The sequence below is a fragment of the Scaptodrosophila lebanonensis genome, unplaced genomic scaffold, assembly GCF_003285725.1.
Source record: "Scaptodrosophila lebanonensis strain 11010-0011.00,11010-0021.00 unplaced genomic scaffold, SlebRS2 tig00000024-arrow-pilon, whole genome shotgun sequence".
Taxonomy (NCBI): Eukaryota; Metazoa; Arthropoda; class Insecta; order Diptera; family Drosophilidae; genus Scaptodrosophila; species Scaptodrosophila lebanonensis.
In genome coordinates this window covers 15,887,059-16,007,141 of record NW_022060538.1, presented here as the reverse complement: position 1 = coordinate 16,007,141, position 120,083 = coordinate 15,887,059, and the positions used below count along the sequence as shown (strand labels likewise).

At 39.8% G+C, this 120,083-nt stretch overlaps 12 protein-coding genes across 14 annotated transcripts; 6 read left to right on the top strand and 6 right to left on the bottom strand.

The window, feature by feature from the left end:
- Nucleotides 1–17,622: 17,622 nt before the first annotated feature.
- Nucleotides 17,623–18,622, top strand: LOC115621338 (keratin, type I cytoskeletal 10-like). Its single transcript, XM_030514957.1, has 2 exons — nt 17,623–17,658; nt 17,729–18,622. The coding sequence occupies exons 1-2, from the start codon at nt 17,644–17,646 to the stop codon at nt 18,620–18,622; spliced, it is 909 nt and encodes a 302-aa protein (XP_030370817.1). The 5' UTR covers nt 17,623–17,643.
- A 2,487-nt stretch (nt 18,623–21,109) lies between these two features.
- On the bottom strand, nt 21,110–21,841 carry LOC115621447. The gene has a single exon (XM_030515101.1). It carries the CDS (start codon nt 21,839–21,841, stop codon nt 21,110–21,112), a length of 732 nt encoding a protein of 243 aa, XP_030370961.1.
- Nucleotides 21,842–23,030: 1,189 nt separating this feature from the next.
- On the bottom strand, nt 23,031–23,946 carry LOC115621373 (keratin, type II cytoskeletal 3-like). The gene is made up of 2 exons (XM_030515000.1): nt 23,932–23,946; nt 23,031–23,864 (listed from the first exon to the last, which is right to left on the bottom strand). The coding sequence occupies exons 1-2, from the start codon at nt 23,944–23,946 to the stop codon at nt 23,031–23,033; spliced, it is 849 nt and encodes a 282-aa protein (XP_030370860.1).
- A 1,747-nt stretch (nt 23,947–25,693) lies between these two features.
- On the bottom strand, nt 25,694–26,701 carry LOC115620757 (harpin HrpN-like). Of its 2 annotated transcripts, XM_030514154.1 has the most exons (3): nt 26,687–26,701; nt 26,362–26,623; nt 25,694–26,274 (listed from the first exon to the last, which is right to left on the bottom strand). In XM_030514154.1, the coding sequence occupies exons 1-3, from the start codon at nt 26,699–26,701 to the stop codon at nt 25,694–25,696; spliced, it is 858 nt and encodes a 285-aa protein (XP_030370014.1). The 2 variants fall into 2 exon arrangements, with proteins under 2 accessions (XP_030370014.1, XP_030370013.1); XM_030514153.1 differs by having other exon boundaries at nt 25,694–26,623.
- Nucleotides 26,702–27,201: 500 nt separating this feature from the next.
- Nucleotides 27,202–27,993, bottom strand: LOC115620365. The gene has a single exon (XM_030513570.1). It carries the CDS (start codon nt 27,991–27,993, stop codon nt 27,202–27,204), a length of 792 nt encoding a protein of 263 aa, XP_030369430.1.
- Nucleotides 27,994–30,000: 2,007 nt separating this feature from the next.
- On the bottom strand, nt 30,001–30,714 carry LOC115620758. The gene has a single exon (XM_030514155.1). It carries the CDS (start codon nt 30,712–30,714, stop codon nt 30,001–30,003), a length of 714 nt encoding a protein of 237 aa, XP_030370015.1.
- A 1,975-nt stretch (nt 30,715–32,689) lies between these two features.
- Nucleotides 32,690–33,625, top strand: LOC115620363. The gene is made up of 3 exons (XM_030513567.1): nt 32,690–32,846; nt 32,925–33,476; nt 33,579–33,625. Exons 1-3 carry the CDS (start codon nt 32,690–32,692, stop codon nt 33,623–33,625), a joined length of 756 nt encoding a protein of 251 aa, XP_030369427.1.
- Nucleotides 33,626–34,570: 945 nt separating this feature from the next.
- On the top strand, nt 34,571–35,416 carry LOC115621386 (putative mediator of RNA polymerase II transcription subunit 17). Of its 2 annotated transcripts, XM_030515020.1 has the most exons (2): nt 34,571–34,635; nt 34,828–35,416. In XM_030515020.1, the coding sequence occupies exons 1-2, from the start codon at nt 34,571–34,573 to the stop codon at nt 35,414–35,416; spliced, it is 654 nt and encodes a 217-aa protein (XP_030370880.1). The 2 variants fall into 2 exon arrangements, with proteins under 2 accessions (XP_030370880.1, XP_030370879.1); XM_030515019.1 differs by having other exon boundaries at nt 34,571–35,416.
- Nucleotides 35,417–36,453: 1,037 nt separating this feature from the next.
- On the top strand, nt 36,454–37,248 carry LOC115621406. The gene is made up of 2 exons (XM_030515049.1): nt 36,454–36,468; nt 36,535–37,248. The coding sequence occupies exons 1-2, from the start codon at nt 36,454–36,456 to the stop codon at nt 37,246–37,248; spliced, it is 729 nt and encodes a 242-aa protein (XP_030370909.1).
- An 8,470-nt stretch (nt 37,249–45,718) lies between these two features.
- Nucleotides 45,719–46,569, top strand: LOC115621435. The gene is made up of 2 exons (XM_030515089.1): nt 45,719–45,733; nt 45,802–46,569. Exons 1-2 carry the CDS (start codon nt 45,719–45,721, stop codon nt 46,567–46,569), a joined length of 783 nt encoding a protein of 260 aa, XP_030370949.1.
- A 12,900-nt stretch (nt 46,570–59,469) lies between these two features.
- On the bottom strand, nt 59,470–118,389 carry LOC115621400. The gene is made up of 9 exons (XM_030515044.1): nt 118,280–118,389; nt 91,324–91,433; nt 82,634–82,732; nt 82,220–82,355; nt 81,557–81,693; nt 80,422–80,638; nt 79,377–79,578; nt 62,540–62,937; nt 59,470–59,690 (listed from the first exon to the last, which is right to left on the bottom strand). The coding sequence occupies exons 1-9, from the start codon at nt 118,335–118,337 to the stop codon at nt 59,500–59,502; spliced, it is 1,548 nt and encodes a 515-aa protein (XP_030370904.1). The 5' UTR covers nt 118,338–118,389; the 3' UTR covers nt 59,470–59,499.
- Nucleotides 70,782–71,837, top strand: LOC115621875. The gene is made up of 2 exons (XM_030515701.1): nt 70,782–70,796; nt 71,025–71,837. Exons 1-2 carry the CDS (start codon nt 70,782–70,784, stop codon nt 71,835–71,837), a joined length of 828 nt encoding a protein of 275 aa, XP_030371561.1.
- Nucleotides 118,390–120,083: the final 1,694 nt, after the last annotated feature.

Here is a 120,083-nt window from a genome sequence, read left to right as displayed (position 1 = left end):
ACGGACAGACAGACAGACGGACAGACAGACAGACAGACAGACAGACAGACAGACAGGGCTAGATCGACTCGTCTTGTCATGCGGATCAAGAATATATATACTTTGTGGGGTCTGCCACGCCTCCTTCTGCCTGTTACATTTTCAGCTCCCGCATACCTAATATACTCTTGTACATTTTATGTAAAGAGTATATATATTTGTATTTCGCAATCTGCAGTTGACTATACATTCATTATTATTTCGCACTATTTGGAGTTTTTCGGTTGACTGTATGCATAAATTATTATTTTTAAAGCATCGTCCTTTAGTTCAACTTAATTTAAATGTCGTGGCCTCGCCCTTTGGAAAAACGCAGCGTAGGTGTTATTTATTTGTTGTTCCATTATTATTTTATAATCAAAAAAATAAACAGGCAAATTAAGTATTTTTGTTTACTAAACAATTAAAAACAAAACATTCAAATGCATGGAATATTTAAGATATGTATAGTAACTCATGAATATGCAGAAATAATTCGAGCTTTTGCAATTGTCTATGAAGGTCCTGTTATTTTTGTGTTTTTGACGAAAATTTTTCGTGCGTGTTTTTTGTGCGTGTTTTTCGTGCGTGTTTTTCGTGCGTGTTTTTCGTGCGTGTTTTTTGTGCGTGTTTTTCGTGCGTGTTGCTCGTGCCACGTAGTGTTACCTTGGGCTACTTCTAGTTTTGGGTCTCTAAGAGTGCAGCTCGCACAACTTTGTTTGCTTATAGTAGTTATATTAAACAGTGTTTAGTGTTCTTAGTACTGGACTCAACTTTTTGCAAATCATTGTTCTTCATAACTGAGATTGAATTAAAATTGATTCAGGCATAGATATATCATTGCATAAAGCAATCGAATAAGATGAAAAAATATATATCAGTTCTTTTCAGATCTAGTTATTAAGCTATTTATTACAAAGTAGAGACAAATACCTGTACAACTACATATTTTGCTTGCTTATATTTATCTTAGTGACCGTCTTTATGATAATCTCTCGTTTCAAAATTATGGAGCTGTTTCGGTAAAATATGCAACTTTTAACACGATTTTTCTATTTATAAGAAAGTTCTCGTATAGCATAGCTTTGGCAATAATGTTTATCCAAATTGGCCTGGAAATACGGGTAATATGAATTCGTGGAATTGTTTATAGCTGTTAAAAAGTAATAAAAAGTTGCTTATTGCTTTCTGAATTGCATCGCTCGTTGAATGTTCCGCAGTCTGCATCGCAAACTTGTTGCTGCACCTGCCTGCAAATGCAACGGAAACATAATTCATTTGTCAACGAGCCCTGCCTGTTGCACCCCCTCGCGTGGCAGGCGAGGCACGCTAATGTGGTCAATGCCAACTGTTGAGTCGGTTGCGCGGGTGGTCGGTTGGTCGGTTGGTGGGTTGGTGGGTCGATGGACAGGCAACTGGCACCGGAGTCGGCCATTCAATTGCAGGATGCATGACTCTATAAGAGTATCTGCTGTATCAACCATAAAAGCCAACGTGGCTGGCAGCGAGCCAACCGAATGGCTTCAGGCTTGGATATGGTTAAGGAAATGGGCCTTCGGCCGGCAGCGACGTGACTGCAAAATCCTACGGAAACGAATGGGCGCGGAAAAAATGGTGGGGCAGGCAGCGAGCTTCGTCTGAGCGGGGGCAGAGGGTGTGGCCGGAGGCGACACCATGTATCCACTAAGTGGCAAAACATGAACAGAAAACTTTTGTCGCTGTGTGGCCGACAAGTTGAAACTAATGACATTTTTGTTGTAATTAGTTGCGGCTTTGCCGTGGCAATGCAAGAATAAAGCACACAATAAGTTGTCAGGGAAAGTTAAGCTAAGCCATTTTCATAGTTTTTCTTGCAAATCTTTTTGCCACAACTCAAATTTGTCGGAAATGAAATTCATTTGTTTTCTTGCACTTGCATAAAGTAGTTAAGATTGTGTGGGCGTGTCTGCCCGACTCCATGTTTGTTTAAGAGCATGTGGGTGGCCACGCTAAAATACGCTGTGGAGGATGTGGTTTTGGCTTTTCCCTCGCATTGAAGCCTGGGCGTTGCAATTACGACTAGCTGGCACATTTTACATCCAAAGCAACACGGTCTGTTGCATAGCCGGCATGCGTCCGTTTCGTCTGACATGTTGCAAACCAAGTGCTTGCCAGATATTTCATGGCTCCGGCTAACACTCTGCTTTTAATTATTTAAAACTGTACCCATGCAGGTGCTGTTGACGTGCCCCACACGCACACATACTAATCGTATATAGTGTATGCACACACACACACACACATCCTAAAGAGTATATTTCGGGTCCTAGGTCCGAAAAAAGCAAATGCGAGCAGAAGAAACAACTGCGGCAGCTTGGGCATATGAGCCTTGCAACTGGCAACCCAGTTGGCTAAAAATTACATTTCATAAATTTTCATTAATCTGAAAAAAGAAGCTTAGTTACGGAATGCAACAAAGCCCGAATCATCTGTTATAAAATTTAAATCCTCAAATTTCAGCAAAATATGAGCAGCACTTAAAGATTTCTAACAAAATGTAGTTTTTGGATCTCCTTTCCCAGCTTTAAGGACTTATTATATTTTTTAGGAGACTATAAAGCTCTAATATTAATCGCCAATATTGAATTGACTTGTAAACACATGTTAAATAATTTACAAACGAGATTTCCTATGCCTATGCTTAGCCATCAAAAAGAATCTCCAAGTGACTTATCCGGCAAGTGAAACAAAATAACTTGGACTTAAACCTGGCAGGAAAAAGGACTTTAGACCACTCAAAAACACATTATTCATATAAGATGAATTTTAATTCTCACGTATATATGGTCACGCAAGTTTGTTTTATTTTTTTGATTTTCCGCCCTATTTTCCCGATTTTCCATTCGTATAATCGCCTATATCTCGGAGACTATAAGACCTACGGACACCAAATTTTAGTCCAAGATGCCTTATGTGAATACCAGAAAATGTGTATTTTGGAATTTACCTCCCTCCCCCCTCTCCCATAGAAATCGCGAAATACCCCCAGTTAGTCAATATGTGTCCGTATGCCAAGTTTCAAATTTAGCATTTATAACTTTTTTATAATGCCAGAACAGGAATATTGAAGGGCTATGACGGAGGGAGTGCAGGGTATACATTTTTAAATTATAAGTTCTCATTTGGTGAATCATTGATAAGGTTGCATATCTGGCAATCAAAGAGGAATGTGCAATGTGAGTTTAAAATCCTCTCTCTCTCTCTCTCTAGCAACAATATTGTGCAGTGTCAATAATGGAAGATTCCCAGCCCATTTAGCAATTTCGCCTTCACCAACTGGACATGCATATTTAAATTGCACACCCAACTCCCATATTGCTGGCCTTTTTGCAATCTGGGACTCATTCGCAAACCTAAAAGCGCCTTTTATGCCTTGTTTTGAGTTGCGCCCACAATGGAGCGCACACACAATTTCACATTGTGTGTTCAAGACACACAGAGTTGAGCAGTGCCAAATTTTTATGTGGTACCTGGTCGTTATTGTTGCTGCTGTTGTTGTTTTTATGCGCCGCAACTACGTCAACTCCCTTTGTGCACCTCATTTGTGTGTGGCAACGTGGCGATGTGGGCGTTGCGTATGTCATCAGTCAAAAGATCCTTGGCACTGGCATCAAAATTGTATATAGACGTACTATATGTCTGATTTTATTTATTTGGGCTTGCATCTCACATGCGCCACATACGCAGTCCCACTTGCACCGAAAGAAAAAATATCCTGTTTCAATTCAACGTAATTGAAAGAGCCAAGTGAAATGTTATATGATAGTTTATAAAAACTTAATTAAGCCAGTTCAGCAGACATGGATTTGTTCCTTTTGATTTGATTAAATTAATAATATGTAAATGTATTTGGGAATGTGTCTTGCACCTTTCGTCGTCCTAATGTCGTCACATATTTCTTTCGTCTTCATCTCTCTTCTAACACTCGTTTATGGCGAACTGGCTGTGCATAGTTGTTAGAGCACTCCGAAACTAATTTATTTATCAACATTTGTCTAAAAATCGTTGTTAACCATCAACAACCCCTCTATTCTCCTGATTTCATGCCGTGCGACTTTTACATTCTTGGAAAAGTGCATTTACTGGTAAAAGGAAAACCTTATACTCGTATGGACATAGTCGCCATCTAACAGGGTTGACATACAGAAGGCCATCCCGCCCACTCGTTCGACACGTTTCTTTTCTTTGGCTTTCTAATGGAAGAATTTTTAGCTAGGGCTTTAAAAAGCTTATGTTTAAAGAATAAGAGTGAAAATTCTTACTTACGACTTATCATTTATATATCTTATTGTAAATAGTAAGGGTATGATTTTTTGTGTTTGTTTAAAAAACCGTTTTAGTGAATAACCTCATGGTGTTTCATCAGTCACGAGTCAGGAATAGAGAATATGGAAGATGCTTTTTAATAAAAAAAACAGTAGGACGTTCCTATCTCAATTGGTAAGAATAAGTCCGAACTTTAATTTTTATTATTTTGGCATATTCCGATGCTCCTTCTCATTTGTTTTTTCCTGTGTGTCTACGGACAAAGACACGCAGCTCGATAATTCGACGGGCATGTGGGCGATATAAAATTGTCGCTGAGAATTTATGTCGCACAGTGGTGCTAAAGTGTTTTGCGCAGCAGCGGCGGACACATAAAAACATTTACTACTAAATGTGAGACGAGTAAGAGTTTTGCATAAAACAAACGGACTTGCACAAAGAGACACACGCACACACACACACACACACACACAAACACACACACACACACACACACACACACATAGAGTGTGTAAAACAACATCAGTGAGCAATGGCGGTTCACTTACAGTTTCTATCATCTCGCAGCCCGTTGTTCGCTGCTCGTTAGGACGCTGCTGAAAATCGACTGCGACAGCTCCCCAAGGTGCCTCCGAACCCTTGACATTTTCACGCGCGTTTCATTTGTCGTGGCACGATGCAAGCATATCGCACTTCAAAGCACGTGTGATTTCTAATCAAAATTTAATTGTTTTTTGCTATTTTTGTTTGTCTGTGGGCTACAAGTGCACGTTTCAGCAATTTTTGACTCTTGTCTGCCGAACATTTGCAACATCAGCAGCAAAAATAACAAATGCTTCGCATAGCGGCTACGCCGCAAAATTTTAATGAAAATTTGCATACATACGCGCTGTTGGCTGCATGCAGTTGGCAGTTGCCAGCTGGTAGATGGTAGCTGGTAGAGGGGGCAGGTCAGCTACCAAGAGAGCGAGGTTGATGTTGAAGGCGGACTCGAGGGGATGTAGGGGTGCGCTTTCAAATATCACCAGCTCATGGTATGACAGTTGTGGCAGGTCATTTGCATATAATAAAAATTCATTTTGTAGCAATTTTTGTTTACTTTTTAAATTGAGCAGCAGCCGCCAAGTTTTGCATTGAATTATTAAGTCGTTTCAATGAAAGAGCCGGTCCCTTTCCCACAGCACAATCTTTTAAAACATTTTTGAGTACCGTTTCGATACAGATGCACGCACGAGTTGCTTGTCATTGTCCGTGCATGTGCTGCCACAAGGACTTCATCGCCATCGCCACAACTACAGCCACAGCCTCAGCTACCGCCGTCGTCATGGTCCATGTTTGCATATAAATTTCTCACCAACTTCGGAGTGGTTGTAATTCCGGCTTTTGTCTGTTCACCATTTGTTTGCAATGAACAGTGCGCCTGGTTCTGTGTCTCCGGACTCCGTGGCACGCACAGCAAATACATCAATGTTGTCGTGTCCGAGCTTGTAATGCGAGTCTTTCTCGCCACAAAATGTAAAACACTCCACTCTAATCTCCTGCCTTGTCCCACACACTCGCCATGTTCACCAACTACCCATCCAGGTCCCAACATGCACTTGTGATTTAGTTTCACTTATGACAACTGCCGCTTCAGTTTTCGCTTAGTGTCTCTTGCATTTTTTCATTTTTGCTTTGCTTTTTACACAGATATCGCAAGATTTGTAGTGTATTTGCAATTCAAGTGAGGACGCAGTAATTACTCTTAGAATTGGGATATACATGCCGTATATGCAATTTGTATATCCACAACAAACCAATTTTTCATTTCACTGTTTGGTCATCCATAGTTTGTTATTGAGACACGCCGTCTAAGATCTGATGCCAAAAAGTGCTCCCAAGTTGCAGTGCAAGTTGCAGATCTCTTTCTTAGCTAAAGGAGTGTTATGATTTGACCGACATTTTACCCCAACAAGCAGACAAATAAACATACTTCCATTTCTATAGGTATTATCACAATTTGTTCACATTTCTCCATCACGTCTACCTCGTGATGTATATTTCAACTCGTACTGTTCATCATCTCAATTGAGAAACAACTTTAGATCGTCGCTTGGTGCAACTTAATTTGTATGGCGGTAGAAATTCTTGCAGAGCGCAATTCTTGGTGACAGTTTGCACATTGTTGTTAGTGTTATTGCGGTGCACGTTTTTGCTTTGTCGTCTTATCCTGCTGTTGTCCCCAATGGAAAACAGAAAAGCCAAAGTCAACTCACACATACATAATCAACAGCAATGGCAACATTGCTGCTGTCGTGGTGGTTGTCCCTGCTATTACCTTTAATTTTATGTAGCAGAACGCATGTTAAAATATTGTTTATTTACTCAATTAGCGGTAATTGCTTGGGTCAATAAATTTTTATTTGCAGAGTGCTTAGCTGCGCTGAAAGCCAACGTGATATGGCGCAAATGGAATGGCCGAGACTAGTACTAGCTTTACTGCCCTAGCTCCTGTCTGTGTTGTTGTACTTGAAGGCGCTGATGATGGTGGTTGGTGGTTAGCGGTTAGTGGTTGGTGGTTAGTGGTTGGTGGTTGGTGACTGCCGGTTGCTGATTGTTCATGTAATTTAAAGTAGCTTAAAGCAGCTTGCCCGACTCAGCTGGCTGGCAAATTCGATTATATTCCAAATTGCCATTAAGAAAGTCATCGCAATGTGCCAATCTGAGTCGACTTTTGCACAAAAATACCTAAGCCTAGTCGTACTTGTAAGATACTTGAGGCTACATCAAATTTAAATCACACAAACGCAGCTGCAATTACGTTTGGATGGCGCTCATAAACCATGGGTGGTAATAAATTTGGGCGTTTATCTTTGTGACAGGCGGATGTTCACGCTGCATGGCAGCCTGCCTGGCGTAATCAAAATGCGCCTTGTACGTGAGCGTATACATACATTTAGGAGACGAGACGCCTATAAGCGAGCAACACTTTTTATTCATTTGCCCCCAAACAGCTCATTATTCTAGATGCCATTTCTTTCGCAACTCGTCGCCGTGGCTACATTTAAGTGGCCATTTTACAAAATAGCGCAACGTAAAACAAATTTCCTTTATGTACTCGAAAATTGCTGGCCAAAGTTTTCATATAAATAAATATAAAAATTCGCTCAATAGCCGCAGCGCTGAAAGCAAAGGCGCAGGCAAACAAAATGCGAGCACAAAATGTCGTCGCCACAACTTGTTACAAGTGTCAATGAGGGGGAGGCGTTGGCTAACTAGGCGGGGAGACGCCAAAAAGAGGCCACAGCGTCACACTATAAAAGCATATTTGCTAAAAAGAAAAAAAAACAGGCAGAGAAAACAAAAATTTAAAAAGTTTGCGTTCCCAGTGCAGTAGGCGTGTCTGGATCTAAGACATTATATGAGTGGCAATTGTTGTTGCTGTTGACGTTGCTGTTACTTGGCATGCGGCCATTACCAGCTACAATTTGCTGCGCCAGCTTAACGTCAATTGAATGCTCAGTCTAAATGGCCAAAGTGTGTGCTCTGTGCGTTTTTTTGGAGCTTTCGCTTAGCGCCCCAAACAATTTGCAATAAGCCGAAGCATGCGCATAAAAATATAGTTGCCCAGTAGAGCGTGGGTAGTGAGGTGGAGTGAGAAGTGGATGAGAGGTGGAGGAGGGGGGGAGGAGGGTGTTGTCTCAGCAAGCAAGCACAATGAGTTTTTGATTACTTTGGAATTTCTTATTTGCCTTCCTTTGCCCGCAGTCAACGCGAATTTGTGAAAATAAAACGGAAAATGCAAAAATACAAAAATGTGTCTTGTAACTGAGCAAATATTGATAAGCGGCACCAGGGCTAAGAGCAACGCCAATTTCCACACTTGACAGCTCCACGTGATGTTCGAAAATTTTTGTTTTTTGGCCTTGTTTATTTTATAATGAGAGAATAGGAGAGAGAAATAGGGATTCATTGGAGAGGAAACCTACCACAATAAATCAATTTTTAACCCAAGCAAATGATGCCTTTTTGCGTTCTCTATAGACTAAAATAAATGCTTCAAAATTTTACTTATGTATATACTATCTTTGACCGATATATTGCAATCTTCATTAAGTACATATTTTTCCAAAAATCCTAATAAATTAATGAAAAAAAAATTTAAATTGAACTTTTTAATGAAATAACCTACATAACTATCATGGCAGGAAGTCTCTCGACAGTTAAAGCTAATAAACAAATTAAATCGTGATACAGATTTTAAAGAGTGTATCACTACCAATATTTGTTTGGTAAAGAATCCTTTCATTCATAATAATATATATACTATATGTAAGCAAAACTAGCCTTCCTTCTGTGGAGTGCTTGATTTAAGCAAATGCTCAGACTAAAATTTTAGTAGAAAAAAAACACTTGCATAAACAGGTATTTCTTAAAAATTGACATAAAAAACATAAACACTTCTTTCGGATATCCTGGCATGCCTTCTGACGAACAGATGGATGAACACACGGACATGGCTATAGTTGCTAGGAGAACGAAAGGAAGAAATACATATATGAGAAAATATAAATGAATAAAAGTGATTGAAGTGCATTTGCTATTGCTATTCGTTTTCAATACTAGACGTTTTTCCTTTCTCTTTAGTCTTTATTTAAGAAATGTCCTTGATTGAACATTTATTCAATTTAATGACAATTGCGAATGGCTAACAAGTTTTGAATTTGATTGAACAGTAAGCAGTAGTTGGATAAATATTATGTGATCAGCATGAGATGTTAATATGTCCTTGTTATTCGCTTTGGCTGCTTCTGAATTTCTGCTCAACAGCCACTACATGGCCGCTTTTCTGACCTGGTCGCGCTTGAATTAAAGGCCTTTCTCCAGCTGGCAAATAAATTTCAAACGTGACATGCAGAAGGCAAAACACCTGATCTCTGGTCACATCCAAGCTGATCCTTTTTGATTGAACAGAAACGCCACAACAAGTAATAATAATACGAATACATGGATAGAAACGTGTTGGCCAACTGCAGGAGGTATGGGCATTGGTAGGAGCATTACCGCAGGCTCACGTACGCGGGGGGCCGACATCAGTTTCGGCGAGTGGAATGGCATTCACAATTTGGTATTTACACTATTCATCGTGCAAATACTAATGCGCCATCATTTTTGAATACAGCCAATAATGAGCGGGAGGGCTGGTGCCTGAGCTTGGTGACCATTTATCCATCATGGAAGCAACTTCATAAATAAATGTGGCTTAGTCATTCGGCTAATGCTTAGACAAGGATATAGTAAGCACGTGACGCAGACATCGCAGACTATACTATTTTTTGCCCTGGCTGATTGATTAAACAGAGCAGGCGTCTAAAGCTCAACTAGAAAGTGCTGGCTACAGCAATACGAGCAACAAAAAGAAAGACAGCAAGAGAATACGTTGCAGGAATTGTTATTACATCGTTTGGTAGTTTCTGCCCCTTTCCTGAACTCGGTCCCTCTCTCTTCTTTCTGTACACCTCGGTGGGTTTTATTAAACGAAGTGCCTGCTGCTTATCAAATAACGCATTGAATAGTCGAAGACGTTGATGTAACGCGAACGTTTTGGCGGCTGCGTTGGCACACGTGCTAAGGCCACTTTTAACATAACAACATGGCAGCACTTAATATATGCTCCCCCCACCCCTCTCCACCTTCTACTCCATGCTCATGGTGTTCCTGATAGTGCCGTTGTAAACGTGACGAGTGCTGGCATTTTGGGCGTGGCTGCCTGCGATGTGAAGGGCAAATGTTTGCCAGCTCATTGTCATGTGCGGCGCATAAATAAAAGCTAGCGAAAGTTGAGGGCGTTTTTTGGACCGAGCAGGGCAAAAGCGAAAGCAAAAGCGAATATGTAGTGTACACAATAGCAGGAAAATACAAAATGACAAGAGATACCTCAACTTAACTTAAGGTATGTCAGGTCGTTGCTTTAAGCTTGTTTCCCCGCATCTGCACAGTACGTATACGCAATGTGTGTCGCTCAGCATAAAGCAATTTGTGTGTGTGCCTGCTCCCCACTTAAATTCAAGCATGCTATAAAATCACATTTTGAATCACACCCACACACACATACGTATACTTATAAGTACATATAAACACAAAAAAAAAAAAAAAAAAAAAAAACGATCAACAGAAATGTCTTTTAAAAATTAAGGAAAAAGGAAATGCTGAGACAGTACGAGTATCGTCTTGCTAGCACGCATAAAATCCAAATTATTGTCAACAGGCAAACACTTGAGACGCAACACACAGACACAACAGACATATAACGCATGCAAAGACAAACAGACATATTGCTAGACACGTACTAACAGTAAACGTTAGACTCTAGGAGCACCGTCAGCCACGGCAGACACAGTGTGAATTCGTTAGGAAGCCGGAATAATTTTCCCTAAGTAAATAAAACGCAACAATAATATTTTCAGCGCTCTCCCACCAGCTCCCTCCCTGCTAGAATTCTGGTACTTACGGTAGTATATACGAGAAGGTACTCTACAGACAATAACAACAGCGATTCAAAGTGTCGCAACAATAGGGAACAACAATGCCCTGGGCTGGCTAGAGGGCTCTGATGGTTGGCTCTTCAACACGACTTAAGCGGCAATTTATTTATGTGCCTCACTTTGCTTGGTATTGTGGCAATTTTTTTGTTTGTTGTTTTAATATTGTTCTTCCTGCTCAATTCTTGCCATTTAATTAAACATGAGCTCTGCTCTGCTGCTGAAGAGACAAAAGCAGCGCAAGTCGATTTAGCATGTATGCAATATACTCTTATATAGTATTTAAAAGGCTTATCTATTACTAGATGCATTAACTGGAGTTCTTTTGATACCTCTGTCAGCGAGAAGGCTTATGAAAGGACGGTTTGTGATTTAACTTTTAAATAGAATTGGTTATTCATATTTAAAGCATCTGTCTTAACTGTACAACTCTAATATATTTAGCTGTGTCTACTGTTTTACTTTGATCTCAATATCCGTTTCCTCATATGAGTCATTTTCAAAATGTATACTGGAACTAAAATCAATATACTAAAGGCAAAGCTAATAAGCTGTATACCCATCACTGTTTTTTATAATTTAATTTTGAAGATAAATATGCTCCTTCCAGCAAAAATGATTTCCACTCTAATAAAGGTAAGGTATAGATATCAATAAAATATTTCGCTTTTTAGTGAATTAATTTGCAGTTGTTAAACTTGTCAAGTCATTTTGTGATTGTCCATTTAAGCTGAATAGTCATTATTTAATTATCTTACTACTGAACTAAATAAATGTTATGTGTAAAGTATAAAAAAAGATCATTCTCTCAATGTACGAGTAATCGCATATCCTGAACTTATTATCTGGTAGGCTGTTTAATATTGTACTAATTAATTCCTCTTTTTAATTTCGCATTTTCAATTTATGTAATTAAACGGCATTAAATTATACGTTTAATTGAAGTTTAAAATAGTATTATGTCAAAATTATGTTTAAATTGTCGGAAACAGTCTTTTAGTTGTCAGATATGTACTGGTTGGACTTGGCCACGGGCCGCTCTGCGGGCGACCAGCCTATGGCTTCGCATCGGCGTGCAGCCGAAAATTGAATTCATTAGATATGCAAATGAGACAAAAGCGGCAGGGAGGCGTAGAGGCTCAAGTTCAAGACGCCTATAAATTTTCATAATGATCGCAGCATGTATTGCGGGTGTGCGTATGTGTGTGAATATTTGTGCCAGACCAGTGACAGCTCGATTGGGGGTCAACCAGTTTGTTAACCCGCACGTTGCAGCGAGAAACGCTCTGAAGTTGAAACGACCCTTTGCCTGTCCCTTTTGAGGTCAGCGGCCAAGTCTTTCTATTCGGATCACAAACAGGTTCTAACAACTAAATGCCGATGATCAAAGCGTTTATTTGTTGTCAATTATGTCATACCGCTTCAGTTTTTAGTGTAATGTTTATGGGTTTCATTACGCATACGCAGCGTAACACGGAGGGATGGCCATTGCACCACAGCTTCAAATTTATGTCACTAACATGCTTCATTTTCGGCGTCTGTGCGTGTGTGTTCTATTTTCTAATTACATTTTGTACTCAGGGAAGTGTATATGTAGTAAAGTATATATATACATATATGTATATTTTATGTGAGTGTGTGTGTAATTAGTGTTTTGTATGTTTATATTTAATGGAAATTGCGATGTTAGTGCTGCTATTGCCAGCGTCTGCTTCTCGTTGCTTAATAAATTAAACGACAATTTGCACATGCAAGTTGCGTGGCTGTCAGTGTGTGCCATATTGTTGTTGCAACTGTTGTTGTTGCTTTTGTATTTGTACTAAATGTTGTTGTTGTCATTAGAGCCGCGTTGCTGCTCATAAAGTGCTTGCTTGCTTGCTACTGTCCTTACGCCCAAACGAGTTTGAAAAACATCGTGTAGTTTTTGCTTGGCGTATAATGGGCACACATATAGCATTATGTGGGACACACACACACACACACACACCCCCACCCACACACATACATACATATGTACCCACAAAAACTCGTATTTAGATATATGCTCGCAATTAAAATAAAAAGCAAAGCAGGCACAAAAGTGTCAGCTGCGCCACGGACTAGACTTAGCTGGCGCCAATGTTCTAAGCCTAAGCCGGGTGTTTTATGCCTAAGCCTAAGCCCAAGTCCTCTGCCTATGGCTCAAGTCGCGTCTGTGGCACTTGCATGCTCGAAAATAATTTATTGCCTACTTGAGGGCGTTGAGGCATACACAATAAGCGCACAATTTATGTAAGGGCTTTGTTTTTATGCGTCCTCCCTACTCACTGCAAGTGGTTTGACTTTTGCTCGGCAACGTCGTCGCCAATTTGTTGTATCGCTTTTGTCGCTTGATTAACTAGCAAAAGGAAAGTAAAAAGTTAAGTGAAGTAAAGCTCATGCAATGCCTATATAAACGTTAATCATTTTTGTTCCAATTTGCCGAAATAAACAGTATCGCTATTTGATTGCTAACACAACGTTCACGATTTATGGAAAATAAAGTGCAAACCCATTTATGAAATTGTAAAAAAGAAACACATGCCACTGCTCGAATAAATAACTGTTCACTTCGTTTGCTTTGCATTTTTTGCATTCTGTGGTACATTAAATAATTGCCTTAATTTATTTGCATATCAAATTTTATAAATTTCCATTTTATTTTATGACCAACTATGCGCACATTTTTTGTCACTCTTTTTGGTTTTATTTCATTTTATTGGTATGCGGAAATTATATGAATATTTTTTTGCAAAACACAATGAGGAATTCAAACAATGGCAACAGATCGTAAAAATGATTTTAAAAGCCAGTCAGCTAAAAGTTTCGCAATGAAAAAATAAAACAAGTAAAAAAGCTAAAGTCGGGTGTCCCGACTTTGAAATACTCTGTACATATGTTTACAATAATTATAGAAAATAAAAAAAATTAAGAAAAAAAAAAAATAAAATTTGATCGATTTTACCTCTCTCGGTATTCGAACTCACGTAAAGGGTGTATAATTGCACATTTACATAGCAATTGCGTCTGTGTGAGTGTATGTATGCCTATGCGCATCAATTCGTGTCTGTGTAAGCATTTTCGCAGTCAACCAAACAGCAACATCAACAACAGCCGCGGGCAGCGCTTGAGCAGCGCTGCAGCAGCGCTGCATCAGCAAATATATTTATGGCTATAACTTCTTGTTAAATCGGTCTATCATAATGAAATTTGGCATACGGACACATAATAACTAACTGGGGGTATTTCCAAAATTTTAGTTCGAAATTCCAAGAATTACGGGAGTTACGATTTGCGGGGTAGAGGGGGGAGGGAGGGGAATTCCAAAATATACATTTTCTGCGTATTCACATAAGGCATCTGGGACTAAAATTTGGTGTTCCTAGGTCTTATAGTCTCCGAGATATAGGCGATTATACGAATGGAAAATCGGGAAAACCCCCATAGGGGGGAAGTGGGGGGGAAAATCAAAAAAATAAAACAAACTCGTATAGAATACACACATAACGCATCTTCGTGCAAAATTTGGTGTCTCTATCTCTTATAGTCTCTGAGATCCAGGTGTTCATACGGACGGACAGACGGACAGACGGACAGACGGACAGACGGACAGACAGACAGACAGGGCTAGATCGACTCGTCTCGTCATGCTGATCAAGAATATATATACTTTGTGGGGTCTGCCACGCCTCCTTCTGCCTGTTACATTTTTCAGCTCCCGCAAACCTAATATACTCTTGTACATTTCATGTACAGAGTATAAATAGATAGAAGAAAGAATCAACATCAAACAAATAAACTGGTCAACGGTTGCAGCAAAAAAAATTGCCAATTTGTTGAAACAAAGCGCTTGATTTCGAGAATTTCTTAATGCTCCAATTTATGGCGAATACAAGACCAGCGACAGTTTCGTTTAGGCACTAAAAGCAGCAGCGAGATCTACCGAAACTGTCCAACCGATTTGGCAGCAAGTTACAATATCTGCATATATTAAATATTTGATGGTGTTGGCGTAAATGCTGCTAGAGATGAGCGTGGACCTCGAAATTAATGTTCACGCACCTAATTTGAATACGACGATTCCTATCCTAAATGCCAAAATGTTAATGAATAATGATGTTAAATACAAATAATAAATAAAACAAAAAATACTTCAATTAAATCGTTTCAGATATTCATTTATACAGATAGATACGTGCACAACTTTTATGCTCGGCCTGGACCGGCCCTCAGAAGCGAAAGTCTTGCTCATCTCTAGCGGCGATGCTGAGACTGCTGCTGCTGTTTTGTTATTGTTATCGCTGGTCGGGCGATAAAAATTATATTGTCACTTTGGCCGCACACGAAAAGTTTGACAGATTTGTAAATAGATCGATACAGCCTAGTCTGCTTTGCTAGCTCTGGTCCAAAGCTCCATTTGCATAGAGCGGGCGGTCAGTTGAGCGGACTGACCGCATTTTATTTATTGGTGTGTCGACGTTGTCTAGCAACTTTTATCATTTGTATATAGTATGTATGCATGTATGTAAGTATATATGTATGTATGTATGTGTGCGTTCGACACCCTCAGCATATTTGTGACCTGTTTTTATGTCGCTACCGCGTGCAGTTTTATGTGCGTGTGTGCGTTTTGTGTCCGAGACCTTGAAATTGTAGCTAGTTTGTTTTATTGTGTTTACATTTGTATCGTTTCCATATGACATTGCCGCCGGCGACAGTCGAGGCAGCGATAAGGGGTGAAGCGTCAGCAGCAACAGTTGGGGGCTAAGGTGGAGTCATTGTTCAGCAAATGAAAAACAAAAACAAACCTATTATATATGAGGTTGGGCATTTTAACGAGTGCGAGAAACCAATAAACATATACTTGAATACTATATATTTTCATAAGCATTCAATGAAGAAGGATCTCACTAGAGGATGGCAATTATACAGAAGCAGACAAACAAGAAGAGTCGAGTAACATGAAATTAAACTCGGGTGGACTTCAGTATTCCAATTACGACGTACACATGTACATATACATATACATACATAAGTTATGCGTGTTTTTCAATTTCTATTCTCCTATTGAACTATTTTTGTTTAAATAACGAAGGTTGCAATTTTAATCACACGATTTCATTTAATAGTTCTTCACTCTACGCCTCAAAAGCTTTCCAATGAATTTCCTAGTATTTAAAGCTAAGCACAGGAACAATTGAAAAACGATTATTAAATGGCTATTTGCATAATTAACTTAATTGTTCATGGACACATTGGACACATGGACACATGTCTTTTTAGTGTGCCTTTTATTCTAAAAATTAAATAGAAATTGAAATGAATGAGTGATGAGTTTATGAATCAAAGTCTTCTTAGAAAATAAGGATTAGTCAATTTGTCAGCTTCCAAACTACTTATAGCTAAATCTTTTCATTTAACACATATTTTAGTCATGTTGCTTGGCGTTCTCCGCATTTGCTTTGCAAATATCTCTCCACATATGGAGATAATTTTATGATTTTCGTTGGAGCCATTTAATTATGCAAATCAATTCAAAATTGTTAGCGTTTTTTTATATTTTTATTTATCTATAACACAGCCCCAATAGCAAAACAATAATTTTTATGGCATCAATAAAGCATGATGAAAAACGTGATAATCGCTGATCAGATTAAACAACTGGCTGGCGCCAGCTGATTACTGCCGATAGCTTTAGGTGTCAACAGTAAAATTTCAAGGGCGAAACGGTTGTTAGCTTTATGGCTTCTAATTGGTGTGATAGGTGAGATAAAATGGGTGGGTAGGTGACACAAAGGGGAAGGGCTTTTGGATGCGTTGGGAAGCTAAAATTGATTTATGATTTCGTTGGCTTTGGCTCTCTCATCGATTGTTTCTTTTAATACGAGCCTTTTATCAACTATAATTTGGCAAATGGAATTTGGTTTTGCAAACTTATTCCTTTTATTTTTTGCTCTAAAATCTTTCACAAAAGCGTCCAACGAAACTGGCTACAATAAACTTTTGGGAATTTCCAACTAACTAAAGAGCTAGATGGGTGTCCAAAAATATAAAAATGTAGAAAACTCGCGCTGGTCTCTATCGAGTCGATGCTCGAACTTGTTTTGATCGCCGCCAAAGCGAAACTTGGTATTTATCGCTGGTCTAGTCAACTGTTTTAGCATACAAAAATATGAAGAAAATTATTTATTTTTTGAAACGATGGCCATTTATGGGTTTTTGCCAAACAAGTTTGCTGCTGAGCCTGCTGGTCAGTCGATCAAATTACATGCTATCGGCCACAAACGATGGCATGCAATGCCGAGAGGTTAGGCGCTCGTTAAGTGCACATCGCTTAAATGGAAAGAGGCCTAGCAAAGTAGTTGGTCTTGGACTAGGGCTGGGGCGCATTAGCATAATCGAGCCATCAACAACATTTGCAAGAATGGGCCGACAAGTCGAAATGCGCTTTGTCTGCGTCTCAACTGTATTGCCTGTGTGATCGTGTGTTCGAGTATATGTGAGATGCGGCGGCGGCGGCGCCATTGTTTTATCTCTTTGGTGCCTCCATTCGATGGTGGCTAACGTTTCGAAAGACAAAGCAGCAAAGAAGTTGCTGCAAAATGCCTGAAACTGACAACAACAACAACAGCTCCACGACTGCGGCCGCGCAGATCTGCATGAACTTGAGCGCAGCGAGTGACACGGTTCGGTGGTTTTCGTATAAATATCAGAGATCCGGTGATGCAAACATCAGACACAACTGAACGTTTACAGTCAAAGAACTTCCGTTGGATTCAAGATGCGCGCATTTATTGTAAGTCAAAGAATCGAAGGAATACCACCCGTACCGGTCTAAGGATTACTAAATTCGTTCTCTTCTGCAGGTTTTATGCTTAGTGGCTGTTGCCAGCGCCGACAAGCTGGGCTACAACTATCAGCCAGTTGGTCACTCCGACTCCGGCCTCTCCTTCAGCCCGGGCAGCGGCAGCCTCGGCGGTGGCAGCATTGGTGGTGGCAGCATCGGCAGCCTTGGTGGTGGCAGCATCGGTGGTGGCAGTATCGGCAGCATTGGTGGTGGCAGCATCGGAGGTGGCAGCATCGGTAGCCTTGGTGGTGGCAGCATTGGAGGTGGCAGTCTTGGCGGTGGCAGCCTTGGAGGTGGCAGTCTTGGAGGTGGCAGCCTTGGAGGTGGCAGCATCGGCGGAGGTCTTGGCTTGGGCAATCTCGGTGGCTTGTCAGGCGGCTCCCTGGATTCCCCTGTTAACTACAACGCACCTGCCCCAGCTGCTGAATTGGAGAAGGAGTTCTTCACCTACAGCGCTAACGAACAGGACTTTGATGAGCCCCAGGCTTTGGAAAAGGTTTCAGGATCTTTGAACAAGGGACTGCGTGTGATCTTCATTAAGGGACCCGAAAACCGTGGCCTGGAGAATGCTGCTCTGGCTCTGGCCAAACAGGCTGCCCAGCAGGAGACCGCCATCTATGTGCTCAACAAACAGGCTGATATTGGTGATCTGGCCAACAAACTCAATGCTATTCGCAGCAACAACAATAACAAGCCCGAGGTCCACTTCGTCAAGTACCGCACCCCTGAGGATGCTGCCAATGCTCAGCGCGCCATCCAGTCCCAATACGATCAATTGGGCGGCTCCAGCCGTGCTGCCGATGGTGGTGTTGCTCCCGTGCTTAACTTTGCATCGCAAGGACCCGCTCGTCCCGTCAATGCCAAGGCCCCAGGCAATGCTTATTTGCCGACTTCGATCTTCCGCCGTGTCTAAGGCGCTTGTTTCATTTAGAACATTCGATTGAAATAGCCAGCGATCTTTGACTGATATTAATCCTAGCTAGTTATTGTTGACTAATGCGTAAATAAATTCTGTTTCTTACATTTTAAATGCGCCACGATCATTTTTAATGAAAAGAATACAATATGATTATACTACAAACCACAAATCGGCGACAAACTTTCCTACAAATGCAAAATACCAATAAATATTTAAATTTATAATATTGTTTTAATACTACGGTCTTACTACAAGTAAACAGGACTTTTTGAATCTAACGCCCTCTGGTGGCGCGATCTATATGTCGACTGGTGCGTTAGAATCTTTATCGATTGTCCAGTGAGAATTTCATGACATTTCATCGATTAGAAGTGAAGTTATTGCGTTTTAAGTGTCAGTATATTTGGGTTATCGGTGCGAAAATGAGCTTCGAACAAAGAGCCAACATTAAATTTTGTTTTAAAATTGGTTTTTACCGAAATGTTTCAATTGATGAAACAAGTTTATGGCTATGATTGCCTATCCCGTAGCATGGTCGTGAGGACATAAATGACGATCAACATGTGGGCCAATCTAAATTCGTGATCACCGAAAATTCCATCGAAACTGTGCGTGAATTCATCAAAAATCAGCCGAAATCATCATTGAAATTGATGGAAATGGAATTTAACATCTCCATCGATTTATCGCATATTATATTTGTTCCGCACAAATTGACTGACGACCAAAAATTGCTCAGACGATCGACGCTTGTGACCGATTATTTGACCAAAAATCACATTTTAACCATTAACCACTCGCCGTATTCACCTGATATGGCACCGTGCGACTTCTTCGTTTTCGGAAAAATGCATTTGCCCATGAAAAGAAAGCGTTATGCAGACGTAGAGGCCATTCAAAAGGCTTGCACCGGCATACTGCCGGCCATACCGGCCAACGAGCTAAAACACTCGTTCGACATGCTTTTGGATCGTGCAAAAAGCTGTATTGAAGCAGAAGGAGACTATTTTGAATAAAATAGCATGGTCGTGAGGACATAAATGACGTTCAACATGTGGGCCAATCAAAATTCGTGATCACCGAAAATTCCATCGAAACTGTGCGTGAATTCATCAAAAATCAGCCGAAATCATCATTGAAATTGATGGAAATGGAATTGAACATCTCCATCGATTTATCGCATATTATATTTGTTCCGCACAAATTGACTGACGACCAAAAATTGCTCAGACGATAGACGCCTGTGACCGATTATTTGACCAAAAATCACATTTTAACCATTAACCACTCGCCGTATTCACCTGATCCGGCACCGTGCGACTTCTTCGTTTTCGGAAAAATGCATTTGCCCATGAAAAGAAAGCGTTATGCAGATGTAGAGGCCATTCAAAAGGCTTGCACCGGCATACTAGCGGCCATACCGGCCAACGAGCTAAAACACTCGTTCGACATGCTTTTGGATCGTGCAAAAAGCTGTATTGAAGCAGAAGGAGACTACTTTGAATAAAATAAATTGATTTTGCCGAAAAAACCATTTGTTCCGTTTTTTTTTTGTCCTGTTTACTTTGGAACACACCTTGTATATTTATGCCGCAACAATTTGGTACATGATTTTGTAGCATTCGGTAGACATTGGCCTAAATCAATCAACATTCATCTGCTGTCCCAATACTTTTTGAAATGTGCCTAGATCGATTTCAAGCTGATGAAGAATATGTATTCTTTATGGGGTCGGAGATGCTTCCTTCTGCATGCTACATACTTTGCACAAACCTAATATACCCTTTTTACCCTACGGGTACAGGGTATAAACATGAATAGACGTTTTTATCTCTTTTTGTATAAATCAATTTTAAGCTTCGCACATTTGAAAGATTCCTGCAAATATTTATTAAATAACTTTCTTCTTGTGAACAAATCATTCTATTTTCTAATTTTTGCTCACAATTTTTGGCAGTCTTTTTTTTGACGTACATATGCATAACATATTGATGAAATAATACAAATTAATATTTTTGAAAAATACTAAATTCCCTATTCAAGTTTCCAATCGATAAATAATTAAATTAAAAATCTTTTATATCACGCCAAATTAGATCAGTCGTTTCGGAGTTTATCAAGGTAAAAACATTCTGACACGAGACTTTCATGTCAGCTTATGTCGCTTAGCAGCTTAGACCAAGTTAAATAAGTAATTGCAGAGAATTACTGAAACATTTTATACCTTTCTTTCGCTATCAGCTTAAAGTTATTTCCTATATTGCAAATGAAGAAAAATACGACTTGCAACTATAGAATATAAGCATTGATAGACAAAATAAATAATTTGGTCTCCACAGCAAGTTTTCATTCTTCTAGTGCTTTTATTTATAAAATACTAATTACATTCAAATTAAAAACAATTAACTTTTATTCGAAAACAATTGAAAATTAACATTTTACCAAATCTCGCAAATCTATTCCATCGCTCGCAAATCGCTTTTAATGGCGCAGACGGAGACGTCGCAAAATCGAGGCGGGTAAGTAATTGGCGTCGGGCACCTGGGGTTGACCGATTTGCACTGGGGCCGGGGAACGAGAGGCAAAGTTCAGTGCATTGGCCACACCACCATTAATCGACTGGGATGTGCCGCCCAATGAGTCGTACTGGCTTTGAATGGCGCGTTGCGCATTGGCAGCGTCCTCAGGGGTGCGGTACTTGACGAAGTGCACCTCGGGCTTCTTGCTATTATTATTGCGAACGGCATTGAATTTGTTGGCCAGCTCGTTAAGGTCGTGCTGTTTGTGCAACACATAGATGGCCGTCTGTTGCTCGGCAGCCTGCTTGGCCAAAGCCAGAACTGCGTTCTCATAGCCACGATTCTCGGGTGATTTGATGAAGATCACACGGACGCTCTTCTTTAGCGAGGCAGCGATCTTACGAGCAGCGTCTTTGTCATCGAAGTCATCATCGTTGGCATAGAATGAATAGAACTCCTTATCGTATTGGACTTGTGGTGCGGCATTGTAGCTGACTGGACCAGCCAGTCCACCACTGCCAATGCTACCACCACCAATGCTGCCAACACTACCAACGCTACCAATGCTGCCAGTGCTACCAATGCTGCCACCCCCAATGATGCCAGTATTGCCGATGCTACCTGGATTATAATTATAACCCAAACGACCAGCACTGACGGCCGCTACTAAACACAAAACAATAAAGGCATGCATCCTTTCTTTTGCTTTCTCGGTGGGGGGAAACGTCACACTCAGGTTGTTCTAATAGAATGAATCGAGTATCTTCATTTACAAAGCTTATATACCGCGATATAACGTTGCTATAATTAGATCAGTCTCCGCTCGGAAGACCGTGCTTCGCCGGTACCTGTTTCGATCTAACCACTCACCACTCGTCACTGAAGTCGATGCGGGCAGAAGATGTTGGCCATTGGCTATTGGTTGGCGAGTTTTTGGAATGCTGTTAATCTGTTAACATAATTTCGCTCTTAACACATTTAACACATTGTTTTGAGCAGCATCAATCGTGCCGACGCTCTAACCAATCCGGCAATAACGACCGACAGCAACTACGCTCGTTTTCCGAGCTCTGATCGCTCGATTCGTCGTGATTCACCCATAATTGGTGTATAATTTATGCATAAAACTCACGCAACTTAGTTTACTTTTTTGTTATATGTGTTTTTTTTCCGCCACTTTGAATATTCAGAATCGTTTATTTGTTAATGATTTCAACAAAAAAGTGATCGTCAGCTCAATAAAATTAATGATTAGATGTTTGTTGTTTCGGCTAATCAGGTCTAGACAAAGCGTTTGTATGTCTTAATAGCGAGGTTTGCGAGTTGCACTTGAAATTCCTTTCTAATTGAGCGTGGCACAAAGACTACAACGAAAAGCAGGTCATCTAACTGTTAATAAGAGTAAAACGACCTTGAGCGACTATTGTTTAATAGTGACCTATTTGGCTTTTAAGGAAAGCTGATCTTAAATCTGGCGTGGGTGCAACTAATCTTGATTACAATTTTTAAATGTTTAAACGATGCTGCTGTCACCAGTTAATTGGTTTCGCGCATTGACGTGGAAATTAGATGGAAATGCAAAAGTGCATGAATCATGGGTCTATTTGTGAAAAACCTTGTCCACAAACTTAACTACTTCGGACAGTCAGACTACTTACTCATACATACTACAAGTATATTCGTATGCATAATTTTTGGTCTGCTATGTTATGGAGCAAAGCCATTAAAAAAGTTCCTCAAGAAATTTAAACACTATTGTTTGGATTTTCGTGTTTGAAATTTTAATTTCAGGTTCGTTTACGTAATTAGGTAATAATCAACAATTCAACAAGATATCATATTCGTTAAAGCATTTACAAACTAAAAATCGTCTTATATGCGATTTAGAAACGGTAACGACGGAAGACAGAGCTGGGCAGGTACGAGTTGTCGGGGTTTTTAGCATTGATCGGGCGAGCAGCAGTTGCAGAAGCAAAGTTCAGAACAGGAGCAACACCACCATCGGCAGCACGGCTGGAGCCACCCAATTGATCGTATTGGGACTGGATGGCGCGCTGAGCATTGGCAGCATCCTCAGGGGTGCGGTACTTGACGAAGTGGACCTCGGGCTTGTTATTGTTGTTGCTGCGAATAGCATTCAGTCTGTTGGCCAGATCACCAATATCAGCCTGTTTGTTGAGCACATAGATGGCGGTCTCCTGCTGGGCAGCCTGTTTGGCCAGAGCCAGAGCAGCGTTCTCCAGGCCACGGTTTTCGGGTCCCTTGATGAAGACCACACGCAGGCCCTTGTTCACAGATCCTGAAACCCTTTCCAAAGCCTGGGGCTCATCAAAGTCCTGCTCGTTGGCGGTATACGTGAAGAACTCCTTCTCCAATTCAGCAGTTGGGGCAGGGGCATCATAGTTGACAGGGGCATCCAGGGATCCGCTGGATCCTCCTAGATTGCCAATACCCAGACCAGAGCCTCCCAATCCGCCTAATCCGCTCAGTCCAGAGCTACCAAGGGTGCTGCTGGCGCTACCCAATCCTCCATCTAAATCAGCACCACCGCCCAAACCACCTAGGCTTCCACCAAGACTGCCGATGCTGCCACCTAGTCCTCCCAAGCTACCGCTGTTGCTGCCTGGTGCGAACGACAATCCAGAGTTGGAATGACCCACAGGCCTGTAGTTGTAGCCCAGTTTATCAGCGCTGGCGACGGCCAATAGACACATAACCTGAAAGGCGAAGAGTCGTCATTAAATCCTCAATATCCATTGCTATTGAAGAATCCTTTATACTCACAATGAATGCGCGCATCTTGGTTTCTTCTCTTGATTCTTTGGTTCTTTTACTTCGAAGTGCGATTTGCTTCTGTCCCATGTCTAGGTCTATCTTTAATATTTATACAAATCCATCTTCGAGGCTGATAAAAACAATACTATCGCCGCGGCGCCGTCGCTTGCATAGAAATCGCGTTGATGCGCCATGTTTTGCCGCCTATAAAGCTCTTTGCCTCTTCAATTTTATGGTCGCTGTGGAATTTTTGTCGCGTCTCAATGGGCATCGGCTTTAGTCGATTGTTTTAGGTTATTCAAATTTTCAAGTTTTTGATTCAATAATTTTACAAGAATTAATATAATATTAAAAAATTAATATGTCGTGAGCACATTGAAATGCGCTTATATGCATATCTTAGCCATCTAGATAGGTCATAATTAAATGTATTATATGAAATAAATAGTTTCTCAATCTCTACGGCAAGGCTATGAACTTGTTTTGTGTAGGACATCTGCAATCTGCTCTCGTGCTGGTCATATATGAATCAGATAGTACGTATGTGTCAAAAAAAAACGTTTGTAAATTTATTTATGATACCGCACAGAACCAACTAATGGGTTCACTTAGTGACGGACATGAGTTGTCGTCACTTTTCTACCAAAGACGGAAGTACATATTCAACTCTTATTGCCATAAGTATTTTAAAAGAAGTAATGAGCGATCAAGACTAGTCCAATCACTACAATTTTGGTCAATGGTAAAATGATCATAGTCCCAGATTTTACTAAAAGCTGTCATATCAAGCGCACACATTGATGTAAGCTTAAGTATGGATTGTTTTCTCACTTGCAGACATGCTCTTAACAAATCTCTTATATCGGGTATTATTCACTGTTTATCTGGCAGATGCTCACCTGGCCATTCCTTCACATCCAAAGGACTCCCAAGCTAATAAAGCTGAAACAGCTGAACAGACGTCTTCATGCCGGTTGGCAGAAACGCCGAGGGAAGCCGCAGAGAGGAAGAGGAGGAAGAATGCGTGGAGCACCTCAACTACCACTGTCCAACACAGAGCAGGCGCAGGTTCGTTACCCCAGCGAAACCATTCTTAAAGCACCTCCCGGTTGAGTTGGTGAACATTGTAAAATTTATAAATACCACCGGGTGGTAAATGTAGTCCAACATCTTTAGAGATTATATGGTATTACAATGGGGTGAATGCGCACCATCACTAAAGCCATTACAACCTAACGTAACCTACAAGTATTCTAGTCAAACATGCTATTACCACAACACGAAATGTACAGAGACAATTGCGTAAAATTGCAACAGTTATTTTCTTTGAGCCCCAATTGTATTTTGCAAAAATGCTACTGTAATCTACGTGTTTAAAAGAAGGTCTCACTATTTATTTTGTAATTTCACATTTTCATTTTGCTTCAATTATCTGCATTTGGAAGTAATATTAATATATACCTCTCTTATATACCTCTCTCTATCCGAATGGTGCAAGGATATGCCAGAAAGTCAAACGTCGCACTAAAGGGTATATAAGAACCAAGCTCAATCGGCTTTAACGTTCTACTTAAATAAATGCGAAATAAAATATTCTCTTGATGAATATTCTTTGAATAAACGTTATTAATTAATTTGGTAAAAAAAGAAGATTTATATCTCGAATAACAAATATTATGTGTTTATTTTTAATTTATAAATTTATAGAATTATTCAACAAAGTGTTCACAACAGCTGTATTATTTGTAGGTAACCTTGACACAGTATCTTCTTAGATACGACGGAAGATCGAAGTTGGGAGGTAGGAGTTTTCGGGGGTCCTTGCAGTAGCCTGACGGACTGGTCCTTGTGAAGCAAAGTTCAGGGATGAAGCAACACCACCATCATGTGCCTGAGAGGAGCCACCCAATTGATCGTATTGGGACTGGATTGCGCGCTGAGCATTGGCAGCATCCTCAGGGGTGCGGTACTTGACGAAGTGGACCTCGGGCTTGTTATTGTTGTTGCTGCGAATAGCATTTAGTCTGTTGGCCAGATCACCAATATCAGCCTGTTTGTTTAGCACATAGATGGCGGTCTCCTGCTGGGCAGCCTGTTTGGCCAGAGCCAGAGCAGCATTCTCCAGGCCACGGTTTTCGGGTCCCTTGATGAAGACAACACGCAGACCCTTGTTCAGAGAGCTGGACACCTTTTCCAAAGCTTGAGGCTCATCAAAGTCCTGTTCGTTAGCGGTGTAGGTGAAGAATTCTTTCTGTAGTTCAGCAGCTGGAGCTGGGGCATTATAGGTAACTGGGGCTTCGAGAGATGAGCCACCCAGGTTGCCAGAGTCGAGGCCTCCCAAGTTACCTAGACCTCCACTCAGGCCGCTTCCCAAGCCACCACCCAGTCCACTACCAAGACCGCTGCCAAGACCGCTGCCAAGACCGCTGCCAAGACCGCCGCCAAGACCGCTGCCAAGACCACCGAGACTGCCGCCAGCTAGACTGCCGCCACCTAGGCTGCCTCCACCTAGACTGCCGCCACCTAGGCTGCCTCCACCTAGACTGCCTCCACCTAGACTGCCTCCACCTAGGCCGCCCAAGTTTCCAGAAGAGAAACTGTCGCCGCCTGGAGCGAAAGACAATCCATTGCTGGAGTGTGCGACAGGTTGATAGTTGTAGCCCAGCTTATCGGCAAAGGCGACGGAGACCAGGCACATAACCTAAATATTTTGAAAGAGTAATCCGTTAGTTAATCCTTTGGCTGCGATTGGTGTCAGGCTTACAATGAAGGCGCGCATCTTTGATTGAGTTGATGTGGTTCTGTTAGTCTGAAGTACGTTTTGTTTCTGTTCATTGCTCTGGCGTTCGTTATTATTTATACAAATCTGTCTTCGAGGCTGTCAGCGCAACTTCTCGGCGAAGACAAAGCGATGATGATGCCGCAAACGTTTTTTCCGCCTACAAAATAAACGGCGATCGGCTTTTGTGTCGTCTTTCAATTCACACAGCTGAGTTTTGCATAAATGTTATTATAAGGAAAAGCGATAAAAATCAAAAACATGAGCATAAAAATGCAATAGCCACGCACAATGCTGTCAACCACACACACACAGGCATATGGAAAATGGTTCGGTGCGAATTCGGTTTACGAGTATACTTGTATTTGTGTTTGTCGTCTTTTATTGTTTATTCGAATAAAAATGTTAAAGAAGCAATAGTCAGTCCACCAACAATGGCGAAAAATTTACATGTCCACATCCATATAGCTTCGGCGGCAGTGGTGCTGGTGGTTGCGTCTTTAAGTGCGCAAGCGTAGGCGTCGAAGAATGTTGGCTGGCAAGTAGGAGCTGCTTGGGGCGCTGGCTGCGCCGTAACTACCGTGATTAGCTGGAATCACCGGCGAACGGGAAGCGTAGTTGATGGAAGGTGCAATGCCACCATTGTAGGACTGTGAGCTGCCTCCGAGCTGGTCATACTGGCTTTGAATAGCATGCTGGGCATTAGCCGCATCTTGAGGGGTGCGGTACTTGACGAAGTGCACCTCTGGACGGTTGTTATTATTGTTGCGAATGGCATTCACCTTGTTGGCTAAATCACCAATATCAGCTTGCTTGTTCAGGACATAGATCGCTGTTTTTTGTTCGGCAGCCTGCCTAGCCAGTCCCAGGGCGGCGTTCTCCAGGCCACGGTTCTCAGGACTCTTAATGAAGATGACGCGCAGATTCTTCTTCAAGCTACTATTCACTTGGTCTGAAGCAGCAGGATCGTAGTCATCGTCATCTTCGCCTGTGAATGTGTAGTACTCCTTATCATATCCAGCAGGTGAGGAATAAGACGGTGAGTTGTAGGACTCAGCCCCTGCAGGTGAATTGTAGGACTCAGCCCCAGCAGGTGAGTTGTAAGACTCAGCCCCATTAGGTGAGCTGAACGACGGCTGATTGTTGGATGCGGCTGCGCCTGAGCCCGGTGCCAAGTAGGATGGGGAAACATTAGTCGAGGAGCCATCGAAGCGCCCCCCTGAACTAGGATTGTAGTTGTATTGAGCACAGGCGGCTCCAATCAGGCCAAGAACTACGAGGAAACGCATCATTTCTTTACTTAGCGGCGTTTGTTGTACGTGCTGATCAACTAAAGATCAAGATTGAATCCTGAAGTTGCAACGCGCACCTTTTATACATCCGAAAACTAAAGAGACCAGGCTCAGAACAATAGCCCAGATTGGTTGTCAACGGGTTCATAATTCAACGAGTTTCGTATACAAAGTGCTGCGCTTATGTATCGATTATGCAAACTATCGTGAGCCAGGCACATTAATTGTCCAAATGCAGTCGGGAATTCGTGGACCGGTACAGAGTGATATTTCTGATTTGGTCGGCTATCAAACTATGATGCCGCCAACTAGAATAAGTTTGAGAGAATGCGGTAGAACTATTAAACTGGTTTCTAAAAGTGGCGAAATTCAGCAAATTGGTTGAAAGCTATCAAAAAAGGTGTGCTTTAATCTGAAGTTAACAACATTTTTGTTTGACAATTGAAACCAGTAAGAAATAAATCTATTTATTTATAGCTTAACGTTTTATTTTTTCTATTTTTAAATTACTGACCATCGAAATGGTATCATTATAAAATTTTAACTTTAGAGCAAAGAACAGCAATCGGCCGCGTAGGTTTGCCAAAAAGACCCAAAATCTCGGTCAAAGCACTTTCAGTTCCAACCAAATAATCCCCTGATTCATCAAATAACCTGGACATGTCTCGATTGAACATTTGCCATGCATGCGACGTTGTGAATTCTAAATGATACACAAGAAATTATTTGTCAAAATTTACGAATAATCAAGGAAATTCAAAATTTGTTGGAAGATATGATATACAATTAGGACTAATAATTTGAAATAGCTACGGGTATTCTTATAAATTATTCTGGTTTTCTGATGCAACTAGATAAAGGGCATCCAATTTCGAAACATTCAGTTGATATTGACAACATCTATGCAATAGGCAATGTTATTTGGTTTGTTAGGTTTGTGAAACTAATTTAATTTTTGGATTTATTTTCAAATCAGCGATCATTGAATCGATCCAATTTTGAAATGTAAGCTCCGACCCATAAAATGAGGGAAATGCCTACCTCATTGGCGCTTTAAAATTTCGCAAACGCTGTCCACAATTTGGACGATATACAAGAGCTTCGTTTAATTGTTTTTATTTTGTTTGCTTTTTTAATTTGTGCCGTCGGTTTTTCATGACACTATCGGTGCGGGCAGATTTGCACATAATTTGCATTCAAACAAAGTCTGCCAAGCCCTTGGCACTTCATGGGGATTTTCAATGGATTCTAAAATCAACGAAACCCAAATGCTTAGGGCATAAGGTAGAACTCTTGAATTCCTATATCATTTTTCTCATTGTAGCCATAAACTTGTTCCATCAATTGAAACATTTCGGTAAAAGTTTTACCAATTTTAAAACAAAATTCAATGTTGGCTCTTTGTTCGAAGCTCATTTTCGCACCGATAACCCAAATATACTGGCACTTAAAACGCAATAACTTCACTTCTAATCGATGAAATGTCATGAAATTCTCACTGGACAATCGATAAAGATAGCAGATTCTAACGCACCAGTCGACATATAGATCGCGCCACCAGGGGGCGCTAGATTCTTTGGAACACAATTTGCATATAACTTTAGAATCTGAAGAGGCACTAAACAAAATTCATAAATATGTAAATATGTACATATGTACGACTGCTATGACTGATATATAATAAATGCGTCGATTTTTATGATTCTTTAGAACCCAAATTTGATAAACACATAAATAAAGCTCTCTCTATGGATAAGAAAGGTCTATACAGCATGTTTGCTGTCCCCAAGAACAGACAGAAGTTCGGAGAAATGAACATGTCTATATAGATTATAGTAACAAAGGCTTGGCAGCCACCCTTTTAGCATTCCGAAACAAGGTATCAAAAGCAAATAGATTTATACGTATACTTTGTATTATAATGTTTCATATCATAAATTTCGTAGTACAATTAAACAACACGAAAACTAATTAACGAGAAATCGCAGTCCGAGTCAGGGTTAACTTCTAGAAACGCAGGCGACGGAATATGTTGGTGGGCAAATAGCTGGGACCAGGAGCAGGTGCTGCCGGGAGTGCTGGTGCAGGTCCCTTGGAGGCGAAATTCAGGGATGGTGCAACACCGCCATCATGATGGGATGAAGCGCCACCCAACTGATCGTATTGGCCCTGAATGGCACGTTGGGCATTGGCGGCATCCTCAGGAGTGCGGTACTTGACGAAGTGCACCTCTGGTTTGTTGCTCTTGTTGTCGTTAATGTTGTTCAGCTTGTTGGCCAGATCTCCGATGTCGGCCTGTTTGCTCAGCACATAGATGGCGGTTTCCTGTTGGGAAGCCTGCTTGGCCAATTGTAGAGCACCCTGTTCCAGGCCACTCGAATCGGGACCCTTGATGAAGATGACGCGCAGACTCTTCTTCAAATCGTTGGCGGATTGTTGGGCTGCATCGGGCTCATCGAAAGCGCTTTCATCAGCGGTATATGTGAAGAATTCCTTTTGAAGTTCGGCCTGTGGGGCGTACGAGGGGTTGGAGGATGAAGGTGCGGCGGCTGGCGCATTGGGGCTAAAAGATTGCGGTCCAGATGACTCAGGAGAATATGCTGGTGCTGGATTAGTAGCTGCTCCACCGGGACTGTAACTCTGCGGCACTGGCTGGTAGTTATAGCCAAGCTTGTCGGCGTTGGCCAAGGCAACGAGAAGGAGGACGACAAAGGTACGCATTTTTCGCGATAAGTTGTTGATTGAAACTGTGATTTGTAACTGCCTTTTCGAGCGGACTGTTCAGTTTATAAATGCAATCGACTGGCACGCTTCTGCATTTGTATCAATTAGTCAAATTTGCAAAGTTAAGTAGATCGCAGGCACAAAGCGATATGCAATACAAAAAGTAGCGCTCGCTATGAATTATGAGCTGCTCGCATTTGCCTTAAAAATGCATAAATAAAAAGCTTAAGTGCGCCTTTGTGCGATGCCGCCGTCATCGCTCTTGGCTCTTCGTTTATTGGATGGATGCGTCGCTAAGCGGCAGCAGAATGCAAGTTTTTGCATACATACTTTCCAAATTGAACTTTTTATGGAGTTTGTTATGCAAATGCGCCAAAATAGTTCACAAATAGTTTACAGCAGCTATTTAAAATAAGCAACCAGTCCTTTCTCAGAGGAAATGCTAATTAGGCAACCGTCAGAACTCCTTCTTCTTAGCGTTGAATTGATGGCTTGTCGTTGATTTGATTGCTAAATGAGCGGCGCCAAGTTATTTATTATTGAGCTTAGTCATTTGGCACTAAGCGTCCAATTATCAAATTAATTCATTTGCTGCTGACATGGCGGCAAATGCAGCTAAGACACAACCATTGCCCGCTAATCTTTCTAAAATCTTTTCTATTTTTAGCGATGAACTCGGCGCAGATATCGCCGCCTTTGAAAGACTTGGCACTTCCGGCGCCGCGCCGATCAAACACGACGGAAGGTCGATCCACCCGCAACATTTGCATAAAGCGAACAATAAACGGCCAAACAAAGCTAAACAGCAACAACAAGAAATACAAATTTTGCATATCTGTAGCTAAAAAAAAAATGTATATATTTTGGTACAATGGATTGCAGCCATAATGTGGCTCGGCACGACTAATTTGCATGTGAAAAGACGCTTCGAACGTTTTGTTTGCTTTTCGAGCGATTTTGGGCGATATCTTGTACCCCGCTGACTTTTTGGCGAGGGTGTTGAATGTACAACACTTTTTCCAATTCGCCTTTTGTACCCAGCCAGGCAGCCATATATGAGAAACCGTCAATAAAATTGGCCCGAATCGGGTTAACGATGCTGCGAGTCATATTTGACCAGAAGCCACAGTTGATAACACAATCACAGTCTCCAAAAAATCGTAATTTCAATTGGAAGTATTGCACTGATGGCCATTCGAATATAAACTCTACGCATGGAAAACCAAATCCAAAGAAGTAGATGTCTCTACGGGTATGTATCGCTACTTCATAAAGCTTTTGAATTTGTATTTTTATTTTATTTTCATAAGAGTCTTGTTATTAGCTAATATTATTGTCAATGCAACTGTTTCGAAATGATGACGAGATGTTTCAAGAACTTCATAATACGCAACAACAATTGGGTTATGATAGGCAATAACTTTATTTTTTATTGAAATCTCAGCTTCCAAAATATTAATTTGTTGATTTTTATAAAAATATTTGATTTTATATTTTTATTTTCTCATTCGAATTTTTTTTTATTCACTTATTTATTCATTTGGTCGCTGGTGTATCGTCGTATGCAAGGTTAATACTCGTATGCCAAATAAGAGGCAAAAAGGCAAATGATGAAGAACAGAAACGCGAAAAAAGTTATAAATGTAGCAAATTAATTTCGATATAGCTTTTAATAGACAGCTAAGGCAACTTCTTGGCAAACATATGGACAAATGGCTTCTTTTAAGCAGAATGCAGCAAAGCGAATGGAGTTTGGATGACGGCCATCAAGAAATTCTATTGCATATTTATGCGGGCTGCTCGCGTTTTGCGCATAATTCACTCGGTGGCTCCACAATTTGACCAATTTATGCATTATTTTTGCATTTATTAGATATTTGACAACTGTAAATGGTGCACAGATATAGCGATTGGGTATAAAAGCCGCTGTAGGAGCATAATAATCACATTATTCTGCAAACAAGCATTTGCCATGCGCCTTCTCACCGCACTATTCTGCCTCGTGGCTGCGGCCAGCGCCGATAAGTTGGGGTACAATTATCAGCCAGTCGGTCATTCGGGCTCCGGTCTTTCATTTTTGCCTGGAGGAGCAGCATCCAATCCAGCACCGGCTATATCTGAGCCTGCAGGCAACACCGCTGAGGCATCCAGATACCAACCAAGCAATATCGCCGAGGCATCCAGTTACCGACCTGGCAACATCGCAGAGCCGTCCAGATACCAACCAGGCAACACCGCTGAGGCGTCCAGATACCAACCATCCGCCCCTATCGCTGCACCCAGCGCTGCTGAGCCCGAATATGCTGCACAACCCGAACTTCAAAAGGAATTCTTCACATATACCGCTGATGAAAGCGCTTTCGATGAGCCCGATGCAGCCCAACAATCCGTCAGCGATTTGAAGAAGAGTCTGCGCGTCATCTTCATCAAGGGTCCGGCTTCGAGTGGCTTGGAACAGGGTGCCCTACAACTGGCCAAGCAGGCTTCCCAACAGGAAACCGCCATCTACGTGCTGAGCAAACAGGCCGACATCGGAGATCTGGCCAACAAGCTGAACAGCATTAACGACAACAAGAGCAACAAACCGGAGGTGCACTTCGTCAAATACCGCACTCCTGAGGATGCCGCCAATGCCCAACGTGCCATTCAGGGACAATACGATCAGTTGGGCGGCGCCTCATCACATCACGATGGTGGCGTTGCTCCCTCCCTCAACTTTGCGTCTAGTGCCCCCGCTCCTATAGCTGCCCCTGCTCCCAGTGGCTCTGCACCGATTGGTGGTGCCGCTCCAATTTCAGCTCCAGCAGCTGAAGCCACGTCCGCACAATCATCGTACATCCCACCACCAAGTTCCACCCCAGACAGCTCCTATTTGCCCGCCTCCGTGCTGCGATTGTTCCGTCTATAAGACTGAATAACTTTACGAATTATGAACGTATGTTCGATTGTTATTGCTTTTTTGTTGTTGTGATTGAAATAAAATTACTAAATAATCTTTGAATTCCTAAATAATTTGCGGATCTATAAATTTATGGCCAACATATTTTGCGTGCTAATGGTCGCGCCCAAGAAATTCGACGCCGGCGTGAAAATTGTTGTCATGTACAAACCCACGCCGGAAAACAGGTTCAACAGGTACAAATAGTGTCTCCGGCGCTGTGGCGGCTCGTCGCAATGAAAATTGCAAATCAGTCTTATTAAAACAAGTTCTTTTGGTCATTACCGGCTCAGCTATGCGTGCTGTTTATATACGAGTATTTATATCTTTATGGCTTGCTGATGGGGCGCGCCTACGCAGTTTTGAAAGCGTTGACAAATTGCATGTCGCAGCCGCAAACAATGACCGAAGAGATCTGTGGCAACGGCCCATTTAAAATTATTAATCTCGAAAATTAACCCAAAAAGATGTGACTAGAGCTTCACTTTTCAATCGACGCGTCGACGGCGGCTTTTGATTAGCATAACAAAATGAACGAACAAAAGAACTTGGCTACCGAACAGTCAAACAATTTGGAGCTGCCTAGGCGGCCGGAATCGTATGCGGCTGCGTCAGTTATTTGCATAAAAATTTTGTTTGTTTGTAACGTGCAAGTTCATCAAATTTTAATCAGCGCCGCATACCTGGTCTACAGCGTAAAGAAGCCGCCCCGAAACGGGTTAAAGTCCGGCCGGGTACAGCATACACAAAAAAAAAACATGCTATGCCGTGTGAATACGGGTCGATATCTTGATGCCGACTATGGTTGTCACAACGGTTCTGATTGACACACCTGGACCTAGAAGTAGGTATAAAAATGGCAAGGTGGCGGGATTTGATATCATTCTTAGTTGAGAGCTCTAAGTGGAACCCAAGATGCGCGCTTTTATCGTTTTGTGTTTGGTGGCCGTGGCTTGTGCGGACAAGCTAGGCTACAACTATAGACCCGTGGGACACTCTAACTCGGGACTATCATTTGCTCCGGGCGGCAGCCTTGGAGGCAGCAGCGGCGGCGGCAGCTTGAACATTGGTAGTGGCGGCGGACTTGATGGCATCGATTTGGGTGGCGACCTAGGTGGAAACTATGGCAGTCTGGGTGGTAGCACTGGCGGTCTGGGTGGTGGTAACATTGGCGGTCTGGGTGCTGGAAGCATTGGCGGTCTGGGTGCTGGAAGCATTGGCGGACTCGATGCTCCTGTCTCCTACAATCCTGCGCCTGTGTCCGATCTGAACAAGGAGTTCTACACCTTCAGTGCCAATGAGGATGACTTTGATGAGCCACAGGCTTTGGAAAAGGTCTCCAGCTCCCTGAACAGGGGACTCCGTGTTGTCTTCATCAAGGGACCAGAGAACCGCGGCCTGGAGAATGCCGCGTTGGCTCTGGCTAAGCAGGCTGCCGAACAACAGACCGCTATCTACGTGCTTAATAAGCAGGCTGATATCGGCGATCTGGCCAACAAATTGAATGCCATTCGTAACAACAACAACAACAGGCCAGAGGTCCACTTTGTGAAATACCGCACTCCCGAGGATGCGGCCAATGCCCAGCGTGCGATCCAAAGTCAATATGACTCCCTGGGTGGTTCCTCGCAGCAGATTAACGGAGGTGTGGCCAATGCCCTAAACTTCGCCTCCCAATCGGCTATCCGTCAGCCAAATGCTCGTGTGCCTGAGAACTCCTACCTGCCTTCGTCAATTCTGCGTCGTCTGCGCATCCGTTAAAAAGTGATTGGAGTATAAAGTTTTTCGATGGATGTTTAAGCTTATAGCATTAAGCATCTTTATTGTTGACTACTATGTAATCGACGGCTTATCAGAAATTGAGAAATATAAATTCTAATGTTAACCAAATATAAACAGTATTGTTTTTCTTAAGATTAGGCCCATGTGGCCCATGATTAGCGGCATGTTAACCAATTGTTAAAGTAGAGTCAAAAATGATGAAATGAAGATGTCACATCAATGAGTGCCACCAGCTGAGCCATAACTTGCGGGAAAAATTGCAGCAACCTGTTCTTATCTCACAAGCAGCGTAAAGTAGAGTCAGGTTTGTGGTTGTTATAAAAATTCCACGCTGGCGCCACGTTGAATAAATAAAAGTATAAGTATCGTACTAACATATCGTCGTCAACAAAAGATACGAAACAATCGACAAATTTGCTTTCATAATTAAAATGTTAATCTGCATGAAGTAAAAGGTTAGACAAACTATTAGCACGGAAATTTACGGCAAGATCGCTGCTTGTACCGTAAAGACGGAACCGTCGATAATGTATGAGTGATAACAGCCGAGCGCCGATCGCTGACCGCCGACCGGCATCAATGGTCAATAACAGCGCAGCATGAACGAAGTGATCGAACTAACTGACGATGTGTTCAAGAGCACCCACTACGATGGCGACAACGGCAGTGACGTCGAGCAGCGAGCAGCAGCTCCAAAATTTACATAAACAACAACTAAACAGTGCTTATAAAGTTTATTAGAAAATCAATAAAAAATTATGCTCGCATCCAATTATGCAAAATAGACTGAAGCGAGCGCGCGAAATGCAGATTAGCTGAGAAGTGAGGTGCGATCGCGAAATCTGGTGCAAACTTTGACCTGGGAATGGCGACTGCAGACGACTGAAGACGACGGCTTTGGGATTTCTGCTGAGCATAAAAAGCGTGGGTGTCGATGATATCAGCAGACTTGAAGATTACACAGCGAACTGTTAACAGCAAGCATCAGCTCCATCCCAAAGATAAATTTACACAAAATGCGTCTCTTGATTGTGAGTGACCCCAAGAAGCTATGCCTTTACGGATTTAAAACGATTCCTATTCCTCTTACTTTCCAGACCCTCTGTCTTTTGGCCGTTGCTTGCAGCGCCGATAAGCTGGGCTACAACTATCAGCCCGTCCAGCACTCAAATGCGGGTTTATCGTTCGCACCAGGAGCTGCTACCAATAATGCACCTTCCTACAGCTCACTTCCATCCGACAGCGGTTCCAATGCTAATCCGTCCGAGCCAGGCGTTGCCGCTCCATCGGCGGACCAGCCCGCCTATTCTGCACCAGTTGAGCTTCAAAAGGAATTCTTCACATATACCGCTGATGAAGGCGCTTTTGATGAGCCCGCTGCATCACAGCAGCTATCCAACAATCTGCGTAAGGGTCTCAGAGTAATTTTCATCAAAGGACCCGAAAACCGTGGTCTAGAGAACGCCGCCCTGCAATTGGCCAAACAGGCTTCCCAGCAGGAGACTGCCATCTACGTTCTAAACAAACAAGCCGACATCGGAGACCTGGCCAACAAGTTGAACAACATCAACAACAACAACAGCAATAAGCCCGAGGTTCATTTTGTGAAGTATCGCACTCCTGAAGACGCTGCCAATGCCCAACGTGCTATTCAGGGACAATACGATCAGCTTGGTGGGGCTTCCTCGTACAAGAGTGGCGGAGTGGCTCCAGTGCTCAATTTTGCTTCGCAGCCAGCTGCACAACCCGCCCCCGCTCCAAGCTCTCCCGAAAACTCCTACCTTCCAGCTTCGGTTTTCCGTCGCGTCTAAGCACAAATCATTCGATTGGAGATATTCTTGGCCCCTGACTGATTCCCAACCCCCATTCACAACTGCATGTTTTATAAGTTGTTGTAACATCTTTTGTTAAGATTTAAGTAGCAATTTCTAAGTATTGAAAATAAAAACCACTCTTATATGTAATTTTCCGTCATTGCTTTCTTTTTTGGAAAGTGACTGTACAAGTGGAAAGCACAAGAAATAGATCGCTTCATATATTTGTATTTTACCGATTTCCGTCATTGCTTTCTTTTTTGGAAAGTGACTGTACAAGTGGAAAGCACAAGAAATAGATCGCTTCATATATTTGTATTTTACCGATTTTTCAATGGACCAAAAAATCTAATGAATCATATATTTAGCAAAGAGTTTCCTCGCACAGTAGTTAGGATATTTCGGGTAGATTCTACAATACAAGTTAGAACAAAATACTGAAGCTACAATATTCCAGTTGAGTAAGTACATATACATCCAATTCAATCGAAAATTTATCATTATTAGATTCAGCAGACTTCATATGAATTGGTCAACACATTTCGCCAACTTTTTAGTGAAACCATAAATAATATTAATACCAAAAACAAAACAAAGGGTGTGCAAAAAAGTTCGCAATTTTTTTCCTATTGACTTTCTGCGTTGTGTTGTGAATTTTTGGCTAATATGTTGTAAGAGTTGTGCCTTGACATAAACTGACCCCGTTTTCCATATAGGAACACATTGGTTAGACCATATTTGGTCCGAGCTACATGGTCTGGCTTCACCAATGGCTGAACATTATATAATGGCCAGAGCTTCGTGTTTATTTTGACAAATGTGCTCCACCTGCTATTGAGCTTGGATCATGCTGCGAGTTGTGGTAAGAAATATGTGATAGATCTATATTGAACTGGATAAATGTTACATTTTTCAACCATCATAGATTGTTTTGTGGTTGGCAAACTGCTGCTGTGCCAAATTGGGCTACCATTATCAACCCAATTTTGAGGAGGATCTAAATTCGTACGATCCGTCTGCCTATGACTTTGAGCACGAGAATCACCAGCAGGGCCTTTCCACTCAAGATGTGGATCACACCGAATACCACAAGCATTTCTATGCTTTCGAAGCTCCGGAAGACTACTCCGACGAGGGTGAGCGTGTCCAGCGCAAATTAGGCGACCTCTCGCAAAAGAATCTGCAGGTTGTATTCATAAAGGCGCCTGAGAATAAGGCAGTCCAAGGTGCTCTAAATGCCTATGCCAAGCAGACCAACGAGGACAGAACGGAAATCTATGTGCTCAACAAACAGACGGACGCCGACGAACTAGCACTTCAATTAACAGCTCTGCGCAAACAACATAAACACAAGCCAGAAGTTCATTTTGTCAAATATAAGACGGAGGAAGAGGCTGCGCATGCGCAGCAGCACATTCAGGAACATTACAGTGGAGCGAGTCTATCCAGTCCACATTCTGGTAAATCTTTCTCTCCGCAGCCCTCATCTGGCTTCTCAGCAGCGCAGCAACAACTTACAGAGCTGCCAGTGTTGCCGCAATCGCCTCAATTGGCTTCATCAAGCTATCTGCCAGCACAGCAACAACTTACAGAGCTGCCAGTGTTGCCGCAATCGCCTCAATTGGCTTCATCAAGCTATCTGCCAGCACAGCAACAACTTACAGAGTTGCCAGTGTTGCCGCAACCGCCTCAGTTGCCTTCATCAAGCTATCTGCCAGCACAGCAAGAACTTAGAGAGCTGCCAGTGTTGCCGCAATCACCTCAATTGCCTTCATCAAGGTATCTGCCAGCACAGGAACAACTTTCAGCGCCATCATTGCCACAGTTGCCCTCATCGAACTATTTGCCGGCTCTGCCCAACTATGGAGCAAATACAGGGGATTATCGAGAAGGGGCCGCGGCTGCGGTTTTACCCGCGGCTCCCCAGGGTTTCGGTGAACTACCTTTGGGGCCCAGCTCCTACGATTTGAATGCACGTGCTCTTCAATCTACAGATCGCGTGGACTTTCGTATCAATGAGCGGCACAGGCCAGGCGGTCGCATGATATTTCCAACAGCCAGTAAAGCACGCACATATCTAACGCCCAGCAAGTCATATTTGCCTTCTCAGCCAGTAAGTCATACCTACCTGCCGCCATCCCCAGCCGATAAACGAAGGAGAAGACGCGCCCGGAGATGAAATACTGATGTGATGATGAAGCCATTAATTAGATTCGAAGACTGCGAAGCCATGTATTTAATAGTAGAGCTAATGCCCAAAACGAAATAAAGCTCACAAAACAAAAAGTCCAAAGCCATTGCTATTTCTTTGCAACTGTTTACAAAATCGCAGATCGGTGGCAAGTTGTAAATTTCGTTAAGCAGCTTATCAGATCAAAAAGCGAGCTGCCATTAGTGTTGTCTATCATGGTCCAGTCGGCTGATGATGGCGCCGGCAGCGACTTCTGCGCTTATTAAAATCACTCTAAACTTCAAAATGATGTGTAAATTAACAAATGCCAGGGCCCATAAAAAGCGTCAATAAAAAACGAACAGAGAGTGAAAGTAAATGTGGGGGCTGGATGAGCTGGTGGGGATAAGCTGGGGATAGCGACGCAATGAATGCCATTGTTTATGTCTTTGGACAGACAATGGCACCCTAATCGCCAAGACAAGCCATTAAATATGGTCACGATAAATACTGCTTGTATACATAAAAAAATATTTGATAAATAATTCAAATTGCTGCGTTTCGTTAACGGGGGCTCATTTGTAAATTTTATGCGAATTTTAATTCAAGTTCAAATCGTGGGGCAGGTCAACATCACATATGTTTGGCTTTATCTTTCGTATTGTGCGTATTGCATTTGTTGCCGATGAGCTTAGTAGCAGCAGAAACAACAACAACAACAGCAACAACAAGCCAGCGTATTTGAATTTCAAAATTGAAACTTGCTGAACGACATTAACATGGATAATCGGAGCAGGCAAATACAAAACCAGAGCAGAGCCACAGAGGCGGGCAAAATGTGCAAAAATCTTTTGTAAGTCCAACAAAAATAAATGAAAAAAAATTATAATGAAGAAAAATGCAAACGCTGAACGAACGATGTTGCCGTCGCCGTCGACATCGCTATCGCCATCGAGAAGCCAGCGATGGTACTTTCGAATACGTGTGGTCTGGCAGTTTGTTGTTTGTGTCGTATATAAGGATGGTTTTGTTGCTTTGACTAGATTATAAACGAGTTGCGCTTCGAGCTGTGAAAAACAGCCGCTGCCGGCCGCCAACATACAAAGCGAGACCCCAACGCCAAGAGGAAGGACCAAGGCGAGCAAATCAACATGCGAGCGCTGCTGGTGAGTTCTCATCTTTTGCAAAAAACACAAAAGCTATACAGTTTCAATTATTATTACATTTCCATAATATTTCTTATAATATGATATTTTTAGTAATAGTAGGGAGGGACCCACAAGAGTTCTAAATTATTAGTTCTCCTTTAAACTGGATTTAAATATTTGAAAAACTATATTGCAAGCCGGCTTGTCTTAAGGCTCATTCAAATGTCTGTTTACTTTTGTTATGATTATAGCAACTTAATGTAACTCTGTTATTTTACTTTTACTTTCTCTCTACTTCTTTCTCAAACTTTTTTTGCTGTCTCTTTAATTACTTTCCTTTAAAATATTTTTTTCGACGGTATCATGCAGATCCTTTGCCTGCTAGGTAGCTTCTACGCTCTAAATGCCGAATTCCAGGCTCCAAGTAGCCCTCGTTCCACTGAATACTTTAGCTACACTGCACCACCGGAGGATAACACCCCACCCGTGAAGGCTGTCCGCCAATTGGCAGCTGCATTGACACCACCTCAGCAAGTGGTCTTCATACGCACGCCCGAGACGAATCTCTTCACGCTGACGGCAAAGCAACTAGCCGCACGCAATGCTCTGGACATCTACGTTCTGCAACGTCAGACGGACCCGGAGACCTTGGCCCAGCAAAAGGCTGATATTGAAGAGCAGTTGGCACGCAAGCCCAGCGTCCATTTCGTCAAATATCGCACGCCTGCGGATGTGACGCGTGCCCTAAGTAGTCTGCGTAGTAATTACGATAGATTGCCGGGCAGCACCAGCAGTTATGCCACACAGACGGCTGATGTATTTGAACTGAATCCGAATTATGGCGTGCAACAATTTCAACAACTACCGTTGCTAGTGCAACAGCAACAGTTGCAGGTTCAACAGCAACAGCCAACAGTGCAACAACAACAGCCGACCGTGCAACAGCAACAGTTGCCAGTGCAACAGCAACAGCTGCCGGTGCAACAATCACAGCATGTCGTTTTCAAGATCTTGTCTCGAGGCGCCTCCAATTATGAGACCCATGAGCAGGCCAGCGAAATAGAGGCGGCAAAGCTAGAAGCGCTCTTCCGCCAGCATTTACCGCCAACTTATCGTCGTTAGAGCGTGAATTTTTGCAGAGTATATTTGTTATGAAGACTGTTTTAATTTAAGGCGTACAGCCAAATATAGAAAATAAAATCTAAGATTATACAACTTTAAAAGTGCGGCATTCGTGAGGTTTCTTAGTCACCAGAGCTTATTAAGAAACTTCAAAACTTCACCTTACTATCATTACTAACCAAATTTAAATTGATTACAAATGTGGATTTTTAAAAAGTCTTTCACATTTGCAATTAATTTTGAAACCATACCACAATTACTAGTTGGAACTATATGTTGATGGTTGAGAACCAGATATAGTTGGATATACTTAAGCTATTAATCTAATGCTAATCTAATCTAATGCTAAGACGATGAGCAAATTCATTTTAAATTGAAATTTTTTGTGGAAGTGGATCACCTCTTACCCAATCAGGGTGACGTAGATTCGTATTCGCTTTTATGTACCTTTGTACCTAAGGGCGCTATGTGAATTATCTATCTTTAGACAGTAGCAGATTCACTATGGCTGTTTTTTCTAAATAGCTTTTGAATAATCCTTGTATTTTGCTGAAATGCAGCTGGGGATACATTTATAAAATACCTTCACAATTGTATAAAAATATGGTACAATGTGATTTACAATAGCAATAACATCTGAGGATTTGCAATTCAATTAAAGAAAACCAATTCCAATCAATCAGTTCAGATGCAGTATGGTTGTGCATTACAAAATCAAATAAGAAGATATTGTTCCATGACTGCCCGAATGTTCTACTTTTAACGATATTCATAGCATCCTGGCTGTCTAGAAACTGTCAGTACTTGCCCAACAATTTCAATTTCATGCAAATTAATCAAAAATCCGTCAAATGGTAACCATAATAACGTAGGCCAACAAGATGTGTACGCTAATATGAATAATTAATTACAAGCGCCGCCGGCGGGGCGTCTCAACTTCTGGCCCAAGCAACGCGGGCGCAGTACTGGCAGTGGTGGGGTCCTCCATTACCCTCCAGCTGTGTGGCCATAACATTCCACTTTTGAGTTTTTGAAGCGAGCAAAGTTGGCCACACACTTTTGGATTATCTTCAAAGCAACTCTTAGATAATCATTAATGTGTCGCCTTCACTTTTGCCCCCCAGTTGTTGTCTTCGTCGTCGTGGTCGTCGTCGTTGTTGCCGTCGCAGTCGCAGGCTTTAGTCATCGGGCAAGTGCTTGCTTAAGCAATGTCGCTGTCGTTGTCGCTGGCAAACTTTTTAATGAGCTGTGCGCCGAGCTTGCCGCCCACATGAGTCGCGACTACGACCGGATATCAGTCGCCCGTTTTAGTTTCCACGCCATGTTGTCGCTGCTTTAAGGATGTTCCAACTAAATTATGGCTATGCAGGCAGGGCACGGCGGAACGAAGGTGATGGCAACGGGCGTTGGCGTTAGCGCTGACTCTGACGCTGACATCATTTCAAAAGTGTCTTGCATAGCGCAAATTGTTTTACTGTCAAAGGTCAAACACACACCGCGCTCCACCCCTGTCCGTGTGCCATGTGACACTTTGGGCAACATTTTGAAGTGCAACCGTAAAAAAGTCGACGCCACGGACGATTCAACGATGCTAAGCCCAATGCGCCCGGCGTTGCTCCGCAAATCTGTGGAGCAAGTTTCATTTTAAGTATTTTAGCGTGCATGCTTAAGCTACATGAAACCTGGAGCGGAGAGTAAGGAGCGAGCGTGCGCTCGTTAGCAGAGCCTTCCAAAAGTTTGCCAGTCACGTCAAGTCGCTTTTTACCATGGACACCCTCCTCGAGCTTTGCTTTAATCCTGTCAAGCAGTTTGCGGCCCACCCACAATTCTCAACCAACCACCAGTACAATCTTTTTTGTTGACCAGCCCAACCGTGACTTGCTGCATTTGATCAGGCACAGTGTGCAATTTCGAAACATCTACAATCATAATTTTAAAATATAAAATAGAACAAAATATCAAATAAGAAATTAAGTTATTCGTGCACTCATATTAATAGACTTCCTTTCATATTTTATTTCACTTCTAGCGACAAGCGAGCAAAGTTATCTGATTAGTTTTAAATATTAAATAGCAAATATTATGTCTGCTAATGGCTTGGCTATAACTTTTGACCCATAAATCTAAAAATTCATGAATACATAAATATAAAATGAATGATTGCCTAAGCCAGCCACATTCAAAAGGGTGCATATCAATTGATTTGTTTTATTCGGCAAATAACTTGAAAACTTGGCTTGTGGCCTCTATCTGCTCTTTTGAAATAGAATGTTTACTTTACAATAATTGCAATACCACCGTAGAATATAAATAATTAATTTATAAGCAGAAACTTTAAATTATAAACGTTTATTTAATGGCATATTTATCTTTACCTGCTCTTTTGCTGAGCTCTTTTGAAATAGAATGTTTACTTTACAATAACTGCAATACCACCGTAGAATATAAATAATTAATTTATAAGCAGAAACTTTAAATTATAAACGCTTATTTAATGGCATATTTTCCTAAAATTTGGTTTTTCTATAATCATTTATTTTGGCATATTAATTACCATTGAAGTTGAACAAAAATCCCCCTTGTTACCCTAATGTTGTCCCACTCTTTGTTTTAACAATGGCTTAATTCCTCGAATCAACAAAGGTATATTTATAAGTCATCTCCCCATATTTAAGCTTAATTCTAAAGTTAGGAAGCACACGGCAGCTTGGGAATTTTTTTGCTCTTGAGGTTTCAAAATGTTCTTAAAGGCATCTACTTCGTTTGGTCACCTTTCGGTTTCACTTCTCCACACTGTGCACACAGGTGTGGCGCAACGATGTTGGAACATGTTGTGCTGCTAGCCTGTAAAGCGTATTTCGATTTCGACCAGCTGCCAAGAAGTTTGCGTGTTTTAGTTAGCTTCCCATTTTTGTTTTTATTTTTATTTGCTGTTGTTTTTGCTTCTGCTGTTGTTATTGTGTGTGTGTGTGTGTGTTGTTTGGACGCCATTTCAAATTAGGCACGTTTTAGGCTTTGCTTTTGTTTTGCGCTTCTTATTTTAAGTTGTGATGGTGTTTGTGCTGCTGTGGTTGTTGCTGCTTGCTGCCAAAAGTTTAAATTAGTTAAAGAACTTCATTAACGCTTTAGAGAGCCTCTCTGACCGCCTGAACAACAGAACAACCATCTGACCGGCATTGGCAAAGACTGACGTCACGATGCGGCGCCACAGATAAAATCACAGATGTAGAAAATTATTAAAATTATAATTACTGGATTAAAGCTAAACGCGAAAGCGAACCCACATTCATCCGGATCCGGATCCGGCCGCCCGATTAGCTGGCTGTCTGACAGTCTGACTGAGTGGGCTAGCCATGAATTATTCCCACTCCACACATTTCAACACAGTGGCTGGCAGCTCATCAGCTGCGTATTTTGATTTGAAATATATTTCAGTTTGTTTTCGACTTTATGACCCGTCGCAGCGACACAAATCAATTAGGGCTATGGGGACGGTTAATGCTGTTGCTGGACCGCATGCATATTTATAAATGTCGTAAAATGCATTTAAATCAAAAAGCATTTGAGCATTTTGAGTTGCGACGCGTCGCATAAACAAATATCCATGGCGTTGATATCAAGACAAATGTTTAGGCCAAGCATCTGTGTCTTCAGCGGACGGTCCATGAGCGTTTAGGCCTATGTCGAAGAGAGCAAAACAAGCATTCACAAATTTCGGAAACGAATAAAATCCAAATTAATATCGCATTTGATGGCAAGGTCATCGCACGTATGGTCCGGTGATGGTCTCAGAGGTCTGCTGAGAGGTTTTCGGGTTGGAGATGAGACTGAGGGTGGGGCACTGGCTCGTGGGCCGTTGCAGGGAATGTTGCCGCTGCATATGCAAAACACAAAAAACACCGGCGTTGACTGCGCCTATAAAAGCGGTTGAATCTGTAGCGTAAGACATTAGTTCCACTTTAGATCTGAAGTCGTGTGTTTAATAGTGAAATACCATAAGCAGCAAACAGCAATAGCAACAGCAACCATGCGCGCCTTTATTGTAAGTGCTTGGTGTGCTGATAAAAGATCAAATGATCGATTGAACTCCCATTCCACCACTTTTTATAGCTACTGTGTGTCTTTGCCGTTGCCTGTAGTGCCGATAATCTGGGCTACAACTATCAGCCCGTTGCGCATGCCGATCAGGGTCTTTCTTTCCTACCCGGCGCTGGAGATGTTGTACAAGCTGCTCAGCACGGAGAGGCGGTGCTTTCGCAGCCCATCGATTCCCAATTGTCGTCGATCTCATCACAAGGACAAAGTATTGCACCCACACCTATTGCTGCCCCACTAATCGAGGAATTCCAGAAAGAATTCTACAGCTATGCCGCCCCCGAGGAACAGTTCGATGATGGCGCCAACAATCAACAGATTGCCAACTCCCTCAAGAAGAACCTTCGCATTGTCTTCATCCGCACGCCCGAGAATCGTGGATTCGAGCGCGCAGCCTTGCAGTTGGCCAAGCAGTCGGCTGATCAGCAGACCGCCATTTACGTGCTCAGCAAGCAGGCTGATATCTCGAATCTAGCCAAGCAACTTAACGGACTTAAATCCTCCTCATCGAACAAACCTGAAGTGCACTTCGTCAAGTATCGTACACCTCAGGATGCGGCCAACGCACAGCTGGCCATTCAGAACCAATACAACCAGTTGCCAGGTGTCTCCCGCATCTCCAACGAGGGCAGCGCCCCTGTGTTGAACTTTGCCTCGCAGGCCCCTCTGGCAGCTGTCCGCCCCAGCTCTGTGAGCGCCCCTGCTCCAGAATACTTGCCAGCCAATGTGGTGCCCGGACAGGATTACTTGCCACCCAGTCTGCGTCGCTTCCGCGTGAAGTAAGAACCATATAGTCTGGATTGTGATAAAGCCCCGGTTACGTTTCCTAATCGCACACACCCACACACTCGTACGTTTGTTCACTTACCACGCATTTCTGTGTTTCCATAACGTTAGCTTACTTTGTATATATGCCTTTCCTTACTCCAGGAATAAAATTTGTTCTTTGCCAAATTTGTGTCTTTGCCCTTTCTAGCTAATGGCTCAATCACCCGCCACAAATTGCTTAAGTTCCAGCAGTGCACAGTGGTACGATATTCGCGATTTAAGTTGAGTATAGAACTGTAACGAAAAGCTGTAAGGTCTCTAATCAGATTAAATTCGTTTTTTGCAACCCTTCTTCCCGAACCTCGTCTATTTCTTGGAACTGACTAACAAAATAACGAAATAGCCAGTAATGAAGAACTGGCAAGTATAACTGGAGAAAATACAAGTACATTGCCACTACTCTCCTTATTACAAAATAATTCCGAAGCTATTTAATATTTCTGTAATGAAGTAAGCACTTTCGTCACAATGTGAACCGCTTAAGAGTGTCACATGCAAAATTGTGCACAGCCGTCGCGTCGACAAACCCATTTCAAACAGTGGCGAATGGCTCTGTTGCTGGTGTGCAAAACTTTCATTGGCGCCTAATTCTTGGACCTTTTGTGCCGGCAATCGGCAGCGGTCTATGTGTCCCTGTATGTGATTTGTCCCTTTTGTCAGGTGCGGCAGTGCGCCGTTTTATGTGTGATTTGTTTTGCAAGGAAAATCCTGGCCAACCCACGTCCTTTCGTTTTCCTCAGAGCTCACTGGTGCGTTTGTTCGTTCGTTCGTTCATTGTCCTTTCACATATAATCCTTGAAATAATAGCCTGGATATAACTGCTGCCATGTCATAAAGTCCAGCAACAAGTTAAGCCACAGCCATGCACACACCCACACACACACTCCTGTAGACATGCACAATGGGTTTAGCTGGTCGCCATTTGTAATTGGTTATTAGAATCGAAATGTTGGCATTGCAACGTGGCCTGCACAATGGTCGGGCCATATGGCCAACAAGTTAAGTGCCAACGTCCTGTTGCAGGTGCACACCGTGACTATTTCTGTAACTATGCCAACCACACCGGCCTACACTCGGCCCATCTCTTGCCCATCACCACCACCAGTAGATTGTATCTGAACCGATGCGATGTGATGGGCGCTGTAATGTGTTCTGCTTGCTGGCACTCGTCACTGTTGATGGCTTCCGGCTTCCGTAATAGGCAAACACATATACATACATACAAGTACATACATAGATAGACGAGGAATCCTCAACCCCAGCCCCACCGCAATGCCGACCCCCCATCGGCAGCATGAACTATGTGAGGATTTAGAACGTTGTTGAGTGGAGTCCTTAAATTTCACTTAGATGTAACATAAAACTGGTATAAACGCAACTCAACGGTGCATGTATTCATGGCCATGACGAGCATCTGTGTGTTAGGGTCTCTGTGTGTGTGGGTTAAGTGTCATTTATTTATCTGCGTATGTGTGTGTTTTTGTGTGGAAAAATCTCACGCTTATCAGCAGAAGTCGAGTGTCTGCTTTGCTCTGCTCTGCTGTGCTTTGCTTTCTGCCACAGTACAGTGTCGAATCGCTAAAGCGTAACATCGAGGACAATGTGGTGCGCGGTTGCTTCGGGTACCGGCGGGGTGACAGCTTTAGGGGTACGGTGTACTCAACCATGAAAGCCGTTTGCTTGCTTGCCATTTGCCGTCTGACTGCGTGCACAATGCTTCGAGCCTGCCTCCGTCTGTAATTAAGGTGATACGAGCATACGCTCCATATGCCCGAGGAAGCTCGCAACCCGGCGAGCTGGAGGCGGCGAGCCAGCAAGACGGCCAAGTGCGTGATGTGCGTGTCTCGACACATGTACGAGTATGTCTGTGTGAGTGTATTTACGTGTGCGTGTTAATGAGCAACCTGCTGTATGCGCCAAATAAATTATTAAAACAGCATTCACTTGCCGCCGAACTGTGCCACTGTGAAGCTGTTTTGACGCGTTTTAGGAGCGCACCAGCAACAAATGTCTTAATGATAACTAAATGATGCTCAATGTATGAGACTGTTGTGGGCGACAAGGTGTGTGTGTGCTGTCAAGGTCTTGCGACAAACTAAAAGCATTAATGTGTTCAAGTTCTGCGACCAGGACTGCTTGCATAAGAATACAACATAAGATGTAAACGAGCTAAGATGTTGGCTTCGCCTATACCCTTCATTGTGCCTTGTTCCTCCATCCGATAAGCCTTACTGTTTGCGAAATATCTGTCCACTCATTGGGAAATCAAATTTGTCTCGTCGTGATGATCTTTTACTTACAAGTATGTAACAATGACGTGCGGTCAATCATTCATCCTTGCACACCAAAACAATAGACTTGCCAATGTATATAGCTAAGTAAAAAAAAACATGAGTCTTCGGCAAGGAGAAGGAAAATACTTTCCTAAAATGTATGTACCGCCTAGTATTTTCTTGCTGCGACTTAGCCTTCTTTCCATAAAATTTTTTTTAATGCATAACTTTTGTTAGGAAATAGTTTAATTTGTAATTGTAATTGTAAGTCTCTAGAGAGGAATGTCCATAAAAATATCCTCATAAAACAAGATTATGCTTATACAACTACAAAAGCAGAGTATATAATTTCTTAAACATAAACAATCGGATCGAAACTATAAACAACATAAATTAGGGATTAGATCACGACTGACCCCAAATGTATTATTATTCACTAATGTACAAGTATAAACTAATAATAACTATATAAGTGCTTTCATTTGCACCCTCAAATTGAACTCAAATTATGTATTTTATTTCTTCATTTTTGTTCAAAATACCGTTTCGGCAGATTAGAAACATCACACAAATGGCTTTATCACAAAAGCTGACGCTGTCCGCTCATGCTGACGAATGCGGTACCCCATCGTCATATCCACAAGTACTTACAAAGTCATGGGGATACACAATGACAAATAATTCAAATACAAAATGTTCCACAGAACCGTGAAGCCGCGCAGCTAAAACGAAAAAATAGAAGCAGGAAATTTTACTTCATTTTAATTTGCAGCTCAAAACTTTGGCATTCTTTGCGGAAGTAGGCCCGCCCCCAGCCACCCAGCCACCCAGCCACCGAACCACCCAACCGGCATTTTCCATTTTTTCCGTTTAATTCGCATTTTTTCAAACGGCAGCTAACCAATATTTCTTTTCAATTTTTGCACGTTGCGCAGAAGTTTTGTTGTAAAACTAAATATTTTGACATTTGTCCGCATGCAGGCAGCAACTTTGTGTGCATATGTGTACAGCCATGGGTGTGTGTATCTGTGTGTGTGTGTGTGTATGTGTTGTTAGCCGCGCAAATTGAAATGTGCTCGAGACATTTGGTAGCTGTTGTTATTGTTTTTGCAGCAGCAGTGCGCCTGTTTCTTTACACAGCAGCTGCACCAGCGCCAAAGTTGGCCGAGACTTTTGTTAATTTGGCAAACGTTTCCGTTGCACCAAACTGCTGGCTGGGAGGCAGCGGTTGCTCCCACAGGTGCCAATGAGTTTGAGAGTGCGTGTGTCGCTGTGACAGCCACTGCCCATCACGCCCACTTATCCAAGTGCAGTTGGCATGTACGCCATGTTGTCGCTGTCAGAAAGTTTTACTGCGCCCTCCCCTACTGGCTGCTGCTGCTGCTGCTCCAGTAGCTGTTGCGTAGTAGTTTGAATTTGTTACAAAAAGTGTTTATTGGTTTGCCATGCGGCACTCTGTGAAAATTGAGTTATTTCGTTCGCCTTTGAACAGCTACGGGCACTTCAATGTTTGCATTCAAAGCAACCGCTTCATTGGCGCTTGCTACCGCACATCCATACGGGTATATATGTACGCTTATATACAAGTATGTGTGTGTGCTGTTTAGGCTCATTAACTGCCACTCTGGTTTGTTGCATATTAATTAGCCGACTTTTAGGCGCTCCCATAATTAATGCATGCCCTGCAAAACCAAAACAAGTCAACGGCAGCAGCAATAGTCGTTAGCAGCGCAGCCTGCCTCTCTTATTAACAAACCACATCCGGTTTGCCCTTTTGACCATTTGCAAAGGGAAGTCAAACTTTGCCATTGTATTCGCTACATATAGACACATATATAGTACATATATACATGAGTTGCCAGCATTAGGCAAACCAGCTCTAATGCTATGAAGCTTTCACTTTTGGTCAGGCATAATTAAAATTGGTATTTAAGAGAGGAACTTATTTTATATCCAGCTCATTCTACCAAAGGACAGACACTGTGCCGCTTAATCTTTTGAAGTAGTTCAAGATATTTTATATTGAGTTATTAAGTTATATCTTAATGGTCTGTGGTCGGACGGACAAATAAGTGGAAATGTATATGTATACAAGTAGATCAAATAGAATCGCGAATATAAAAATTCAAGAATAGTCGGACAAATTGGTGTGCAAATTATTTGCCTGTCTGACCGTAGCCTTTCCTATTTGTACAAACTTATTAATGAAGTAAAATTCCAATTTTTCTGACCCCAGCTCTTTATTTCTGGAAAATTCTACGCATACAGGGAATAGAAACAAACAATTTTAAAAAATTTACTTTTCAATCATTCGTGACCTATCTGAACTCAAATTAAATTAAAAATTCAAATCAAATTACAATAAATATTTTAAGAGTAAATTTTACATAGAATAATTTTTGAAATAAGGTGTTCTCAAAGATCTCGTGTTTAGATATCGATCCTGATTTATTTAGAAATATAACATTGCCGCTTCAACTATAGCCTTCTATATTAGACTTGATGTACCCTAGCAAGAACTTTGTATAAGTAGTAGTAGTAGACTATAGTAGACTATAATTAACAACTTGTAACTTGCAAGCATTAAGTGCAATGGTAGGGTGTCTAATCTTCGCTGGGCCATTGAGAGTTTCTTTCGCTTACAACCACGTCTCATTAACAGCAGCAGCTGAAAAGTGGTCTAAGCTTTAGCTATTAGTCCTGGCCAATGCTACAACTAATTTAATATTTATACCTTAATCAGGACAGGCTGCTTGTCAGATAACCCTTTTGATGGTGCGTCCCCCGAGGCACAGAAACCCGAAAATGCTCTTGTTTTTAGGTAGTTTCTGTCTGCGAGCTAGCTTTTGTTTCTGCTGCGTAACGATGCTGAGGCGTTAATTGCTCATTTCCATGCAAAGCCGCCATTTGGCATTGGCCGACGCCAACTGTCTGTCACAAAATTTTCAATCGATAGCGCACATCTGTGACGCACATATATAGATGTGTGGCCATCGCCTCACGGTTGCCTCACGTGCCTGTCTGCGAGTGTGGGTGGGCGAGGATGCGTGTTTGTAGCCAACAGCTCTGATTCGGTAATGAGGGGACTGTGAGACATTGATGTTACACCTTTGTAGCGCTCTTGGCATTCAAAATGCGAACGAGAAAATTGTCACCAGACACAAAGCAGCAGCAGAAAGAATAAAGAGAAATGACTACACTGAGATGATGAAAAAAAATTGAATCTTTCGTACACATTTCTTAGTGCGAAATGCTGGACTAAAATTTAAAACTCATACAACTTACTTACATTGATGAAAAACTAAAATTTAGAACATTTGCCGAAAAGATAGATTCACTTCCAAAACACTTTTAACACGAATGCACTTTACTCGGGTATGTAAGTGATAGAAATGGAAAGTGGAAATTCTAAACAGCTCGACATTGTCTGGTGCAATTTAAAATGCTGGTCAAATCTTTGATTCAGACTATTCAAACTATTGAATAGACAGTCTTCCCATTACTTCTCAACTCTTAAAAATGTGTAAATAGAGTTCAACCCTGGCATTTAGAATTTTGAAGCTGAAATCTTGCTTGCATACATAATTCTAAAAAAATATTTTGGAAGGAGTGAAGATTGGCTATGAAATGTAACTGACCCGGTTTTAAAATGCATTTTTCTCTGAGTGTACTGGCAAGTCATTCCCATTTGCTGTGCCTGCGTGTGCATGTGTTAGTGTGGTTGAGGCGGCCTTTTCTGCCAGCGTTGCCGGATGTGTTTTACGGCCTTGCCGGCAATGATGCCCTTGATTCGCAATTTATTCCGTAGTTTATCCTTTCGTTGATTATTGCACAACATTTGCTCGCACTTCTCGGTTGCCTTTTTGTTTTGTTTTCCTTTGCGCTCTCCGTAATGCTGGATTCTGACCTTATGTGTCCTTACATCACAGTTTTCCGTTGTTTGCCTGCTTGTTTACGCATTTCATTGTTATCGTTGCTGTTGTTGTTGTTGTTCTTCTTCTTTTTCTTCCTATTGCGTGTGTTGTGTGCTCAATTCCTATGCACATTTAAAAGGATTAAAAGGATATTCGTCAAACTCAAAGTAACGCAAGTTTGCTTCACGCATCTGTAGTCCTTAACCTTGTGTCTTCTTATTTTTTTAGGTTTTGTTTCTTTGTAATAGTCATTGATGTGTGTGCATGTAGTGCTTTGTGCTTTGTGCTTTGCGGTTCTCATTTCGGTTTGTTATCCCCCCTCGTCAGCCCCCAATGTTACACTCCTTCGCCCGTTTGTTTGTTTGTTTTTATGAGACTCGCGCGTCTCTTGACTTGCTTTTAAGTCGACCCCCAAGCTGGCTCCAAGAAAAACGGCCTGGCCTTTCGTTTTAAACATTTATTTTGGAAACTTTAGTTCTTCCATACTGTTTCTGTTTCTGCTGCTGTATTTTACCACAAATATGCATATTTATATTTTATGTTTGTGTGTATTTTCGTATTGGGTGTCTGTTTACAGACCAACCAGCACTAGAAATTGGCGTCCATTATCCTTTTGCTTAATACTCTGTATTTTACATTTGTTAGGTTTGTATGTTTTGTTTGCAGCCAGCATCTGCTTGACATTCAAATGTACACATTAATGTTAGTAGGTATAGTATGTATACGTACTTAAATACTTAAAATAAAGGTTCTCTTCCTCTTGTATATATTCGTGCTCGTACTCGTACTTTGCATGGGCTTCGTTTTTACAATTTATTATTAGTATTATTATTATTATTTTTGCCTTGGTATGTCTAAATCTAGAATTCAATACATAAGTACATACGTAGTAATTTTCTTCTCTCTTTTTTTGGTACGATAATAACCATATCAATAATCATATCGTCGTTATTATTATTTGTTTTTAATTTCGCCCTTATTATGTGTTGCTTTAATTTATGCTAGACTTTTCGCTTATCTGTGTTGTTGTACGTATATACAACAATATTTTATACAAAATACCGAAAAGTAAATCAAAACCAGACAATGGCAAATGAAACACAAAGGTATTTTTGTTTACCATTATGCATATTACTATAAAGTCATAATTTACGATTGACAAATGAAAGAAATGACAAATTTAAAGCTTTTTGTTATGTTGTGTAAGTATGTACGAGTATGCTGAATTGATAAATTATGCATATAATTATATGTACGAGTATGTATGTATACGCTTCTTTCTTATGTATAAATATACATTTGTATTTTACATGCTTATGCTTTTAATATATTTTAAATATACTTTGTATATGTTGCATTTTTGTTTTTCGCTTTTTGTTTTAGTTTTGTTTAATTTTACTTTTGTTTCTTTCAATGTGATATGATATGTGTGGCTGGAAGATTTTGATGTTGGTAAGTGATATATAAATATGTACGATTATGTGGGTATATGTACTTGTATATGTAAATATGGGCAATTGAGGGCTTGCTAAGCCCCTCCTGCCTCTGTCCAAATGTTTGCTCGCCATCTTTTGTAATGCAAACTGAATGAAAGCCGCCCATTCAGATGGCCCGGCATTCATTCAAGCAACTCCAACTTTGTGCAGACTTTCCCTTTGTGCATCGCTTTATCATTTTACACACACTTGACTTATCAAAACACAACATTTAAAATATACATATATTACATATATGTGTATGCGCTTTTGTATATAGTAGACTCTCAATAATATTACACTTTATATGCAAAGGTTGGTATTTGTTACACTCATACAATGGCGTGTCAGTTTCAATTTACTTTTGTTGAGTTCACGCCCATGGACAGACATGGGATCGTGTTCACTACTGTTTTTGTAATGTGGAATTTTGTATTGTTTTATTTGAAACAGAAACGCGCCGACAAACAATTAAATTTGCAAATTTAATAAATGTTAATTGTGTTGCCCTCGCTGTGGGAATCGTTAATAGGTTAAATGTTATCGGTTGCCGCATTTAATAGCAATTGACATTTCGTTTTTCTCTCATTTTTGCTTATTGCGGTCTTTGACTACAATTCTGACCATAAATTTACATAATTTCTGCACCTGACAGAAACTAATTTCAATCGTTTTTTTATTCTTTTTGGATTGATTTCCTCATTTACTTCCATATTTGTATTCAGTTTTAATCGCTTTAACACAGAAAATTTTACAACATTTATGATATGTTTGTGTATTGCTGTGAATCTTAATGTAGTTCCATTTCATTAATCTTTCGCTTAGTGCTTGTGTTTGTTTGCATTTCATTTGAGTACATAAATATACACATATTCATTTGTATTTGTATAAGTGTTCACATTATAATATGCTCGAAATAGTGCGCCGACACAATGGAATGGCGGCGCCGCGCAAGGCGTCTAATGCATATGCCTTCGAGTAATCCACTCAATATTTAGTGAGGCATATAATTTGCATTAGGCCCGACATATAACGCACAGAAAAGTACCCATTTCTGAGTATTGGGACAACAGACAACAGAATTGGAGAGATAAGGAGAGACAGCACACAGATACTTTGAAATCTTGACTATGAATGGAATATGAGAGTTGCTTGTGTATGTGTTTCAATTTGATATTAAAATGAGAATTTGCTGTTAAAAAAAAGCAGTTTAATGGATGAAAGATTAAGCAAAAAGTCTGTCAGAAGCGGTAGGATCTGTTCCCTTTTTTCAATTAAACTACATGTAAGAGATGAAGTGACCTTACCAAGCTGTTTTGGATTTGTAATTCAATGAACACGATTGATAAAAGTATATATATCTAGGTATTTCATTATGTTGTTGGTAAGTCATAGTTTTCAATAAAAAAAAATGCAGCCAAACGAAATCATCCAATGGCTTCTATCTGCATATTAAACATCAAACAAATTGTGATAAAGCTTCAATAATTTGTACATACGAGCAAGGACGAGTTTATTTATTTTTTTTAATTTCCCCCGTCACAGAATTTTGTCAATAGCGTCCACATTTCGAATGCTACCTAAACCAAACTTTGCACACATGATTTATTTATAATTATCTACTGTTGTTCAATTAAATTCGGTCAATTATAAGAAAAGTTATTAGTGAAACAAATTCTCTCCAGTGCAACCCCCACAAACTGCAGCAACAAGTTCGCTCTTCTTCTTCCACTTTTTGCTGGTGGGCGCATATAACTCAGTGACGGAAGTTTACCTGGGTACAGGGTATTATACTGTCGGGCTTGCTCGACTGTAGCGTTCTCTCTTGTTGAAATAAACAAAGTATCCGGATGTCTTTTTGACATGCCTGCAGTCCAAACATACTTGAAATATTGGGTAAGTTTAAATATCTCTTAAATCAGCAAAAGGTTTGTCTCTGCATCTTATTTTTTTTTAAATAACTATTTATTTTGAAGAAAAATATTTCGTAGAAAATTCAACAAGTCGCTTTCAGCTCTTTATTTCAGTATTCCATTTTATTTCTCCATTAAAATGCTCGCCCTAGCAACTTATTAAAATGTGATTTACATATTTGCTTTGCTGGAATCACAAACGCTTTCAGATGATTATGGAAACCACCAAGGAACATACTTACAGAAAATGTTTTCCTTTTCTCCATATACGAGTAATCCCTCGTTTCGCTGGCATTTTGTTTCTTGTGGAAATGGTGCTTAACAAAAAAAGACGTGGGAAAGTTTCCTAATACCACAAATACTACAAATATTCTATAGTTTGTCGAGACATAGGTATACACTTTTACAGCAACGAACATGAATGATCAAATGTTCACGAGATGAACGTTTATGTACCCTTTGTGTGCTTATGTGATCAACAAGCTAAGGATTTCTGTACATTAGACTTAAATCTTCGCTGATTTTCTATAAACATTGCTTCCAACAACATATGAATACAATTAGATTTATATAAATGCATTGGTAAGAATAATGTGGGGTCTTGGAACAGATCCAGTGAAGCACAAAACTAAACTATAAGAAGTCGAGTATAAAATAATTGTCAAATGTTTAGACTTAAGAAATAATCAATCTTAAGTTTCTAGTGTAAATTTCCGAGTTTCATAGATTTTAAAAAATTTCTTGTTACCCATTCTTGTTGAATTTTTACGTTTATAACATACACGTACAATATGTGTATGTATTTTTTTTTTTTTTAAATCTAAGTATTTCAATAATTGTATAATTTATAAATTTAATTTAATTATGTTACTCGTTCAGTTAATAATAGACAGCGTAGCATAGGAAGACGTCAATACCTGCATAAGACATTTTAGCCATATTCATTTATATAATATGTACTTTGTTTTACATTTTTCTGTTTTGTTTTTTCTTTATACATTTTACATACAATATTTGTTATAAAAATGTTATAGTTTATTTAAGCTTTAAGTATTTATGTATTTGTGTTCGCTACATTTATTTTGTATTCCTTCTGGATTCTGGATTCTGAACTAAAAATTACAATATCTCTCATTTTGTTTAACTAATGCTTTGAACAACCGTCACAAATGTTTGACTAACTATATATTTACTCGTACTATTTAACTGTTTCTTTAAACTGTAGGAAAACGTTTGTAGGATTACGGATTATCGATATACGAGCATACGTATATGTGATTGTGATTTCGTATGTTGTTGGTGTATTTCAATTGGAAATCGCTGTCTATGAAATACACTAACACGCACACTGATGCACACCGATATACTAGACATACATATTTGTATATTTATAGATATCAATCGATTATATATGTAGATTCTAAGTAGTTGCTAATTGCTTTACACGTATTTACTTTGCCGGGGTGCTAGGTTTTAGTTGCTATTTAAACGGTGACAGCAGGCTAGCATATATATATATATATATATATATACTATATACTATATATGTTGTTTAGTAGTTACCACACCAATAGACACTCAAAGCATTTTGAAAAATCATTTACTAAATATAATTTAGTGTATGTATATATTGTGTACGCACTTACATCTACATATGTATCCTTACGTTGCCTATGTACTTAGGTATTAAAACGCGTCCGCTCGAACCAAATGCTGAGAAGCAATGGCAAATATTTTCCTAACTACTTTTTAAACGCTACCCCCTAGGAGAGGGGCAAGGTCCTCACTACTACAATGCGACCACGGCCATTTATATAAAGAAAAATAAGGAACGAAATGAGAACAAATAAATAAGAAGAAGTTCCGGTCCCTCCGGACGCGCCTGCCTACCTTCTATCTGGAAAAGAAAGAAACGTGTAGGACAGGGGTGCGCGCGGTCGACCCAGAAGCTTAGGGTTAACCCATTAAAGGTGGCCATTTCGAGACGTGCAGTCTGCGCCCACTTCTTCCATTTGCTTGTCTCTTGTTTTGTTTTCAACACTGATTGTATTTTTAAGCTTCTTGGTTTAACTGTCTAATTATATTACATTTAAACGTTTAATTTACTCTCTTCCATTTTCCTTTTTATGTCTTGGTGGTGGTTAGGTAAGGTTTTCTTTTTTGGTTGCTAGCGCTTAAATTCATTGTTTCGTTTTTTGTGTTTTTTTTTTTGTAATTTTCTTTTGTACACACTTAGCCTAGGATACTCTAACACCCTATGTCTTTGTCCATTGCCTAGCTGGCTCCAGCGCTACAAAACCATAAAAAATATTTCGTTTGTGTTTTTTATGTTTTCGCATTTAATTTTATTTATTTAATTCTGTTAGGTACTTTGGCCCGAAGCTGTATGACTGCTGCTTTAAAACGCCTTAAATATAAACTCTAAAGATTTGTTTTGTTGTTCTTTATCTTATGGCGGCATATGGAGAATGCTCTCATGGTAGCCCAAGCATTATCGAGGAACCAAATCAACTATAATTCCACTCGATTCCACTGATAAAAATTATACCACACAGTTTCCTAATATATACTTAGTTCTCAAGTACACAATATGTATTTGTTGTAGTGCCGTTTACTGCCTTAAGCCCTCGCCGCCCCGTTCCAAAATCCCATGTTCAATTAGCTATACAACAATTCTGACTGAAATGCCAAATGAAACTTTTTGGCTTGTTTCTATTCGGCTGCAACTTAATTACAAACATTTACTTTGCATTGCGGCCACAAAAAAGTGCATAGGAGCGAAATTGCTCCCACTACTCGTACCTAGCCAGTCGCTCTCATTTACAATTATTTACAAGTAAACTATTTAAATTGGATTCCAAAAAGCAGCGCCCAACCCCAAACTTATCGACCCTATGTGGATGGGCGGCGGAGTGGGCGAAAAAATTATTGTTTTATGTGCACAAACTTGCGCACCACATCGGGCGCTTTTTTACAGTCGTTTTCTTTTATTATTATTACTTTTATTTATATAGTATGTCGGATTGTTTCTCTTCTCTTTCATTCTGCCTTGGTTTTTCTTTGTTCCTTTCGCTTTTGTTTATTTCTGTCTTGCTCTCATTATTTTGTTTTGGTTTGTGCTAATTTTCTTGCTCGATTGCGCGCATGTCGTTGAAATAAATTAAATGTGGTGTACAATGTATAAAAAAACAAACTTGTTGCCTTCCTCTTTTTTTGGTTGTTTTTTTTTGTGCTATACCTTTTTTTGTTATTGTGTCGGTGGTGTACTCTCACTGTTGGCAGCTTCTTCCGCCCGTCCTGCCCTCCCGTTTTAGTAGCCCAGCGTAAGCAGCACAAACAGCAACAGCTGCGCCAACGACCACATGTGCGTTAACATCGCTCCGCGCGCACGCCAGCCTGCGGAGGTCTCGTTGCCGTGTCCGTTGCCATTGCCGAGTGCCGCCATGCCGATGCTGGGCGGAGCCGTGGATGTGGAGGATGCCTGCTGTCGCTCAACTTCAACTGCAAATGGAAATACAGACACACACAGACGCAAACACATTATTGGCGATGCTTTAAAAAGTCAAAAATAAAAGGTAGTTTGACGACTGTGGCGGATGGGTAAGTGGAAGTGTGTGGAGGAAAAGCTTTTCTGATCTTCTCCTGGAAAGCCGAGGCAGGGACAGTGAATGGTTGCATCATCCAGCCATCATGAAACAAATTCGCAATTTATAAACAGGTTATATAATTATTCAAAGCTAATTAGCAGGACTTCATCTAACTATAGAATACTTAGTTGACATTCTATTGGCATCTCTTATACATACAATAATCAATATTATGCTATTTGCCTATCAATATCAAACTTTTTGTATCAGTTTATTACATTTGTAATGAACAATCCTAACATTTAAATTAAAAGCATTGCATAATGATGTACGTATCAGATATTCCTTCATTTTATATGAAGCTGCAAAGTGCACTCTTGAACTCACATTTCTTTACTCAACTTTACTCTACTTTTTCTCATTGCTATACTGCTTGAGAGCATACTTGGCCACTTTTGGCAACTTTTGGGCGCACACGAAAGCTAATTTCAGAGAACTTGCCAAACACATAAGAAACAATTAGGGCTGACAAAATATTCTTAGAATTGTAGTTGCTGTTACTGATGCCATTTGCCGTACCACGTATGTGAAGTGGCCACCTAAGCGACCCTGAGCTGCGTACAATAAATTACACGCATTCGCCCTATGGTTAAGTGTCGGGGGCAAATGACAGCCCATAGCCAGAAGCAGTGCTGCTAGTGATGTCAGGTTGCAAATGTGCAAATTATTTCATATAATTTAAGACAATTTACAGCTGCCGCACCACCATTCCTGATAAAGTCCTGGAACTGGCCAGTAAACGACGCAAGTGCAAACTGGCACAATGTGGGCAACAAAGCACAGCAAATAGGATATAAATTAACCTTTTGCACGACCGACGCGTCGGTGGACTGAGTAAATGGAAATTAAACGTAGGCAAACAGAATAGACGTGATACACTCAGGCAGCAGCGTCTCGACACAGAAGCACATTGATACACATGGCTGTAGTGAGGGGGGTGCAAAGCGGGCAACTGCCCCTCTCTCTCTCTCTCTCTCTCCCCCCCCCCCTCCCCCCCCTAGATTCTGAACGGAACAAAAATTTGGAATTTGTGCCGCATTGTAAAAAAATCTCAAAAAAAAAAAAAATACATTTTATGGCTACGGTAAATTTATCAACTAGATTGCTGTGAAGATATAATGTTGAAAATATATACCTATATAAGTATATATGGGCATGAAAACATTGTGTTAATATGCTCAACATATAACTCTTAACTAGCCCTATATTTGGTTTTAAGGTTGATTTTGGACAACGGGACAAACGTGGCAAATAAGTTGTTTTTGCTGCCATCAGTTCGCTGGTTTTATCGAGGCAATATATATTAATCCAACTAATTTTAGAACGTTGTGCATTATTATCTCTTAAAAATAGTTTTGGTTTAACAGTTCAGAAAATGCAGTTTCAGTTCTGAACTGTCGAAACAAAATAATTTGAGATTTCTTTATCTGCCATAACTTTCTTTTGATAACTGCCCCGACCCCAGATACGGCTCCCATTCCATGTTAACTTGTAAAACAATGCTATTCAACTGAGAAGAATACGAATTCTTTTTAGGAAATTAACTAGACTTGATACTATAAATTGATTTTCAAACTGAGAGCAGCACTCATTAGAAAAATCACATATTTTTCTCTCCGTTTGCACGCCTTTTTATTATTTTTGCCGCCGGTATAATTCATCTAGATTTCAATAATTTTAAAGTATGTACACGTAGGTATACAAAAATTTATCATTTGTGTAAGAAAACATAATTTCAAATTGTTAAATTGTACACTCTCGATGTCGCACGGGTGAACTTTATATTAGTTCCACGATCACAAATCTTATTTTTTAGCAAGTTTATTTACATTTTATTGCATTGGAAATTTCAAATTTGCATTATCTTGAATTTCATTTTTCCCTATTTTTCCATATTTTTCATGTGTTTTTTGTATAGTGCAAATAATAAGATAGAAAAAATTCTGCCAAAAAAATCTTGCTGCCCCTGGACTAAATCCTGGCTACGCCCATGCTGATACACATAACTCTGGCACTGGCAGCGACACAAATATAAATTACAGCGCGTTTCAAACTGCCAGGGAAAGGCGACTGTGAGAGCAACAACAATAACAACAACAGCGACACCAAAAGGTACAGCTATGTTTGCTTTGACTTCACCATCATCTTCTTTATGTCCTTGCAACTGACTAGGCTTCAGAAGAATCATCACGAAAACAATAACAGCAACATCACCAGCAGGAGCACCAGCAGAAATGGGAAATGGGAAAAATGGGACAATGGCGCCCAGGGCCATGCCAAAGTTTTGTGGATAACCCAGCAGCATTATCATGCTAATTTATTTTGTGAAAATGACTGGCAAGAACAACAACATTAACAGCAGCAACAACAATAACGGCAACAGCGACAACCAGTGAAAGTAAGGCCGGAGAGAGCCCATCAAATGCGACAGAGATTCTTTCCTACATACATACTCGTACATTTCATAATTCACATTTCGCATTGGTGGGCATGCAAACAACATTTTTGATGAGCTCATTTTATGGAGCGTAGTAGCATGTGCGTGGGCTGTGGTTGGTGCTGTTTCTGTTGCTGTGGTTGTTTTTTAACCATATTAGGACTGTGCCCCCTAAAACAAATATTATTCTTGCATAGCATTACACGTAGGGCAAAATAAATACATATTGCGCATACGCTACGGTGGGCGCTCTATTTCTCACTTACCTTTCACCGAGAACGTTTTGTAATCGGCATACTGCTCACCCTGTCCTACTGCTGAGGGTATTGTGGACAGACAGGTGATCTCCATGCGTCCATTGGGGTCCACATGCTGCTCGGTAAGGTCAATGTTCAGCTGACTAATGCTGAACATCCCCTTTTCCTGTTGCGCTGCCGTCACAGCTGCTGCGGCAGCAGCCACACCACTGCCACCACCTGGATGTGACAACGGACGTTGATAGCCGGCCGCCAACTGATTCATGGGTCCGGCATTAGGTGGTATGCCCAGCTCTTTATTCATATTCGGCGGCTGTGGTCCAAATCCGCCACTATTCAGTGTGCTTCGAATAATGCCAAGCGCATTCTCGTTAATGTGCCGCCGGTATTTGCGGTTGGATGAGTTTCTGCAAAGCAAAAAAAAAAAAGATAAATTCAATTAACATTAGGAAATAAAATGATCAGAAACAGCAGGTATCTTGCATTATTGACCCATAAGAGGGAACTAAACCTAATATCATTGGAAAGAGAAATAAAATAAAAATTATGGATTGTTTCTTCATGCCTTACACGCCTTACATCCAAACCTTTTAATTTTGTCCCGGCATCGTAAAAGCTGCGAAATTGGGTGTATGTGTGATTCTGCGTGGTTGTTAAATGTGCGAATTGTGAGAGCAGGCAGCCCATCGATTCGCACATAAACAGAATCGTAAATATTTGCATTTTATGATTGATGTGCTAAAACGCCCCCACCAAATGAAAGCTAAACAATAGAGCTTTTTGCACATGCAACGCACGCACAGCAGCTACATCAGTAGCAACACACACCACCATACGAGTACACAGACACAGCTACAAGTGTGCAAGACTTAGGTCTTTATCATCGCCATTTGAATTAAAGTTTTATTGGCTGCTGACTACCTCATATTCTAATGGATTTCGCGCGTAGCTGCCAGATGAAAAAGCTGTTTAGTTTGCATTATTCAAATGCGAACTTTACGCACACACGCATTCACACACATATACCTACACATACACACTCTCACACTTTCACATTGTAACTCTAATTATCCGTTACGACTTTGTTTCATATTTGATAAGAAGTCTGAGCGGCATATAAATGAGCCCTGCTTCTGCCAGTTGGATTTGTAAGATATTCCACAAACCTACATATACATACATATACTATATACGTGTATGTATATATTTGACGCTCACTCACACTCAAATATTGAGCGCATGGCATTGTCGGCGGCTGCCACGTAATTACCCAAGCCAGGCGTGCTGGCTCCTTTTATACAGCGACGTGTGTCACGATGTGTTGCTTTATTACAAATGCAAAATGACAGTGAAATTACCTGTGGCAACACCCATCACACATAAACACACACATCTCACACATACACGTACATATGCACAACACCATGCTACAGTCATGGTGCGTGCCGAAGCACTTGTTCAAATACTGCGGACCATAAAGTTTTATGCCCTTCAATATATCGTATTTCGAATGTGCTGCTGGCAACTGTTTGTCGTCTGAATAGTTTGCAGCAGTCGGTCTGCCACTCAGTCAGTCAGTCAGCCAGTCAGTCAGTCAGTCATTCAGTTAGTTAGTAAGACAAGCAGGCAGACAGACGCTTTGGATATTTGATTTTGTTACCACTTTATGGGTCATCAGTTGCCGCTGCTGTTGCATTTGACAGCCGCCTTATTGCATTTCATGGTTTGGCTTGATTTATTAAAATGTGCCCACATCTTAATTAAATGTGCGTGTTAGGAGATCTAAATTAAAATGACTACAACAATCTGATTTTGTACAGTAGTCAAATAGAACAAGATAGAACGCTACAGTCGAGCAAGCCCGACAGTAAAATAGCCTGTATTCTCCACAAAAAGGAAAATTAAAAAAAAAAAAATTTTTTAAATTTAATTAAAAAAAAATATTAATGAATTAATTAATTAAAATAATTAATTAAATTAAATTAGAATACATGTTTATGTTCAGTTTAAACAGCATACATTTACATCACGTACCTATGCGTGTTTATATGCGTGTATGTATGCAGCACAAAGTTGAACCATGAGCAGCGATTTTACTTATGGCTATAACTTTCTTCAGAATTTACCTATCATGATGAAATTTGGCACACGGACACATTAGTACTAACTGGATGTACCTACCATAATTGATTTCAAAATTCCGAGAATTACGGAAGTTATAAGAAACAAGAGAGAACGCTACAGTCGAGCAAGCCCGACAGTGTAATACCCTGTACCCAGGTAAACTTCCGTCACTGAGTTATATGCGCCCATAGCAGCAGCAAAAAGAGGAAGAAGAAGAGCGAACTTGTTGCTGCAGTTTGTGGGGGTTGTACTGGCGAGGATTTGTTTTGCTAATAACTTCTTAGAATTGACCGAATTGAATAAAATTTTGAACAACAGTAGACAATTATATATTAATTATGTGTGCAAAGTTTGGTTTAGGTAGCATTTGAAATGTGGACGCTATTGACGAAATTCTGTAGCGGGGGAAGGGGGGGAAAATTAAAAAAAAAAAACATAAACTCGTCCTTACTCGGACCTAGTAGAATCTGGATGCCAACTTTGGTTATTCTAGCTTTTATAGTTTCTGAGATCCTCGCGTTCATCCAGACGGACGGACAGACGGACGGACAGACGGACGGACGGACATGTCTAGATCGATTTCTCTCGTCATGCTGATCAAGAATATATGTACTTTATGGGGTCGGAGATGCTTCCTTCTGTATGTTACATACATTGCACAAACCTAATATACCCTTTTTACCCTACGGGTACAGGGTATAAAAACACGAATTGCGTGGGAGTGGGGGGGGGGGGTGTATCAGAAAAAATAAACAAACTCGATCTGCCTAGGGCTTATAGGAACCTTGATACCAATTTTGGTTATCATAGCTCTTGTACTTACTGAGATCCTTGCGCTCATACAGACAGACGGGCAGACAGACAGACAGACGGACATGGATATATCGACTCGTCTTCTCATCCTGATCAAGAATATATATACTTTGTGGGGTCTGCCACGCCTCCTTCTGTGTTTTACATTCATGCGTACAAAACTAGTATAGCCTTTCACCCTTTGGGTGAAATGTTAACTTCGTTCATTTAAAACAAAGACTTCAAGAATTAAAATATTTGCATAGCGACGACTGCAACGCTATTGTTGATGATGCGGCATTGAAATAGCTTATGCAAATTGCCAAGTAAATGCCTTAAAATTTAGCAAATGATATTTAAATATTATTTCGTTTAAAGTGCAAGATGTCGACGGAAGCAGACTGTGCAGCAACCAGAAGAAGCTGCTGGAGGCAGCCATAAGTAGATAAAGGAAGGTGTCGGTAAAAAGTTAGTGCATACAGACTGTTGTTGTGTGTATGTGTGTCTGTGATTCAGAATATGTTTGTATTTATGCTTAGACGTGCTTCCGATGCCAACGAAAGTGGTCGGCTTGGGGGACTGCAGAAAATGGGTAAATATGGAGCCCAATATGCAAATGGTCGGGCACACAATAACGAAGCCTTCATGCCCTATAGCAGCCCCATGCATATTCACAAAATGTAAGCAAGTACGAGTATGTGTGGTCGTTATAACTGTGCATGCGTGGACGAACAATTTTATGTTGCAGCCCGAAAGTATGCTACAGAATGTTTGCAGGGTATGCGCACGCACAACAAAGCAAACAGTTGTTCAGGCAGGAGCAGCCGGAGAAGCAGCACCATCTTGCCATTAGGCAACATGCAAAGCACAAAACTTCGGTAACTGCTCCAGCGGCAGCAACAACAAAAGCAGCTGCTATAACAGCAGCAGGAGCAGTAAGCTAGTTTAACTAAGAACGCAAACAAATGCACGGGGAAACTCAAAGCAAATGCACATCATCCGCATAAGCCTTCGACAGCTTTCACCGGAGACTCAACCTAGCAGCTGCTGTGTCTGTGGCAGCAACAGCACTGCTGTCGACCCAAAGTAGTAGCAGCGAGAATCGAACGAGCGTGAGCAGGAGAAGGGAAGTGCAGTCACGTGATCGTTGCTGCTGCTGTTGATATTTTAATAAAATTTCTTATGCAGTGCACTTTTCACAACTGTGAGCTGTGAAACAACAGCGGGGAAAGCAACATCGACGACAGTCAAGGCAGGATGCTTCAGTTCAAAACAGAACAAACTTCCCGGGTAATGCAAATCAGGCGGAAATGTGAACAGGAGATGCACACAGATACATATACGAGTATATATACTTGGGCATTAACTATGAAAATTTCGCTTCAATGCAATTATAGAACTTTAACCTTTTGACACAGCAATTGACAGCTCAACAACTTTCACGAAGTCAATTCAAAACTTATCGCTAACAACGTAAAGACATGCAACGCGCGACAAAATGCCAGTAAGAATAGCGAAGGTGTGGCCGCGTTATCAGAAACTTGACTATGGACAGAAGGTTGTATGAATTTTGAGGCGATAATTTGAGAAATATGCTTAATTAATTGATAAGTCTTGTATTTGGCTACCGCTACGCACGTGTTTCTCCCTCAGAGACCAGACCGCAAAAGCCGCAGCTTAATTTAGTTTCGAAACGCAAACCAAGCCAGGCAAAATTATGTAAGGGAGGGGCTTTGAAAGGTGGCCAAGCCAAACATAAAACCCTTTTGCTATTTATGACAGTCAGACAGACAGCGCAAGAACATTGTAGTCCACACCCACGAGCCATGTCAAATGCCAATGCCCAAGCGATGGGCAAACCTTTTCCGCACAAACGCCCACACAATGGCCCAAAACAAAGAACAAGCAAAGCAACTTAAGTGGAGGCAGAGTCCAACGTGCAAATGCCATGAATTTCTTATAAAAACAAAACAAGGAACTTGAAATCGGAAGCAGGATGTTCAAGTAACCGCAACAAGGCAACAACAGCATCAACAGCAGCAGCAGCGGGAATGGCCTGAATACGCAATCTAAAGATTACCAGCTAAACTTTTGGCTTGGATAGCTTTGTAATTTTCACCATGCTGGCCAAAATCAAAGCCTGTGTTAATGTGTTACTCAAAAAATGGGAATGAACTCTAAAAAGACACTCATTCGAAAGAATTACATTCGGAAATGGTATGAACTGAAATGAATTATGTAACGGCACTCTGCAAGACTCTAGGTCACTAGGTTACAAAATTACAATTAAATATATTTAAGGTTTTTTATTTATATCACAAGTTTGATTTCGGAACATAAAAACGCAGATCGTATTGAAAGACACGACTTATTCAGAAAACTACTTGAAGAATAAAACAGCTTACAATATTGCTTTTCGAAACATTTTGTTTTTTTTATACATACATTGCATTACTTGCAAAATGGATAATGGAAAATATAAACTTCAGTAAGAAATCTTTAAATCACAGTACTCTATGTATATCTTCATCACTAGCTACGAGTACAGCGTAGAAAGCTTGGTTGCTTGAATTATCGGACGCAGGGTATGTAAATTGCCCAGGGTACCACTAATTTGTATTAACAATTCACGAGTCGAGTGTAAAATCTTTCGTCATTGCCCGCGACCCCAGGACAGGACACTAACAAGTGTCTCAACTTACCGCAAATAAGTTAACAGGCAAGAAATTTCAAACCGGGTTAGCTCACTTCTCCTTTCGTTGGGGACTATTGCCACAGGAACAACTATAGCGGCGCGTATGAAGTTATAACTGACAGAGCAACTTTTTGTTGTTGCGCATACATGCACACGTACATAAACAAACTGACGCACACACACACACACACAACATTCATACATACATGAGGAATGTGGCCCATTGAATAATTTATGCACTATAAAGTGGCAGCAAGAAATGCCACGAGGACGGATGAAGGTTGCCACTAAAGTTGTTCGCTCGCTCTTTTGTATTAGAGTACGATACTTGTATATGTGTATACATCCAAAAACATATGGTGGTTCGTATGTGGCATATGAAACAAGAATTCTGGCATTACGCATACGCATAGTTGGTGCTCCAAATTGCTGCGGCAAAAACTTCATTAAAGCAGCTAAACGGCTGGCAGGCAGCAAAAGAACAAGCAAGCTGTGCTAATGGCATGCGCCCCCATGTTTTGCTTGCTATTTACAACAACAACAATAGCAACAGCAAGAAGAAGCTAAATCAAAACAACAACAATAGCTACTTATGTATGCGTTTGTGCCTACAGGCTGCCGCACATCCTGCGTCTTCAGCCTCGCTCCCATCATTTATCGATAAATGGTTGTCTGCTGGGCCAGTTTTTGTGCAGATGGGTATCCCAGCTACCATCATTATATGCACACACATGCACACACATGCAAACACATGCACACACATGCACACACATGCACACACATGTATACACAGTTATGTTCGCTCGTTTTGCTGGCTGCATTTTGCAATTAACTTTTGTTTGCTTTCAAGTAAAGCGCAGTTGCTTGACACTTGCTTTTTCGCTCTCTCTTTCGTACTCTCTCTCTTATACCCACACACATGCTCAAGTTGCCATTACCCGCCTTTGGGATAATTTGCTTAATTGCACATTTATCGTCAATCACTAAGCTGCGTGTAGGGTTTTAAAATACACAGTTTCGTAATTAACTTAATTGCATTTATATTGATTTAAATTTTTGCGCCAGCTAACAACATTAACAACAATAGCAACAACCAGACCCTTGCTTTCATGGTAATGACTCCTTATGTCAATGTTAAGCTCGTTAATGCAGTTCATTTTAGAAGTACTTACGATCAACAGTTTGGGGGGCACTGGAAGGCACACCACACAATACCCCACTTATATATATCTATGCGCTCGAAGGTATGCAATACATTTTGTAAACGGCTTTTTGTGTTTTACCTCGCATGGAAATTTAATTCGTCACTGGTCTTTATACATAAATGAATAAATACATTAATAAATAAATTAATGATTATAATTTACACAATAAATGCCTTATACATTTGATTTCATTGTGACGAATTTCGAATGCCCTACGCATCAATTTCGGATTTGTGAGCTAAAATAATATTTGTATGCTTAGAAATTAGTATATATTTCACAATTTGCCAATTTTGTAAGAAAATGGACAATATAAATATGGTAATAATCTGTTCAACTTTAAACCAATCATATAATAATAATTAAACGTAGCTTACCTCAGTTCAATAATACAAATAATCTTAGTGTGACTACGAGTATAACAACCGAATTTCGATTGAAAATATTGCAAACAAAATTAAGCAATTTGTTAAACACACTGCTTTAAGTTTTGCAAACCAATGGCCAGCTTTATTTACATGTCTACAAAAATTTATGAAGAGCAGGCTGTCCCATAGCCAACACTAATTAGATGCAAATAAAATGAGACAAAAGCTAAGCTATAAAATGCCGTAAGCGGCGCTACTTAATTAACATAAGCAGTTTGTTGCTTTTTTTCAATGGTATAGCATTATTGAATTTTTGTTGTTGATTCTGTTGCTGCGTTTGCGAAACGATATCAATAACAAGCAATGCTATTCGCTCATTATTATCGAGACGCATTGTGGATAAAAATGCTAATCGCTACTGACAGCGTGAAAAATTAATGTTTGTGCATTCATTTTTAATTGGCAAGAGATTCCCAAATTGGTTTTGGTGCCATTTGATACTCATAATGATTTGTTGTTGTTGACGTTGTTTTTAATTAATTAATAGCGCGGCCTATTAAAAATGAAAAAGAAAAAATGCAATTCGAAACAACGAAGCAAAATACATTTGTTGGCGCATACCGCAAATTCGTTTTATTTTTTAGACATTGCTCCATTTCTGCCCCCACCCATAAATTTACCTAATAGCCTGTCCCGTCCAGAGTGTATTTCTATTCATTCACAGCTGCTGGCATTTTCGAACTGTGTGGATGGTGAAATTTGCAATGAATTTCATTTATGCAAAATGCGTTCGTTGGCGGATACAGTTGCCGGTTTTTGCGGTTTTGCGTCACTTGCCAACGAACCGACAGCGACACGACCAGCGCAATGTGCAGAGAGTTGTTCGTTCAGCCCGTTGTTTTCAGCTCGGAGCTGTTTGAGGGCCGTGCCTATAAAAACAGTCATGGCTCGGCCCAGCAATAACATACCCGTTTAATAGCTCAAGGCGTGACCACAAGGCGACAACTGCCGACACCTCAGACAGGCAGCGACATCAGCAGCAACAACAACAATAACAGGAAGCCAAAATGCATGCTTTAATTGTAAGTGAGGATTTAACAATGTGCATGACCGGCGTGTTTTTTAAAATCCACCATTAAACGCCTTATCAATTCGTTAACTTGACTAATACCACATTCTACTATATTTTGTATTTGTGGAGTCTGAGACCATGGATAGGTCGCAATACCAAGAGGTGTCATCCTTGCTGGAATATATTATCTTCATTTCGGGAGATTTTTATTTTTAATCATTTTTGTATTTTGTTAAAGGTTCTTTCTTTGCTTGCTGCTGCGCAAGCAGATGTGGGCGGCTACAATTATGCAGCCGGTACAAGCAGCGGAAATATAGGAGGTAGTTCTCTATCTGGTGGATCCCTTTCCAGTGACTCACTCTCTGGTGACACTCTGTCTAGTGGGAGTAGCGGTGGCTCACTGGACTCCTCCAGTAGTGGCGAATATGCGCCAATCGATACGGAGTTCAACAAAGAATTTTTCACCTACAGCGCACCAGAAGCCGATTTTGAGGACACCAAGAGTGTTGGTGACTTGGCTGCTTCACTGAAGAAGAATCTGCGTGTTGTCTTCATCCGTTCGCCCGAAAACAAGGGTCTAGAGAATGCCGCACTCGCACTGGCCAAGCAAGCATCTGAGCAGCAAACGGCTATCTATGTGCTCACTAAGCAAGGTGACCTCTCCAGTCTGGCCAATAAGCTGCAGAATCTCAATCATGTGAGTGCCAGCAAGCCGGAGGTGCATTTCGTCAAGTATCGCACGCCCCAGGATGCGATTAACGCTCAGCGCACTATTCAGCAAGAATACGACCGCCTGGGTGGCTCCTCACAATCCCACAATGGCGGCATTGCGCCCGTGCTTGATTTCACTTCGAAGCAGGTGCAGCAGCCACGACAACAACAACAGCATCAACAATTCCTACAATCTGCACCCTTCTCCTTGAGTGCCACCGACGGCAGAATCAGCTCTACTGGTGTTGCTGGTGAGCTGGAGGCGTCAGCGGCTTATATACCACCACCACCACCAGACACGCCCCAGGCCACCTATTTACCCGTGCAGAAGGTCAAATAAAGGGCTGTCTAATAAGTAGGACTCTAATTAATTTAATAGAGGCATAACTGTAATTGCCTTCAAGGACATGTAGAACGTTGTCTACATATACATATATGGCTGCATTTATTAAGGCAGTTGTTTATGTAATTAGCCAAATTGTGTTGACTAGTGTTTGTTAACATTGTTGTAAATAAGAAATTTAATTTTAATGAAACTGGACTTTTATCTCTGTTGTTTGTGTAATAATTATTGTTGGTGTTGTTGTTGTTGTGTTTCTGATTAATGAGGCAAGTCACTTGAGGCGTGTGTCGCAACCCTGTTATCAGGCAGGCAGCACTTAAGCTGCTACCTGCAATTAAAGCCAAACGCGCACTGGCATTGGCCACATTTAAAAGTCGCCGTAAAAATAAAGTGACTGCTGCTGTTTCTGTTGCTGCTCCGGTTTCCACAGCACTGCCCCCTTATACTACTACTACTACAGTAGTATTCCTATTCCCTCAATTCAAGCTTTGCAGCTTACAATTAGTGGCTCACTTTATGGCTGCTCGCACAACGTCTGCATCTGCTACTGTTCCACACAGCAGTGCCCCGCCTCCCGCTCCATGACGGGGCTCTAAAAGGATTACCGGCACACACGCGATCAACAACACAGGCAGCTAATTATGGCGCCCCAGGCAGCACCTTCAATGCTGGCCAGCAATGCGCAGCCAGGCAGTGGACATCACTTTTCCACCCAATTTCTTTCACTTTAAGCGCCTTGCCAAAGTCGCCTCATTTAATGGCTGCCCTTTTTTGAGGGTCAAGTCAGTCAGGCAATCTGTTTCTGCCCAGAACCGCCACCACCGTCACCGCCGAAAAAGTCCAAGTAAAACAAGGCAACAATGAAAATGTAACCCACACCACAAATTAAATGAAAATTACAAGCTGCATTTAATGTTGCGCGTCTCCTTCGCTGTTTGCCGACCTGCCCCAAGCAAAGGAAAAACTTGAGCTGCAAAAGTGGGTTAAAATACCTGTACAAGGGCAGCGCAACAATAACAAAAACTACAACAATAACAAAAACATTAACAACAAGAACAACAACAAAACAGGCGAGGGCGGCCAACGATTTGCCGTCATTAAGCTGACTTGCCATTTGTTGGCCTTTTGCATAGCAGCACGCAAATGTGCAAAAAAATACAGGTATAAATATATGTGTATACTAGGTATTGAAAAGCTTGTGTGCTTCCCCTGTTTGTTTCACAAAATAGCAAAGTTACCCAACAACAAGTAAATGGTAAGTAAAAACTATATACTCTTTAAATATTCAGGCTATACATGTAGTGTATCTTAAATGTTCAAAGAAGTAAATATTTTGAAAATATATTTCTGATATAGTAGTTGGTCCCACATTTAAATATTAAAATAAAAAATCAGTTTATCCTGTTCGGCTCACAAACTTATTGCTTATGTAACTTAGGTAACTTATTGTATTAAGATCAGAGCAATATATAAATTGAGCAGCCTTTGCGTATTGAAAAAATATGATTGAAACTATAAAGAAACTTCTGTCAAAATTTAAAAATAGCAGTGGGGTGGTTGGGTATCAGAATAAAAAAAATAAACATGACCTGCTTAGGACTTACGGAAACCTGGACACGAAGTTTGGTAACTCTAGCTCTTGTGCCTTCTGAGATCCTTGCAGTCATACAGACGGACATGGCTATATCGATTCGTTTTGTCAACCTGATCAAAAATATATATACTTTGTGGGGTTCTGCCATGCATCTTTCTGCCTGTTACATACATTCACACAAAACTAGTATACCCTTTTACCCTTTGGGTACAGGGTATAAAAAATGTAACTACTTAGTACGTAGCTGCAGGGAAGTTCTTTTGGAGGCCAACTTATTACGGTAAATAGAATATTGCTTCAATTAACCACTGATTAGGATATATTATATTAAAATATTAATTATTTGCTGCTAACTAATGATTGTCGTAAGTTTGAACTGTTTTCTGCTATTTCGCTGAGATAAAAACAATATTCCGTAGCACAAGTTGGGTTTATCCATTTCTTTTTGTGACAATGCACTAACGTGTTGAACGATTCGGTTTATCACCATAAGTAATTTCGAACTATTAGTCTTAGATTGAGTCAGATTCAATTTACAGAAATCACACTCTAATTACACCTTGATAGCTGCTGATGTAACGAACTTTTAAAGTATTAGACAATTGCTATGCAAATGTGTAGAAAATCTATATTGTTTGAGTTCGTCGTTGAATGTTCTCTCCTGGACTTTTTGTATACTGGCAGAAATTAATGGCTAGCTCATAAGTTTTTATTCAATAAAAATAAAATTATAGACCACCAATAAGCTAAATACTGAAATGAGTGTTTCTAGAACTGATAACATTTTCGGGCAGAGGTTAGTGGACCCAAAAAAATGAAATATTACTCTTAGTTCCTGCACGGTGCTGAGAGCGCATTATTTTTCTCGCATCGTAAAGTTTAAGAATCTTTTTCCCCTGAGTGCATGAGCACTTATTTTTCACAGAAAAAATTGTGGGAAGAATAAGTTGTGTGGAGAGTCAGGTAGCAGTGCTGAATTCAAAGCCCATAGACATGGTCGTGTAAATTTGTATGTTTCTGGTTTCAGGTTGTCTAAGCTGCAGTGTGCGCCGAGACTGTATGTTGCATGGCATAAAGGCCTTACGTGTTGCACAAATATAAATTGTGCAACAACGTGTAAACTGCTTTTTGACTGCATCAAACGCGCCATTCTCATGCGCTCCTGTCCTTACCCAGGCTTGCCTACTGCCACTATCCCTCCTCGCCCCTTCAAACCCCATGGTCTACCCTGAGCCGTGAGTAAGTGTTCATTCGGTGGTACGTGTTATGCCTTTACAACCGTTTTGCTCTTGTTGCTGCCCCTCGTTTTTTATGTCGTTTTGTTGCCGTTGCCGTTGTTTTTACGGCGCATCCAGCAGTTGTTTTATGTTGCATTCATAAAGTCGCTTAAAGCGGCCACAGCAAAAAAAAAAACAAAAAACTTAACAAATTGTTGCAGTCTGCTTAATAACACGGCACAAAATGGCTGCTGCTGTTGCATTATGCAGTGAGCAGCTCCTCCTCCTTTTCAGCATTCCAACTGTTGTTGACGCAGTTGATGGCTCATTAGAGCGAGCGCACAATCACAAACACAAGAACTAAGTGCTTAGTGCTTGTTAGTAAGTGTTTCGCCACTCGTCTGTCAGTTGAGCTGTAATCAAATTAACCGTTTAATTACTATGCATAGTTAATGCACAGGCGATGTATTTTCAATACATACATATTTAATGAACCGCTTGCCGGTACTCATCTGGCTGTCACTCATTTAGCCCCAAAGCTAGTACTGCGACAAGGTCACATGCTATTCATGCCTATATGCAAATGCACAAAATAACATATTTTGCATAACTTGCCCAGCACACACATGGAGGCACACACGCACCCGTTCATAAAGTCCCCTCATATACACGTAAACCTCCATATACATATGAGCTTAATACACACACAAAGTTTGTTTAGCACTGACGCACACTGTGACAGTTCAGGCCAGACTAGAGCAAACAGGGCAAAATGAGCAGACAGACACATACTCTTGAAATTTATGCAGTCACCCGCAAATATACTTCCACATTCACTCAGAGAAATTATTGGTTTCAGTTTGACATCTTCTTATAATTAGATCTTCCAGAAAGCTGCAATTTGAAATGAAATAAAAGAAACCAAACGAGCTAAGCACCATTTTTCACGCCAATGCCATTATATCCCTCATTATACCTTTTAACTGTAACTTGGTAAGTTCGTCAACAATTTTCAGGAATTGTAAAAATTGCGAGTTTTCTATTTATGCCCTAAGTACAACTACAACTGAGTATATTTTTTGTTTTTGTTTTCGATTGTAAACCAACTGATTGGTAATTCATAAAACGATGATATTTTTAAGAATAAAAAATTTAAAGCGTTTTAAGCATAAAGGGATGAAATTGGATGCAAAAATGATAGAGCAAATACTTTCCAATTGTGTCTGTTTTTGTGTTTGCCATATTTACCTTGCTACCTAAGAGCGCTTTAAAATAGCGCTTTCTACAAAGGAAACCCAACTCATTTATATCTTAAGTAATTACTCAGAGATTTAAAGTAAATTCTAACTATCTAAAACACTAATGCCCTAGCTATCTTCGTATTCTCTTTATCTTACAATCAAAACCCTATTTCTCTTCCATTGAATTTTCCTTCAGCATTTCGCGATAAATTGTTTTCCAATTGTTTAAGAAGTAAACCTATTTTGGCAACAAAAAGTGTTTATTAGTCACTATAAATTATATTAAGACAGCTATATGAGATATACCAATTTTTAATGAATAAAAATAATTGCAAACTAAACTGGATTGTAGAACTTCGAATTATTGTGAATTTCCAAATGAAACAAAGTCTATTCAGATGATTAAAACTTGTATTAGGTCTGCCAAATTGCTTTCTTCTGGTGTTGGAAGAAATACAAGTATGTAACTAATTTTGGAAATTACTTAAAGTCTTTGATCTCATTCTTTCTCCTACGAACTGTACAGCGTTTGAAAAGCGCTCCATTTATCAAATGATTTATACAAAATTATAATTATTTTTTAAGAAAGCTTTCATTATTTTAAGTCTTCCTTCTTGTCATTTCTCCGAGTGTGGCGTTCACTTGTGCGTTTAAAAGGTATTTATTTTACATCAGGCAACCCGTATGTATAAATATGCATCGCTTATCACATATTTTTATGGCAACGAACGTTGTAAAATTTTAATAGCACCAGCATTGCAACAATGCAAAGGCATGGCATGGTACCGCAATTACGCCCACATGCTCCATCACACACACTTTGCCTTTCTGCCTCCCTCTTCGCAACCACCTCTTTGATTTAAGCCGGCTGCGTGCATGATGCAAAAACAAACACAGCAGAGCTGTTGGAAAATAGTTTCAAGGTAACTGTGGCAACTCCAGTGCCCCTGGCCCATCGCCATCCCCATCGCCATCCTGTGCCATGCAGTTCTTGCCCCGTGGCAGGCTGGGTAACTTGATATGGTTGCAGCAGCTGCAGCACTGCGGCGTGCATTTTGAATATAAATTATTATATATTACAGTTAAGTTTTCAGCAAAATTAGTTTTGCACACAGAAACAAATATATGTAGAAACGTGTAAGTACATTAGAAGATTTGCTTTGAAATTGTGGCAATTTATTTAGGAAAATCCTTTTGCAGTCGACAAATGCAATTAGCATGCACAAATACGCATTCATTTGCTTGGCGCTGATTAGTCGCGGAAATGGCACATGTGTAAATTATGGCTTTTTGCTTTATAGATTATTAGCTAAGTTGGCTTACTGCTTACGCTTACACAAACATATACTATGCCCTTCATTGCCATCCAGCACTCTCCAGCACTCTCTACTACTTCAAATTATAGAACCAAGATTGGAATAACAGCGAAACTTTGTTAGTGCCGTAAACTGAGTTGATATGGCAGGCAGCAGCTATTCTGCCTGGTTATTCATAAGCATCGCCACTTAAAACTTTGGATGGCAGGCAGGCAGAATATATGCATAACACCCATATGCACCCATAAATTGTATATACAAACAGGCCGTACAAATTTTAAATTTCAAAATGTGACAGATTGGACTGTAAATAAAACCGTCCTTTTCAGCTACTTATGACACGTAGCTCGGTTTTCTGGAAAATATAAAGCTGTCATAAAACGTTATTATAATAGTTTGTTGTACTTGTATTTCAAGAACTTAATACTTCATAAATTTTTGTGGCAGCTTATATGTACAGGTTATAAACAGCTGTCCATCAACTATTGAACTTTAGTGAAATGCTTTAAGGGCTTAAGTGCGGTGTGGTTGCTTTTAAACGCTGCTGGCTACGATTCTTTGCAGCGGAGTGTAAGACCCTGAGTTGAAGTAACAAATGTTGTTTTATTGTTTAGCCACACTTGCCAAACCATTTTGCGTTTGCGGTTAGTAGCATAGCCCACAACTATTTCACACCACCGACAACGGACAACGTGTCGGTTGTATGTATACAAGTTCTGTATCCGTAAGTACTTGTGTGGGTGTGTGTGTGTGGGTGTTGCATGTGCACGGAGCTATAGAACTTCAAAGGGCAGCTCAAAATGCGAAACTTCCACACGGAGCGCTTGGCTTTCATTAAATTGTGTCAGTCAGCTTGGCATATATGAGCACATATATGTGTATGTTTATGTGTTTGTGTGTGTTGAATAAGCGCCAACTCAAGTAAGCCAAGACATACACACTCATACACTTCCACACACACCCACGTACACTGTACGCCCGTGAAAGCTACGTGTGTTCATAGCATTCAAAGTTAGCCCAAAAGTTGCTATATTGGAAAAGTTTCTGGTTGATTTTTAATATCACAGGTGAGCGTAAATAATTTATAGCATTCATTTACGTTTCACTTCCAATCGCGCCGAGTAACTAAAGCCATAACACAAGCGCGCACACATACTACTATGCACGATAAGATTTTAACGTATAGCTCAGCATAAGTGTGAGTGTGGTGGTAAAAAAAATTTATTTATGCGTTGCCACAATTCAAATAAAACAGAACAAAAGGCGAACTCTAGGAGCCGACAACAGAAACTGAAACAGCCAAGTTGTTGAGCCCTGTGGCAATAGGGCTGGCAGCTAACAAGCATGACCAAATCCTTTTAGACCACAGATAAGAAAACTTTAATAAACACGCCACACACGCAACCCAGGGAAATTGATAAGAATATGAAAAGTTTTGCGGCAAGTAGCAACAATAGATTGCAGACCAAAAGTCCAACCGCCTGGGCTTACTCATTGAGCTACCTGGCTTACTAATTATTTGGTCCCAGCATTCAAACAGAGCAACCAGAAGGAGATACTGAGCGGATGTTGAGATACAGGAAAGCCACAGAGGGAATATAACCAACATCAATTAGTGGAATTGTGCGAGGGTAAAGAAAATGCAGAGATTGTTGCTCTCGCTTATTTGTCTTGCCTTATAATATTTACTAATGCCCTCAAAAGTAAGTGGACTAATGGTGTCCCAAAGAAAAAAATGGAATAAAGATAAGACATATTACCATCACATTATCTGACAAATGGAAATTTCGTTTTGCATTCATCTTTTCATGCTTATCATACGAGTTTTTGTATGGCACATAGTAGATTATATAGTTATCAGTCCACGACCATTAAGCAATAATGTTATTGTAAGGCTCAGTAAAGGGTATACTATACAGCATCGCAGACTCAAATGACATCTCAGCTCGTATTTAATTCTAACTATTGCTCATTTCAATTTAAACTATTTAATCTACGAGTAAAGCAACTATATTTATTACATATTAAAGCATACTTAGTATGCCACATATTTTGAGCATCAATCACATAAAAAGCAGACAATAGTTTTGAAATCTAAGTAATTAACTGAACTTAGTTCGTGAGTCTACCCTGACTAGATTTTTGTACAAATCAAATTTAAAACTCACCTGTGCTTTTTCATCTCCAACTGTTTCTTCATCTCCAAATGCGCCTTTTTACTGTCGTAATTACGCTGATGTATTTCATGCACTTCTCCCAAATCGTGGTAGTTTGCCAGCGAGCTGAACGGATTGTTGTAGACACTTGCGCCGCCCCCATGATGTCCATGTCCATCGTGGCCATGATGCGGCGCAAAATGCGAGAAATCATCTGCAGTGAGCAAAAGATCCAGTCAAACACAGAGTCGTCAGTAACAATAAAGCTAATTAAAGTAAATGTTACAGCAGCTGTGCTGAAATCACTGCCAATACCCAGCCCTACCCTGCCCCACCTTATCTCTACGTCAACGTCAAATTCAAACAATTACACAATTGTCCTGTGCTGTCAGCACTTGGTCTAAGTCCAAGCCAAGTGAGTGGCTCGGCTTCCTCCATAAAATTAATGGAATATCTACGTGTACACAATGGCAAAAGCGGGAATGCGGCACGTTCGACGTCCCCAAGTCCCATTTATGAATGTTGTTTATTTATTAAAAAGCGAACAAAAGGCACTTTTACTTGTGGCGCCAACAACCATTCTCCATTTACTTACAGTTTCACGTCTCTATGCTTGCTACTCATAAACTGTGTGCTCAGCGACTGGTTCCTGCACTAATTAATTAAATTGTTTTTTTTTTTTTTATGTAAGAAAAGTTTTAACTTTTTGCGCTTTTCACTCTATTTAAAAACAATTTAAATTTATTAAATAAATACTCCTACATTTTCAAGGTAGAAAAAGTAAGTCTTGATTATAGATTAGTTATTTTTATTTGAATATTCACTTTAAAAATGAAATTAATGCAAATTTGAGCTTGATGCTATAATTTGTTTCTTCACTCAAAAGTTGACACCCGTTTATGGATTGATTTGTGTCCATATTTTAATCCAAACAGTTCAGTAGCAGTACCTATTGTATCTTAATGAACTAGTTCGCCGAATTCAATTATGCTTCTGGCCAAAGGGCCACAAAGACACATTGAGCTCTAATGGAAATAATAACAACAATGCTCACCGCCTGGACGTGCACCGCCCCAACGCAGACTCTTGTCATATCGATCGATGAAGTGTGGCACATGGAACTGAGCCTGATACTGATTGTAGTACTGCTGATAGTACTGCTGCTGCAACTGTTGCTGAGTCAGCTGCGGGTGTTGTTGCTGCTGCTGCGTGCGTCGCTGGCTCTTGCCATTGAATGAGTAGACATGATGCGTGCGTACGTACTTCTCCTCCACCTGTAGTCGTGAGAGAGAAGGTTAGTTCATTATTTGGGGGCGTAGTCATAAAAAACGTGTCGTGGCAATTACAATAAACACTACACACAAAGTCATTTCAATGTCAGAAGAGATTGCACCCTCCTTATAATGAGTGTTATTAAGGCCGTTACTCTTTTTTAATTTCTCCGCTCGAAAAGTGAAATTGTTCGCAGCTGAACATTAAAAATGGATCACAGCACTTTGGGGACTTACTGCCGTACACAACATACGAGCACAACACACACAAATACACATACGCACAGAGATATTTGTGCTTACTGCTTGTCCTGGTCACCAGCAGCCGCCAAGGGGCGCGTTTATGAATAAATTTCATTTTAGAGTTTTCCATATTGTGCATACGCCATGGTGGCAGCAGCCATAATAAATTTATTTAAATTTCATTTCCCTTTTTATACACTGGCGTTGTAATGTCTGCCGCTGTGTGTTGTTGTTGTTGTTGCTCCTGTTTCTATTGCTGCTGCTGGATGCTGTGTGCGACAACAGCTGTCTGCGCTTGCCCTTGGCTAATTAAAATAAAAACTGCATGCGGTCACATGTACGCTACATAATTATAAAATGGCTTAAACTGCCGTTAATCTTAATGCAGCACCAGTGACATGTTATTTAACAAGTTCGACACTCTCCCACGGCAGCCATTGGATCACCACCGCCCGGCTTGTATAATTGAACATTTCCCAGCAATACTCGTAATTTATGCACGCCAGCCACAGTTTGTGCAAAATGCGAAGCGTAAACATTTGATTGCGCGTTTGCTTGTGGTGCAACAACCGACCCGTAAGCGGCAAACCAAACTAACCAATCAGTAGCCAAAATACAAATTACACAAATATTTACGTAATAAAATACCGCCATTTAGCGAAACACTCCCATACGCACCTTCTTGCCATTGATTAGCCACGTGATATGCGGCGCTGGACGTGCACGTGTCGTGTTGCATAGCGCGAAGAGACGCTCCCCGACAGCAAAGGGCATCCGCTTCCGGAACTTAATTGTTGGTGGTCCGGGCTGGGGCACTGCGGAATTCAGAGTAAAGATCGGATTATGACAATTAGCTTCTCGACAACTGAAACAAATAACCTAAACAACAATTAAGGTGGAAAAAGAACAAAATTATAGAACACTTCTCTTACATGCTAACTACTTGTAAGTTGTCAAACAAATGCGCTTGCTAAGTTTCTCTTCGATTGAACTCTTCTTTGAAAACATCGAGTTAACAAATTCGTATCTTTCTTATTCCCCCCTAAAGTAGTTGCATTGCTTTTAATTGCTTTTTTACGCACTATAATCTTTAGTAACTATTTAAACATTCAATGATGCGGAAATGTAAAGAGATTCATTCGCCAAACACCAACAATAACCTGCTTTATGTTATTTAGCCCAAGGGTGAAGGCTATAAATACTAGAACAGACAGAAGGAAGAATTTTATTTTAATTAAAGGACTACAGAGTTAACTCGACCTTAACGGTTCAATATCACTTTTTTAGACATACTTTAATCCTATTTGTGGCAAAGTTTTATAATAAATAACTGGTACTTACAGTAAACGCTCATCAGCTCGTCGGCGGAGGCTTTAGTGAAAATAGGCGTGTCGGTTGAAACTTCGCAGTAAAATTGACCGGATAGATCAAAGTGAACATCCTTCAGAGTCACTTGTGTTTCATTGGAGTTTTCCCACTGGCATTTTTAAAAAGAATTAACCAAATTAGTTTTAGAAGAAGGGAATTAAAAGCTATTGTTATCTAAATCGGGCGTGCATTAAATGTAATAAGCGGCATTCACAAGTAAAAGCCTATTTCATTTAATTTGCGTAACATTACGACTAAAGGTAAGTTTATTAGCTGAAATGTACAACAGAGACATGGAGCCAGACAGGCATAGAAAGTCATGCCTATTTGTGCTTTCAGCAGACACACCAATATTACAGTTTCAAGTTACAATTCCATTTCACTTACATCGATTTCGGCCCCATCTATGGTGAAATTCCGAAATGGCGGATTGCGCCCGTTTATGAATTCGAAGAATTTGCCCTTGTCGACTTTCAGCCATGTCACCTGTAATTGAACAAACCAACAGACAGTTAACAATATGCATACAGTTAAGTCTATTAGTCTGCTTGTGTAAAAGTCGGCGCGTGGGTATTTCGGCATAAGCAGGTCGCGGTTTCGCAACTGAGTCAATCAATTGTCATTGACAACTGCCGCTAATGGCGTCTGATTTTGACAGTGATTGAATATGAGGATTTGTTGTGGCCCCGCACTCTCCCTTCGTGCCTACAAGTATACAAGGAACAGCTGTAGACCAGCTGCAGTCAACAAAATCAAATAGGGGAATGTTCTCCATATTAAAAATACATACATATGTCATTTCATTTCTACAGATGCAAAAGGTGTGTGTTTTAATTTTCAAAGCGAAAAATTTCCCGTCCAATACTAAGAACTTATTATAAATTTGGAGACAACCGTGAATCACACATATCGTACCACCCAATGCATTCCTTCTAGGACTTATTGTTTTGATTTATTTGAATACTTTCTTTTAGTTCTTAATATAAATTATAAATATTTTATAACAAATTAATTATTTTATGACAATTCCGCAACCAAGTCACACATCCTAACTGGTTAACAAAGAAATAATTGCGTTTTCGAGATTCTTTAAACTGATTTAAACAAAGTCGGCTATTTTTAACTTTTTCTTTAGGTGAGTAATCAACAGATTCAGACAAAGTAAGGAATATGTTAAGGCAACGAATGTTGTATGTGGAGTCTACGCTTATATAGCAAGATTACAAATAAACTACTGAAGGCCTTTGGCCAACACATTCTATAAATAAATTTAATAATAATTAATAATATATTTAATTATATTGACAAAAGACAGGTTACAAAATAATATTGTACACAAATTAGTGTAGAGATAATTGCCAATATTAATAAATTAAAATAATAAAAAAAAAAATGTATTTAACCTACTTTAATTACTGAGCCACAGTAAACGTGGCTGGATTAGCTAGTATTTATGTAAAATGCAGTTGTTTCTTCACAACAATCATGATATTCGATAGAATTTGTAATTTTTTCCAATCTATACAAATAAAATGTTACGAAAGAGCCCAAAAACCCGTCACCTTGAACAATGATTAGAATATATTCGAATGCCAAAGTCTGATACCTGATATTTCAGGGGGATTACTTATAGAAATAAAAATCGTTGCATGTTTGCGGGCGCAGATCTGCGGTAATTTGAACAAAATGCCTAAGCAATTTATTGTGGCAACAATACAAAATACGCGATAAAATGTAAATAATAAATGTTGAATGGAAATGGAAAATGCTGTCGACAACACGAACGCGTTGACAGGGGCCTAGCATTCAAACTAATCTCTGAATAGCCGCTGACGGGGGCGTGCATTGGCCATGCAATTAAAAACACAAAATTTCAAACTCGAATACCAGGCAAATAAGCTTGTTGTGGACTTGGCTTATGTATGTGGTTCGGTTTGTGTTTGTGTGAGAGGAATGAAAAACGAGGGTACACCGACGAATATGAATAATGAAAACTGAAATTAATTTTCATGTACAAGTTTTGCGCGCACACAACTTACGCGCAACATGCAACTAGCTGCCAACAGCAGCTGCAGCAGCAGCAGCAGCTTTGGCACCCCGATGACATCAGTCGAGAATGGAGGAGGGGATGTGGACTTCATCCGGCAAAAGGCGGCAGCGTGGCAACAAATAAGTGGCAGCCACGCCAACGAGTGCTAGGCAGGAGACATAACAACACTCCAGGCCGGAAGTGCTTGTCGACAATTTTTAATTACATACAGCATTTATTTATTATTTTTATGCAGTTTTGTTATGCGCTGCCTTATCCTTCATATTTATGTTGCAAATTAATTTGCGGAGGCTTTAAATGGAGCTGCTGTATGGGATGCTGAACTTTAATTTATGCTGATAATATTTTATTTATTGTGTGCTGGTAATTTATGGGGGCGCCTTTTTCATCTTACTGTGATTTATGACATTGTTCATTTATGAATATCGCAATGTGCCCGTCACTGCATGCCCACGAACTGCAACCCGATACAAATCTCAAGTGTGTGCTCAACCATGCATATTATATGTGCACACCCACACATTGTGGCCTGTATATGTAAAGCTATAGAATACATACGATATAAGCTGCCGAACAACTGAATTACTGCTGAACCGAACTTTGCTTTAATTAATACATCATGAAGAGTATGGGACAGATACATTGCTTTGGTTACATAGAAAATTTTGATAAGTGCGCTTCAGTTTATTTGTAATGTTTCAAGACACCTTTCCTGATCAACAAAAATGCTCATGTTTGGTTCATAAAATAGCAGTTTCCCTTTTTGCATGAATTGCAGGCTTTGTTGATTGATTGACTACAAATTATACTTGTATCATCGCTTAAATGGATATAAATAGTTCTTATTTTCTGCAACACAACTTCTGTGATTGCATTAAACAATTTGCATTGATTATATGCAGGTAAATAAGTGGAATTTGTTTATTGAGAAGTTGGCGGTGTCAGATAGTGGAGCCATACATATACTTGCATGTATGCGTATACGTGATGTATTATTTTATTTGAGCGAAAATGTCGCTCATTACTGACTCATATGTGAGGCAAATGTTCGGTCAGTTGAATCGATAAGGAACACGCACTAGCATAACCTAATATTATAAGGATGCCTTATAATAATGAAAATGTAAACATAAACAAATACACACAAAGCAATTGATAAGCAAAAGACCGTCAGACACACATCAAAATTTATCAGCCACTTGTGGCAGTTTCAAACAATTTCACTTGATTTGACGTGAAACTTCGGGCAGCGAACACTGCTCTCTCACAATAACACATACATATGTATGTATATTATATATTTATCGGGTTTTGGATGAAATGGTGCTCTGGAGAGCAAAGCAATGAAAAAGTAGCCACCATGTAATATTCCATGGGCGGTTTGAGGTCTGCACTGCCATGATGCCAATTGTTTGTTTTGGCGTGTCAGTTGACTGCTATTGTTGCCTGGTCATGTGCTAGCCATGTGTTTGCTTTGGCGTGTCTACTGATGTTGCCACTACTATCACTCTTACTGCTAGCGTTGCTGCTACCGTAACTGCTGCCCGTGTCCTGCTTACCTTTGTTGTTGTTCCTGTGTTTATTGGCCCGAACATTTTGCCCTTTTGTTTCTGAGTCATGCAACCAAAACAGCCGCAAACTGTTACTGTTACTGATGTATCTGCCATCCCCAACGAAAATCAAACACTCATTAATGTACTCTGGACATTATTACGTTCTTCCACTGTAATTAGTTTATTCAATGTGAATGTATACTTATGTGCTAATTGCAAGTCCAATTTGATTAATCTTTAAATTGTCATAGGTTTGTTTGGGCTTGATGTTCAGTTCTCTCTCTCTCTCTGTACATACTATTATTATGTTAGCCCTTCTTATTACCTTCCACTTGTGTAGTACACATTTTTAGCTTCCTTGTTCCCATCTATGTCGATTCACAATACAAGTTCTCTTTTGATCGCTAATTAAGTCACTACGTAACGGACTTTTATGTTCTTCTAAACTTTATTCATTTTAACAGATTCCGTCACATGCATTTGCATAGTTCTGGAATCGCCTAGTATTGAGAAATATGGTGGTTTAAGAGCGAGCCGCTGGAGGATTATCGACCACGGTGTGCCTAATATGCCAACATTTCGTGCCTAACTATTCGTATATGTGTTCGCCGCTATTTGGCCAGCTGAGTGAATGAGTGGAATGCGTCGACCGCCATTTGTTTTTGTCGGCGTTGGACGCGCCGTATGCGCATTTACGTTTTAATTGCCTTTTTAGTGCCACTTCCACACAATTTGCCACGCTTCGCGCAACAATTCGAATGAGTGGACGATGCCACCGTCAATGAGACTGAAGTTTTGTGCCGAGGAGTGCGGTGCTTGGCTATACAGTTAATTATACTAATTAGTATTCGCTGGCGTGGCAGCAACAACACAAAAAACCCACCAACTATCCAGCCAACTGGTTTTGCTTCAAGCCAAACATAAAATAAGTCTACATGTTGTCGGCAAAAAAGGTTTTCGTGAATAGGTTGTTTGCTTGTTAGTTGTACACATGTCCTACTTATTGGTCATTTGGACGGGTGACTGGACTCGTCGCCGCATTAAATTTGTTAGTTGACAATTTAGCGGAGCGCGAGCAATCACATCGTCCACTTTTTTTTTTTTTTTGGAATAGAATATACGTATTTCGAAATTAACATGCAAATAGGAGGTCATTAGCCGGCACCGTGTTGTGCTCGAAAGCTTTGTTTTCCCACATTAATTTTTTAAATTATAATACCAGATTTACAGCAGTAAGCGGCTAATAGAACGTCAGCCAAGGTACAAAATTATGTACTTACAAATCTTCATCTATAATACACAACTAATATAGGAAGTTCCAAGATTTCCATTTTTGGGCACTAAATCAATATATTGAAAAACAAAATTTGAAAAAAAAAATTAAACTAGTACGATAGGTCATATATAAATAGAGTGAATAAAAAAGGGTGAAAATGACTATGTTAAGATACATATGTCGGCTGTAAATTATTGTCTACTTTACGTGTGTGTCCAATTTACCAATAATAACAATTCCAACCAAAAAGGGTGAGACAAATCATACTTAATGAGGCTGACAGAATGCTTTTTTGTAATGGGTGTACATTAAACCAATTTGCATGCTCATAAGGATCGATATTTCATGCAGGAGGCAATTTTAAGCAAATTAGCGTAAATTGGTTGACTCTTAATAACACCTTGTTAAGCAAGAAATATTCTAGATTAATGGAGAAAGATTAACAATTTGGCGGCGGAAACTATAGAACTCTGTAGGACACTGTACGAATTAAATTAAAGAATCTAGAATGTACTTGTATTTTCATTTTCATTGATATCAATCGCATTATACGAAAAGTCTTTTATAATGCGAAAGTAAATGCACCCCATTTTAATATAATCAAATAGTTAGTCAGACTCTTAATAGGATTTAAAGCCCTTAGATTTTATTTAATTTAAGTTTAAAACATTCGAAATACAAATGACAACACAATAGAATTAAAACTGTCATAGACAAATGTACCACCAATTTAAAACACAATAATAACTAATTAGTTGTAGTTTCTACTTTTTAAAGCATCGCGAAAACAAATTATGGTATGTAGAAAAATCTTAAGGGAGTGAAGGCCTAAAAACAACTGCGCTTTGTCATTGACAAAGCATTCTGCTTAAGTGCTTATGTATTTATTTAATTCATAGAAAACAATTCAAATTCAAATCGAATTATCAAAACGTTGAGCATTGAATTAATTTCATCATTTAAAAATTGTCGCTCTGCACCTGCAAAAAAAAAAAGTCGCCTACCACAACAATAGCTTCATATTCACGCAGCTATAATGACTGGTAAGTTATATAAAATAGTAGGTTTGAAAATAAATTGACAACAATTCATAACTAGATATGAAATGACTTAGACACGTTTCTGAAAATGGAATTATATGCAAATGGAAAAAAATGTATTATAACCAGGGACTGTAATCATTATAAGTGTTATTAAAAAAATTACAAAATAATGATTATTTTTTAATTTTATTAATTCGTTCACAATTTAATGATTAATTTTGAGTTTTACTTTAAAAATTAACCAATAATCATTATTGATGAGCAAAAAAAAAATAAAACTTATAAGCTAATGATTATTCTTTGAGTTTTATTTTTTTTGATCAAAAATGAAACTCAAGCTGAAATTTTGTCTGTTTCATAAGAATTAAAGACAAAATTAAAAATTAAAAAATTTAAAAATTAACCAATAATCATTATTGATGAGCAAAAAAAAATAAAACTTATAAACTAATGATTATTCTTTGAGTTTTCTTTTTTTGATCAAAAATGAAACTCAAGCTAAAATTTTGTCTGTTTCATAAGAATTAAAGACAAAATTTATATATATCCTTTAACATTTTTAATTAATTAATTTTTTTTAATTTACAAAAAAAATTTAATTTTTTAATATTTTATTTTTATTTCATTAAATATTATCTTTAACTATTAGTTATTTAATTTTACAAAAAATAGTTTTTGCAATGAGTCCGACGTAAGGTTGCACCTTAGACCCGATAACACCAATTTAAGGTCAGGAAATGCCCTTTCGACACTCACTTGCATTGAATATAATTCTGCCTGTAACATACATTCGCATCTGTGATTTTAAAAATAATTAATTAATAAATTAATTATTTCGTTTATTAAAAATTAATTAATTTAAAAATGTTCGCCTTGACTCACTGATTAAGGATGTATATAAATTTTGTCCTTAATCCTTATGAAAAAGACAAAGTTTCAGCTTGAGTTTCATTTTTGATCAAAAAAAGAAAACTCAAAGAATAATCATTAGTTTATAAGTTTTATTTTTTTTTTTGCTCATCAATAATGATTATTGGTTAATTTTTAAAGTAAAACTTAAAATTAATCATTAAATTGTGAGCGAATGAATACAAATTAAAATTTATAAAACATGGTGAAAATACATAGATAATCCTTAAAAAGGATGTCAGTAAATTCCTCGCTTTCCAAAAGTTATTATAAGTGAATGATTTTTTCGTTTAAAAAAAAAAACAAAATCATCATTATTTGCGGTCCCTGATTATAACCACCAATCTGTCAACAGGTAAGAAATATGAACAGTTAATCGTTTGAGCTACAAGTTATTAACAGTTACGCGTGCTTTAAATGGAACACTTATTTTAAATGGCGCAAGACAAGTTCGCAAGGCAACGAAAAGATACATTTTAAATTGAATTGCTTACAAAAGATTTTCTCAGCACAGCTGCGATGTATTTGGAAATAGTGCCAGATGAAGGCCTTGAAACAAAGCTATCATTGCCATCACAGCCACATCGACTATTTCGCCCGTAGCTACTTAGGCAATTGCGCACCTATTACTGCAAATTCGAGAACATAATATTGTCGGAGGGGGCATCAGCGTACCAGAGATCCAACCGCGTTGGTGGGACATTAAAAATTAGAGGGTCCAACCGATGCTTTGGTGAAGACTCAAATTTGTATTTGATGAGCAGCTTTGCTCCTAAAGCTGGCTTCTGATGCTAATATACCCGTACATGCGCGACAAATCAAATTAAATGTCAATGCATGCCGGAAATGACCATCTCAAGTCGGCTCAACGCTGAGTTTTATTTTATTAGGCAGTTAGATACTCGAACTTTGCTTAATCATGCACATCCACTCCCGAATTATAATCAAGCATTGTTAGTTAATTGATGGTATATGTTTCCAATCGTACTAATTGAGTATAAATGACAAATTAATTGTGGCATCTCCTAAGTTTATTTAAGCATTAAGTAATAAAATGTTGGGATTATTTCGTCAGTTGCCATATGAAGCGCACATTTCGGCAAGTCCTTCCCACTTCCCCCTCAACTGTGGGTAATCAATGCCACCTTCCCGCTGCGTGCACACTCTAAAACACTCCACGGCTACGGCATAAAAACTTGTACGCTTTTTATGGCACTTACACGAAACAAAACGTCTGCTCTAACTTGGATGGGGAAAAGGGAGCGGCCTTGAATTTGGTAAGCCCACTCGAGTGCCACAATTTGCAGTGGCAAGTACCAGAAAGTTCAAAACTAAGTAAAGTAAAAGAATGCAGAACTGAGTGGCAAGAGGTAAGAGGTAGCTTCCTCAGTCCCCTGGGTAGAAAAAAACCGAGCAGCTCATTTGCCATAAATTCAAAGGCGTAGCGTGCCTGTTGACTTGGCGAGGAGATGGGGCAGTAGTAGGATGCCAATTCCCTTGAATTCTACTATGTAGGTGTTGTAGTATTTGCGTTGATTTGCTGCACGCGTGTGCGTGTCTGTTGACGTTTCGTGACAGTAATAAGAAACTGAAGTGAAATTAATTGTCGCGTCTGCAGGCGCAACTGAAACCGAAAGGGCGGAAGTGACAAACGTTTATGGTGCGACCGTGTGACGCCACACCGTCAAAGCAACAGCAAATGCAGAATGAGTGGCCATGGCCTCGGGGGGAGAGAAGGAGATAGGATCGAGTCCAAACGGCATTATTGCACCTTTTGCCAGCTCTACCACTTCAGTTGTCGCTTTGAGCGGCACGCAGCGCAACTTTGTCTTTTCCAACTGCTATAGCTCTTCGTTGTTGCCGCTGCCACATTTCTTTCCCACTCGTAGTCCTGTGCAAATGTCCAGGACGCGTTTGCCTACCACAAAGTTGTGACGACAAAACTTGCACAATTTTTTTTAGATATACTTTCCGTTTTGTGTGTGTGTGTTTTTTTTTATTATTTTTTTCCGCACTAAGTTTTTTTAGCGCTCTGTGCCACACACAAAGTAGTACAAGGCGAACAAAGTTTCGTTATGGGTAGTTCCAGGCAGCAATTTTTGTTTTCAATTTAAAGTTTATAATGTGCTTTCATAATTTATGCGTTCATGCTGAAAATATAGAACTAGGACCCCAGCCATATAATTTATTTACTACCAACTATTGTGACACTTAAATGTCAGTCGTAAGCTGTGCAAATTACTCACCTTAAACAGTATTTCCGGTCGCACGTTGTGTCTGCATTTGAAGGTAGCACTGGAGCCGCGCTCCACATATCTCGGCACCACTAATTGCACATCCAGATCAGATTGTCCATCTGTGGGTTGAACAGAAGAAGGGGAAATAGCAGTGTGAGTGAGCAAGGAGATGTTGGCGAACGAATATGTTAAGTGTAAGCAACAGATATGAATGTCGAGCACTCGCCAAAGACCGCACAATATAGTATGTCTGTGGCTGTGGCAATCACAGTAGCAACAACTTCAGGAATGCTTTCCAATTTCAGCTTAATTGAAAAACCATTAAGATTGTTCGAGTGTGAGGCTATATATATATAAAAAAAAAAAGGAGAAAATCATTCTGCCAAATATACAGTCAATTTAAAATGTGCCACCAGAGCACACTCACGAACTTTCGAACTGTCATGGTCAGCTTGCAGGGCATTCAGGGCGAGCCCGCTGGTCAAGCCCGGTTCGGTTTCACGGCAATAAATCTTAATTTGTTTGCGAAAGTGCACATGAAAAATTTTATGTGTGCCTGTGGTTCTCCCACTCTCTCCCTCTCTCTCTCTCTCTCTCTCTCTCTCTCTCTCGCTTTCAGTCTTTCTCTCTCTTGTGTTCTCTCTCCATTTTTTTTTAACTGGCACGCTCGGCTGGGTGTCAAATGTTTGTGCCAGGCACATCGTCCTGCAGCGTTTACAGGCATTTTTGTTGTTTTTGTACTCAGCTATTTGCAGGCAGACACCTGCGAGGGAGTCAGCATAGAAGGCGCACGTTTGCACAAACTGCTGCTAGAGAATTGAGGCTTAAAATCGAAAAATCGTTTACAAGTATACACTTAACCATTGAATTGTCATCCCATCCAGCACGCTGCGTATACGCAATAAATACGGGTGTGCAGTTGTGCAACTGGGACCATGTTCACACCTTATGTGTGTGCTGGTGCATTGTGCACAAATATCATTGCCGAACAAATGCATTTGCAGGATATTTGAAAAATAAAAATTTCATTGCCTGCTTTTAAAATGTTGTTTACTTCAGGCACTAAAAAGGGAAAAATGCCGAGCCGAAGTTCAAACTGAAGCAAATACAAGTATGTGTCTAAAAATACAGCACGCTCGAAGGATATTTTATGCGCATTTGTGTAAAGCGAGAAGATTTTTGTCTCTGTTTCCACAGATATGATACTGCATTCAAAATGAAAACCTACAGTCCTCAATACAAAATAAGCTGTACTGTGTATAGACTTTTTGATACGTAATACAGACCAAAATATATAAATATAGATATATATATATATATATATATATATATATATATATATATATATATATATATATATATATATATATATATATATATATATACATATATATATATATATAGAAATGTATTGTTCGAACATTATTTGTCTCTGGTTTTTAGTGGACATTAACTATTTCCCTAATCTAATTTATAACATTAAATAATATTGTGCCAAGAATGATTTCGTACAGAGTATAAGGAATGCCTTTTTCGGTCATTTGCAATTAAAAAAGCTTCCTCTATTTCGGGCGACAAATAATCAAATTCAAGGCGACATATCTATTTTTACGCCAATAGACAAGGCAAGGACAAAGCGAAACACCGTTCTTATCATAGAGTAGGCACATGGCCAACAATTTTGTTAGCGGAAAATCAATAAACTCATTTCGACTGCAATATTAGTGTAATGTGCCACCGCATACCCTGCCAAACCCCCAATTATAATTAAGACATCAAGTAGTGAATCAAAAAGAGAAATAAAAAACACATTGCCCTTTAGGCAATCACCCGGATCAGGAGTGTGGCAAGGCCGTCTATTTGGCCTAGTCGGGAGCACCAATTCCATTTATTCGCACCACACGGCTGTCGTCAGTCACGCAAAATGTCAAGCCTGCTGTGTTAAGTGGCATGAGTGGGTGGATGGATAGGGAATGACAGTCAAAGACGTGTCTCATCGCAAAATATGAAAAACAAAGCAACAAAAAAAAGAAGAAAAAGCGAAATCAAGCGCGCGACACGGCGTCAAGTGTGTGACAGCCAGCAGTCAACGAAAATTCGGTCTTACTGCCATATATTCATATATACGTACATGTATGAATATATATCCAGGCAACTTGTTGCAAGCCACTCTTCAATACAGACAACAAACCTTAAAAAAAACATTTATTCGATTCGTGGCATGACGTGTTCGTGCAGCACGCTAACGAGCAAAAATTCACGAAAATTCAATCATGTTGCCGAGACTGCTGGCCAAAAACTGAGCAGACGAACGCCTCGCTTGCCCCCTTGCCCCGTGTCGGTTCCTGGCAACCACAATGAACCACCAACACCACTGCAGGCGGTGCCAAGGAGCAGAAACCTTGCTGACTTTTTGCTCCCTTTATTATCATGTCGAATTTTTGGCATTAATGTCGCAACACTTAGCGTCAATTTGGTTCTGACAGGCCAGGCGGCTGCCACCAAAGTTGCCACGGACACAGCCACAGAATTGAGGCTGGGAAACCCGTTTGGCAGCTAGCCAATGTCCTATATAAAGGCGCCAATCCGAGCGGCAACATGGCAGGCCATGTTACAACAGTTACACCACACACAAACGCCCAAAGGAGGACTAAAAAATTGGACGACAAGATGTTCGCAACCACAATTATGTTGCCAGGGTGCAGAAAAAATATTCATTACTGCACTTGTCAGGCCACTGGGCTGCCACAAAGGGGCTGCCACAGCCTCATGAAGCAGCAGAAAAAGGACTTGGCATGCGTTGTGGCTGACTGCAAAAAATGAGCGTTCATACACGAACGACAAAGGCAGGCAGGCTGGCAGGAAGAGGCTGGCTTGTTGTACTTTTTTACGAGCGGAAATTGATGATTTTCCGCGAGTTGGGCGACAATAAAGCGTGCAACATGTCAGCAAAACGCAAATAATCAATCAATCAACATTAATCAACGCAAGCGTAGAACGCACGACGGGGGCAACTGTTGCTGCAGTAGCAATTCTGACTGTACATGTTCCGTGCTGAGCGCTCATATAAAACAGGGAAGATGGAATGTGGAAACCCCGACAGTGAAATACCCTGCAACTAACCCATTATAATACGCGTGCAAAACGTAAGAAAAAAGAATGATGTTGAACAATTGTTTATTAAAAAAATAAAAATTAATTGCGTGTAAATTGTGGACAGTTTCTAACACCGGAGAGGGATGGGGGAGGGAATTAGCAAAATAAACATATTATATTTAATGATGGAAAAAAGAATGATGTTGAACAATTGTTTATTAAAAAAATAAAAATTAATTGCGTGTAAATTGTGGACAGTTTCTAACACCGGAGAGGGATGGGGGAGGGAATTAGCAAAATAAACATATTATATTTAATGAAGGATCTGCCATTTCTGCATTGGGGGGAGGAGCTCACCAAAGCCAGAACGTCATCAAGAAATCTATAGTGAACTTTACGGAGTCGGATATGCGGCACCTCATACATACTAGTACAAGTATAGTATGTAACATTATGTCATTAGTAAAAATGTAACACACCCTCTTCACCCTTCGGCGACACAGTGTAAAAAGGGGCGTGTCGACAGCTGACACGTGTGATTTGTCGTTAACAACTATATTGGCTTTGCACTCTTTTCTGGCAAGGAATTCAGCAATGCTTTAAAAAAGCTTTTGTTACAATTGTGATATTCAAGCCAATGACGACATAAGCTTTGTATAAAATATTTCTATACTGTTGGGAAATCACAGGTGATATTTTAGTAAGCCAAAACTTCTTCGTCATTTATATATAAAAAGAGGTCTGTTAATATACCAAGCTATGCATAACAAAAAGTGATAAGTCAGATACTTAAGGAGCCTCAATGTGGTATATGAGTATTCAGATAAAACAACGGAAAATTCAAATGAAATTTCAAATACATTTGTGATAGCATTTCTTGTATTTATATTTCGGATATGCCCTTTATCCGACGTTGGGATTGGTTGGTCAAAAGTGCTGTTTTCTAGTTTCCTCTTGCCAGACAGATACTTGTCTGCTTTATTGTCAAATATAGTATAATTTATGGTTAAAGTTTCGTTCGGCTCAGGCTTTTGAGTGTGATTTCTTATGTCAATGAATTGGTTTTGAAATTCGCTTCAGCTTTTAGTGCTTATATTGATTTTAGTCTAACGAGCTAACCAGGTAGGTGAGTTGGTTCGAATCATGCCACAACAATCATGACAGAAGCCTGGTTTAATAATGGTCCAATTTAGAACATATCTTAAAGATTAAAGACTTAAAAAAAAAAATAATAATAATACAACACACATATAAAGCCTGTGTAATGACTCAAAGATTCAGACAAACATTGAACTTGACGAGACTAAACTAAAATTAATTTATTTTAATTCCTTCCTGTCAAATTTATTGATGATGAAAACATTGGTAAATATATAAAATAGTTATCATTAATAATATGATCGAACATACAAATATTTTACCCAATGGATTTCATTTATAACTAAGAATGTCCTGCACTCGTTTTGATTGGTGTGATATTTTCTGCACTCAACGCTAATTAATATTGTAGCATAAACACTTTACAATTCTGCCGCTTCATTTGCGACCCATTTCAATCCGTCAAATGTTTACCCACGCTGGTCTGCCACTAATTGCAACAACATAAATAAATTACAGCTACAGAAACAATCGGCGCCATCAAGTACAAAAGCAAAAAAAAAAACTTACATACTCGTACATAAGTGCGAGTATACAAGCATTTGCCGGGGAATTGTATTCATATTTTCAATTGATTGCTAAATCAATATTTACACTTTGGCAGCTGTTCAGTCGTCGTCCTCATCGTCAGCATCCTCATCATAATCGCTTAAGGCTAGTCGCACGGGCAACCAGCAATGAAATGTGCCGAGCTCAAGCGAAAGCAACGAAAAGCGAAAATGGCCGCCCTGGGGCGTTGGTTGGTCAATTCGTGGGTAGGTTGCCTTTTCAGTCTGTATGGTATGGTTTGGTATCTTCCGGTCTGGTCTGGGCCAGTTGAACTGACAGCTGGCTCTCCGCGGTCCTGCTGCTCGCCTGTTGCAGTGACAAGGCAGAACGCAATTATACGTCAGCCTTAGCAGCGACCAATACTTACGAGCTCAGTGGCTAACTTTATGTGTTTGTGAGTGTGTAGTATGCGCTGTCTGTTAACTTGTCCAACTGTCAGTCAGACTGTTAAACACTCACACAAAAGACTCACACGCACACTGTTGCTTTTCAATATAATGTTGAATCATTATGGTTGATTGGCAGGCGAAACACAATACATTATGCCGAGTTCATTAGATCCCCACAGACACACACACACACACAGTTAGACCTAAACACAGACATGCTGCTCCCCAATACTTCGAAAACTGCTTCTGATTTCCTGCTCATTATTGCTATTTGCGTTTGTTCCCTTCCGCTTGCTTGCAACGGTTTCGCCCGCCTGCAACTAAATAGACCGCAATGTTTGAATCGTTTCTGCTCATTAATTAGAATTTCCAATTTTCCAGAGATTAAATCATTCATGCAAAGCAATCAGATTTGAAATGAAATAATTTTTTAGTTTCCGAATATTTTTTTCTTTAAAATAATAGATGAGTTAATTAGAAAAGTTTTGAATTCCAGGTAGTTCTTTTTAAGGACTTAATCGGAGGAGCTTTAGGCTCAAATATATTAAGAAAATTCTTCTAAACTCCTTAGTTTGAACAAAATTAAACCCAATGCTTTTTTCTAATTCATGAAAATGTATATACAAACTTCCAAAAACTAGTGCTCTAGAAATAGTGTACCAGTGCCCACTGTACATGAATATGAACCACGCACACTTGATCGAACATCAACTTCGTGATGTATGTAAATGTGTGTTTTGCTGTGTGCCAGTTTAGTATTTGTGGTTTTGGTTTGCTTCACGCCATAACCATGCCATTCAATGATGTCAATAATTTTCAATGTCCGAAGCGTGTCCATTCTACCATTTTCTAATTGATTTGTGGTCATGTGGTTTCTCAATTTATGCTTGATTAAAATTATGAGAATTAGCCATGCCTTGCCCAAAAGAATAAATAAAATAAAACAGTGACTTTTAATATACTTTATACTCTATACTATAAAGGCGACGCCGAAGTAGATGCAGCGCTTTTAAGTTTGCCAAACAACAGCAGCAGGCCGTGAAGTGTGAAAAGTGTCTGCCTTAGAAAAGCAAACATTTTCACTTGCGCTCCATAGCTACGCAGAGCCATACCCTTACACATACGCTCCAGCGCACAAAGACCCGAAAGCGGCCACACTACGAGTATATATATTGAGCCTACATAAACAAGAAACTTTGTCCAGCTTTTGCTCGAGCGAAGAAAGGATAAAGGGATAAGTCGTTTCGCAGGCCTGGAGGGGCGTTCAGTCAATTTAGGCATTGACTTTATGGTGTGCTGTTGCTACTTTGTCTCTTTCTCGCCCCCTCTCTCTCTCGTACTCGTTTTCTAATGTTGGTTAAAAAAACAAGATGGCCAAGTGCCATGGCCACGTCTGAGGCATAAAGTAATTTTATAGAACAAATCACTGGCATTAACGCATATAAATCCCGCTTATCCTTGCCTCTGTATGCGTTGGAAATTTAAATATGTAGTAGACCCAAAAAATAGGAGACAGCAAAAATACAAAAAAAAGAGCGAACAGAAAAAATTGCAGAAGGCTGAAATATTGTAGGCACATGCCCTTTCTCAATATTTAAAGCAGTATATATAGTATACAAAAATTTTGAAACGAGCTAATCAACAGATGTGCTTGCACAAAATGGCCAGAGATTGTATTTGCGGCAAGATATAACTTGGCACATAGTTAAAAAGGCTCAAAAGGAATGCAATTGAGATCTACCTACCGAAATTATTAGCGTGTGCGGAGTTGGAGAGCATTTCTTGGACCCATCTGAATCAAAATGCGCAGTTTGAAAATTACATTATTATTATATCGTTAGGTATAAGTGCATAAAACATTTTTGTATCCTGAACTTTTGACTCTCCATCCATCTATCTGAGAGATAGAACAGATAAGGCGGGGCTATCGCCAAAACTTAAGTGTGTTACAGAAACCGGATTATTTCATAATATTTTACCCTTTGTACAAGATATAAAAACCCAGAAAAAATTATTATGATATTGTTTCCAAAACGAGCGTACCACATGTTTGAATTACGACATAAACGCCAAAGCTGATGATAAATGTGGTTCTTTTGGTAGAGAAGGGTAGATATGAAGCTTAAGAGTAAAGTATATGCCTCACGCGTGTCCCTGCTGTTAAATGTGTTTATTTGGTGGAGAAGTGTGGACCTGGAGCTTAAGAATTAATCAGCAACCTCGCTTTTTTCTTTTCAAAGCCCACAATTTTAATGGTATTGGATAGAGTTTCTTTTAGGAAAAACTCTTTTCCAACTTTGAGTTAATTTTTTCTAATTGTAAACAAATTAAATTAAAATAAACAAAAATTCATTATTTTTTAATTGAATCGAACTGAATCAAAAATCAAGACAACCCCATCACCATTTAAATATATGATTATGTACGTTAACTGATTACCAATATTAGTAGTATTAGGGGCTATTTTTGAATGCAAGATTTATCCAAAGGTGTGGTATGGGCTTTTAAAATTGTTTGCCCACACCTCCTAATGTATATTTAGGGTTTATGTTTTTGTAGCATACTTTCAGGCTCGGCCATCTGCAGCCATCAGCGACGTCAAATCAAATCAGCGCAGCCCACTTTGCAGTTTGTATAAATCCAAATCAAAACGAAAAAAGCCAGGGCAAATGTCCACACACACACATATTATATATAAATACATAGAAACTCATACATACATAGACATATAACCGACTGAATGTAGCAAATGTAATGGCCAAAACGAAATATGAAAGGAAAAAATTTAAGCAGTGCGCAGGAAGCAAAGTTCCTGTTTGAAAATTTTATCTGCCAACAGTGCGGCCATAGCATGACAAAAAAAAAACAGCAGCAACCGTACTGACGGTCAGAGTAGCCAGAGCCACAACGAAAAATCCGTTTATACATACATATATAAGCTATGGCCAACGAAAGTGGCTTCAAGGACACGCGCGCTGAGGTTGACGGAGACTGCGGCCGCTTGCACAACTACACGCCCACCCACGCACAAACACATACACCCAACGCCCATTGCCCATTTACAAGGCCATGGAGCAAACACATGTAGGCCATGAATCTTATAACGAGCGTTAGACATGCGCCAGGGCACGATGTCTATGTGTCTGTATGGGAGTGTGTGAATGTGTGTATGAGTTAGGGGTTTTATGCTTTTGTATATGTGTGAGTGTGTTTGGCTAGCCCTCAGTTGCCGGTCCAGTGCGCGCGACCATTCGCTGCTACCTGACTCGTAAAGATGTAAACCATTAAAGAAATGAAAAGCAAACGTAGTCAACGACATGAACGGCGCACATAAAAATGCTTAAATTACTTTTAAGCGAAATTATGTTTTATTAATGTGACGGGCAACATCAGCAACGTCAGCAACAACGCCAACCATCTATGGGACGCTCTCTGCAAGCATATTAGACAGGCGGGGTCAACAGGACATTTGAGCAATTAAATTTGTATTTTTAATGTGTGTGTTTTCGACTGGCCAAACAAAGGGAAGGTTTAGTGATATGAGGGTGAGCAATGATGGGCGAGTGCGTATCTCTAGCTCATAAGGCCAGCTCTTGGAAGTTCGTTGAGTCACCTGCTTAGTGAATTATTAACGTTCGCATAGAGCAAATGGTTATCCCTACGGCATGGTTATTGCAAGAAGTTAGTACTGAATACTGAATGATTAGGTTATCTACCTTGCGGAAAGTTCAATTCATCTATCGGGTAGAGAACGACAGTGCTTTTTCAATGGTCATCTGAGTTAATCCGTTGTGATGGGATGACTACTTGCCTATATCTGTGATACTCGTATCCCTCTCTTTCGATTAAATCATACAAGCGCTTGCATTGGCCACGCAACAATGATCACGAGACACATGTCAAATCAGCTGAAATAGGCTCACGCCGGCATTTGGCAACCGTCATTTATAACATTTATTTATTTTGGCAAAGATTCCACTATGAAAAATGTCGCTGTAAAATGAATGTAAATCATTCATGACAGAGGGAGTGCGGTGTGCGATGGACACACGGTGACAGTGAGAGAAAGGGGCGATGTGAGAAAGGACATGGAATCCGAAAGCAATATGGTAAATTTGTTTGACGGCATTTCGGTCGCTTTCCTTGTTTATTTCCCAAATACGTCCCGTGCTTTTTCGAATTGTAGCTGCTAAGACCCGAGCAAAATGAAACGAAATGGTAAACTAGTCGCCAGCAATTAAACTTGCAAATTATTTATTAGGAAAAAATGTCATGCGCAACTGTAGCAAAACAATTGTTGTTGTTATTGTTGATATTGTAGAGGCACCATTGGCGGTTTGGTGATGGATGTAGGATCGAAAATGGAAAACATTTCCGTTGAGCTTTTTGAAAAGCAAATAACAACATCAACGCAAAAAGGTACCAACTGCCTAGTGCGTTAATTGAAGGAAATACGTACTCGTATAAACTTGCCTTTGAAATGCAAACATACAAGTAAATGTATAAACCCACAGAATTTTATGTATATATTATATTATAAAGCGTTACTACTGAACTTATCCCCAACAATTTTATTATTGCTCAAAATGGCAAAAAACTCCATCGATTTCAAACATTTTATGCAATTATATATAGAAGCAAATGTCCTTAATTTGGAAAGCCAATGATTGAAGGATATGTAGTTTCATAAAAACTTTATGCAACAAGTATACGTTTTAAGGTGCAAATGCGTTAGCTAGGAACTTTTCGTACCAACAACTATAGTCAGCTAGTACTAATAATGAATATCTAACGTTATCATGTGATTTCAGCTACGTATTATTTGATTTAGTCTATCAAGGACTTAATTTATAAATGAATATGATTTCATTTAGCTTAAGAAATACGTGCCAAAGTCTCTGAAGAAAAATTCCGAACTTTTTTAAATTTCACAACAGTTTTTTATTCGTTTGTCGTTGAAGAAATTCAATTTTCCGAATTAGCAATTATTACGCATTGCACAGGTTAATTAAGTCACAAGTTTGTAAATGTATTTCTGTCGTCTACTGTAACAATTAATGGAGCCCACGCGCTGTCCATGCACGGTGCGCCATAGAGGACAATTACGGTGCGTATACGTAATTTACCTGAGCATTTTCCTGTGAATAGTTGAAATGCCTAAAGTCAAATTGCCGACTGTCGGTGACTGCTGCTTTGAAGTTGTCCTAATCTCTAATCTACACAAGCATTAGGCTTTTTGACATAACAGGACGATGGACAGCTGTGACGTAGGCTAACACACAGACACATATATTGTACACAAAACCTGCGGGGTTTTTTCAAGCATCCTGATGATATTGACATTTAAGCTTGGCCCAAGCATTTTTTCCTTCATATTTTGCTGCTGGGTAGCCTCATCTTTTAAGCACAATTTTTTTAACAATTTTTTCTTGACACTTGGGTACACCTGCTGCCAGGCAAGAGCAACAGAAAGACAGAATCTAATGCTGCAGGCCAGGCAGTTGAATCTTGCTGAGCCCTACTCTCGGTCTGGCTAGGCAAACGTTTGTAGCGTGTTTTGACAATGTCAGTGGCAGCCGCAAATACCGCACAGCTCAAATCCTGAAACAAGCACTACGAGTACCAGGCGCGCGCTCAGCCGGACATTGTTGCTGTGGTTTTTCGTGTATTTGACATGGCGACAAACACAAACTTTATGTCCATGAGGTTGTCCTGTTTGCGGGTGTGGGCGTACAAGTCTGTTTTTGTTAGACCATAGCTGGGCATAGCTGAAAATGCGCACTAGTCGTAGACTTGCCTTTTGCTTTGTATGACGACCCAATGTGTTGGAAGCTAACATTGTGGTGGTAAGACCTACGCAGTGCCCGAGCTACTACATTTGATTACAGTGTGAATTAAATTAATAAAACTCCAACAAAATGTCCAGTGCGCAATTCTCTGTCCTTTTCATACTTATGCATATTGAAACGAGAGTTTTGTTGGTACTAGTTCACTTACTTACTTTCAGAGAAAACAGTTGACTTAAAATCAAGATTACTTAATTAAGCAAAAATGACACTTAAGAATAAAAAGAAGATATACTACAGTCGGATATGTGATAATATTTATGACAAAGCGGCTTGAGCAGATAAGAAATACAAATAAGCAGATTTCAATTTATTTATACATGAGTAGGCTGTATTTGAAATAATAATTCTTCAAAAATAGAGGCGAAAAGACACAGAAGTCGATAAGCATTTGCAACAAGGACAAAAAAAAAATCACACGAACATTTTCACTAGTTGATTCAATTAGCTAAGATGATTTATATTATAAACTATAAATATTACAAGTAGTGTGCGTGGATTTAAATTAAATTAGATTTCGATTTGAATGTATTTAAAAATCAGACAATGTTATTTTATTTCAATACTCTTGACCTTATGCAATATAAAAATGTATACTTGAATTATCGTCTTCGCAAGTTCTTTTGGAGTCTCTCAGGAGTTTAATAATATACATTTATTTTTGTTCCGAACTTAAGTAACAGGTTTGTATTATAACCAATTTTTTACACAAATTAATGATGTCGCACATCTCTATGCTTTACCGTCAATTAAAAGGTAGCTGAGTCTTTCGACATGCACTTAAGCTCTAGTTGCAAAGCTCTACCTGCAAAGCGCTAATAAAGAGAACAAAGAAGTAAAAAAGGACGTGGCCGTGTGTGCAAAAGTAATAATATAAAAGGTGTTACCATCTCTCTTTCTCTCCGTCATTATATCACTTTATCTTCCTCTCTGGCGCTCCATTTTTGTTGCCTTCGCTTACTAACTTCAAGAGCGCGTGAAGCAACCTTGGCGAAAAGTTAATGAAAACCGAAAAGCGCAAAAGACAAAAACGGCAGTCAAGCAAAAGTCCTTTGTTTGCATTCATTCGCGGTTTTTTCTGCACATTTGGCATAGCCTAGCCAAAGGCGCCATTAAAAAATCAACGCGTCGCACGCAAAATGCCTTCATTATGCGATAGAAAAGAAGCGACCACTGCCGAAGGGTAGCATATCCTAATTTTTGGAATAGCCAAAGCAAAATACAAAAAAGAAAATCAAAATTTTGCCAAAAATATGCAACGTCCGTGAACATACAAACACACCGACATCCCCCCACCAACCTGGAGGGAATGCGGATGTGGGTATGGTTGAGAGATCAATGCACAAAAGGCGTCACAATCTGAACCAAGGACTTGCCTTCTACGTATATACGTATATAGTCATATATGTGTATCCTTAGAATGTGGGCATGATTTTTGGTGATTCTAATCAATAATTTACGCATTTTCATTTGGCACCCAAAGGAGGTATTAGTATTGGGCCGCAATTACCCAAAAACAGAAGCGCCGCCCTGACAGCCATTCAAGTGTGTCGTCAAAATGCATGTGTGTTTATCTACACGTGTGTGTATTAGTGTGTCTCTTTCTGTGTGTGTAGATGTGTTTGTTGTGTATGTGTGCAGACTTGTTAAACTTGGCTTTCTTTATAGCATACCTTTCAGCGCTGTCCAGTCAGGCAAGCTATTTTACCATTTTGTGCCTTTTCCCTTTTTTAGACTCTGGCATATTCCCAGACGCCTTTTTCCTGAGCCAACCCCAACGTGCTGGCATTGCAAAGTTGTTCTTGGTTATTCTCTTTTCTTGTTGCTTTTGTATTTTGCTGGCCCCTTTGTTTTCAGTTTCGCAAATTGAAATGAAAAGCAGGCATGAAAACAATTCTTGTCTGGCTGGCCATGCGTTAGTTTTTGGCATGGCAACCACGTTGCGAAAGTTTCCTTTTTTGTGTTAATTTGCTTTATTATATTATTTATTTATATTTAATTTTTGTGATTTCTTGCCCTGGTGCTTTCTGCAGCATATTTCCATTATTTTTGCACTCGCAGCACAAATCTTATTATTACTAAGCACCCGCAATTTCAAGCTGTTTGCAAGCACTGCTGGTGTCGTTTCTTCTACCGAGTCCTTCTTGCTCTTACAGTTGTTGTTGCTGTTATTGTATTTGTTGTTGTTGCGCTATTATTTTGCGGGTAATTCCTGGAGGATTGTGTTTACTTGAGTGCGCATGTGGCTGCCAATTGACGCATATTTGACTTTTTGTTTTCTTTCGGCACCAACGCCATGGTCGTCTTCATCAGCGTCCTCACCATCAACATACAATATACAATTATTGAGAAGCGCTGTGATTTGGCTCCATTTGATTGCCATCTCTTGAGCACAGCAATTGCTGCGTGAAGTACACAACAGCAACAACAACTACAATAGCAATAATACCAAGAACATGCGCGCTTCTTGCCCAGCGTTTAGTCAAGCCAGACGCTTGGCATAATAAGCAGCTTAACCGGCCGGCATGAAAGTGTATGTATGTATGTATGTGCCAATAGCATTTGGAATTGAGTTTGGCATAGAATTTTAAATGGAAGCCAAAAGAGTCCCAGTGTAAATAGTGCCCCTTCCAAAACAGAAACAAAATATAAGGCAAATAAATGAAGTGCGTGCTGGCTTTGACTTTTTGCCATGTATTCTTTACAGAGCTCTGTTACAGATTCAAACTTAAGCTATATGCGTAAACTGCACAAATGTGCCAATTAATAAGGCGCCGAAGCAAGCAACATCACACCATACTGCTCATACGCCATGTACTCGTAGTGTGTAGCGTGTGCAGAACATTTCCGGTTCAGAGGGCGCTGTCGAGTAGCTGCCAAGTAGCTGCCAAGCACGAAAGCGCATATTCATAAGCTTCCTACATTAATAATATTAATTTAATTTAACGCATGAAATATTTTATTCATACACACATTCACCAGGGAGGGGGGAGGTGGCATACAAACGGTGAGGTGGGCGGGACATTGAGCATGCGTTAGTTATTTACACGCAGCCTCATCATGAAAGGCTATTCCGCTCCGCTTCGCTTCGCTCTGCGCTACTTTGTTATGTTCATTAGCAGCTTGGCTGGCATGGCGTTGAGTCACCTGCCGCATATTAACTGCAGCTATTAAATATTTTTGAAGAGCCGCAAAATCAGTACAGTCAACACACGCTATGGCATGCCAATCCCCACACTGTGCACAGTTGCGTAAATAAGCAGCCAGCTTTCACAAACAAACACACACACATAGCCCACATCATTAAGAACAGTACAAGATGGTTGGCTCTTGTGAAAAGTCAGTCACATTAATTAGGTAGCAGCTGTCATCTGACATACGCTCTGTAAGTCAAGGGCTGAGGCACATACCTAGCATAGAAGAACAAAGTCTCCATTGATAGCTGACACAAGTTTGTTGGATTAAGACTTATTTATGCAGTTGCTCTAAAAAAGAAGGATTAATGTAATTATGGAATTGTTTCACTATACATTGTGTAACAAATAATTTAAGGAAAATTCAACAATAAACTGTTTAAAAAAAAAATAAAATGTAATACTTGTATTTCAACACTTTAAAGTAAAAGTAATATCAAGACAAATACTAATTAAAATACTTGTAGTCCAACCGAACATAAAAATGCCCATCACTTTATAAAATACCCTTTGGTACTTAAAGCAATGCTTTATTATTTTGTTTATCAAATTAATATTAAATTAAGCATTTGTTCCCGTTATGACCATACAAGAAAAAATAAACACACGCCTACTTAATGTGTAAATACTCTGCATAATATTAGCACCCCTTGGGCAGTACTATAAATTCATGTCACCACTCAGTGCGAGAGGGAAATTTATGCGAGTCACTCAATTTGCAGTAATCACACTTCATTCGGTTCGTTGTTGGTGTTCATAAAGGGCAGTCATGGTGTATGGCAGCAGCAATGCGACTGCTGCTTCATCTATGTGTCAGCTCAGATTTCGGCTAGTATTATATTGCCTACTTTAATGCGGACACACACACACCAACACACAATGGCATTGCTGCTGTGTCGGACTGATAGAGAGTAGTGCTTTAGGCCAGGCTTTTATACGCCTCTTTAACAATACTTTCAAGTGAGCGCACAAAAGTAAAATTACACACACAATTACTGAGAGCCAGCTTTCGGGACTGGGGACGCGAGACAGACCGTCAACCACGCGCTAAAACAAAACATTTGCTTTTCATTTGCGTCCCCTTTGCATAATAAAAATGTGTAGTTTATTTTTTTTTCAACGCTCTCTTGCAAACTCAGCCATGCAGCCAGCCAACCAACAAACCACCCAACCAGCTAGACCGCCAGCCAGACAACCAACTTTTCTAGCCCTTTTTTTCAACCATTTGCCGCCGTTATTGTTTGTTTGCTTGCTATTTCTTCAGCATTCTAGCAAGCGTCTGTGGGAGTGTGTAGGTGTAGGAGCTGCGGCTTGTTCGAGTCTGTATGACAATTCCGTCACTGTTTAATTTTCCATTCGGCATGCTAGCGGACAGTGTTCATTCTTCCCCTCGCTTTTATTTGTCGCCAAAACTGCGTTATTTTTTTGACATTTTATGTGACTTTTTTTATTTTGCTGCTGAGGCTCAATAAAGTTTTTAGTGCCTAGACATGTTTTTTTACGTGTGCTCACGCTCAACACTCCCAACACACATAGCTTTTTAATTAATTTCGAAATGCTTTGTTTTACCAACAACAACAATAACAATAAAAGAAACTACATACGGTCCTTGTGTGTGAGTTCCTCTTACACAACATATTCGTACTTTCAAGCAGTGATTAAATTGTTACGACTCTTTCACATTTGGGCATCCAATCACTTGAATTGCTATAAAAAAATATTTCTTCCACTTATTAAAGTCAGAGTAAAGGAATACAATGATTTGATTGCATATAGTAAGAAGGATATGTGAAGAAAAGTTCAGTATAAATTTGAAAAAAAGAAAAATTTATTTATTAAATATGTATATGTAATATAATATACAAGTAATTACGTTTTTTCATTGCATATGTTCATTTCGTGTATTTTCCTATTTTGTTACTATAAACATTGTTCTTAGATGGCAGTCAAAAATATGATACAGAAGCTAACATTTCAAGCGGCTTTAGAAAATTTCAAATGATATACAAATTTCAAGATAATTTCCCATCCACTTTTATAGAAAGCTCTGGAGCCCGGAGGAGATCTGACTGAACAGGAAATTAAAGATTGATCTGTAGGTTCTGTGAATAAAGATGATGGTTGAATTTTCTGATAAACATTTAATTGAAAAGTGGGTCTGGAAGCGTAATGTTCCAATGCCTACAGCAATAAGTGCTTCAATTGAGGATACTCTTCCCTAGCACACTATGTTCATATATGCTCTACCACCTAAAAGGGGTATTTAATTAAATGCTGCACCTTTCATTCGAAAGCCGACCTTTCTCAACTGCTAATGACTCTTAAAGAAACCATTAATAACACTTGTGCATACCGATATTCGAACACAGCTGTACTTAAATATTATTTTATGCTGATTGCTGCCTACAGATGTTGTTATAAATGTGTTTGGTTGTCCCAGCGCCGGCTATGACTTTTAGAATTTATGTTTTTTCTGCCATATTTATGCGGCGTCAATTTAAGCCTATGAACCCACTCAACTGGTCTAACCCTAAAACCTTAAATCCTTAACTTGAAACGTAAACTGTTGGCGACTGATGGTGCTTTTGCTGTAACTCTCATTCATTTTGAATGAATTGCCAGCAGCGTTTGACTTTAAAATGCTATCGACCTTTGTTAAAAGTTTATACCACAAAATGGCTGCCCGCATACACACACATTCTCGTACACTCACATATACACAAGCACTCGATGTAAAAGTTTTGCCAAAAATCAAACTGTGGCCCCAAAATGCTTAGGCGCATCCATCTCATTGGGTAATAATGAATGCGCCGAAAATGTGGACCACTAAGCCCGAGCTTGCGTCTGATCCTGCGTCTGAATAATTAACGCATCACTGCACAAAAATTTGTTGTCCCGTCGGACCACAGAACGCAATGTCCAGCACTGACTCCGGCTCTCCATCATGTACTGTGACTCAATTTACATTTGTCGATTTTGTTGCTTTATTTATGTGACCCCCAGAACATCGAGTATTTTTCCCACATTTCTTATTGTCGCTGCCACACACCAACACCCCTACCCCCTACCCCGCACACCCACACTTACGCACACACGCACTTGACTGACCTATGGCGTGCTTTCGGTCAATTTATGGCTTTTTCAAATTTATTTCGGGTTCATGCGCCCTTCATTTACAAATGACTGCCGGGCAAAGATATGCCGGAGAAACTCAGTTTGTGATTTGGGTTTGAATTAGCTGAGATTTATGCAGACCTCATGGCCTGGCAGATGCATGAGTTGTTATATTTGTTGTTGCTGCTGCTATTACCCGCGCATTAATGCTCATTAAAAGCCACAACAATGACAACTTCAAACGTTTCCTTTCCGTATACCGCTGTTGCCTAAAACTTTCATAAAGTCAATCTTTTGGAGTACAGTAGAACAAATTTACCATTTTAACATTATACATTTAACGCAGTAGTTGAAACACAAACAACAACAAAAAAGATATTCGAATTCGTACAATTCGTCCATTAAGTCAATTTAGATGACTACCATTCAATCAGTTATTAAATAAAAGCATATGATTTTAAATTGAAAAAATGACTGTGCTTGCCCCAAAGACCCGCATTTTAAGCTCGTTGTTCATTGAATAACAATAATAATCGTAAATTTTTTATTTGGAAAGGTCTTGCAGCATTTAATTCGAGGTACATATAAGTAATTGCAAGATACTTGCTGCCAAATAAACAGCAACAAGTATTAGACAAACACTTATCTCGCTTGACTAGAAATGTTAATCACAGCCCTTAAGTAATGTCTGCTACTCCTTAGCAAAAATGTTGATCCTAAGATTTATTTAAAATTCGATCTAGCCCATAACCATATTAAGACTGATTCCAATATCTTTTTCCACCCTCAAGCCCAAATGTAAAATCTCATCTATGTAATGAATTGGATTTTGTGAAATGCTACCACTGTTCGAGGTGGGCAATAAAAAGAAAGTCACACAACATATATCTAAAGGTAGCGCTTTACGAAAAGGGCGCGTCGTCACCACTTTAATGTCAACAAAAATGAAAAAAAAAAGCAATCGTAAAACTTGGCAACCTCGTTGCCTCATAACAATAACAATGGATTTAATAAACCCATAAATTTAGTGAAAAATGGCAAATCGATTTTTTTTCCCCCTCTTCTCTTCCTCTCGACCATTTCTCGTGCTGTTCCGCCAACGGCTATTGTTATTATAAAACTGCCAGAGACAAGCTGAAAATGCCACGTGCCATGCTTTGTCGTATCTCGAATAGTTGCCTCAAGGCAAAGAGCAAACTCAAGTTCAAACTCCAACTTGAAAAATCAAAAAATAAAAGAAAAGACATAAAAATACGCGCAAATGCACATTCTACTGCCCACTCAACGCAAATCCTTTTTGATAAAGTGCTTTCATTCTATGCCACACGCCAGCTGGAAGTCTGGCTGACAAGTTGAGGAAAGCATCTTGCCAATTTTGCTTCAAGTGTCGCATAATATGGCCACGCAGCATCATGCTTTCTTGGCAGCAGTTCGTTTTTAGTGGCGGATTTGCAATAATACGGCCGGATTTATGCAGCCGCCTTCATGCGTAATTATTTGCTGACATTTTAATAGTTTTCAAGTCGCTGCCCAGACAAAGCACCGAGTCATCAGAAAGAGAATGTTTAAAAACATTTAAGCTACTATTCAATTATTTAGCGTTTAAGTATTTGCGCATTTAACTTTCATCGGTAATTATTCGATGTATTTCTGGATGTTTGAGGATGTACTTGTTTTGCAAAAATAGCTGACACTGAATTATTAATATTGCTATGTATAGTATGCTTTTCTTACGCTGGCTTACATTCAATCATACACATATAAGTAGTAAGTCGTAGTCGCAGACAAGTCATAAATGTTTCAATGCATGCACTTAGTCATAATTGTTTTGAATGTGTAGGCTTTTTATGTTCCTTTTCCTTTTGCTTTTCATGCCCCGAACAGCTGTCGGCTGTCACACAAATTTGTAATGGCCTATGTTTAACGATAGCGGCAACCCCTAAGTCTAAGGCATCATAAATAATAAAAATATGTAATAGAAACTCAAAATATATATTCTATGTACATATGTATATATAAGTACATGTCTAAGCAAAAATATGTCGCATTTTTTCCACGTTGTCAGCACCGCTACTGTGGCAATTTGTTGGTTACACAGTGTGAGTGTGAGTGCGAGTGTAAGTGTGAGAGTGAGGAAGTGTGGGTAACTTCTTGATATGCACGCTCGTTGCCGATAAACTTGTGCCAATAGGCAAAAACAACAAGCTAAATTGTTGTCTGCCACGACATAGCAGCCACCACCGCCACTCCCACCTCGATGCCACCTTGGGGCTTTTAAGTTTCACGCTCGTTTATAGACTTTCGCACACTTTGCATTTACTTTCCAGGCGTCGCTGATGCTGCTGATAATAAGACAACGCTGCGTTTACGTAACGCGTTTAATAAAAAAAAAAGAAGGAGAGTAGTCAGGCAGGTATAGGCTGCCAAGCAACACAAAACAAAAAAGTTTAACAAAGTTTTTACATCCCGATACACAAAAAGCAGAGAAAAGCTGAAGATGGGCCCCACCCACCACGTTTACAACATCGCAGAGCTTCATTTCCGCCTTGCGAATTCTAGGAAATGTTTGCGTCTGGGGTCTCTCTATCTCTCTGCTTTCGATGCTCTACAAAAAAGGGCTCGACACGGCTATTACAGAAACGCAAGAATACAACGACTGATCATATTAAATGTGAATTAATATGTAATTTATAATTTATGAAATGCCTAATTTATCTTTCGCAATACGTGTCTTCTAATTAATAACAAATGTTTTAAATTGTTGCCATATTATATATTAAATTATACGAATATATTCGGTCCAAAAAAATATGCTATATGAAATCTATATTATAACATACTCGTAAGTGAACCAAGCCAGTCAAGCAAGTGCGTGAAACTCTGTAGCTTTAATTTATTTTATAATGTTATACCATTTGTATTACACATGTAACGAAGCAGCGCAACATTTTAAGCATGCTTCCCAACTTAAAATATATTGAAATTAATACCAGCTGTTATTGCTGGCAACCCAAACCTTGAAAATTGCATTCAAAACTTTATCTAAATTGAGCTTCAAAAGGGTATCTGAGTTTAGTCAAAGCCAACGAATGTTACATTTCCTCTTGTATCTTTTATTTTGCTGGCGGATATCCTCGCCGGCCCATTGTTTCGCTTCTGCCGAAGATTGTTTGATAACTTTTTGATTGTCTTTGCACAAAATTTGTGCAAAATTGTTCCCAGAGTTGTGCCAAGTGGTTTTCACCTGCGGTACCACGCGCAGTCAGCCTCAGTATATTTTTTGCATCTGACTTACGTTGTAGTATATGCCTTCTATATGGTAAGGTGTATCTGAATGTGTAATATTAATTTTAATCAGATTTTTTTCACTCGACTGAACTTTGTTAGCTGGCAGGCAGTTAAGTGGGGAAAACTTTGCCATTGGTGTTCATATTTTGGCAACAATTTATAGACAGCTTATAATATTTATTAGTATTGGTTATGTTTGGATATGGAAAACTTTTTTGCGCGCACACTCCATTAAAAATAAAAATGTTTAGGTAAACAGGTGCTGTCTGCCATTATTATTGTTGTTATACTGCTGTACTGTAAGAACGTTCATTAGAAATTCCAACAGTGTCGTTGTTGTTGTTGGTGTTGGTCCTGTCGTTGATGTTGTTGTTGTTGTTGTGTCTGTCATTGCACACAGTTGAAATCAGTGCAAGGGCAAAGACATGCTCGGTCCTCACATGTTTGTCTTGTCGTTTGTTTACCAGAGGGCACGCTATCTGTGAAGCAGTCAGACAGTCAACCAGTTATTCACTCAGTCAGTCAGTTAGTCAGCCAGTCCAGCAGTCAGTCAATCAGCTGCAGGCCATGTGCTCTGACTTGTTGTCTGCTCGTCTCTAAAACTTTGCCCGTGGCATGTCATTGAGGTTGCGCAAAGGCATTCGCATTGTTGTTCTTATTGTTGTTGTTTTTGTTGTTGGCGGTGGTGGTGTTTTTCCTAATGCCGCTTCTGCTGTTGAAATTGTTATTGCTGCTCTTGTCGCTAACAATTATTACATATATTGCATAGGGACATATGCTCACATATTACACATACGCCACGCTGCCACTCGCGATCTGAGCACGACAAGGCTCCGAGCAGTTGGAGCCACCACAAAAGTGGCCACCAACTAACCCAACAGAACGGCTTGACATAATATTTGTTTATCCTTCATGGTAGCAGTGACTGCCCGGCCATGAAAATTATGACATAATAATGCGGCACTCGCCCTGTTTTTACAGCCCATTTTCATTACTGTTTTGTTTTAATTTATGTATTAAATTAAGTGCAAAGTTTAAAATAAACACCAGCTGCGTGAATTGTTTTTCAGTTTGAGTTTCTAGCTGGTTGTCAGGTCTGTCACGTGCGACAGTTTGTTAGTTGTCGACACAAAAATGTAGTTGCGGACACTTTCAAATACCCAGCTCGTTATACCCATAAACTGCACAATTTAATTAATAAACTTGGATATCATGCTGCCGGGATTTCGGAAAGCTTAGACAACAGAACGTGTAGCAAAAACCCTCGCTTACACCCACTAATGAACCAGCGCACTTGGATGATTAACAAGCCACATCAATAATTCAATCGAAGCAATTTCCACCAAAAATCAATAGTAATTGCATCAAGGGGCACATGTCAGGAACGACTTTAATTAGAGATGAGTCTTCACAATAACTGAAGTATGTAAATAAATTATGGCAACAATTAATAATACACCAAAAACAATAAATAGAGGGTGGATGATAATGACTGCAACATTTGTATTGACGCATTACAACAAAAAAAGGAATGATGGTTCAGCCAAATTTGGTTAAAGAAGAAGCTCAACCACTCGTTTACTCGGTTTGTCTTCGTTTGTCATCGTTTTACAACTGGCTTGTTCCCAATCACGTCCTTTAACCATCTCTAGTATCGCTTATGTTTGCTTGGCAGCCACATGGAGCGTTCTAGCACTGTCGAGTGTCTCATACGAGTATTAAGTATTGACATCGCGACGTGTTTAAATTTTTAAGGCAGGACCATCCCAGCCACTTGGTTGCCTCTAACGTTGGATGCCCCGACTCAGCCTTAATATATAAGAGTGTTGCGCCAAGTTGTGTGCTTAGCTGCTATAATATTTTGCTTTTTTCCTTGGGCCACACCCGACCTAAGTCCCATACCTCTGGCTTAGTCTGGCGCCTGTGTTTCTGTGTTTCTCAATAAAGGTTCATTTCATTTAATGACTTCAAATTGATTTTACTCAAGGTATCGTTGCTGCATTTTATATGCCACTCGTTGGCTCATATCTCAGTCATTGGCGGCGTCAAATTGCAAATACGTGCTTTATGGCTCGCGATGGTGATGTTGTTGCTTCCGTGGAGACTGTTGCTGACAACGTGGGATAATAATTTTGCAATGATTACGTTGCCAATGCGACAACGTGTAATGGATAGGCAGGAAAACCAAGACTGTGCTCTCAGCCCATTGGAATTATTGTTGCCGCCGTTTTACGAGCTGCTCATTGAGTTTTTCATTAACTTTTAAAATGAAGCTGTAATGAAATTTAATCTTGTGGCTTATTTATAAACGCAATTAAAATTACGTGTACGTTCAGGCTCGGTGGCACACTTGTTACATGGTGGTTAGAAGTGTTTATCATTTAAAAAACCTTTCTGTGAGTAAAGATTGAGAATAACAATGTATACCTTGCAGCTCGAAATATATCAACATTTCCCTGACTTACAATATTAACGTTTGCGATTAGTATTGCAATTTAAGCAAATCTCGATTATCTACTATAAGTATAACTCTGGCTAACCATTTAATACTGTGGAGGACATGAATCCAAACATGAATCCTGCAACTAACAGTCCATATTTGCTTAATAAGTCAAGCCCTATGCGAAGATTAATGTTCCCAAAATGAAAACAATAACAACCGAAATAGGCTAAATTCAACTCAAATTCTCTTTTAGGCACGTATTGTAAAAAAAAGAACGTAAACAAATCATTCAAATTAAACCAACTAAAAAATTCCAGAAACGTGTATTTTGTATTAGATAAGAAAAAAACTTCCGTCATGATTCGATTTCCGAAAACGTTGCTCTCAAATAAACATGCATCCTTTTTATAAAATCATCTGGAAATAATGAAGAATGCATGGTTTATTTGCGATCTATAGAAAAGAAGACAATATTGATGGTTCATAATGCTTTTGAAACACTCTTCCTATCGATCAAAGTCCAGTTATCGAAAATCCAGCAGCTATTAAATGTATAGCTATTTTTATTCAATTCTGCAATGCATCCAAAAGCATATAAACAAACCCGAGGGCAATATACAAGGTGCAATTCAAAGGAAACATGACTTTTTGAATCTAGCGCCCCCTGGTGGCGCTCTCTATATGTCAACTGGTGCGTTAGAATCTGCTATCTTTATCGATTGTCCAGTGAGAATTTCATGACATTTCATAGATTGGAAGTGAAGTTATTGCGTTTTAAGTGTCAGTATGTTTGTGTTATCGGTCGGAAAATAAGCTTCGAAAAAAAGAGCCAACATTAAATTTTGGTTTAAAATTGGTAAAACTTTTACCGAAATTGATGAAACAAGTTTATGGCGATGATTGCCTATCTCGTAGAAGAGTGCACGAGTGGTTTCAACGTTTTCAAAGTGGTCGTGGGGACAGAAATGACGATCAACATGTGGGCCAATCAAAATTCGTGATCACCAAAAATGTCATCAAAGCAGTGCGTGAATTCATCAAAAATCAACCGAAATCATCATTGAAATTGATGGAAATGGAATTGAGCATCTCCAAAACATCGATTTATCGAATTTTGACCGAACATTTGGGCTTACGAAAGGTGTGTTTGTTCCGCACAAATTGACTGACGACCAAAAATTGCTCAAAAATCAACCGATTGTGACCGATTATTTGACCAAAAATCACATTTTAACCATTAACCACTCGCCGTATTCACCTGATATGGCACCGTGCGACGTCTACCTTTTCGGAAAACTACATTTGGCCATGAAAGGAAACCGCTATGCTGACGTTGATGCCATCCAACAGGCGGCGACCGCCATCCTCAACGCTATACCGACAAATGACCTAAAAAAGTCGTTCGATCACCTTTTTGAACGTGCAAAAAGTTGTATTCAGGCGGAAAGAGACTATTTTGAAGGCGACCAATCAATTTTTCAAAAAAAAAAAAAAATAGTTTTCGTTTTTTAATAGAAGTCCTGGAACTTTTGAATTGCACCTTGTATGCACCTTGTATATTATTTAATATCTTATCAGTTGTAATTAATTTAACTTAAAAACAAAAAAAAAGGGTTTAAAGAGTTAAGTTCACAGAACTCTAACATTCTAGTCTTGTTATGTTGACATTAAGAAATGTTCATATTGCCTCACATACTCGTACATACGTACTTTAACACTCTTAACCAATGAAATAAAAGCACAAGTCACACTTCCAGTGAACTGACCAGCTGGAGATATAAAGTAGAAACATCAGTTTAATAAAGACACATACTCTTACAAATGCAATTACTTACTTTACCGATAATACATATTGCTGCAAAACTCAAGGAGTAAGGGATAAATGTTAGTATGAGGAAAAATGTAGCAATAATTTGCCTTAATTGTTTTATAAATGTTTAAAATGTTTTGTAAATTGCCATTCAAAAGTCTGCCCCCGCCTTTTCGTTGCATGACTTAACTAAAATGTTTGGCAGGCCGACAATTTATTAAAATTAAAAACTTGTAGCACAACAAGTAAAATACTAACATACACTCATATACACAATCACACACTCGTAAAGCTGCCTCAGAAAAATGTTTATGAAGTAAATAATCGAAGCGTGCACTATGAATAATTCATGAGTCTTATGGAAAAAAATACACGAGAGCAAGAGACGAGCATAAGGACTTGGACACGACTTCGACTTCTGGCTGCTGGCTGCGTTTGCGTGACATTTTACTGCCCAGTAGTGTTTTTAAGAAAATTGACGGCTCGGGACCTCGAGTTCGACCGAAACAAGAACTTTGTAACGTGCTTGCGCGCCATTTGCAATTAGCCAGCAAGCATCTGCGTTTTTTCTGCTTCAAGCTATTGCATACATATATGTGCATATGAATATTTCTTAAATGCCAAATTGTATTTTTAAAATTGTGCATTCACTTAAAATAATTCAAGGTCGAAATATCCGGCGCTAGTCTTGTTTGCTTAATTGAAAAGTTCGTATAAAAATGAGTATTTTATTTAAAAACCTTCGAAGAAAATTCAAAATAAATGCTTTTATTCGAGCTATCTTTATCATTTGGGGTTAGGCTGGACATAAATATATATTTTTGCAGTTATTTACATTAGTTTATTCATCAACAAAAAAGGCAACGGCAACAGCTCTACTTTTTTACATATATTGTATTTATTGTAGAGTAGCAATTGGAAATAATTATCTTTAAATTACGTTTGCATCGAACAAAAGTGAATGGTTTGGTTATCGAATTTCACAGCGGTGTTGCAGATATCCCAATGTGGCTTCTCTTTTACCGTTTTACAGTTGTAGCTGTGGCCAAAGCTTGGACAGACGTATTACAAAGTAGGAACCGTATACTGTGCACACGTATTTAAAAAATATACAGAGCAATTACTGAAATTGAATTCAATGCTAGACAGGAAAGTCCACTTTAAAAATATATTTTCAAAAAATGAAAAAAATTTTTTATTATAAAACATTTACGTAAAAATAAATATGAATGGCGTATGTACTATATGTAGGAGATATTTGTAAATCTACGTGTACATTTTCAATAGAGTACAATCACATCGGAACTGTGTCTGTATGTAGTGCAATAACAACCAGAAACTACAGAAATGTTTGTAAATTCCAATTCAATTATCCTATCACGATGAAACACATAAGCACGTACGGCATTAAATGACCAAGCTTGGGATACCAGTTCCAAGAATGGCGAGAGTTATAGAAAAATCCATAATATCTAAATAAACACGATTTTATCCATTCTCGAACGTGGCACAAACTGGACACAGATAGGCGGAGGTACCGACATAGCTATGTATATCGATTTGTCTTGTCTTACTGATCAAGAATATATATACACTATACGTATAAAAAGTGTAGGTGTTAGCTCACATTACTCAAATAATTACATAAATATTGCCTTCGAGTTTTAATTGACACTTAACCCATTTTTAAAATTAAGAATATTGTAAGTTATATTTTCATTAATTTTTATAATTTATTAAATTATTAAATTATTAACTCTGCAAAATGCAAGAGTTCGATCTTATACACAATGATAATTCTTAATAAGGATAATTCTTTCATATCGCACTAAAAATTAATGCATTAGAATGATTCCTAACTGTACAAATACGTAACTAACGAATCTGTATTCGTAATATGTTATATAATAATGTCAAACAAATTATTGCATTCCAAAAATATAACCAGTCTCTCGTTATTGATTCGGAATTACCAAATGTGTACGAATTGCTCCTTCAAGCAGAAGATCCCCACTCATATAAGTTGCTTGTAAACTATTCAAGAACAAGTAACAAAGCATTCAGCCAAGCATACTTACTTATAGATTTAGTTCCTAGTAATCCTAAACATAAAACGATTATCCAAAAGTTATACATATTTCTGCAGTTGTTGCGGTAACGGCTTCTGCTGGTGCACTGTTCTCCTTGGTTAGTTAAAATAAGCTGATTTTGGGATTGGAATCGAAATTGGGATTGCACAAAATTTTAAAATGCACACAAAGAGTTGCACGTTAGAGGACCGAGCATGGGACTAAACTGCTCGCTTACAATCCAAACAATAATCAGATTTCAAAATATTTCTGCTCTTTATCATCATAAAATGCACACAGAAATCGGTGGCTTTATTTACGGTTTTGTCTGCATCCAATTGCTGCAAATAATTTTCCTTTTTTCTCTCTGTTTGGCATCAATTTTGCAAATTACAAAGCTTTTGCGCCAATTACTTTTGAATTGCGCACACAAATAATTTCATTAAACGTTGAGTTACATTTTAATTAAAAACGCGCACATAGCTTAGCAAATTAAATTTTTCGTGTTAATTATTCTTGCGCGCAAACGCAATGAACAATTTTGTTGTTGTTGTTGCTCTTTTTGTTGCCTACACGACAGGAAGCGGGATTAGCCGTAATTTCCGTTAAATTCACAACAACACGTACACACACACAAAAACACACTGGTACAACGTCAACAACAAAAACGATGTCGCGTCACTTCTGTCGTTTGTTTTTGTATCTTGTTTTCCACTTTCGATTTTACTTTTCGCCGTCGCGTCGTTGCCTTTGGCTATACACTACACTATACGCTCGATTGGCTTTTCGGTTCGGCCAACTGCTGTGGCTACTGTAGGAGTTGCTGCTACTGCTGTTGCTACTGTTGCTGCTGCTGCTGTGGCTGTTGCTATATTCACTGCCAGATCTCGTACGCGCGCACTTGTTGTGCTCGGAACAAGCGTATATCCTGGACTGAAGTGGCAGTGAAGGCGAAGCGCTTTGGTCCCATTGGAAAATCGACGGCTCAGCCCTCGGCTCGATTCGGCTCGGCTCGGCTTCGAGGACCACAATTTGTGGGTGTATGAAGGAGTGCTTCCAATAATGATGTGCACAGGGACAAACACGAAGTGCTGCACGAGAGCGGGAGAGCATCGAAAAGCTTGCGCAGCATTTTCTCTCTCTCTTTCTCTTTTATCCACCAATTTGTTGCGCTACCGCAACAGTTTTTGCCAGGACCTGGTCGCTGGAATAGCAATGCCTCCTCCGCTGCTGTCTCTAAGGAGTAAGCGCATTGGAAGCGACAAAAATGAAGCAACAGGCTGTCATTCAAGTCAGTTAGTAAGCCATTTGCCTGCCTATGGGGCTTTTATGTGTCACGGTGTGTGTTCGACTGAGTGTGTGCCTTGTACACTGCAACATGCTTTGTGCCTGCAGTCAAGTCCTTGAATGCTTTCAATGCATCAAACATTAACTAGGCAGGCAACTAATTACTTTGCTACATGTATGATTACCGCTTTGGCAATCACCGTGCACATGGACGGTTGACCTGCCCCCAAACTTTGTGCACCACACAATTGTTGTAACAACAGCAACTACGAGCACAACAACAATGGCAACAACAGCACTCGATAGCAATAACAATGCACATAACGAGTGACCAAAATCATTGTCGTACACATATCATGTTAATTTTGCGGTTAATTTTGTGGCAAATAAGCCAAGCAAACAAACGTCATACGCAGAAGGCATGTATTTCTACGCTTATGCGCAGCATGTCTCAAAAATATAAACGAGAAATAATTTCCCTCCACTATACTCGTGCTCTATTGATATGCTCGTATTAGCGAAAAAC

Bases quoted from the DNA above. Each gene is read 5' to 3' on its own strand.
- LOC115621447 (XM_030515101.1), bottom strand. From the start codon at position 21,841: ATGCATGCCTTTATTGTTTTGTGTTTAGTAGCGGCCGTCAGTGCTGGT.
- LOC115620365 (XM_030513570.1), bottom strand. From the start codon at position 27,993: ATGATGCGTTTCCTCGTAGTTCTTGGCCTGATTGGAGCCGCCTGTGCT.
- LOC115620758 (XM_030514155.1), bottom strand. From the start codon at position 30,714: ATGCGTACCTTTGTCGTCCTCCTTCTCGTTGCCTTGGCCAACGCCGAC.
- LOC115620363 (XM_030513567.1), top strand. From the start codon at position 32,690: ATGCGCCTTCTCACCGCACTATTCTGCCTCGTGGCTGCGGCCAGCGCC. The intron at 32,847-32,924 runs GCAACACCGCTG...GCAACATCGCAG, and splicing joins GGCTATATCTGAGCCTGCAG to AGCCGTCCAGATACCAACCA. The intron at 33,477-33,578 runs GTGGCTCTGCAC...GTTCCACCCCAG, and splicing joins TATAGCTGCCCCTGCTCCCA to ACAGCTCCTATTTGCCCGCC.
- LOC115621386 (XM_030515019.1), top strand. From the start codon at position 34,571: ATGCGCGCTTTTATCGTTTTGTGTTTGGTGGCCGTGGCTTGTGCGGAC.
- LOC115621400 (XM_030515044.1), bottom strand. From the start codon at position 118,337: ATGTATAACTTTTGGATAATCGTTTTATGTTTAGGATTACTAGGAACT. The intron at 82,733-91,323 runs GTGAGTAATTTG...GTTCAATTACAG, and splicing joins GACCGGAAATACTGTTTAAG to GTGACATGGCTGAAAGTCGA. The intron at 81,694-82,219 runs GTAAGTACCAGT...TGAATTCCGCAG, and splicing joins CGAGCTGATGAGCGTTTACT to TGCCCCAGCCCGGACCACCA.